At 41.2% G+C, this 144179-nt stretch overlaps 1 protein-coding gene and 1 non-coding gene across 2 annotated transcripts; one reads left to right on the forward strand and one right to left on the reverse strand.

Moving 5' to 3' along the window:
• The first annotated feature begins 40613 nt into the window (after positions 1-40613).
• Positions 40614-40720, forward strand: LOC123389611. The gene has a single exon (XR_006604234.1). It is a non-coding gene; the product is annotated as a U6 spliceosomal RNA (small nuclear RNA).
• Positions 40721-45403: 4683 nt separating this feature from the next.
• Positions 45404-103102, reverse strand: RAB38 (RAB38, member RAS oncogene family). Its single transcript, XM_004763557.3, has 3 exons — positions 102681-103102; positions 77755-78035; positions 45404-46293 (listed from the first exon to the last, which is right to left on the reverse strand). The coding sequence occupies exons 1-3, from the start codon at positions 102880-102882 to the stop codon at positions 46141-46143; spliced, it is 636 nt and encodes a 211-aa protein (XP_004763614.1). The 5' UTR covers positions 102883-103102; the 3' UTR covers positions 45404-46140.
• Between the last annotated feature and the right edge of the window lie 41077 nt (positions 103103-144179).

Raw genomic sequence — 144179 nt, forward strand, 5'->3', positions numbered from 1 at the left:
AAATACATAGAGATTAAAAAATATATTCCTGAGCCACCAATGAGTCAAAGAAAAATCAAAAGAGAAAAAAATATATATCTTGAGAAAAATAAAAATGGAAGTGCATTATGCCAAAACTTATGGGATGCAGAAAACACAATCCTAAGGGGGAAGTTGAGAGCAATGAACTCCTACATTAAGAAAAAAGAAAAATCTCAAAATAAACAGTCTAATTTTATACTTCAAGGAAATGGGAAAAGAAGAAAAAGCTAAAGTCAAAATTCCTAAAGAGGGGGGAGTCAAGATGGCGGAGAAGTAGTAGGCGGAGACTACTTCAGCTAGCAGAAGATCAGTTAGATAGATTATCTAAAGATTGCAAACACCTACAAATCCAACGGGAGATCAAAAAGAAGAGAAGAAGAACAACAATTCTAGAAACGGAAAATCAACCAATTTCTGAAAGGTAGGACTGGCGGAGAAGTGAATCCAAAGCGACGGGAAGACAGACCCCAGAGGGAGGGGCCAGCTCCCGCAAGCGGCAAGCGGGGGAGCAAGGGAGCACAAAATCAGGACTTTTAAAAGTCTGTTCCGCTGAGGGACATCGCTCCAGAGGCTAAACCAGGGTGAAGCCCACGCGGGGTCAGCGTGGCCTCAGGTCCTGCAGGGTCACAGAAGGATTGGGGGTGTCTCAGTGTCACAGAGCTTACAGGTATTAGAACGGGGAATCTGGCTACAGAGACAGAGCCGAGGAGTGGGCTCCCACCTCAGGGTTACTTGAACCGGTCACAGGCCAGGTGAGCTCCGGAGTGTGGCCTGAGGCCAGGGAGAAGGGAGTAATTGAATGTGGCTCTCTGAGGGTGCACTGAGGAGTGGGGCCCTGGGCTCTCGGCTCCTCCGGGCCAGAGACCGGGAGGCCGCCATTTTCATTCCTGTCCTCTGGAACACTATGGAAAGCACTCAGGGAACAAAAGCTCCCAAAAGCAAACACAAGCGGATTGCTCAGCCCAGCCCCTGGTAAGGGCAGTGCAATTCCGTCTGGGGCAAAGATGCTTGAGAATCGCTACAACAGGCCCCTCCTCCAGAAGGTCAACAAGAAATCCAGACAGGACCAAGTTCACCTACCAAGGAGTGCAGTTTTAATACCAAGGAGAGCAGCAGAATTCCAGAGGAGGAGAAAGCAAAGCACGGAACTCATGGTTTTCTCCCCATGATACTTTAGTCTTGCAGTTAATTTAATTTTTTTTCTTTTTCAATTTTTTTTCTCTTCTTCTGCTAAATTTTTTTTAAATTTTATGCTTTTCTTTTTTAACGTTTTTAAACTAGTTTAATATATATATATATATACATATATATATAAATACTTTTTCATTATTCATTTTCTTTTTTTAATTGTTTCCTTTCTTTGCTTTTTTTTTTTTCATTCTGAACCTCCTTTTATCCCCTTTCTCCCCCCTCACGATGTGGGATCTCTTCTAATTTGGTTAAAGCATATTTTCCTGGGGTTGTTGCCACCCTTTTAGTATTTCACTTGTTCCTTCATATACTCTTATCTGGACAAAATGACAAGGCGGAAAAATTCATCACAAAAAAAAGAACAAGAGGCAGTACCGAAGGCTAGAGACCTAAATCAATAGAGTTCAGAATGACGATTCTGAAGGTTCTAGCCAGGCTCGAAAAAGGCATGGAAGATATTAGAGGAACCCTCTCGGGAGATATAAAAGCCCTTTCTGGAGAAATAAAAGAACTAAAATCTAAGCAAGTTGAAATCAAAAAAGCTATTAATGAGGTGCAATCAAAAATGAAGGCTCTCACTGCTAGGATAAATGAGGCAGAAGAAAGAATTAGCAATATATAAGACCAAATGACAGAGAATAAAGAAGCTGAGCAAAAGAGGGACAAACAGCTACTGGACCACGAGGGGAGAATTCGAGAGATAAGTGACACCATAAGACGAAACAACATTAGAATAATTGGGATTCCAGAAGAAGAAGAAAGAGAGGGGAGCAGAAGGTATACTGGAGAGAATTATTGGAGAGAATTTCCCCAATATGGCAAAGGGAACAAGCATCAAACTCCAGGAGGTGCACAGAACCCCCGTTAAAATCAATAAAAATAGGTCCACACCCCGTCACCTAGTTGTAAAATTTACAAGTCTTAGTGACAAAGAGAAAATCCTGAAAGCAGCCCGGGAAAAGAAGTCTGTAACATACAATGGTAAAATATTAGATTGGCAACAGACTTATCCACCGAGACCTGGCAGGCCAGAAAGAGCTGGCATGGTATATTCAGAGCACTAAACAAGAAAAACATGCACCCAAGAATACTATATCCAGCTAGGCTATCATTGAAAATAGGAGAGATTAAAAGCTTCCAGGACAAACAAAAACTGAAAGAATTTGCAAACACCAAACCAGCTCTACAGGAAATATTGAAAGGGGTCCTCTAAGCAAAGAGAGAGCCTACAAGTGGTAGATCAGAAAGGAACAGAGACCATATACAGTAACAGTCACCTTACAGGCAATACAATGGCACTAAATTCATATCTCTCAATAGTTACCCTGAGTGTGAATGGGCTAAATGCCCCTGTCAAAAGACACAGGGTATCAGAATGGATAAAAAAACAAAACCCATCTATACGTTGCCTCCAAGAAACTCATTTTAAGCCTGAAGACACCTCCAGATTTAAAGTGAGGTGATGGAAAAGAATTTACCATGATAATGGACATCAGAGGAAAGCAGGAGTGGCAATCCCTATATCAGATCACGTAGATTTTAAGCAAAAGACTATAATAAGAGATGAGGAAGGAAACTATATCATACTCAAAGGATCTGTCCAACAAGAAGATCTAACAATTTTAAATATCTATGCCCCCAACGTGAGAGCAGCCAACTATATAAACCAATTAATAACAAAATCAAACAAACACATCAACAATAATCCAATAATAGTAGGGGACTTTAACACTCCCCTCACTGAAATGGACAGATCATTCAAGCAAAAGATCAACAAGGAAATAAAGGCCTTAAATGACACACTGGACCAGATGGACATAACAGATATATTCAGAACGTTTCATCCCAAAGCAACAGAATACACATTCTTCTGTAGTGCACATGGAACATACTCCAGAATAGATCACATCCTCGGTCCTAAATCAGGTATCAACCAGTATCAAAAGATTGGGATCATTCCCTGCATATTTTCAGTCCACAATGCTCTGAAGCTAGAACTAAATCACAAGAGGAAATTTGGAAAGAACCCAAATACATGGAGACTAAACAGCATCCGACTAAAGAATGAATGGGTCAAACAGGAAATTAAAGAAGAATTGAAAAAATTCATGGAAACAAATGATAACGAAAACACAAAGGTTCAAAATCTGTTGGACACAGCAAAGGCAGTCCTGAGAGGAAAATATATAGCGGTACAAGCCTTTCTCAAGAAACAAGAAAGGTCTCAGGTACACAACCTAACCCTACACTTAAAGGAGTTGGAGAAAAACAAGAAAGAAACCCTAAACCCAGCAGGAGAAGAGAAATCATAAAGATCAGAGCAGAAATCAATGAAATAGAAATCAAAAAAGAAATAGAACATATCAACGCGAAACTAGGAGCTGGTTCTTTGAAAGGATTAAGATTGATAAACCCCTAGCCAGACTTATCAAAAAGAAAAGAGAAAGGACCCAAATAAATAAAATCATGAATGAAAGAGGAGAGATTACAACTAACATCAAAGAAATACAGACCATTATAAGAACATACTATGAGCAACTCTACGCAAACAAATTTGACAATCTGGAAGAAATGGATGCATTTCTAGAGACATATAAACTACCACAACTGAACCAAGAAGAAATAGAAAGCCTGAACAGGCCCATAACCAGTAAGGAGATTGAAACACTCATCAAAAATCTCCAAGCAAACAAATGCCCAGGGCCAGACGGCTTCCTGGGGGAATTCTACCAAACATTTAAAGAATGTTTAAAGAACATTTAAAGAATATTCTCCTGAAACTGTTCCAAAAAAAATAGAAATGGAAGGAAAACCTCCAAACTCATTTTATGAGGAGAGCATCTCCTTGATCCCAAAGCCAGACAAGGATCTCATCAAAAAAGAGAACTACAGACCAATATCCTTGATGAACACAGATGTGAAAATTCTCACCAAAATACTAGCCAATAGGATTCAACAGTACATTAAAAGGATTATTCACCACGACCAAGTGGGATTTATTCCAGGGCTGCAAAGCTGGTTCAACATCCGCAAATCAAACAATGTGATACAACATATCAATAAAAGAAAGAACAAGAACCATATGATACTCTCAATAGATGCTGAAAAAGCATTTGACAAAGTACAGCATCCCTTCCTGATCAAAACTCTTCAAAGTGTAGGGATAGAAGGCACATACCTCAATATTATCAAAGCCATCTATGAAAAACCCATTGCAAATGCCATTCTCAATGGAAAAAAAAATGAAAGCTTTTCCAAAAAGGTCAGAAACACGGCAGGGATGTCCATTATCACCACGGCTATTCAGCATAGTACTAGAAGTCCTAGCCTCAGCAATCAGACAAAAAAAAGGATATTAAAGGCATCCAAATCGGCAAAGAAGTCAAACTATCACTCTTCCCAGATGATACGATACTCTATGTGGAAAACCCAAAAGACTCCACTCCAAAACTGCTAGAACTTGTACAGGAATTCAGTAAAGTGTCAGGATATAAAATCAATCCAAAATCAATTGCATTTCTCTACACCAACAACAAGACAGAAGAAAGAGAAATTAAGGAGTCAATCCCATTTACAATTGCACCCAAAACCATAAGATACCTAGGTATAAACCCAACCAAAGAGGCAAAGAATCTATACTCAGAAAACTATAAAGTACTCATGAAAGAAATTGAGGAAGACACAAAGAAATGGAAAAATATTCCATTCCTGGATTGGAAGAATAAATATTGTGAAAATGTCTATGCTACCTAAAGCAATCTACACGTTTAATGCAATTCCTATCAACGTACCATCCATCTTTTTCAAAGAAATGGAACAAATAACCCTAAAATTTATATGGAACCAGAAAAGACCTTGAATAAAAAGCCAAAGGGATATTGAAAAAGAAAGCCAACGTTGGTGGCATCACAATTCCGGACTTCAAGCTCTATTACAAAGCTGTCATCATCAAGACAGCATGGTACTGGCACAAAAACAGACACATAGATCAATGGAACAGAATAGAGAGCCCAGAAATAGACCCTCAACTCTATGGTCAACTAATCTTCGACATAGCAGGAAAGAATGTTCAATGGAAAAAAGACAACCTCTTCAATAAATGGTGTTGGGAATATTGGACAGCCACATGCAGAAAAATGAAATTGGACCATTTTCTTACACCACACATGAAAATAGACTCAAAATGGATGAAGGACCTCAATGTGCGAAAGGAATCCATCCAAATCCTTAAGAAGAACACAGGCAGCAAACTCTTCGACCTCAGCCGCAGCAACATCTTCCTAGGAACATCCCCAAAGGCAAGGGAAGCAAGGGAAAAAACAAACTATTAGGATATTATCAAGATCAAAAGCTTTTGCACAGCAAAGGAAACAGTTAACAAAACCAAAAGACAACTGATAGAATGGGAGAAGATATTTGCAAACAACATATCAGATAAAGGGCTTGAATCCAAAATCTATAAAGAATTTAGCAAACTCAACACCAAAAGAACAAATAATCCAATCAAGAAATGGGCAGAGAATGGGAACAGACATTTCTGCAAAGAAGACATCCAGATGGCCAACAGACACATGAAAAAGTGCTCCACATCACTCAGCAACAGGGCAATACAAATCAAAACCACAATGAGATATCACCTCACACCAGTCAGAATGGCTAAAATTAACATGTCAGGAAATTACAGATGCTGGCGAGGATGTGGAGAAAGGGGAACCCTCCTACACTGTTGGTGGGAATGCAAGCTGGTGCAGCCACTCTGGAAAACAGCATGAAGGTTCCTCAAAAAGTTGAGAATAGAGCTACCCTATGACCCAGGAATCACACTACTGGGTATTTACCCTAAAGATACAAACGTAGTGATCCAAAGGGGCACATGCACCCGAATGTTTATAGCAGCAATGTCCACAATAGCCAAACTATGGAAAGAACCTAAATGTCCATCAACAGACACACACACACACACACACACACACAATGGAATACTATGCAACCATCAAGAGAAATGAAATCTTGCTATTTGCAATGACGTGGATGGAACTAAAGGGTATTATACTGAGTGAAATGTCAATCAGAGAAAATTCTCGTGTGATCTCTCTGATATGAGGAATTTGAGAGGCAGGGTGGGGGGTCATGGGGAGTAGGGAAGGAAAAAATGAAAGAAGATGGGATTGGGAGGGAGACAAACCATAAGAGACTCTTAATCTCACAAAACAAACTGAGGGTTGCTGGGAAGAGGGGTTGTTGGGTTATGGACCTTGGGGAGGGTATGGGTTATGGTGAGTGCTACAAAGTGTGTAAGCTGAAGATTCACAGACCTGTACCCCTGGGGCTAATAATACATTATATGTTAATAAAAAATTTTTTTAAAGAAAGAAATGGAATAGACTGTAAACATATTGGAAAAGATCAATGAGATTATAAACTGTTTTTTTGTTAATGTAAACAAAATACAAAAAATCTTTAACTAAACTTACCCAGAAAAGAAAATGTTAGTGACTTAGTTAAATTATAAATAAGAGACTTTATGACTGATAGTCCACAAATACAAAGGATCATAAGAGACTACTATGACAAGAAATTATCCCAATCTGACAGCTAAAAATGACAGAAATTTATTCTTTCATGGTTATGGAGGCCAGGAGGCTAAAATCAAGGTTTTGATAGAGTTGATTCCTCTTGGAGACTGAAAGGAAAATACATCCTAGCTCTCTAGCCAACTTCTGGTGGCTGTCTATAATCCTTTGTACTCCTTGAATTGTAGATACATCACTCCAATCTCTGCATCTGTCTTTACTTGGCCACCTCCCTCCGTGTCCCTGAGTGTCTTTTCCTTTTTCATCTTTTATAAGGACACTCATTATTCGACTTAGGGCCACTCTATCCAAGATAATCTTATTTCAATATAGTTACCTTAATTACATCTGCATAGGCCTTTATTCCAAATAAAGTCACATTCTGAAGTACTAAGTAGACATGCCTTTTGGAAGGCCACTACTCATATGGCTTTATTCATAATCACCAAAATATGGAAAAGCCCAAATTTTCTTAAACTGGACAATGGATCAATAAATTATGGAACACGCCTACAGCTCAGCAATAAAATAGAATGAACTCCAACTTACATGTAACAACATGGATGGATCTCAAAGGCCTTAGCTAAGTGAGACATTCCAGACTCAAAAGCTATATACTTTGTGATTCCATATTTACAACATCCTAGAAAAAGCTAAGATTTAGGGACAAAATCAGATCAGTAATTGTCAGGGGATGACATGGGAGATGGGAATTGAGCACAAGATAGAACTTTGGGGGAAGATAGAACACCAAAATGATCAACGTTTTAATTGTGGTGGTTACATATCTGTATATATTTGCCAGCACTTATAGTTTAGGCCTCTCAATGGTCAGACCAAGGAGAGTCAATTAAATTTAATAAGCAATGGCTAAAGACAAAGTTTTTGAACAAAGATGTTAATCACTCCTGTGGTATACATATAATGGAATATTATTCAATCATAAAAAGAATGAAATCTTGCCATTTACAACAACTTGAATGGAGCCAGAACGTATAATGCTTAGTGAAATAAGTCAAAGAAAGACAAATACCATATGATTATACTCATATGTGGAATCTAAGAAACAAATAAACAAAGGGGGAAAAAAGACAAATCAAAAAACACACTCTTAACTATAGATAGCTACGGTTACCAGAGGAGAGGTGGGTGGGGGGAATCAGTGAAATAGGTGAAGGGGATTAAGGAGTGCACTGAGTAATGTATGGAAATTCAAGGGAACCAGTGATTCCCTTGAATCACTGTATTGTACACCTGAAATTAATGTAACAGTGTATGCTAATTATACTGGAATTAAAATTAAAAAATAATAAACATGTTAATCACCTTAATTTTAAAATGAAAAAATAATAATTTGTTGAATGAATCAGGAAAAGCAAGGTCTAGAGAGAAGGAGACCAGTTTTAAGAATCTAAGCAGGAAAAGTGTCAGTCCAGCAGAGGCAGTGTGAAGTAAACAGTGTCAGAAAACATAACCACTGGGATACCTGAAAGGAATTTCAAATCTAAGCTAGCCAAACCTAACCTCTTAATCCTCCCCAACAAACGTGCTTCTCTCATAAACTACCTCTTCTCCTGAAACAGCAGCTACACTTTTCCAAGGTCCCTGATAAAAAACAGAGGTGTCATCATTGACTTTTTAACCTCAACCTCACATCTTGGTCATCAGCAAATCCCAAAACTCCATCTTTAATACTTGCTCAAAGGCCCCTATTTCTTAACTAACTTCATTGAAGGCATCCAGGTCCAAGCCACCAGCACCCCATTCCTGAATTTTCCCATTGCTCCCTAACTGGCCCCTAGCATCAACTTCTCCAATCTTTCCTCCATCCATTAGCCAGAGTCATTCATTTAAAACATAAGTCAGGGGGCGCCTGGGTGGCTCAGTGGGTTAAGCCGCTGCCTTCAGCTCAGGTCATGATCTCAGGGTCCTGGGATCGAGTCCCGCATCGGGCTCTCTGCTCAGCAGGGAGCCTGCATCCCTCTCTCTCTCTCTGCCTGCCTCTCTGTCTACTTGTGATCTCTCTCTGTCAAATAAATAAATAAAATCTTAAAAAAAAAAATAAAACATAAGTCAGATCATTTAATTTCTCTGTGCAAAAACCTCCAACCATTTTCCATTGTACTAGTAAAAGCAAAGGTTCTACATTAGCCTACAAGATCTATATAACCTGGCCTTCTATTCCTCCTGACCTCATCTCCTACTACTCTTTTAGCTTACTTCCACTCCTCTACCCCCAGTCATACTAGCCACTTCACTGTACCTTGAGCATGAATAGATACACTCTTCCCTCAGGGCTCTTGTATTTACTATTCTCTTTGTTGATCTGCTCTTCCTTCAGAAAGGCTAACTTCCCTTGAAAATATCATCTACATAATGGAACCTCTCTGAAAACCCTATTTAAAATTACAGCCCTCATTCCCAGTTCTCCTTATCCCTTTTCTCTACTTAAATTTTCTCCTTGGCATGTTCCAATATCCAAGATATTACATGCATTTACATTATTGAATTTCATTGATCAAAAGATGCAAAAATTCATTTTGTAACACATTTTAACATCTTGAAATCAAAAAGCTCATAACTGATAGTATCTTATTTTAATTAGTAGCGTTTTTGTGGTGATGCATAAAGTAATGATGTATTTGATAGTTATTGGTATCTTAGATTCAGTTACATATGGCAACATTTATTATCTATTTATTTTCATTTGGCTATAAATTCTAAGAATTGTTTCTCTTGCTTAGTACGATATCCCTAACTCCTAGAAATATCTCTGGCTAATAATAAGTGTTCAGTAAATAGTTATCCAATGAATACTGGATAAGAGTATTAAATGAATGAATGGCTATTTCAGACAAGTGTACAGAGGAAGTATCTGGCAACAGATAACAAGTTGAAAGCAGTATTATGTGTAGCAATAGTTAATGAAAGTCCTGCAGCCCAGGTACCTGGATATACTATCAGTAACCAGTAATAGGGAAGTTGGGAGGAGAAGCTTCCCTGTGGTTGAAAGGAAGGGAGTATAAGGAATTTTGTGCTATGTTTTATTGAGATTCTGGGGCTAGAGTTCAGACAAAAAGTAAAAGCTAGAGAATTGACCCCATCTGCTCAGAAAGGAGAGGAAATATAGAAGTGAATGGGAGCTCCACAAGGGCTACAGTAAAAAAAAAAAAAAAAAAAAAAAAAAAAAAGGTGGGGGGGCAAAATCATACTGAAGAATAACTGTTACAATGAGGAAAAAGGAAAATGACCTGGCAAAAGATTTAGAGATTGATCAGTAAAGAAGAAGTCAAGATTACTTGGTCAGTGAGGTCATACTTCTACCTGTAAAATCCCTGAATCATTGTATCTATTTTGACTGAGAGTCTATTTTTCACTCCAAGACCAGACTGCATAATCAGGATCCTGCACTGAGCTTCCCTGCTTCCCTTACACATTTCCCTTTCCTGTTGGGTTGCTTTCTTCACTCTCTGATAGTAGCATTGTCTTTATAGCAATCTGTTATATCATGTGCTTCTTCTCAGCTCTTGGAAATTTTTGAGGTTGCCACATCTTGATCATCATGGTAGCACCAGTGCCTACTACAGGGCCTGGAACATAATTGTGCTGAATGGGTGTTTGCTTAACGAAGTATTGTAAGATCAAACAAAAGTACAAAGAAACATATCCTTCTGGGCCTGGTGGGAAATAGATAACATACTCAAAATGGATAATTTGGTAAGAGTGTAGTAACAGATCCTGGATATCAACCTTTTGTCTGTACTGTCATTTGCAAATATCTTCTCCCATTCCGTGGGTTGCCTCTTTGTTTTCTTAGACTGTTTCCTTTGCTGTGCAGAAGCTTTTTATTTTGATGAAGTCCCAAAAGGTTATTTTCGCTTTTGTCTCCTTTGCCTTTGGAGACATATCTTGAAAGAAGTTGCTGTGGCTGATATCGAAGAGATTACTGCCTATGTTCTCCTCTAGGATTCTGATGGATTCCTGTCTCACGTTGAGGTCTTTTATCCATTTTGAGTTTATCTTTGTGTATGGTGTAAGAGAATGGTTGAGTTTCATTCTTCTACATATAGCTTCTCAGTTTTCCCAGCACCATTAATTGAAGAGATGTCTTTTCTCCACTGTATATTTTTTCCTGTTTTGTCAAAGATTATTTGCCCATAGAGTTGAGGGTCCATATCTGAGTTCTCTACTCTGTTCCACTGGCCTATGTGTCAAGGATCTATAAAGAACTCCTCAAACAACACACACAAAACAGACAATCATATCAAAAAGTGGGCAGAAGATATGAACAGACACTTCTCCAATCAAGACATACAAATGGCTATCAGACACATGAAAAAAATGTTCATCGTCACTAGCCCTCAGGGAGATTCAAATTAAAACCTCATTGAGAGGGACGCCTGGGTGGCTCAGTTGGTTAAGCAGCTGCCTTCAGCTCAGGTCATGATCCCAGCGTCCTGGGATGGAGTCCCATATCGGACTCCTGCTCGGCAGGGAGCCTGCTTCTCCCTCTGCCTCTGCCTGCCATTCTGTCTGCCCATGCTTGCTCTCTCTCCCTCTCTCTCTCTCTGACAAATAAATAAAATCTTAAAAAAAACAAACAAACAAACAAAAAAAACAAAACCTCATTGAGATATCACCTTACACCAGTTAGAATGGCCAAAATTAGCAAGACAGGAAACAACATGTGTTGGAGGGGATGTGGAGAAATGGGAACCCTCTTACACTGTTGGCGGGAATGCAAGTTGGTGCAGCCTCTTTGGAGAACAGTGTGGAGATTCCTCAAGAAATTAAAAATAGAGCTTCCCTATGACCCTGCAATAGCACTACTGGATATTTACCCCAAAGATACAGATGTAGTGAAAAGAAGGGCCATCTGTACCCCAATGTTTATAACAGCAATGGCCACGGTTGCCAAACTGTAGAAAGAACCAAGATGCCTTTCATCGGATGAATGGATAAGGAAGATGTCGTCCATATACACTATGGAGTATTATGCCTCCATCAGAAAGGATGAATACCCAACTTTTGTAGCAACATGGACGGGACTGGAAGAGATTATGCTGAGTGAAATAAGCCAAGCAGAGAGAGTCAATTATCATATGATTTCACTTATTTGTGCAGCATAACAAATATCATGGAGGACACGGGGAATTAGAGAGGAGAAGGGAATTGGGGAAAATTGGAAGGGGAGGTGAACCATGAGAGACTATGGACTCTGAAAAACAATCTGAGGGTTTTGAAGGGGCTGGGGGTGGGAGGTTGGGGTACCAGGTGGTGGGTATTATAGAGGGCACGGATTGCATGGAGCACTGGGTGTGGTGCAAAAATAATGAATACTGTTATGCTGATAATAAATAAAAAATAAATTTTAAAAAAAGAGTGTAGTAACAGGACAATTTTTAAAGAATGGACAGGTGTAAATAATCACAAGGGATACAGCATACACCTAGTGCATAATGGTTACTAGAACCAGAAGAAAGAGACTCTTAAAGGAACTGCCTTTACAGAAGGAATGATATCCTGGCAAGGCAATCCACCAGCCCTTGATGACCCTACAAGGAGCTAAACAACCTCACTCATCTCTCTTACTTTTATCTCTTCTTGATTCTCCCCACAGGTCAAATCCAGCTCAAAGCCAGAGGCATGGAGTCTCATGAATGCAGTTATTAGAGGTAGGCCTCCAAGTGCAAGGAGCAGGGTAAAGGGTAGAGGGTGTATCTGAAGGAGCAATGGGAAAATGCCACAAGAAACCAAGTGACTTTTAAAGTCATAAAGCTCAAATATGACAAATACAGTACTCAAACTCAGATATTCTGGCTCCAAATCTAATTATATTTCTATTAAATTGTGTCACCACTTGGTGCCAAATGCTATAAAGACATTAAACATTATGATGAAGGCTGAGAAAACTGCATTAACTTTAAGTTATGTCTCTGAGGAAAATAGTGTCAGCAATCCACAGGATTATAAGGAATAAGTGGTAATTTCTTATTCTAAAAAGGAATAAGAGAGATCATTGGGCAATGGCCATTGGAAGATATCTTTATACTAGTAGTCAACTATAGCCCACAATCCAAATTCACTGTCACTTACTTTTATAAATAAAGTTTTATTGGAACACAACTTATTTTCTTTTGCTTATGTATTTACTATGGCTGCTTTTGTACTACAGCTGCAGAGTTGAGTAGTTAGAACAGAGACTATAAAGCATGTGAGGCCTAAAGTATTTTCTCTTTGATTGTTTACAGAAAAAGTTTGACAACCCCTGTTTTACAGAGGATATGAGTTGAAGCTGTTCTTACCCCTGAACCCACCTTTCTTGGTAGACTCAGGGGTAAAGTCCAGAGGCAGGCATTAACTTTTAAGAAGTCAGGTTAATGTAGCATTGTATCAACTAGAGTCAGGAGTCTAGTTTGAATTCTAGCTCCACAACCTACTAACTGTACAATCTTGAGTAAACTACTTAACCTTTCTAAGCTTCTATTTCTTTATTTCGAAAATATGATACAGTATTAAGACTTATTTTATAAGGTTATTGTGAGAACTAAAAGATACATGCATTTTAGGAATTCCTAAATCATGATTGTGATTCTGCTGCTTTAGGAGATAATTAGAATAGGTAGGAATCATAAAGTATTGCAAATATTATTTTAATAAATTTTAATTTCTCACTTAACAAAACTTCAGAAACATACTAAAATCCAATAATATTTTGTTATACCACGAATTAATAGATGAGCCAATAAGAAATAAATCCTGCTTTACCATAGCAAACTCTTGAGTGAGTCAACCAAAGAGAAGTATGGCAGCCTAAAAGGTGAGAGGGAAGAAAAATACTATTGAGTGAAGCCTTAGTTGGGGACATGGGCTGTCTGGTATACGTTCTCCTTGTTGGCTTCCTTCCTTCCTTCCTTATACAGCTTCTCAGCCTTTCCCAAAGAAGCTCAACAGCTTCTATGTCAATGATCCAGTAAGAGTCATTAATATATCATTGAACAAAAGTCAACCTTTCAGTGAGGAAGTAAAGCAATCATTATCCAAGGAGGATATGTGAAAACAGGGGTTGATGCTGTCACTTCTTCCTAGACCCTTGCACAAAGTAAATTGTCCTCTGCCTCAACAGTTAAGTGTTAAGGTTTAAGATATTAAGATTCCTAGTTCTGTTGAGTCTTGATGAGACCTGACATAAGCATACCAATTACTAGGCCTTGAGTTTTTCAAAGAGCTGGGTGTTAGAGCTGGGATATAAGCCAGGGTAAGATTCCAAGTCACAGAGTTTTTGGATTGATTAATCAAATGACAAATCCTGTGGTCAGGATTTCCTTAACATCTTAGTAAACAGCACAGAAATTTGGTGTCAACTAGATGGCCAAGCAGGAAAATACAGATAAATAGTTAGATAAGTAGAGTGTTTCTTTTGGCTTTTCCACTGTCTTTTTCTAGGAGTAGCTGTAGGTTAAGTCCCAAACCCTCTGAGATATGGAAGCAGGGCACCTTTTTTTTCTAGGTAACTCAGACTTTTCTGTGACAGAATGAAGAGCTTATCACAGTTCCAGCTCCCAAAACCTGGGAAGCATTCAATATGTGATATCTATTATTTTTACAGAATAAGTGAAACTTAAAAAGTGGGCTAGACAATGCTATGGGAACAATGGGGAGGGATGTCCATAAAATGAAGTCTCATAATATAACTTTTAATATAGCTAAGGGGGTAAAAGTGGATGGAGAGGAGAGAGGAAGGACATTTGTCAATTTTGCCTTTCCTCTGAAAGGTGTCATATGCCTTGTTGAGCAGAATGTGCCTAGAACACAATACCTAATTCTTAAGCCTCTTTTTCTGAGGTCATCTGCCACATAATGAACTCTGGATGAAGATCTACTTGCCACCAGGCGCAGAGCAAGGGAAAAGCCCAGGCTTTGCTATTTACTATATTGTTTCATGTTCTTTACATACTTTATCCTAAAGAATATGTTATGTAGGTAGATGATAGTTAATTCTAGTTTTCACCATAGGTATGATAAGTTAATAAAAGAATTCATCCCTAGTCAAGAATACTCACTTCAAGGTGAGTGATTAACATCTGACAGTCTTTATTCAGAAGTCTGTATTTCAAAGGTAGTATACAAATGTGTAAATTTTAAGAAAAGATGCCTAAAGTCACAAGAGTTCATTTTAAGTATATATAAGATCACAAAAGAAGATAGGACTTTCTTTCACACAGCCAGACCTCATGAAGAGTGGAAGGATTCTAGAATTGGGCGATCACACAAGATACAAAGGATGTGTTGACACCTATTTTAGGGCTCCATTTTGTGGTTGACCAAAAAATAAATAAATAAATAAAATAATTTTCCTTTGTTTCCAGTACCACCAATTAACCAGCTTTCTCACTATACTTTCTAAGTTTAGACTTCTTCAGAGGAAATTTGATTGGTTTATTGAGACAGTTGATTGGGTCCCCAGGGCCCCTATGGCCATAGTTGACTCACTAGGCAACCTCACAGACTTTGGGCTAGCCTAAACAGACTGACCACCTTTGGGTGAGATGTTTACCTCAGATCTAATCTACAATAACCAGAAGAGTGAATTTATATGGTGCACATCAGTTCCACCTATAGCTAAAAATCTGCTCAGTTCTGTGGGCTCTGTGTATTGTAGGCATTCAAAATATAATAGGCTTCTCTCTATCACATACTGTATTTTCCTTGAAGTGTGAAATGATCATATGGGCTCAACTTTCCTGGTGTGTTTAGCAACACCCACCTCCCATCTTCTCCTATACTTTGTCTCTAACTCTACTCCTGTGGGCCATAACAGTAAAGATTAGATATTCAGGGTTTAATGTTTAAACCCAGGTTATGACAGAGTTCAAGTATAAAGAGCCCAGCTACTTCTTTCTTTTTGGAAATCTGCCATCCCCAGCCATGTCATTTATGCTTATCCTTGCTTCCTGAACTCCCACACCTGTCACTAGCTTCTCTGTTTTATGCTTGTGCCTGATAACATTATCTTGATTGCTACTAGTGCTTTTAATTTATATTGATCTTGACTTCTGTATTTCTGACTTTGGTCCTGAAGTCCTAACTTGGTTTAATTCCATGTCATTTCCTTAGAAGGAAGAGACATATGTCCCCAAAGCTCACTTTTCTTTTGATTCTTGACATGTTTTGAAAAATAACCAATAATAATACTTTTTAAAATCTGTATTGTTAAAATAGTAATCCACTTTAGATTTGGAAGGATTTTAAGAAATACAAATTTTGCATAAGGATAATTTTCTCAGAAATTGCTTTTATTTTCCAAAAGAACTCTAAATAATTTATTTTCATTTCTTCTAGGAAAATACATACAAAAGATTCCATTTGGACCTTTCAGGAAACATGGGATGGATGATGTTGCACATTTTACATCCACCATCAAAAGTCAGCCTTAATTGGAGAGTCTGGAAAATGGCCATGGAATAAGAGGACCCTAGGTCCACCTGCTCCCATGAATATAATCAGATAACTATCAAATCACCCTAAATACCCTAGAAATTGACCTGAAGACATGCAGAAAAATCTCCACAGCTAAAGGTTGAGAAGAGGCCCTATCAAAGAAGGTGGGAAGTATGGAGACACAGTTTGGGAAAGAAACAGATTGTGACCACTGGTGTGGGGAGGGAAATGCTGTCACAGAGAGGGGGGAGAGATGACTAACACATGGGGAAGCATATGGGAAAAATGAATCCCTATGGCAACTGGCTTGTAAAGTAAGAGGGTCTGAATTTCATGAGTTCTTGAAATTAGCAGGGTTTAAAGCCTAAATTTCTAAAGGTCAACGGACTCAGCTCAGGGAGACCCTGGAGGATATTGTGCTGCTTTTGGAGAGAGGACAGGCAAAGAACCCATGGACATCCAGCCTAGAAAGTGATCTGAAGAGCACCTGGGGCACACAGTGGGAAGGTTATCTGCTCATCTCAGATGATGATCCTGAGAGGCAACATTCATGGCGAGACCCCTCCAGGAAAAAAGGAACTAACAGGCACCATTTCCCTGACCTGCTCCTCATCATAAACACAGATCCACCTGAAAGGACCAACACAGTGCTTACACTCACCACCTAACTTTTTACACCAAGCTCTGACCCCGCACTCCAATGTAACTGCCCTTCCCAGCTATTCTTGGCTCAGTCCCAGTATGGTGGGCCCCATGCCCCAGAAGACTGGCTCAAACCCCCTGTTCACAGCACATCTCCTGACCCAGGTGTTTGCATAACCTTAGTAGCCAGAGCTGGTGGCAACAGGACTCATTTCACAAGCAGACCAGAGCACAGCTAGTCAAAATGCACCACATTTAGGGAGGGACCAAACACTGCCTACAATAGATAAAGAGAACCTCTGAAGATAGCTGGCCTAAAGGATAAAGTGGCCAGGACAAAACAGCAGAACACACACAACATGCACTGGAGAAACACACTAAAATACCAGGCCCTAGGGAACAGGGGATGCCATACTGCAAGGCACTACAGGATCTCTTTACCCTCATCAACAGGAGAAATTGCTAAATTTCCTAACATAGAGAAGCAGGCACAGGGACTTAGATAAAATGAGAAGACAGTGGAATTTGTTCTAATTAAAAGAATAGGACGAGGCTGTGGCCAGAGAGCTAAGTGAAACATATATAAGTAATATGTCTGATAGAGACTTTAAAGTCTCACTGGACTTGAGAAAAGCATGGAAGACATGTGTGAGACCATTAACATAGCAATAAGGAGTAACATAGCAGAAATAAAGGGCTCAATAAATGAAATAAGAAACAAGCCTGACAGAATGAACAGCATGCTGGAAGAAGCAAATAAATGAATAAGTTACCTGGAAGCAAGAGTGATGGAAAGTCATCAAGCTGAATAAAAGTGAAAAAAAAAAAAAAACAACTATGCAAAAGGAGAACAGACCTAGGGAATGCTGTGACTCCATCAAACAAAGTAACTTTCACATTATAGGAGTCCCAGGAATAAAGAGAGAAAGAAAGGGACAGAACATGTATTTGAAGAGATAATAGCTGAACACTTCCCTAATCTGAGGAAGGCAACATATTCCATATCCGGGAGGCACAAAGAACCCCCAACAAAATCAATAACCACAGATTTGTGTTGTTTAAGAGAAACAACACAAAAGAAGACAGTTACATACAAGGGAAATCTGAAAAGCTCATCCAGGGATTTTTCAGCAGAAACTTTCCAAGCCAGAAGGAAGTGGTATGATATATTCAAAGTATTAAATGGTAATAATCTGCAGCCAAAAATACTCTATCCAGCAAGTCTCTCATTCAGAACAGAAGGAGAAATAAGGAGTTACCCAGGAAAATGAAAAACTAAAAGAGTGCACAACCACTAAATCAGCCCTGAAAGAAATATTTAAGGGGACTCCTTGAGTGGAGGAACTCAAAATAGAAGGATGTAAAATATTACACTATATACCTAACATAGGGAGAAGAGGAGTAAAGAATGTGCTCAAATGACCATCAACTTAACATAGACAGTAATATGCAGAAGAGGTTATACACAAACTTAAGGGTAATCACACATCAAAAACCACTAATAAATATGCAAATAATAAAGAGAAAGAAATGTGAATATATCATTAAAGAAAATAAGCAAACCATAAAAGAGAAAGATGAGAAAGGATCAGAGAAAATCTTCAGAAACAATCACAAAACAAGTAATAAAATGGTGATAAATACATAGCTATCAATAACTATTTTGAGAAAAAGAAAAGATGAGGGAGGAGTCAAGATGGCAGAGAAGTAGCAGGCTGAGATGATATCAGGTAGCAGGAGATCAGCTAGATAGTCATCAAACCATCCAAACACCTACAAATCCAACAGGAGATCGAAGAGAAGAAGAGCAGCAATTCTAGAAACAGAAAATTGACCACTTTCTGAAGTTGGACCTGAGGGGAAGTGAATCCAAAGCTATGGGAAGGTAGACCATGGGGGAGGTGCCAGCTCCTGGCAAGCAGCAGAGCAACAGAGCACAAAATCAACTTTTAAAAGTCTGCTGCACTGATGGCCATCGCTCCAGAGACTAAACTGGGGTGAAGCCCACGCAAGGACAGCGCAGCTTCAGGTCCCGTGAGGTTACAGAAGGATCAGGGGTATCTGAGTGTCAAAGAGCTCACAGGTATTAAAGAAGGGAAGCCAGCTATGGAGACGGAGCCGAGGAGTGAGCTCTCAACTAGAGGTTACCTTAATGTGTGATCTGTGGCAAAGTCCACTGCTCTGTGAATGGGAACCCCAGAGATCTGGGGAGACACCCCTGAAAAAACACAGGGATCGGCAGGGTTTGGAGACTCCAGGTGGAGCTGTGGGCCAGAGACAGAGATGCTCAGTCATAGGCTGGGTGAGCCAGCCAGAGGCCAGGGAGATGGGGGTGACTGAGTGCTTTTCTCTGAGGGCGCACTAAGGAATGGGGCCCCGAGCTCTCAGCTCCTCCCAGCCAGAGAGTGGAAAGCTGCCATTTTCATTCCCGTCCTCCAGAACTCTACAGGAAGCATTCAGGGAACAAAAACTCCTGAAAGTGAACCGAGGCAGACTACTTAGCCTGGCCCCTGGTAAGGGCGGTGCAATTCTGCCTCGGGCAAAGACACTTGAGAATCATTACAACAGGCCCCTCCCCAAGAAGATCAGCAAGAAATCCAGCCACAACCAAGTTCAGTTACCAAGGAGAACAGCAGAATTCCAGAGGAGGAGAAAGAAAAACATGGAATTCATGACTTTCTCCACATGATTCTTCAGTCTAGCAAAGTTAATTAATTTTTTTAATTTTATTGTTTTCTTCTGCTATTTTTTTTAACTTTTACCCTTTCCTCTTTTAATGTTGTTTAACTAGTTTATCTCAACAATACCTTTCAAAAAAAAACTTTTTTGAACCTTCATTATTCTAGTCATATTTTATCCTTCATTGTATCTAACTTCATTTTTTGTATACACATAGGGTTTCTTCTTCTAAAAAAATTTGGGATACAACTTCTTCTAATAGATCAAAATATACCCTAAGTCTAGCACAGGGCTTTGTTCTAGTCTCCGGCCTGAGCAAATTTTCCCACATTCTCTGTCTTTATTCTCCCAACCAACTTATCAACACCTTTTTTAGAAAATTTTTTAAAGATTTATTTATATATTTGTCAGAGAGAGAGAGCACATAGGCAGACAAAGTGGCAGGCAGAGGGAGAAGCAGGCTCCGTGCTGAGCAAGGAGCCTGATGTGGGACTCAATCCCAGGACGTTGGGATCATGACCTGAACCAAAGGCAGCTGCTGAACCAACTGAGCCACCCAGGCGTCCCAGAATTTTTTTTTTTTTTTAATTTTCATCTTTATAGTCATATTCCATCCCTTCATCATGTTTACCTTATATATGTTTTTCATTCTTTAAAATTTGGGGAGATAGTTTCTTCCAGGAGACCAAAATACTTCCCAAATTAAGTGGGTGGCCCTGTTCTAGTCACCAGTCTAATATATCTATTTTTTCTTTGTTAAAAATTTTCTTTATTTCATTTTATTTTCTTTTTAATTAATTAATTAATTAATTAATTTTGAACTTCTTCTATCGCCTATCCCCCCACACACACACAATTAGGGTTCTCTTATGCTATGGTTACAGCACATTTTACCGGGGTCTTTTCCACCCTTTTAGAATTTTATTCGCTCCTTCATATACTCTTATCTGGATAAAATGACAAGGCAGAAAAACTCGCCAAAACAAACAAACAAACAAACAAACAAGAGGCAGTACTGAAGGCCAGGGACCTAATCAATACAGACATTGGAAATATGTCAGATCTAGAGTTCAGAATGACGATTCTCAAGGTGCTAGCCGGGCTCAAAAAAGGCATGAAAGATATTAGAGAAAACCTGTCTGGAGAAATAAAAGCTCTTTCTGGAAAAATAGAAGAAGTAAAATCTAACCAAGTTGAAATTTTAAAAAGCTATTAATGAGGTACAATAAAAAATGGAGGATCTTACTGCTAGGATAAATGAGGCAGAAGAGAGAATTAGTGATATAGAAGACCAAATGACAGAGAATAAAGAAACTGAGCAAAAGAGAAACAAACAACTACTGGACCATAAGGGGAGAATTCAAGATAAGTGATACCATAAGACAAAACAACATTAGAATAATTGGGATTCCAGAAGAAAAAGAAAGGAAGAGGGGAGCAGACGGTATATTGGAGAGAATTATTGTAGAGAATTTCCCTAATATCGCAAAGGGTACAAGCATCAAAATCCAGAAGGTGCAGAGAACCCCCCTCAAAATCAATAAGAATAGGTCCACACCCCATCATCCAATAGTAATATTTACAAGTTTTAGAGACAAAGAGAAAATCCTGAAAGCAGCTCAGGACAAGAAGTCTGTAACATACAATGGTAAAAATATTAGACTGGCAACAGACTTATCCACAGAGAACTGGCAGGCCAGAAAGAACTGGCATGATATATTTAGAGCACTAAATGAGAAAAGCATGCAGCCAAGAATACTATATCCAGCTAGACTATCATTGAAAATAGAAGCAGATATTAAAAGCTTCCAGGGCAAACAAAAACTAAAAGAATTTGTAAACACCAAACCACCTCTACAGGAAATATTGAAAGCGGTCCTCTATGCAAAAAGATAGCCTAAAAGTAGTAGGCCAGAAAGGAACTGAGAAAATATACAGTAACAGTCACCTTACAGGCAATACAGGGGCACTAAATTCATAACTCTCAATAGTTATCCTGAATGTAAATGGGCTAAATGCTGCAATCAAAAGACACAGGGTATCAGAATGGATAAAAAAACAAAACCCATCCATATGCTGTCTACAACAAGCTCATTTTAGACCCAAAGACACCTCCAGATTTAAAGTGGGGGATGGAAAAGTATTTACCATGCTAATGGACATCAAAAGAAAGCTGGGGTAACAATCCTTATATCAGATCAATTACATTTTAAGCTAAAGACTATAATAAGAGATGAGGAAGGTACTATATCATACTCAAAGGGTCTGTCCAACAAGATCTAAAAATTTTAAATATGTATTTCCCTAACATGGGAGCAGCCAACTACATAAACCAATTAATAACAAAATCAAAGAAACACATTGACAATAATACAATAATAGTAGGGAACATTAACACTTCCCTCACTGAAATGGACAGATCATCCAAGCAAAAGATCAACAAGGAAATAAAGGCCTTAGACACACTGGACCAGAGGGACCTCACAGATATATTCAGAACATTCCATCCCAAAGCAACAGAATACACATTCCTCTGTAGTGCACATGGAACATCCTCCAGAATAGATCACATCCTGGGTCCTAAATCAGGTCTCAGCTGGTATCAAAAGATTGGGATCATTCCCTGCATATTTTCAGACCACAATGCTCTGAAGCTAGAACTCAATCACAAGAGGAAATTTGGAAAGAATCCAAATACCTGGAAACTAAAGAGCATCCTTCTAAAGAGTGAATGGGTTAACCAGGGAATTAAAGAGGGATTGAAAAATTTATGGAAACAAATGATAATGAAAACACAAGGGTTCAAAATCTGTGGGACACAGCACAGGCAGTCCTGAGAGAAAAATATATAACAATATAAGCCTTTCTCAAGAAATAAGAAGGGTCTCAAATACATGACCTAACCCTACACTTAAAGTAGCTGGAGAAAGAACAAGAAAGGAAGCCTAAACCCAACAGGAAAAGAGAAATCATAAAGATCAGAGCAGAAATCAATGAAATAGAAACCAAAAAAACAATAGAACAAATTAAACTAAGAGTTGGCCCTTTGAAAGAATTAATAAGATTGATAAACCCCTGGCCAGACTTACCAAAAAGAAAAGAGAAAGGACCCAAATAAATAAAACCATAAATGAAAGAGGAGAAATAACAACCAAAGAAATACAAACAATTATAAGAACATATTATGAGTAACTATATGCCAGCAAATTTGACAATCTGGAAGAAATGGATGCATTCCTAGATACATATAAACAACCACAACTGAACGAGGAAGAAGTAGAAAAACTGAACAGACCCATAACCAGTAAGGAGATTGAAGCAGTCATCAAAAATCTCCCAAGAAACAAGACATTAAAAACAAAGAAACAAAACATTTAAAGAAGAATTAATTCCTATTCTCCTGAAAGACTTCCAAAAAATAGAAATGGAAGAAAAACTTCAAAACTCATTTTATAAGGCCAGCATTACCTTGATCTCAGAACCAGACAAGGATTCCATCAAAAAAGAGAATTACAGACCAATATCCTTGGTGAACACAAGGAAAATTCTCAAAATGGTGCAAAAATTCTTACCAAAATACTAGTCAATAGGATCCAACAGTACATTAAAAAGAATATTCACCACAACCAAGTGGGATTTATTCCAGGCTGCAAGTTGGTTCAACATCCACAAATCAATCAATGTGATAAAATACATTTATAAAAGAAAGAACAAGAACCATATGATACTCTCCATAGATGCTGAAAAAGCATTTGACAAAGTACAGCATCCTTTCCTGATCAAAATTCTGCAAAGTGTAGGTATAGAGTGTCCATACCTCAATATCATCAAAGCCATCTATGAAAAACCCACCACAAGTATCATTCTCAATGGAGAAAAACTGAGAGCTTTTCCATTAAGGTCAGGAACACGGCAGGGATGTCCTTTATCACCACTGCTGTTCAACATAGTACTAGAAGTCGTAGCCTCAGCAATCAGAAAATAAAAAGAAAGTAAAGGCATCCAAATTGGCAAAGAGGAATTCAAACTCTCACTCTTTGCAGATGATATGATACTCTATGTGGAAAACCCAAAAGGCTCCACTCCAAATCTGCTAGAACTTGTACAGGAATTCAGTAAAGTGTCAGGATATAAAATCAATGCACAGAAGTCAGTTACATTTCTTTACACCAACAACAAGACAGAAGAAAGAGAAATTAAGGAGTCAATCCCATTTACAATTGCACCCAAAACCATAAGATACCTAAGAATAAACCTAACAAAAGAGGCAAAGAATGTACACTCAGAAAACTATAAAGTACTCATGAAAGAAATTGAGGAAGACAAAAAGAAATGGAAAAGTGTTCCATGTTCATGGATTGGATGAACAAATATTGTGAAAATGTCTATGTTACCTAAAGCAATCTACACATTTAATGCAATCCCTATCAAAATACCGTCCATTTTTTTCAAAGAAATGGAACAAATAATCCTAAAATTTGTATGGAACCAGAAAAGACCTCAAATAGCCAGAGAAATATTGAAAAAAGAAAACCAAAGTTGGTGGCATCACAATTACAGATTCAAGCTCTATTACAAAGCTGTCATCATCAAGACAATATGGTACTGGCACATAAGCAGACACAAAGATCAAAGGAACAGAATAGAGAGCCCAGAAATGGACCCTCAACTCTATGGTCAACTATTCTTTGACAAAGCAGGAAAGAATGTCCAATGGAAAAAAGTCAGTCTCTTCAACAAATGGTGTTGGGAAAATTGGACAACCACACGTAGAAGAATGAAGCTGGACCATTTCCTTATACCACACATGAAAATAGACTCCAAATGGATGAAGGACCTCCATGTGAGAAAGTAATCCATAAAATCCTTGAGGAGAACACAGGCAGCAACCTCTTCGACCTCAGCCACAGCACCTTCCTCCTAGAAACATAGCCAAAGGCAAGGGAAGAAAGGGCAAAAATGAACTTTTGGGACTTCATCAAGATCAAAAGCTTTTGCACAGCAAAGAAAACAGTCAGCAAAACCAAAAGACAATTGACAGAATGGGAGAAGATATTTGAAAATGACATATCAGATAAAGGGCTAGTGTTCAAAATCTATAAAGAGCTTATCAAACTCAACACCCAAAAAACAAATAATCCAATCAATAAATGGGCAGAGGACATGAACAGACATTTTCATTTTCATTTCATTATCATTTGTTTCCATGATTTTTTTCAATTCTTCTTTAATTTCCCGGTTGACCCATTCATTCTTTAGTCGGATGCTGTTTAGTCTCCATGTATTTGGGTTCTTTTCAAACTTCATTTTGTGGTTTAGTTCTAGCTTTAGAGCATTGTGGTCTGACAATATGCAGGGAATGATCCCAATCTTTTGATACTGGTTGAGTCCTGATTTAGGACCGAGGATGTGATCTATTCTGGAGAATGTTCCATGTGCACTAGAGAAGAATGTGTATTCTGTTGCTTTGGGATGAAATGTTCTGAATATATCTGTGATGTCCATCTGGTCCAGTGTGTCGTTTAAGGCCTTTATTTCCTTGCTGATCTTTTGCTTGGATGATCTGTCCATTTCAGTGAGGGGAGTGTTAAAGTCCCCTACTATTACTGTATTATTGTTGATGTGCTTGTTTGATTTTGTTATTAATTGGTTTATATAGTTGGCTGCTCCCATGTTGGGGACATAGATATTTAAAATTGTTAGATCTTCTTGTTGGACAGACCCTTTGAGTATGATATAGTGTCCTTCCTCATCTCTTATTATAGTCTTTGGCTTAAAATCTAATTGATCTGGTATAAGGATTGCCACTCCTGCTTTCTTCTGATGTCCATTAGCATGGTAAATCCTTTTCCACCCCCTCACTTTAAATCTGGAGGTGTCTTCGGGCTTAAAATGAGTTTCTTGGAGGCAACATAGAGCTGGGTTTTGTTTTTTTATCCATTCTGATACCCTGTGTCTTTTGACAGGGGCATTTAGCCCATTAACATTCAGGGTAACTTGAGAGATATGAGTTTAGTGCCATTGTATTGCCTGTAAGGTGACTGTTACTGTATATGGTCTCTGTTCCTTTCTGATCTACCACTTGTAGGCTCTCTCTTTGCTTAGAGGACCCCTTTCAATATTTCCTGTAGAGCTGGTTGGGTGTTTGCAAATTCTTTCAGTTTTTGTTTGTCCTGGAAGCTTTTAATCTCTCCTTCTATTTTCAATGATAGCCTAGCTGGATATAGTATTCTTAGCTGCATGTTTTTCTCATTTAGTGCTCTGAAAATATCATGCCAGCTCTTTCTGGCCTGCCAGGTCTCTGTGGATAAGTCAGCTGCCAATCTAATATTTTTACCATTGTATGTTACAGACTTCTTTTCCCGGGCTGCTTTCAGGATTTTCTCTTTGTCACTGAGACTTGTAAATTTTACTATTAGGTGATGGGGTGTGGGCCTATTCTTATTGATTTTGAGGGGTGTTCTCTGAACCTCCTGAATTTTGATGTTCGTTCCCTTTGCCATATTGGGGAAATTCTCCCCAATAATTCTCTCCAGTATACCTTCTGCTCCCCTCTCTCTTTCTTCTTCTTCTGGAATCCCAATTATTCTAATGTTGTTTCGTCTTATGGTGTCACTTATCTCTTGAATTCTCCCCTCGTGGTCCAGTAGCTGTTTGTTCCTCTTTTGCTCAGCTTCTTTATTCTCTGTCATTTGGTCTTCTGTATCACTAATTCGTTCTTCTGCCTCATTTATCCTAGCAGTGAGAGCCTCCATTTTTGATTGCACCTCATTAATAGCTTTTTTTATTTCAACTTGGTTAGATTTTAGTTCTTTTATTTCTCCAGAAAGGGCTTTTATATCTCTCGAGAGGGTTTCTCTAATATCTTCCATGCCTTTTTCGAGCCTGGCTAGAACCTTGAGAATTGTCATTCTGAACTCTAGATCTGACATGTTACCAATGTCTGTGTTGATTAGGTCCCTAGCCTTCGGTACTGCCTCTTGTTCTTTTTTTTGTGTTGAATTTTTCCGTCTTGTCATTTTGTCCAGATAAGAGTATATGAAGGAGCAAGTAAAATACTAAAAGGGTGGCAACAACACCAGGAAAATATGCTTTAACCAATTTAGAAGAGATCCCAAATCGTGAGGGGTGAGAAAGGGGATAAAAAGAGGTTCTAAAGGGAAGAAAGAAAAAAAAACGAAAAAAGAAAAAAAAAGAAAAGAAAAGAATTTAAAAAAAGAAAACAAATAAGAAAAATATAAAAAAGAAGAAAAATATATATTGGACAAACTAGTTAAAAAACATTAAAAAAGAAAAAGGTAAAAGTTAAAAAAAAATTTACCAGAAGGCGAGAGAAAAAAAACAAAAAAGAAAAAAGAAAAAAATTAAATTAACTGCAAGACTAAAAAAAATCACAGGGAAAAAGCCATGAGTTCCGTGCTTTGCTTTCTCCTCCCCTGGAATTCTGCTGCTCTCCTTGGTATTGAAACCGCACTCCTTGGTAGGTGAACTTGGTCTCAGGCTGGATTTCTTGTTGATCTTCTGGGGGAGGGGCCTGTTGTAGTGATTCTCAAGTGTCTTTGCCCCAGGCGGAATTGCACCGCCCTTACCAGGGGCCGAGCTGAGTAATCTGCTCGGGTTTGCTTTCAGGAGCTTTTGTTCCCTGAGCGCTTTCCATAGAGTTCCGGAGGATGGGAATACAAATGGCGGCCTCCTAAACAGTATTTCATGGTATGGCCATACCACAGATTGGTTAACACTCATCCAAAGGACATACAGGTTCCAGCTATTACAAATAAGATTGCTATGAATATTCTTGTACCTAAGGGCCCCACTGGTAGAGGGATTCCACAGCACTCCTTCCCCACCAGGTGGCCCAGTGTGGTGAGTCCCCTTCCCTCTCCTCAGGCAGCACCAGCAGGGTTTCCATCACCTACCTACAGTAGTACATGTTGTAGAGGGTTTTAATTGTCTATTGTAGCAAGGGTTTTTCTTAAGATTTTTTGTTTATTTATTTGAGAGTGAGAGAGTGAGCATGTGCAAGAGCATAAGCAGGGCGAGTGTCAGAGGGAGAAGCAGTCTCCCTGCTGAGCAGGGAGCTCAATGCAAGACTTGATACCAGGACCTGGGATCATTTCCTGAGCTGAAGGTAGATACTTAACCAACTGAGCCACCTAGGTGCCCACAAAAGGGTTTTTTTTTTTTTTAATCACAAATTCATTTTGCTCTCTCTCCACTCTTGCCTCATACCTGAAAATTATCCTGAAATAGATCATAGATCTAAAAATTAAAGCTAAGATTGAATAGACATAAAAGAAAATCTTTATGAACTTGGCTATATAAATATTTCTTAGAACACAAAATACATGAAACAAAAGAAAACAGTAATAAATTTCAACTAAATCTAAACTTTTGCTTTTCTAAGAACACTGAAAATAATGTGAAAATGCAAACCACATATTAGGGGGGAGTACTTGCAATCTATAAAAGTGTTAAAGGACTTGTGTTCATAATATTTAAAGAATTCTTACAAGTCCAAAGTCAGAATACAGACAACACAATTAAAAACTGGACCAGGGGCACCCGAGTGGCTCAGCCAGTGAAGCATCCAGCTCTTGGTTTTGGCTCAGGTCATGATCTCACAGTGGTGAAATTGAGCTCTCAACCACAGAGTCTGCCTGAGATATTCCTCTCTCTCTCTCTCTGCTCCTCTCCCCCAACTCATGCACACACTCTTTCCCTCAAAAAATTACATATTTTTTAAAGACTTTTATTTATTTACCTGACAGAGAGAAAGAGAGCTTAAGCCAGGGGAGTGACAGGCAGAGGTAGAGGGAGAAGCAGGGTCCCCACTGAGCTGAGAGCCTGACATAAGACCTAATCCCAGGATCATGTCCTGAGCTAAAGCCAGATGCTTAACCCACTGAGCTACCCAGGTGCCCCAATAAATAAAATTAAAACAAACAAAAAAGTTGGGCCAAATTAGGGTGGGCATGTGAAACAGGAAATAGGAACCCAGTTATAGCAAGGACCTCATCTAGAAGTCTCTTTTACCCTCTGCACTGAAAACGATCTCTTCCTATATAGAGGCAACTTCTCCATCTCTGAAAGGATGGAGGATCACTGGAGCTTGGGTTTGCTCCATTAATGTATCCTAGTGGTGGATGGTCATCATGGCATCCATTTTGTTCCATAGTTATCTATCTTCTGGGCTAGTGTCCTCTGCACCAACCCAAAAGGAGGAGAGAAGTATGGAGAGGGTTACCTTGAATGTGGTCCCTTTTCTATTTTACCCCCTCCCTTTTTTTCAATTCTTCCAGTACTTCCCTGGAGCAGCAGAATCCCCTTGGGCCATGGGAGGGAAGTGGCCTCTGAGAATATGGAGGCTGTCTACACAATGGTTCCCAGCCCTGGGAGTCAGGCCTCAGTTGAGGCTTAGTCTCTCAGGCAAAATCATAGTCTGGCATAGTCTTTTCAACAACTATTGCTTGGACACTGGAGAGCCACATGCAAAAGAATGAAGTTAGACCTCATCCTTATAGAATACTCAAAGGTTAAGTGAAAATGGATCATAGACATAAATATAAGAACTAAAAGTACTTTAAAATAGTCTATCTTCATTTTGTGTCTTCTTAATAGGCATAATACTAAAAATTTTTTAAGAAAATTCTTTTATGACTAAAATCAACAACACAAGAAACAACAGGTGTTGGTGGGGATGTGGTGAACTCTTGGTGGGAAAGCAAAATGCTTTGGAAAATTAGTACGGATGTTCCTCAAAAAGTTAAAAATAAGACTACCTAATGACTTAGGTAATCTACTTAAACTACCAGCAAGCTCACTACTAGGGATTTCGCCAAAGAATACAACAATACTAATTCAAAGGAATACACACACCCCAACGTTTATAACAGCAATACCTACAATCACCATTTATGGAAAAAGCCCAAGTGTCCACTGATTGATGAATAAATAAAGAAGGCGTGGTGTATGTATACAATAGAATATTAGCAGCCATAAAAAGAATGGAATCTTGCCATTTGCAACAACAGGGATGGAGCTAGATTATGCTAAGCAAAATAAGTCAGGCAGAGAAAGACAACTACCATATGATTTCACTTGTATGTGGAATTTAAGAAACAAAACAAAGGAACAAAGGAAAAAGAGAGAGACAAGCCAAGAAACAGACTCTTAACTATAGAAAACAAATTGTCGGTTTCCAGAGGGAAGTTGGGTGAGGGGATGGGTGAAATAAGTGATGCAGATTAAGGAGTACACTTGTGATGAACACTGGCTGATGTATGAAAGTGTTGAATCACTATATTGTACACCTGAAACTAATATAATACTATATTAACTAACTGGAATTTAAATAAAAACTTTTAAAAAATTATTTTTAGGTAAGCTAATTCTATCCTAAATCCTTTTTATTCTGAATTAGGCATATGATGGACCAATGAAAATGGAAATGCTTTTTTTTTCCTGCTTTTTTTTTAATTTTTAAATTTTTTTTATAAACATATAATGTATTTTTATCCCCATGGGTACAGGTCTGTGAATTGCCAGGTTTACATACTTGACAGCACTCACCATAGCACATACCATGCCCAATGTCCATAACCCCCCTCTCCCTCCCCCCTCCCCCCAGCAACCTTCAGTTTGTTTTGTAAGATTAAGAGTCACTTATGGTTTGTCTCTCTCCCAATCCCATCTTGTTTCATTTATTCTTTTCCTATCCCTCAAGCCCCCCATGTTGCATCTCTACTTCCTCATATCAGGGAGATCATATGATAATTGTCTTTCGCTGATTGACTTATTTCACTAAGCATAATACCCTCTAGTTCCATCCACCTCATTGCAAATAGCAAGATTTCATTTCTCTTGATGGCTGCATAGTATTCCATTGTATATATATACACCACCTCTTCTTTATCCATTCATCTGTTGATGGACATCAAGGTTCTTTCCATAGTTTGGCTATTGTGGACATTGCTGCTATAAACTTTCTGGTACATGTGCCCCTTCGGATCACTATGTTTGTATCTTTAGGGTAAATACCCAGTAGTGCTATTGCTGGGTCATAGGATAGCTTTATTTTCAATTTTTTGAGGAACATCCATGCTGTTTTTCAGAGTGGTTGCACCAGCCTGCATTCCCACCAACAGTGTAGGAGGGATCCCCTTTCTCTGCATCCTCACCAGCACCTGTCATTTCCTGACTTGTTAATTTAAGTCATTCTGACTGGTGTGATGTGGTATCTCATTGTGGTTTTGATTTGTATTTCCCTGATGCCGAGTGATGTGGAGCATTTTTTCATGTGTCTGTTGGCCATCTGGATGTCTTCTTTACAGAAACGTCTGTTTATGTCCTCTGCCCATTTCTTGATTGGATTATTTGTTCTTTGGGTGTTGAGTTTGATAAGCTCTTTATAGATTTTGGACACTAGCCCTTTATCTGATATATCATTTGCAAATATCTTCTCCCATTATGTCAGTTGTCTTTTGTTTTGTTGACTGTTTTCTTTGCTGTGCAAAAGCCTTTGATCTTGATGAAGTCCCAAGCATTCATTTTTGCCCTTTCTTCCCTTGCCTTTGGCTATGTTTCTAGGAGGAAGGTGCTGTGGCTGAGGTCGAAGAGGTTGCTGCCTGTGTTCTCCTCAAGGATTTTATGGGTTCCTTTCTCACATGGAGGTCCTTCATCCATTTGGAGTCTATTTTCATGTGTGGTGTAAGGAAATGGTCCAGCTTCATTCTTCTACGTGTGGTTGTCCAATTTTCCCAACACCATTTATTGAAGAGGCTGTCTTTTTGGAAATGTTTTTCTATGTGTTTGTTTTATTTCAAATAAAACTCTTCAACAATTTCTATTTGTTTTAGTAATTAGTAAAACACAAATAGAATTATAACTGATATAAAAATATCAAACACAATCTCCACAGAATAAGAAATTTGTCTATGCAATTTACTCTTATGCAAAGTGATTATATGTAATATATTTTTAATGCAATGAAATTATGAAATATAGACTCTGGGATTAAAATCAAGCCTGGTTTGTTATTAAATATTCAGTGATGTTTATGCTCTAGAGCTCAAGGAAATCCCTTTCCTCGTCCTATTTTTATGTTTTTCAATTTTCACAAAATCCATTACCTCTTCTTGAGTCTCTCAGTCTCTGTGTGGCATTCTGAAATCAAAAGGAGGGAGGGAGAAAGAGAACTTAAAATGGGCACAGGTGTGAATTCTGCTTAAATTATATTGACATTCCATTGCTATCAATTAGAATCTCCTGAGGAGAGTAAACTAATCTAGAGTATGAGTGTAGTCGAATTAAAACAGGAGAAGTTTCACATGTGCATACCTACACATACACAGAGTGAGCTCAATGAATGAGAGTGTATGTTAAAAAATGCCACAACACTTGTAGTGATTGACATTCTCTTAGGACAAGAGTGTTGGATCTAATCTCTCTAAATCTAAATGTATGGTTGCTACAGTAAAACCCATGGTACGTAGGTCTATGCGATACTTGTTTTGCCTTGTGATAATCTGAGTTATAGTTCAGATATCAGAATATCTGATCAGAATAATAACAGCATTTACTCAAGTTCAAGATTCTAGGGACTCTTCTAAATGCTTCAAATAGATTACAGTAGTTCTCCCTTATCTGGCAGAACAGGTTTCAAAACCCACAGTGGATGCCTCAAATGAGAAACCCACATCTACTGTTTTTTTCTATACATACTTCTCTATGACAAAGTTTAACTTACAAATTGGGCACAGTAAGAGATGAGCAACAGTAACTAATAATAAAATAAAACCATTATAAGAGCATACTGTAATAAAGTTATGTGGATGCAGTTTCACTCTCTCAAAGTTTCTTATTTTACTGACTCACCCTCCCTGCGAGGACGGGAGATGATATCAAGCCCTTGAAATGACATGAAGTGAACCACGTGACACAGGCATATGTGAAGCACCAGGGTTAGGCTCCTGAAGGAAGGTCATCTATTTCCAGACCAGGGTGCCTTGGGAGTAACTGAAACTGCGGATGAGGCAGGGACTACTGTAGATGCTTAACAAGCATTTATTTGGTAGTGGTTCTCAACTTCCCTTAACCCATGCTTCCCTCCCCTCTTTCCCTTAAGTAGGCTACATGCCCAGCATGGAGCCCAACGTGGGGCTTGAACTCTTGACCCGGAGATCAAGACCTGTGCTGAGGTCAAGAGTCAGAGGCTTAACCATCTGAGCTACCCAGGTGCCCCAACCAAGCCCCTTTAGTAAGTGCCAAATCATCACTCTCTTCTCTTCCCATCCTCTTTTACTCTCAGACACACACTGGTTCTGACATGACATTTCACCTAGCACCTTTCCGCCTTCTATATGTTACTCCCATCAGCCATGGACCTCTGTTGCAAATCCAGCCCATGAAATTAACTTCTACATATCCCATCCACAGAACATTTTTAAATCACAAAAATATTAGGAGATTTGTATCACAAAAATATTAGGTATTTTCATTTTCTTTTTTTTTTTAAAGATTTTATTTATTTATTTGACAGAGAGAAATTACAAGTACACTGAGAGGCAGGCAGAGAGAGAGAGAAGGAAGCAGTCTCCCTGCTGAGCAGAGAGCCCGATGCGGAACTCGATCCCAGGACCCTGAGATCATGACCTGAGCCGAAGGCAGCGGCTTAACCCACTGAGCCACCCAGGCGCCCCGAGGTATTTTCATTTTCTAAATATAAAACTGTAAGATTGAATATTTTCCCTCTTGTCACCACTGCTTTGAGATTTTAATATATAGCCCATTCCCTCTTTCACTCTTGAAAATTTTTGATTTAAGGAATCTCGTATTTACTCAGTGTCTATGTATTGGTCCTGTGTTTGTGCTTTAATTCCACAGCATTACTTCAAGGTAGATTTATAATTTTCTATTAAAGATGGGTTATTTAAGACTCAGAGGTACAACAACTCACTTCAACAGTAACAAGAGCCAGGCCAAGCGTTTGAAATCTAGTGTGGCAGAGACAAGTCTACCCATTCACCATCCATTTCATTTTCTGACAATACATTTCCCAGGCACTCTTACAACTCGGTGGAAGGTTCTAAGCTCTGGTCAGTTTATTGTGGACAAATGTTATAGAGTGGGCTTTAGAGAATGCTTTCAGTCTTTTATGTTCTCTCCCTCCCCTACTGCACATCCAGATACAGGGGACTCCAAAGTGGTGGAGTGACATAAGGGAAGAAGCCAAAATAGTTGAATTTCTGCTTGTAGAGGGGAGGATTGTAGAGTCACCCAGGGACCAGATCACAACTTCATTTAAATAGAAGTGATCCTTCATTAAGTTGTCATTAATGGTTTGTAGTTATTTGTTTCCACAGTTATCATGACGTCTCCTAATTAACACACTTGGCCAGTTATCAGCTTATTGTCGCTGTGTTCCAAATCCATGCTCTTTTCCTGGCATTTTGATTCTACAGCTGGACACTACAAACATTTTTCCTTTGCCAGCAGGCAGAGTGTAATGGCTTTGCCAGTGCAGGGTGCTAGAGGAATACTGTAGGAAGGAGGGGACTGTTTTCCTAGAACCGATGCTGCCAGAGGTCACCCTCCTACCAGCAGACAGGTTTCTTGCCAGAGGCCCTGACAATGACAAAGATCTACCAGTGCACACCATCCAATGAGTTTCAGCAGCACACCATCAAGCAACTTCCCAGAAAGTGGTTCTCTGCTCATCAGCCAAGGTAGGAGGCACCCAAGTGAACTCTTCCACCATCCAATGGGCCTCAGCAATACCTTCAATAATGAAATCTGAATGTCAGCCTCGGGCAAGAGGTGGGAAGTGGGCAGGCTCTGCCAAGCATTTTCCTTCTTTGGATGCTCTCCTTCATCCACAGAAGTGGTGGTTTTTCCCTACACCTGCTATTCCTGTAGAGTTCCTTCTAACTCTCTTCATAATTAATTTGCTTTTACTAGTTAACAATTCCTTATGTTAAATGTTCCCTACTCACTGTATAATGTCTGTTTCCCTACTGAAACTTAACTGATTACATACATGAAATTTACTTCTTAAGAATTGGTGCCAGCTAAACGTTGTCACATTAAAATATGGTCCCAAGGAGGCATATTGAAAATAAAGTCTTTTGAGTAAGCTAGTCTTGAGTTTGAGGACTGGCTTTGTCACTTGCTAGCTGTGTGATCTTTGGAGAGTCTCTAAATATCTCTCTGATTTGGAGTCTCTAAATATCTCTGTTGCTATGGAGATTAAGTAGTGTATGCACATCCTTGGCACAAAGTAGGTACCAGATAAATGGTATTTCAAATAATAATTCACTATGAGGATTTTTCAGTACCTGTGATTGAGCATTATTTCCTTCTCTTATTTTCAAGTGACTGTGTCCCCCACAGTCTCACTGTAGATCTTTGTGTACTTATGTCTAAATAAAGCATTTCTAAATGTAGCTTAAGTTTTGTTCTCTCCATTTCTTTTGCCAAAAATTATAGTTGAATATCACTTCCCTTAAAATTAATCAGTATTGAGGCGCCTGGGTGGCTCAGTGGGTTAAAGCCTCGGCTCAGGTCATGATCCCAGGGTCCTGGGATAGACCCCCACCCCCGCTTCCCATCCCCGCTGCCTGCCTCTCTGCCTACTTGTGATCTCTGTCAAATAAATAAATAAAATATTTTAAAAAAATTAATCAGTATTTAAGGAGTTTGTCAAATTCTTTCTTATAAGAGCTACTTTTGGGAGATTCTATGACCCCACATTAACGTTTTCACAAGTTTTTTATTTCCCATCCTTCTTTGATCCCACTCAATATTCTCTCTCTCTCTGAAAAAGAGATTCCCAAATCATACTTCATGGACTTTTAAGAATAACTACGTCCTGATTTTCACAGGCAAACACCATCTGGTTAAAGCATTTTTTAAATTAATTTTTAAATGTTAATTTAAATACAACATGTGGTATGATGTGTCTATTAGAACTTCCTCTACAGTAATTTCACAATGTCATCTAGTTCCCAAAAGTATTTATGTGCTTTATTTTTATTCTGTAAACCACTTGTCACTATTTATCTATTTATTTTGGGGATACTGACTGTTTAGTTATTTTTAGCATAAAGCACCTGTCTTTACATATTTCCCTACTAGAAGAATATTTGAAGTAAAGCTTCCAATGCCTATGAAAGTCTTCCATTTAAGTACTAGCTGTTGTTGTAAATAAGCATTATGGTCAAGAACATGGACTGGTCCACAGACACATTGGGTACAAGTCTTAACTCCCCTTTTCTTATTCAAATATAATTAACTTACAGTGTTATATTAGTTTTAGGTACACAGTATGATTTAACAATTCTGTACATTTCTCAGTACTCATCATGATAAGTGAACTCTTAATGTCCTCTATTTTACCCATCCCCCACCCACCTCCACTCTGGTAACCACTACTTTGTTCTCCGGGTTTAAGAGTCTGGTTTATTTATTTGTTGTCTCCTTTTTTCCTCTCCTTGTTCATTTATTTTGTTCATTAAATCCACATACCAGTGAAATCATATGGTATCTTTCTCTGACTGACCTATTTCACTTAGAATTATACTCTCTAATTCCATCCCTGTCATTGCAAATGGCAAGATTTCATTCTTTTTGTGGCTGAATATATTCCATTGTGTTTGTGTGTGTGTGTGTATACATACATATATATATGTATGTACATATATTGCATCTTCTTCACCCATACACCTATTGATGGACAGTTGAGTTGCTTCCACAATTCATCTATTATAAGTAATGCTGCAATAAACATAGAGGTGCATGTATCTTTTTATATTAGTGTTTCCATTTTTCATTTTAATTTTAATTCATTTTTTAATTTTTTGAGGAAACTCAATATTGTTCTCCACAGTGCTGTACTAGTTTGCATTCCTATTAATAGTGCTCAAGAATACCTTGTTCTGTACGACCTTGGCAACACTTGTTTCTTGTGTTTTTGAATTTATCCACTCTGAGAGGTGTAAACTGACATCTTGTTGTGGTTTTAATTCGCATTTCCCTGATAATTAGTGATGAATAGCCAAACCAATCTTTTTTTTTTAAGATTTTATTTATTTACCTGACAGAGAGTGATCACAAGTAGGCAGAGTAGCAGGCAGAGAGAGAGAGAGGGAAGCAGGCTCCCTGCTGAACAGAGAGCCCAATGCAGGACCTGATCCCAGGGCCTGAGACCACAAGGCAGCAGCCCAACCCACTGAGTCACCCATCTTAAGAAAGAAAAACAAAGCTGGAGGTACCACAATCCCAGCTTTCAAGATATACTACAAAGCTATAGTAATCAAAACAATATAATATTGCTACAAAAATAGACACAGAGTTCAATGGAACAGAATAAAGAGTCCATAAATAAATCCATAAATACATGGTCAATGAATCTACAACAAAGGAAGAAAAAATATACAGTGGAAAAAAGTCTCTTCAACAAATGATGTTGGGAAAACTGGACAAAGGAAAGAAACTGGACCACTTTCTTACACAATACACAAAAATAAACTCAAAATAGATTAAAGACCTAAATGCGAGACCTGAAACCATACAATTCCTAGAAGGAAATATAGGTAGTAATTTCTTTGTCTTCAGCCATAGAAACATTTTTCTAAATTTGTTTCCTCTGGGAAATAAGAGAAAAATTAAACTATTGGGACTATATCAAAACAAAAAGCTTTTGCACAATGAAGGTAGCCATCAACAAAACAAAAAGGCAGCCTACTGAATGGGAAAATATACTTGCAAATGATATATCCAATAAAGGGTTAATATCCAAAGCATATAAAGAACTTATATAACTGAACACACAAAACCACACAAATAATCCAAATTTTAAAATGGCAAAGAACCTGAAGGGACATTTTTCTAAAAAGGCAAACAGATGGCCAACAGACACATAAAAGATGCTCAACATCACTAGCTCCACTTTTCATGACCATGTGGGCATATTAGTTGGGGTGTCTGAGTTACAAGTGGCAGAAAATCAACTCAGTCTGCCCTGAACAGAGGAAAAAAAGAAACCAAAGAGGAATTTATTGCATCACACACCTTAAAGGTTAAGTCAGGTTTCAGACACAGCTGGGCTAAGGGATTCCGATCAGGTTTTCATTTGCTCCTGCTCTCCTTTCTCTCCTTCTTAACTTTTCATCCATATTGGCATGTGCTTACCAAACTGTCACATTCTGTGGTGTGAGCAAATTGTGACTATTTCCCATGGCCCCCTATCTTAAAGCTCTGGAGGGGAAGGCACAAGAGAGCTTCGACTGGTTTAGTGGAATCACCAGCGCAACCATAGATCTGTTACTTTAGCCAGGAAGAATGAGGTACTCTGATTAGCCTACTGTGGCCAAAAGGGCAGATACACTGACTAAAAGTTCCATCTAGAATCATATAATATATGTGACCATTGTTCTCTATCATCCTGTTTTCTGACCCATAAATCGTGAAATCACCTGCCACCCCATAGGGAGATCATGATGATGAAATGGCATTTTGTTTGGGAAAGATATAAGATTTGAGCAATAAATATTAACATTTATTATAATAATAAGATAAAAATGAAGAATATCATGTAGTAGAGACAGAAAATCACCTTTTTTCTTTTCTTTTCTTTTCTTTCTTTCTTTCTTTTTTTTTGATCCGTAACTGTATCTTTTGCCTGTCTTGTTAACTCTTACCCATCTCCCTGAGGAAATAGCAAAACTTAAAAAGCAGGGACCCATGACTTTTAGTTCTCATGTTTCCATGACAACAACCATCATAGAGAAAGGAAAGATACTAACATATAGTAAGCACTATGCATTTTAGTAGAGACCTTCACATGGGATCCACTTAAACGTACCAAATGCAGCAACTTGTTCAGAGCAGTCACTTGATAGCTGTTTGATTTAAGGAGTTCAGGGAATGCAAATTGACTGATGTTATACACTTGGCATAAAGTAACTTCTTAACAGTGCAGTCCAAGAAGAAAACAGAAGACAGTGTATTGTATTACAAGCAATAGAATGCTTTGATATTTCACATTAAAAAAAAAAAAACACTTTCATAAGCTTTCTTTAAGCCCTTTTGTAAGAACATTTTGTTCTAATAAAAAGCATCATCTGGGCCAATTGGCAGTTGGAATTCCAGAGTCTTGTGCCTACCATTAATTACAGTTTCAAGGAGTACATTGCACTTAAGAATATTCTAGGGCCTGTGCCTGGGGATTAATATTCTGAAAATCAATACAATTGAACAAAATAAGTTGGTTTATTGAAATGAAATTTTCAGACTCATCAAGTGGGATGGTGTGTATAAACCTCTCAGACATACTTTGCCCCCCCGCCCCCCGCTTAATCCATCAGCACCTCTGACATTTCTGCTGGGATTCCTTATGCTCCTTTCTAATGTTGGAGAATTCTCTGTGCCTGGAGTGCCCAGAAAACAAAGGATATTATCAAACCCAAATAGCTCAGATGCAGCCGAATCCAAATCCAGGTATAATACTCCTTCCAACATCTGAAAGCAAGTCATGAATTCAGAAGTGATGACTACCAGGACAGATGCCAGCAGTGGTAAAGGACACCTTGTGAGATTCCTTCCCGGGGACTAACAGCAGAATCAGTCTCCATATGGGGGCAAGATAATGCACTGGGGGAAATGATAACCCCATACCGATTTCTCCTATGGCCCTAGTTTTTTATCACAACTTTATTATTTATTTGCATATCATACATTTCACCCATTTAAAGAATAACATTCAATGGATTTTCATAAATTCACAATGTCGTGCGAGCATCACCATAATCAATTTTCAATCACTTCCATCACCCCAAAGAGAAAACCTATACCCTTTAACAGTCACACCTAATCCCCTCCAAGCCTGAGCAACCACGAATCTCCTTTCTATCTTTATAGATTTGTTGTTCTAATTTTGGTACCTCCAAAAATATCTGCCATTTTTATCTGACCGTTTTATTTCCACTACTTGGATTTAATAAATAACTAAGCAGAAAGAACAATATTACACGTATTAATTACTTGCTATGGTTTCAGAGCTATGCTAAAGTGTTCTTCATGTATCACCACAAGAGGACACCACCTCTCCCAGTAGGTAAGAGAAGTGATTGGCAGTGTGCAGTGTATGGTAAGGTCTATTGCCATTTCCCGAGCTGACTATTGTGCTCTGTGCTCCAACAGTGCCCCCTCCAGAAATCTAAGAGGAGAGGGTTTTGTGTCACAGTTCAGAGCAGGGACATTGTGATTAGGCTCTCAGGGGTGGAATCTTTGCCTTGCCAGTCTGCAGCTGTGTGAGTTTTGGCAAGTTGCTCAGTATCTCTGTCCTTCAATTTCTACATTTGTAAAATGAGGCAATGCATAATTCTTTGTAGTGTTGTGGGGATTAAATGACATAATAAAGGAAAGCTTACATATCAGTGACTACCCATGGTGTGTATTCTATAAATAACAGTGACTGTATCACTATCATACAGCATGTGACAAGAGCTAAGCAAATGTGGAAAGAGATTTGAGTTAGAGAGACCTACAAGGCTGCAGGGCTGTGCCATTGGGCCAATCCATGAAGAAAGGGTAGGATTTCCAGGCTGGAATAGGCAAAGAATATTGTCAACAGAAGGAAGTGTTAGCTGAACAAAATAGTCTAGTGTGGCTAGAACTGGTGTTTCAGGAAGAGAAGAGTAGATGCATATAGTCTGTTTCCTCAAACACAATTGGAGCTGCAGTCTCTACATTTAAAAACAGCCGATTGGGACACCTGGGTGGCTCAGTTCGTTGGACGGCTGCCTTCGGCTCGGGTCATGGTCTTGGAGTCCCGGGATCGAGTCCCGCATCAGGCTCCCAGCTCCATGGGGAGTCTGCTTCTCCTTCTGACCTTCTCCTCACTCATGCTCTCTCACTGTCTCTCTCTCAAATAAATAAATAAAATAAAAAAAAAAAAAAAACCAGCCGATTTTTTGAAAGAGATATCTTGGTTTGGACATTTGACTTCTCTCTTGATACAAGGTAAACTGTTTACATATTTGAATTCCTACCTGAAGATCTGAGACCATGGTGCTCACCTCAGCGGCACATATACTGAAATTTAAATGATACACAGAAGATTAGCATGGCACCTGTGGAGGCATGACATGCAAAATTGTGAAGCCTTCGCTATTTTAAAGGTTATAGGATCCTCTTGCTGAAAAAATAAAAAGAAAAGATCTGAGACCACAACTTGGTTATTTGTATATCCAGAGAAGTGTCTAGCTGAATGCTGGGAGTATAGTCATTGTTCAATAAATATTTGTTGAGGGAGTAAGGGAGTCAATAAATCAATAGATACTCATTCTGAAGACTGTGTAAAAAACAATTTTCTGTGGTGGATTAGGGCAGTTCTAATCTTACCATGCATATTTTAGACAACACATTTCAGTGGAGGTTTAAGAAAGAAAAGCAGTGAATTAGAGACTCCATGGTAATGAAAATTAATGCCTGAATGACCTGATGTTTTAAGAACGATTAGCAGTTGAAGCTCAATCAAAAATGCAAATTCCCTGGGGTGCCTTGGTCACTCAGTTAAGAGACCAACTCTTGATTTCAGCTGGGGTCGTGATCTTAGGGAGGTGAGATCGAACTCGGTGTTGGGCTCCGTGCTCAGCATGGCGTCTGCTTGTCCTTCTCCCTCCCTCTGCTTGCTCGCACTCTCTCTCTCTCAAATAAGTAAATAAATACAATCTTTTTAAAAATGAGAATCTCTTCATTGGGAGATGATCCTTAGAAGTACTGGCAGAGGAGTAGAGAAGCAGGGCAGAAAAGGAAAGCAGGAAGGTTGTGATAACGAGCAGGTCAGCACTGTGTGAAACTTTGCCTCGGTCCCGGTCCCGGGGCAGGGTTGCAGGGGCTCTGAGAGTTCCTAGAGTAAGCTTCAGATTTATCCCACTGGAGGAGGGGAGGACTACTTACCTCTCTGTCAGCCTCAGATGAGACTGCTCCTGGCAAGGCTAACTCTGTGGCACTGGGTCTGTCCAGCATGCATGGCAAATACAGTCCATGCTTCTGGAGAATGCTCAGGCAGAGCTGTAGGGGATTACCATCAGAAGCCGAGTGCTGAGGAGATGTGGGCATTTCCTTGCTATGTCTTGCATATCTCAGATTCACTTACACTGCATGTTAAGTTCAGTCTCCCCTTTCACTGATTTCTTTTTTTTTTTTAGGGAAATTATTTGTCATAGTTCCGAGAGAGAGACAGAAATAGAGAACTTATGGGGCACCTGGGTGGCTCAGTGGGTTACGCCTCTGCCTTCGGCTCAGTTCATGATCCCAGGGTCCTGGGATCGAGCCTCACATCAGGCTCTCTGCTCTGCAGGGAGCCTGCTTCCTCCTCTCTCTCTGCCTGCCTCTCTGCCTACTTGTGATCTCTGTCAGATAAATAAAGAAAAAAATCTTAAAAAAAAAAAAGAAAGAAAGAAATAGAGAACTTATAATAAAGGCTTGGTAGGACAAGCTATAATCTCCACTGCTGTAGTTAATCCTGAGACAATATTCAGTACCCAGCCTTTTCCTCCTTTACCACTTCCATTCCCCTGACCTATCTGCTCCTAGGCTAGGGTCCCTGCGTGGTGCAAGAACTGATAGTTTTATTCCTGAGAGTGTGAGGCCCTGGTTACATGTCCTCATCAAGATGTTATCAGGTCACTTGCCCTGTCAGTTCTCACTAAGCAGGGAAGCATCAAGAGGCACACCAGGAGTCCCCTGATTTCCAGACACACCCCTCCCCATTCTGTTATTTGGCAGCAATTCTATCCTCTTGGTAATCAGGACAAATTACCCCTGCCTGTGTAGCAACCTAACCACCTTCTGCAACAACAGGCCTGTGGGCTCGAGGAGCCAAAAGTAATCAGGCAACAGCTGAAGCTGTAGATTCAGCCGAACCTTGACCCGTGTCCCTTGGTGGGATTATCAAGACCTCTGCAGAACGTGGGCTTGTAATGAGAGGAAGCTCACCTTCTTAACGTTGGTTATTGAAAGTGAGAGTAGGAAGCTTCACTCCCACTTCGACCTTGGATGCTCTCCGGGACCCCTCCCTGAATATACCAGCATCGGGTCAGAGGAGTACCACATGGTGAGTCTTAGCCATGTCGCTGTCATTCCCAGTGAAACACAGGAACATACTTACAGTCTCAAACCTGCTACAGAGAAGAGCCACCGCTGACCTTCTCATCAATGCTGGTATCCCTCTGGTGGGGACACTTCTTACTGTCTTCATGAAGGGGGTGTCTTTGGGCTTTCCGGAGGAACGTAATGAACTGATAGTTTCTCTGACATCACAAAATAAATACATTATCATATGCCCGCCTCTCTGAGACCTTGGAATTCTCCTCTAATACTTTGCCAGGGTAGTTCTGGCATCTCCACATCATTCATTTTAGTCCAACATTGTTTCCAAGCTTCAAAGAGCTATTTCTAGTAGCACATTGGGATCGGCTCCAAGTTCACTTGCCAGAGTGTTAAAAATTAACTCATTAAAGAGTGCTCTCCTAGAAATAGATTATCCATCATCTGGTGCTACATTCTGTCCTCCCTGATTGCATCTCAAGACCAAATCGGGAACATTCTTCAGATTCCTACCAGTACTTACTCAGATGAGTCAGATAGAAGGTTTCCCCTGTGAGAACCAGGGGTGTAACCCCACTGGGGACTTTGTGAGACTTCATCAAGCATGACTCAGAATGTTGTTCTTGAGGGACAAGTACTTACTTATTAGCCAGGCTCTGTGGTTCATTTGATTAATAATCCATCTCATCCCGCATTACAGAATTTTGCTACTTTTCTACTCTGCTCGAACTGAGACTTGATCTTAGTTATTTGTCTAGAAGCAATGAGGGCAGATGGGAGCAGAACTTGAGAAGGAAAACATCACCTTATAAAACATCCTCCTCAGATTGGAGTGTTGATGTGGCAAGTAGTTGTTCTCCCCTAGGGAAGCGTAAGGACCTTTTTTTCTGGGCCACAGTTTCAGAAGACTCTTCCGGGTCAAGACTCCTAAGACTATCTACCCAAATATCTCCTTTTATATTTCAGTGTCTATTTCCTGTCCTACAAGAATTCTGATTTTAGTGGAGGGGACTTGCAAGCTCTGTGAAGTCAGTCTTCTTTAAAAGTCTGCTTCTCCTAGAATCAAATCTTGGGCCTGATTTTCAGTATATCCTCTCTATCCTGTAGCTGAAGGAAATGAAGATCATTTTGATTATTGTTTGGAGGTCTTAAAGCTTTTACACCAAATTCTGAGATGACTGTTGGTTGACTCAAGACTATAAGGTTTCCTCCTACAGAGTTTCTAGAAGTTAACCGACTCTACAATCTCTTGTCTTTCAAACACAAGAGCAATAAACTTTCTTTCCTTCCAATATTCTATCCCAATCCACCTGATGAGTCTTACTAGTTATGGTGTTACTGTTTACTAGGGATTAGCTCCACCTCATTGTTTACTAGCAATGGAGTCCTTGTTGCCACTCAGGTACTGAATGATTCAGTTCAAGAAGCTGGTGCTGAGAATCTGCTTCTTAGGCCATCTTTGTCTCAGCTAACTTAGGCTAGGTTTGGGCTCCCATAAGACCCTGATACAAGGACTTGAATGAGAGTAGCTTATTTGGGAAGTGAACCCAGTTAGGACCAGTAGAGGAAGTGAGGAAAAAAAGAAAAGGAAGCCCATGCAAGATGAGTCAGATAGAAGGTTTCCCCTGTGAGAACCAGCAGTGTAACCCCACTGGGGACTTTGTGAGACTTCATCAAGCATGACTCAGAATGTTGTTCTTGAGGGACAAGGAACCTAAGCTACTCAACCCCCAATTCCTACTATCACTGGTTGAGAGCTGCTCCTGGCGACATTCACTCCTGGAATTTCTCACCTACCTGCCTCATGTGTCAAGTGCTTCAGAGGCCAGAGAATGCCCTCAGCAAATGAGTCACAAATACTTATAATAAGAATCTGAGTGGTTGGTGCTTATAGAAACAGTGAATGCCAAGATAATATCTGGACGGAACACTCAAAAACATCTGTTACAAAAGATAAAGTTCCTGTGAGTGTATTATGTCAGTGCTGCCTTTTTTTTGGAAAGAGAGAGAGAACATGAATGAGGAGAAGCAGAGGGAAAGAGAGAATCCCAAGCAGACTCCATGCTCAGTGCGGAGCCCAATGTGGGGCTCCATCTCATGATTCTGAGATCCTGATATGAGCTGAAACCAAGAGTCAGACAGTAATTCCACTGAGCCACCCACACGGCCCTCAAAGGTGCCATTCAATGCCATTAAAAAGTAGTAGCTAGGGCGCCTGGGTGGCTCAGTGGGTTAAAGCCTCTGCCTTCAGCTCGGGTCATGATCTCAGGGTCCTGGGATCGAGTCCCAAGTCGGGCTCTCTGCTCAGCAGCGAGCCTGCTTCCTCCTCTCTCTCTGCTTGCCTCTCTGCCTACTTGTGATCTCTCTGTCAAATAAATAAATAAAATCTTAAAAAAAAAAAAAAGTAGTAGCTACCCACAGCATATCAGCACCATAGCCCTTGTGTAAACCAAAATGGTACCATGCATATTTAAGTTGTTTCTTTGCATGTCAATGAGTGTGGTACCTTTCTTGATCGGAGAATATGAGAATATATTCCTCTGCTTAACCAAGAATGTACAGATACAATGATTGGCCTAGAAGCTGATATGAACAATAGACAGACTCATCTCAGTGTAACAGTGCCCAGAGAAGTTCTTTCAAGTGTATGTTTCTCATCCCCTTTCTGAAGCAAAATTTTAGAAATGGGTCTTGAGAGCCACGGACACAGAGTCAAAGAAAAAAATCACAACACTAAGACACTTACAGCCTTTTCAGAAATAGGGAAACAGCATCTTTTAATGTTTTCTTTTCCACTTGTGAAAATATATATAATATATATTACATGAACAGAAGAGTCCCACAGCTTGAGTCAGAGAAAGCTAGCAGAAAGGCACATATGGAGACAGGTCTGTTCATATAGTTTTCAGTTAAACCGACATTTAGGGCAAGGCGAGTGACAATAAAAGCCACAAAAGCACAGAAAACCTATGTCCATGACTCTGAAGGGCTACATCAGAGACAACTCTTCGGTCTGTTGAAAATGGAGGTCATCTCTGGAGAAAAAAACTGTTTCTACTTAATAGGCCTGTCAGCCCAGCAGAGAATGCATTGAAATCTGGACAAAGGCACCAGAGCAAAGTGAATACCAGTGCTCAACTTGACAGCTAGTCTGCTCCTCTCCCCTTTCTCTTAAAGACCTGAGGCCTTGGCTGATTTCAAGAAACAAGAAACAAGTAACAAGTAACAGGGCCAATGCTGGCCCTACAGAATTGCAGTTGGATACAAAACAGACTACATATTTAACAAGCCTGTAAACACTGTGCTGATGCTGGCAGAAACATAAAAAAGAACACTGGCTATTTTTCTCTCTTTTAGGAAAGGTACCAGCATAGATCTTTGGCTTGCCACGTGTGTATCCCCATCCTGACATTTACTCAAATTGGTAAGAATTGAGACATGAGATACTGGGATTATTTCCATCAGATGCCAGCAAAGAAGCCTACTAGGATTTGGCACAGCTGGAGCAGTTGACAATCTTGGGTGATGTGAGATGGGGCTTCACGATGTCAGGCTCGATGGACTCCATTAGGTCACATTCATTTGCAAGTATATGTTTCACCAGGCACCTGGAGGCTTCATCAATGTTGATATTCTCCTAAAGATGGGAAAAAAACAAACAGCTTTTCTTATCAATATTCTAAAATAATGGCAGAGCAGGGCTCTATAAGTGACAAAGGGTAATATTTTCTTGGCAATTCCTTTAAATACCTCTTTTATACCCTATCCATGTATCCTCTATCTCATCCCCTTACTCTCATTCCTTCCAAGGCCTTACTTTTTAGTCCTTCACAAAAACAAACGAAATTGTTTTGTCCTTCAGGAGAAATCATATTTAGTGGGCTCACTTCCTTTTAGTAGGTTGAATTTAGAGGGAAGTTAGAGGGAGATTTTCTAATTTTACATAATCTTACACAGTAGCATAATTTTACGTGAGGTACATAAGTCTCCAGGCTGACTTAGGTTCATAACTGCCCTCTGCCACAGACTACTTTTGTGACCTTGATAGGAAATAAGAATAATAAGAAACCTCTTTTAGGGGTCAGCAGTAATTTCACAGGCACTTTGTGGCTGGCTGCCTTTAGATCAAATGGTAGGAGCGCACTGCTCGTCACATCTTTGGAGTGAGTCATGGACATATGACTTTCAGCGGACAATGAACTGGGAGGAAAAATGACATGTCTCACTTTCATATAGAAGTAATAAAAGGCAATGCTTAATTCACCATGCTCTTTTCTCCCTGCTTCTGCAATCACAGAAGCACCAAGATGGAAATTCTCTTGGCCTGGGTCTATGAATGAGGATCAAGAGAAGCCAAGTATTCCATGAGGATGTATGTAGCACGAGTGAAAGTTACGACCCTGTTGTTTTAGGCCACTGAAATTTAGGGCCATCACTGTTATATTTCCTAGACAATCCAGATGGATGTAACTCTTTAAAGGAAAATATGAAATCAGAATTTGAATATGCTGTTCAAGAATAAAATAAGCTTCAATTTGGGGAAAATATGGAGCAAACATTTAAATCTAAAATACATTGTTTATTGAAGGGCTGGGATAGCATTATCAAATAGGAATCCAACTCTTGGTCTTGGCTCAGGTCATGATCTCAGGATGGTGAGATCAAGCCCCATGTTGGGCTCTGTGCTCAGCATGGAGTCTGCTTGAGATTCTCTCTCCCTCTGCCCCTTTATTTAAAAAATAAAGTATAGTGTTTAATCAGTTACTCTAGATTAATTTTTTTTTCCCCCTGCTAATCAGAAAACTGTTAAATACAGAATATTCACTACTGGCATACTAAACAAAAACACCTTCATCTCCAGTAAAGTCAAATTGCTGATCTCCAGTAAAGTCAAAGTCAGTAAAGAACGTCTCTGAGTGTTTTCTCATAGTCAATATAAAGAGATAAGGACTTTATAAAATTATTTCACTACAAGACCTTGTCCAATCTGAAGTATAACTACTTATCTCTGAATTCTGTATGTATGTTGAGATCACTGCATGAAGCCATACTACATGGAAAATATAAGAGGTAGTGATGGTTTTCAATTGGTATCTATGGCTAATGGCACTAGATGTAAACATTCATGAGCATGTTCCCCATCCTTCAAGTCCAGTCCTGAGTTCACCTGCTACAAAAGCTTAAGGTAATTTCTGGAGTTCCAGGAAATAGACTGATTATTTCCCTCATTTACAGAGCCTTAGAGAAAATGCTTTTTCTAAATCTAAAACAAGGTGAAATTCTAGTTGCTTTTTTGGCTTGTTCGTTGTATCCTGGTTGGTGGTGGTTTTTATACCAGACCAGAATTCATGTCTCTAAGCCCTCCATTCCTCATCTACGCAACACTCTTGATGACAATATGTACTTAATGAAAAACTGCCTCTCCTCACAGGGGACAGTGCTCATTGGAGCTTGTATAATGTATACATGCTGGGTACTTTATACACATAATCTTACTTAATCCCATTTAAAGCCCTGTAAGGTAAGAGTTTGTTTTTTCTTACTGATTCTTTTGTTATTATTTGGTTAGGCCTGGGGATGGCCTTGCTACCTTGGCTCAAATATGTGCCTCATTCCATGGAAGCCAGTCCACAGAGATCAGCCTCCTTCTGTCCTATTTCCTCCTGGGTGGGTTACTGGGCCTTCAAGTCATTGCCCATGCTTGGCAAGCCTCCTGCAACTCTTCCTCTTCCTGGTGTCATGCCTGGGGGGTCACACTTGAACTATCAGCTCTCAGGCAGTAATCTGATCTAGACAGGCCTGGCTCTTTGGGAGAGACCCAACTCAACAGCTGCTCTTGACCAACTTATGGTCTGCTTTATGTGACCAACTAGAAGCCTGGCCCAGGTTCTCTACTGCTTCCAGTTCTAGGAAGTGCAAATGGGCAGCCTCACTCAGCCTTCCAGGCCTTGGCCTCATGGGCCAGCTCATCTCACCGAAGAAGCCCTACATTTGAGTGGTTTTAAGGTGCTTGCCCAACCATTAGTAAACCAACACTTGGGTTCCCATTTGACTATTGCTTGTGTTAGGGAAGGAGACAATAAAATTTCACCTCAAATACCAAACATAGAATATCAATATATCTGTTTACAGATAAGAAAACTTACTGTTTAGGTAGATTAATGAGACAGGGAAACCAAAGGATTCCATAAAAATCTGCTTTCTGCTCCTTTTCCTGCTTCTATTCTTGATAAGACCTGCACCCCACCCCACTTTACACATGCCTCAGGATGCAAAGAGTGTATGTCCTTGTAAGGGACAAGGAGTTTAATGATTTCTCTAGAACAGATCCCACCTAAGGAAGGACCAGGTGAGGATGACCAGTCAAAGCTATCACATGTGTATTCCAGACATCTTGACACGAAGGAACCCTAGATCCAAGGAATGACACCTGGGCCCTTATCTCTGTTCTAACCAAGTTCTGGATGCCTCGGAGGGCATGTACACCAGATCACTAACCTCAGTAAAAAACCCCCAGACTCTGAACAAAGACAAGACTCATGCTCCTTTCCTTTCTGAGTCTCCTGGATACTCTGTCTGTATCTGTTCCTCTCTGTATCTTCAATAAACAGTGCTCTCATCTCCTGTTGGCTCACATTTGATTCCCATCCTATGCACAGCCAAAGACACTCTGGGCTAGTCCTGATGGACCTTCTCTGGGTCCCTGGACCTGGCCTGCCAGCACCATTAAGGAACTTCCCAAGATCACAAAGTGCCTGGGTTGGGGCCAGAACTCACACCTACATCTTGCTAACATCAAAGCATGGCTCTTACCATGCCATACTCCTCTCCAAGATTGTTTTGAAGATCAAGTGCAATAACAAATAAAAGTTATTACCATGGTGTTAGGCCCAGTAGGTGCTAAATAAATCTTAGTTTCTTGCTCTTTCATATATTAGAAGAAAAACATGTACATGTGGTAGGAAAAACACGTTTTAAGTATTAAAAGGCCCCCCTACACATACAATGTTAAGTTAAACTAGTCAGTAGTATCCTTTAAACCTCCACTCATATTAGCATGCCAATTAAGTAGGGTGCTCTTTCCTCAGTGTGCACCTTGGCAAACTCTACTAATGAGGTGAGTGAAATGCGAGTGTGGACAAATGTATGAAAATTCATCAGCATTAGAGGAAGACAACAAAAACCTAAGCCCAATTAGTGGCAGCCTCGTAGGAATGTTTTAGTAAAAGAGAAGACGATGCTGCTAAAGTTGTTTGTGAAGTTTAACATACCTAGTAGAGGCTAACTGGTGTCAGGGCTAGGACATGAGGTCATGGGGGATAGGGCTATTGACAAAGGAAACCAACAGAGCCACGGACTGTCAGTGCCTGCTTTCAGGTGCATATATACGAAAAACATAAACAACGGCAGCTCAAGACGGCTGAGTGACATTCATTTGCCCGTCCAATTGATATTATTCAGATTCCCACTAAGTAGTAGACATACCAAGAAAAAGGTGATAAAAGAAGTCCCATCCTTAACTGAGCTTTAACACTAGCAAGGTTCATGTAAATGGCGGCAGTATGTGGTGAGGTGGGAAAAGGCATCCTGCACTGGACCACTGTGGAGTCTTGAATGCTAAAGGGGTCAGGTAGAGTCACTGAGGGTTTTCTTCAGGTGAAGTGTCAACAGACACAGTATGATACGCATCCGTGACTACACAGAACTGGAGAGGCCCTTAGCACTCCGTTTGATAAATTAATCTATCAGTAAGTATTTAGAAAATACCTATGGGACGAACCATGGTGTTTTCGCCAAGGCATACCTAGTTTAGATTAGAAATTGAAAGAGGACTCTCTCTCTCTCTTAAATAAATAAATAAAATCTTTTTTTAAAAAATGGGGTGGAGAACTCCCTCCCAACCCTGGCTGCGACGGCTCCCGGATTTCGGACTTCCAGCCTCCAGAATAGTGAGAAAATTAATTTATGTTGTGTAAGCCTCCCAGGCTGTGTTGTTTTGCAGTGACAGTGTGCACTGGTGAACCCATCTTAGGTTAGCTTTGAAACATCTATTTGCCTGCAAAGATAATTAATAATTTTACAGTTAAAAACTTAATTAATTAATTAATTAATGGGGCACCTGGTGGCTCAGTTGGTTAAGGGTCTGCCTTTGACTGAGGTCACGGTCTCAGGGTCCTGGGATCGAGGCCCACATCAGGCTCCTTGCTCAGCAGGGAGTCTGCTTCTCCCTCTGTCCCTGTCTGCCACTCCCCCTGCTTGTGCTCTCTGCTCTCTCTCTCTCTCTCTCTCTGTCAAATAAATAAAATCTGAGAGAAAGAAAGAAATTAATTGAAAGAGGAGCAATCAATCCACATGCATTCTACGAAAAGGCCTGGTATGTAGTGTTTTGAGCACAGGCAGGAAGCCAAACTTGACCTTGGAAGAATTACTTTAACCACTCTCCGTGCCTCAGTGTCCTCATCTGTCATCAAGAAATTAAGAAATCTACTTTACAGGTGATTGTAAGTTAATACACATTCATATTTAGAACACATGAACTACTTAGACAAATACTCAGACAAGGGCACAGCATACAGATTCAATAAATGTTATCACAATATTCTCATTGAATCATCAGAAGAACACAAGAGTGTGTGTATTCTATTTCTTCATTTTGCACTTGAGGTGACAGGGTGATTGGCTGACCTCAAGACACACACTAGTCAGTCATGGGGCCACAAGTGAGTCCTGGGAGAAGAGTCAATAAGAATACCTACCACAGTATTTACCATACGCTCACAAAAAGCAAGGTATAAAATGTTGAGAGCACACGCTTGGAGCCAGACCCTCATCTCAGCTCCTCCAAAATAATTCCCCAAATAAATAAGAACAGTATGTCTGGAGAACATGTTTCCAGCATAAGAAAAAAAAAAAGTAAGAGCCCTCGGTCAGGGCCTCCAGCAAAGCTGATTTGTACTGCTGGTCCTACTGTCTTTCTACACACCACTGAAGTCACAGTCAAGGGCTTAGAAGAATGGCAAGACAGAGCAAACTTCCTCTCCTTCTGTCCGTGGCTAGCCTGGATAATCAAACCTGCCTGGCACAACTACAGGCTCAGACCCTTTGGGCGATTATATTGCAATGTAATTGCCTGAGCTACTTGGCATCCAAGCAGACACAGCCAAGTCCACGTTTTCTAGGTGCAGTGAAGACACACCGCTGCGGGCTTAATTGCAAAATACGACCTGGGGGGTTTTATTTGCATTTTTTCTAGACGCTAGTAAAGTCTTCAGGAGGAAATTTATATATTCCATGACTTTCAGGATATGTACACTTAGACTGAATCTGACTGACTTATTTTCAAACTGCAGTGTGACAAGATGTTCTATTGCGCGGACTGTGTTAGGTGTATGTGTCCCCGTCTTTGTGTCTCTGTTCAGAACCTTTTCATTCGTATCAGTAAGCATGCCTCAGAAAAAGGCTTAAAATTCCTAACAAAGCATCTTAGTGAAAACAAATGGTAGTAACTATTATTATTGGTGTTGAGTGTCTACTCCATGCTGGGCATATAGTGGGTGTTATGAAATATTAGTTATGAAATAATGCTTACATCCAATCCTCATAAAAAATCTATTAAAAAACTAATTGCCATATTTTATTTTTTTTAAGATTTTATTTATTTATTTGATAGAGAGATAGAAAGCACAAGTAGGCAGAGAGGCCGGCAGAGGGAAAGGGAGAAGCAGACTTCCTGCCAAGTAGGGACCCCGATGTGGGGCTTGATCCAAGGACCCTCGGATCATGACCTAAGCCAAAGGCAGCGGCTATTAAGCCATATCTTAAAGGTAAAGAAACTTTAACCTTCAACAAGGTTAGGTAACTTACCCAGAACACTATGTGATCTCAGTCAAATCTGTCTTTCCAGCCAAGATTGGTCGACCTCCACTTCCTATCCTGTTCCCATACATTACACTGCAATGTCTTCCAGAAATGAGACAGATGTTAAAATAATTTTATTTCTAAATCAGTAGTTCGCAATCCTGGCTGCATATTCAAATTATTTGAAGGGTTTAAAAAAAAAAAAAAAAGATCTATTGCCAGGGCCCTCCTCCTGGGCATTGAAATAATTGGTCTGGGATGGGGCCCAGCATGGATATTTTTAAAAAGATTCTCCATTTCTTTAAAATGTGCGTCCACATTTGAGACACACTTGTACAATTAAAAATGTCTTTAATGACACTGCTTTTTATTTCAGTAGTGAACTTTCTGGAAGTACCATTTAATAAGTGATTTTAAGCTGCACTGATTGTAATCTTCCCGTAGAGGATAGCATATTAATCTAACTATCTGAGGTCTTGGGTACTTGTCAGTTTTTTAATTAGCTCTTCAGAACATCTGTCTGGTGGCAAATTATTTAATCTCTGACCCCCGGTGCCAGAGAGCAAAAATATTCTAGCGGAAACGCTTCACATCTGCCTAGTTGGGAACTGGCAAAGAATTCATCCTCCTCTAATCTTTCCAAATGCATCAACCTCAAACAAAACACCAAGTGTACCAGAGGCTCTGAGGTTAGGGCACTAAATTCCTCAGCTCTGTGAAGTCTTAATTAGAGCAGATGGCCCCTGGGATAACACCACCTCTGGAAGAAGTCTCAAGCAGAACGGGGGTTTTCAAGTCCTTTCTCTAAGAGTCGGGGCTTGTTTATTGAGCACATAAGTGCTAAACAGTTTGTGTGCTTTCATTTGCTTTAGTTCACATCTAGTATGGGGCGGGCACAGCAGACACCCGCATCTTTGTCTGCTTTGCGCTTCTTTCCTCCCCCACCCCTAACATCGCTCCCCGCATCCTTCCGGTAACTGCTTCTTCCCAATCCTGAGCTTCTACTGGGGCTCCTCTAACCTGAGCCCTCTCTCTCAGACGTTGCTCTCAGAAGTTGGCATTTCATTTAATTTTCACAAAAAAGCTGAGGCAGGAGGCATTGCCCTCCTTATACGGATGAGTGGGAGGAGCACAGAGGCTAAATGACACATGCAAGGTGTCCGGGTCAGGAAGGGGCAGAACCTGGCTTCCAGCTCCAACCCTCTGAGCTTCTGTCTTATCTTTTCCTTCTCCCTGCTGGCTTCTTAGCAGCTACGACCAACAGTTGGTTAGTGCCCAAGCAAAGGTCTGCCTGAATCCAAAGCCCAAGGTTTTACACTGGAGAGTGTGCTTCAGATAAACCAGGTCCTCATGATGTCCTGTTGTCAGAAAGTCCCTTTTAGTCTACCTAACAGGCGCTGCGAAGGACAGATGGAGCCATGCTGACATTCACTTCAACGACAGGGCAGAGTCACAGGTCCGCATGTAGATACTGGTGAAAAAGAGCCAAGTTCACAGACAAAAGCCATTCCAAAGACTGTGTCCCACTGACAAGCTCCCCCCCCCCCGGCCCCACCCCAGGCTTGCCTCAGCCCTGTCCAGGCACTCGATGTCCAACTTCATTCCTTACCCCGTTTCTCCCCTCTCCTGTGTAGCCCCAGGGCCTCGTACCTTACAGCTCTCTTCCCTAATCTCTCCATCATCCTTCTAGCAGCTCAGGAACGCTGCCCCAGCCGGGAAATACCTCCAGGCGTGCCACTTACCAGGGAAATCAGATATTGCTAATTCAACCTGCTCTCTTTGACACAACCAGAAATCTAGGCAACAGAGAAGGAAAGTGACTTGCCTGGCATCACACAGACTGCCTCTTAGCTCTTGCTGTGTGCATACTTAAGCTTGTTTCCAGAAGCCTTAACTCTTCCGAGCAGCCTTCTCTCAGCACCATGAAACGTATCGTCAGGGCTCCTTGCACTCTCTACCCACCTGGCACTGACCAGAGCCTAACCTCCGTGTCCTTGAAAATGGATTTTACCTTATTACATTTGTGTTCCCGGCTCCCAGCACAGTGTCTGGTGCATAAGAGGTCCTTAAACAAAATTACCAAAGTTAGCTGACACCTGTGAAAACTTAGTGACCGTCCTGTCATTCACCCTATGAACTAAGCTAACCTTCATGAAAAACTCAGGTGAGGAAACTGACAGACGGAGGGTTTAAAATTTTTCCCAGAGTCACATAGCCAGCAAGTCAAACTTTCCGCACCTGGTTCCCCAGCCAATGCTTGGACCCTTCTCCTCTGACCTCGGAAAGGTCAATCTTATTAAACCGCAAAGCCTGACTGGAGCCCAGAGCCCTTGCTCCTAACCGAGGGCACCACACTCCTCTCCATAAACATCTGCGGAGGAAATGACACACATCTCCGTGCTTAAGAGCCACTGCTTTCTTCCTGCATTTCAGAAACTGTGAATGAGCCTTTGCCATGTGGTACGTCTGGCCCACAGGTATTTATTTATTTATTTTTAACTGTAAATGTCCTTCAGTGACACAAGGGCACACTCTCCAGTTTGCCGCCTACCTTACTCATTTCCTTAACTTCGTGGCTTCTGGAGGAATGTGAGTTTCCCCATCCTGGTCTCTTCTCCCATAGTGGACTACCAACCCTAGGACCGGGCAGACACAGTTCCCAAGATCTTTCATAGAGTTTATCATTCCTGGACACATGGGCAAATGCAATATGCAATGTATGACTTACTGCTAAATGGGTATAAGAATCAAAACCTTGGGCACCTGGGTGGCTCAGTAGTTTAAAGCCTCTGCCTTCGGCTCAGGTCATGATCCCAGGGTCCTGGGATCGAGGCCAGCATCGGGCTCTCTGCTCAGTAGGGAGCCTGCTTCCCCCTCTCTCTCTCTATCTGCCTCTCTGTCTACTTGTGATTTCTGTCTGTCAAATAAATAAATAAAAATAAAATTAAATTAAATTAAAATAAAGAATCAAAACCTTCCTAGATTTTGCCTCAATCAACATTTGGCTTTAATACAGTGTTTTGTTTTGTTTTTTAATTTCCCTCACTGTGAGTCCCATACTGAAACAGTGATAGAGTACCCAATAATCAGTCTTGAAAAGAAAACAAAGAATAAACATAAACCTAAAAACTATCATTTAGCCAGACTTTATAAACCCCATTAATAAAGACACAGCAACCTTCAGTTACAATACTTGCCCGTACATCAGATGAGAGGATAAATGGCCCACCAGACACAAAATATTAATATTATGCTAAAAGTTACGTATGTAGCACACGGACGATGGAACACTTAGTCAGGTACGATGCTATGTAAGCTTCAGGAATGACCTAATTTCACTCTGAGTGCACGCTGGGAGGTGGATTTATTATTAATCTATCCCACAGACTAGAAGCCTGGGACACATAAAGGATAAGCTGGGTGTCCAAAGGATTTGCTGGACTTACTCAATTCAAGGTCAAGTCTCATTTATCGAGTGCTAGCTGTGAGCAGAAATTATCTATTTAATAATTTGCTTTTGTGATAATTAGATGCTTTCATTCTGACACCTCCATGTACCAAGTCTGAGGCTTGAGACTGGAACATCGTCATCCCAGAAAGCAGCAGGATATAATGGAAAAAGCAAGATTTGGAGTCAAGCTTTAAACCTGATATTGTCCCTGTCTGTGCGGCCAGGGGCAGATCCAAATCCTGAGCCTCCCCTGCTTAATCTGTAAACTGAGGCTAAAGATAACCACACATCATAGGGCTCTTGTTAGAATTTAAGAGTTAAATGCTACACACGGAAGAAGCACTTAGACATTACATATACATCCTCAGATACACACAAGCCCCCCATACAATGTCTGCTTCTTTCATCTTCTCCCTTCAGGTCATTCTTCTGTGATCACCTTTCACAAGAAGTTGCCTCTGACTCCCCCAGGCTGGGGACAAGCACCCCTCTACTCCAGCACCTGCCACGGGTCAGTATGTAATAGCTCGTCAGTCTGTAACCTCCACTGTGCTGAGGCTTCTGTAGGCTTCCTGGTTGCAGCCCAGTGGTGAGTCCAGTGCCCGCAGACAGTAGGCACCTGGACCATACCAGGTAAACATCTTTGGGTAGATATCTTTGGAAGATATTGGTAAAGATAATGGGTAAAGGTGTTAATTCTAACACACGAATGCATAAACAAATTAACAAGAGCCCTGCAAAGAGTAACAAGACCGGTTTCAACCTGAAAACAATTTTAGGTGTGGGCGATTTCTGCAGGAAGTGAAGAGGAAAATGTGTTTACCACAGAATTTATCTCTCAAGTCAAACTGCCTGTTCTTACCTTGTTTTCCAGGGATAATTTGACACCATTCTTTTTGGGTGAAATGGAAGGAAGACTGACTGAACCATTTTATAAAAATCAGGCTGAACTTCCAAAGGCTTTGCAGTTGAGCAGACCTACATTGGATGCTGATTCTGCTCCTTGAAAAATAAGTTTTTATATCCCAATGTTTCAAAACCTATTCCAGGTGATTTCCTCGAGTTAGTAACTAGATGATGAACTTGGGCAAAATAGTCACTTTTCTTGGGTGTCACCTATAATATAAAGATAATAGTACCCACCCAACAGAATTAAGAAGATTAGATATAATTATATATGGGGCAAAAGTAGAAATGGGGTAGTATCATACATATTTATGACTATATGTTATATATTAATATTTTTGTATCATCTTTTCTTAACAACTTTTGTGAAACTGAATGAATGGTCAATTCAAACTTCACAATTACTTTCCAGGTCTGTCCTTTATCTTTTTTTAATATACTGCCCTTTTGTCTAGCCCTCAACTATCTAGCAGAGATTTGAAACCTTTTGCTTTTCCAGATAGCATAAATGAAGCTCTTTCCACCACCATTGTTAGAATAGCATTAGCTTGGGTGAAAATATATAGTGATAAAAACTATGTGTAAAAGGTGATCTGTTGTTAATACTAAACAAATCCTTCTTTTAGCACCTTTTTTTTATGTTTCAATGTCATGCTATTAGCAAACTATCAGAGTTCTGGCCTCAAACCTAGGACCCAAGTCTACACTTCCCTACCACATCTCTGATGTCTGACTCCTAAATTCCACACTCAGCTAACAAGTCATTCTTAGACTGGGCAACCTCCCTGCAGTAGCACTGAGCATGTGCTAAATAATTTTCTTTTTTCTGATGTGGAATAACCCTACCCTTTTCTTCATTCTATAAACTTATAGTAGCAAAGAAGGAGGAAATACATCACAGTTCCTATCATGTAATACTGAAGCATCATATAACCAAATGAAATCATTTATTATTCCACAAATAATCATCGATCCCTTTTCATGGACAAGGTACTTTCATCAGAGTCTCTACCATCTTCGTGTTAACACACTATGGCTCCAGTCATTATGTGATTATGTTATTAGTCCAGGCCTCTCCTGCCTCTGCTTAGAAATGATAGTGAAGTGCTCCATCTCACGGTCACTGTGACTTACGTAGCCAGGCCCTACAGAGTCTCTTCTATGATCTCATGCCTCCATTTTTCTTCCCATGGCATTGTCTTCCATGTTCCTTCCAGACTATCTCCCGACTACTCTAACTCAAGAGTATGACAGACCTCACCCTGATTCCCAACTAAAAACTTTGCTGGCTCACATTGCCTAATCAGAATCAGTCCAAAGCACTAAACTGATGGCCAACCAACAGGGCTCCAACTTAATTCTCCTGGCTCATGCCTACCGACGCCCCTAATATTAGCTGGCCTTCAACTGAACTGTGCCAAAGTCCATTCCCTCAATATGCTTTGCTTGGCTTGTTCTTACTCCTTCTCTATCTGTAGGCCCTCTGCCTATAGAGTGAACATATCTCATTTGGAAGCAGTTAGCTACTGACATCTAACTGATTCACAAGAGCTTCATTTTACTCTGCTTTGAACATTCACGTGAAATTTGGATACAATTCCCAGTTTCAGAATCTTCTCAGTATCTTGAATTTTGATTTTTTGTGTATTTTCTTAAGAGTAAAGATGCAGTAAGAGGACTCAAACTAACCTAGTTGCTAGCTACATAACCTCAGGGAAGTCACCAAAAGTCACCACGCATGCAATTGTGCATGACTGGTGCCTCCATTTCTACACCTATAATTGTGGTAAAAAATAATGTCATTTTCACAAGGTTGTTGAGGATGTTAATAAAACCTGGTGAGCTATGTGAAAGAACTCAGCAATTGTGTCAGTGTATAAAAGCCCTGCAAATAAAAAAAAACAAACACTTGAGGAATAGCACAACATTGCTTAAAGATTAAGTTAGATATGAGAATGTTTGGAAGGACAGACATAACATACTTCTTTATCAGAGTCAGGTATGTCAACGTGGGTTCTGAAGTTTCATAACATGGTACAGGGGAAAAAAGGCATCTTATGGTTAAGTAAGTTTAAGAAAAGTTAAGTTAAAAATGATTCAAAGATGTTTTGTGAACCCTGGTTTCCTCAGAGTCCTAGTAGCTCACAGAACGTGGTGTGGGATTCAACTTCTTGCATTAAATGGAGAACAGTTTTGGCATCTTGAGTGGGAGGACGTGAGGGGAACAAAAGCAACACAGCAGACGGGGGAACAGAGGGTAAAGGTCCACAACCATAATGTGAATCCAGGAGAGGCGGATTCACATGGGGATGGGAGGGTTGGAAAGAAGCAAGCAGTTCCCCTTTCCTCTTCCATCTCCGAGTAGAGAACAAGTGTGCATTACTGCATCAACGCATCTGATCACAGAACTCTCATCTCGTGCTCTTACAAAGCTGGTGTTGCCCTACGCACAATCTGGCATTACTGATGGGGAGTAGTGGCAGCATATCTAGAAGCAGTTGTGGATGGCCAAGGGGTGGAGTGGATAGAGACATCTCTGTAACGGACTCTCTGTTCTACTTGTGGTTTTCTACCTTTACCTAGGTGACGCAAGGTGTTTTTACCTTTTCTTGTTTTCCTGAGCCTAGCCCCAAATGAAGTTTGTGTATTTTTTTAAAAATGTGACTAAGAGAGTTGAGAGAGATAAGGCTAATAATAAAGAAAGAGATATTGGGCCTGGTTGGTGATGATAAGTTCCTGACATTATCCCCTCTGGGAGCTTTCCCTGGCAGATGTTGGGTGGGGCTCTTTGGTGCTTCCATTGCAACCTCCGTGGTCACTTTAATCATGCATGGTTGCAATGACTTCCAGCCCATTACTACATATTAAACTTCTTGAGAGCAGAAAATGGCCCTTTTTTGCACTCGGAGTGTAACCAGCAGCTTATATAGGGCCTGTTGGCACATAGATGCTCATCAAGTAATTTATGAATGAACTGAGCTATGAAAGGGAAAGAGAAATGGACCAATACCAATTAAAATCACAAGAAAATATTGTGATCTCTTTTCTGTTGTTGTCTATTACACTGAACTTCCTTTAAACTCAGGACAACTTTAGACAGATAATTAAGGGAGCTGGGTCCTAGCCCTGACATCACGACAAACTAGCTGGGTCGCTCTGAACAGGTCATGTCTTCTCTTTGGCATCAGTCTGATTAGCTGTGAAAGGAGAGAATTTATATTCTGCCTTCTTTTCAAACAGGAATGAAGGTGACTCGAGACTATCTTCAACCCTTGACTAATGCAGTTAAACTGGTGGAAGTTCTAAGAATAATGTTTCCTTAAATGGGAACTATTTCTCAAATTGAGAGTTTAAAAACAAGACACTTACTTAAGCAATCACTTACTAGAGCAAGTGCACTCTATCAACATGATTAGCCATACATTTTTGGTTGTAAAAAATCAGAAACCCATCGAAGGGTAGCTCCCAGGAGCGACAGAACTGCTGAAAGATCCAGACAGGGCTTTCAAACACCATCAGCTCGGCTTCATTCTTCTCTATCTGTCCAACAGCTTTTTGCGTAGAAGGTGGGAGAGAGCTTCCAGCAATTTCTGGGCTTACATCCTCACAGCTTTGCCCCCCAAAAGGAAAAGGCCTCTTAACCCCAAACTTAGCTATAGGAGTACTGGGGAAAAACCCGAATGAGCCTGGCCACCTGTTCAGACTCAATATTTCGAGACTAAAACAATTCTGAGGCCAGAAGAGAATGGCCCAGGACCAGCCCCACTCAGGTCATGTGGACATGATTAGCCAATTATGATGGCTTGAAGACAGACAGTATGCGGGAAATGGTAACTTCCATTTGGATAACCCGTGGGGGGACCTGAAAGGGAACATTTGGGAGCAGAAGCCCAAAACTGGTCACGGAGGAATCAAGGCAAAATCAGGAAACTCTCTGTTGTATTTACTTTACAGCTTTTTGGACATTTATAATCTCCTACACTAATGTGTGTTTGTATTGTAGACAGACATAAGTAAGGTATGATTTTAAAAGAAAAAGAAAAATATTTTTCCATAGAGTTGCACATTATGGACAGATACATTAAACAGATACAGCTCTAGTGGCATCTGATAACTTTCACATATGCAGAATAAGTGGATGACTGAAGCTCTTACATTGGCCATGCACAAAGAAGTAAGTAGAGTTGAAACATACATGATCTGAAAAGAAGTACCTCTTCAGAAAGGTAGGCAGTAGTTGCTTAATAATTTTTTTGAAAAGGAATAAAAGAGGCTCTTGGAACTTAAGACTTAAACTTAGTCCTGATTTTCTGGTTATTTTTATAGATTTCCATGGAATTAAGCCAATTCAAAAGGACGAGAACTTTGCCAGGTAAAGCAGATTTCTGTTTCGAATGCAAACTTTCAAAATCTTAACTGTGTTCCTGAGAACCATTTAAGATGTACTACATGCTTTCTTCCATTCCATGATTCAGAAGACAACTTAGCTTTTCTTATGGACCCTGGGTTCCTTTTACTTTTTCTCTCTTCCTTCTTTTGCTGGTGTTGTGTACATGTAGCTTTAGGTCTACAGCTATAAGATATAAGCCAATTCTGTGTGTTGACAACTTAAGAGTAAATACAGCCTAAAATGGAGAGAACAGAGTACTTTTTAATAGACTCCTATTTCTGACTAATAGAGACATTAAAATGTTAACAGTGAAATCAGTTGGTGGTTTGATTACAGACAATTTTATCCATCTACTTCATAATTCTGGTTACTTTATAAGTTATTTATAACGTGTACATACCATGTTAGCATTCACATTCAGAGGAGTGATTAATCTTGAATCATGAATAGTGTAGGTCCTAATATCTTTATTTTACTTTCAAAACCCAGAAAACAGGAAGGAAACAGTACATCTATAAATATTTCATGAACTGGAAAATAAAATTATGGAGTGTGAATGGAAACTTGTGTAGGTTTTACTCTGAGATGTAAAGCAATCCATAAGATTGAGTCTAGAGAAAATTAAGGATGAAAAGCTCAGATACAGAAATTCTAACTCTACAGTCATGAGTAACCCAGTGAAGAAAAAAGAGGAAGGAGATCAAAAAGAAACCAGTTTGACTACAGGAACATCTCAGTTAAGATTAGGTTTAAAAGTAACATGTACAACAGGTAGGCGAAGGGAAGTACACTCAGAACAGATTCGAGGGGGCCTGAGCTCATCCAGATAGGGTCAGGATGCACAAACCAAGTCTAAGGACATGCCTGGAGAAAAAGAGAAGAGTAAAAGAAAACAGCGCTGGGGTTTAACCAGAGCCAAAGAATTGATCACAAAGGGAAAGCCTAATGCTGAAATAATGCGATGTGAGGTTAACAGGTGACACAGAGAAGGCCAGGCTAACATAACAAACTCACTTCCCTCTCTTCTAATAATAATGATTTCAGATTGAGCAATCAGGACCCAGCCTTTCAAATGTTTTGTTTAGTAAATGCCTCTCATCACGTCCTGTGAACAGGGGGCTGTGGACTGGTTCTAAAGTAAAATGAGTAGATAGTGCCATAGAGCTCAAACCCGTTGGGAGCTAACCGCATTTTTATCAGAAGTTTGGATGAAGTCGTAAAAGGCATTATGAGCAAATTTTTGTTAGCCCCACAAGTAAGAAACAGAAGTGACGTGATGAAGGGTGGATTTTAGAAGGTTCTCAGAGAGATATAAACACCTGCCAAGTATAAATTAGCTCATCATTTTTGAAAATCTATATGAATGTATGTAATCAGAACTGTACAAACATCTATTCCCTTTGATCTAATAATCTTTTAAGAATAAGACCCAATTTAAAAAATCTTAAATACGTAAAATAATTGATGTATAAAGATATTCAAAATGACATTATTTATAATAGTGACAACTGAAAACAGTCAAAATGCAGAATAAGAAGAGGAGGGTCAAATAGAGGGGATGCTTTGGTGCATCCTTATGGTGCGATATAATTCAGCTACTAAAAATGACATCTACAGAGAGTTTGCCATGGAAAATGTTCATGATGAATTTTAAAGTTGTATATGATATGACGTAATTAGGAAATACGATGCTAACAGTGATCAATCCTGAGTGGGAGCTTCTGTGTGATTTTGTTTTTCATTATCAAGTCCCATTTTTCTAAACTAGGTAAGATTTACTTTATCCACATTGGCATTTCCACTCATGCCCTGATTATCTACACATTATACGGTATCTCCTCTTCCTTTCTAACAGAAACCTGATTAGTCATAGGCAGCAAAAACTGGATTTCCCTGGCTTCTCTGTGCTAAGGGTAGTTATGATTAATAAAATATAAGCAGAAATCTATTTGGTACACTTCAGGTAAAACTATTATTTCCTAAACTTTAAAAAAAGAGGAGGTGGGGTGGGAAAACTCCATTGTTTACAGGTCTTTGCCCTTACCCTATCCAGAATACTTGCTCCTGTCTAGAAACCAGTATAACAGGCATAAGTGTAAGCTGCCCCAACATTTCCACCTCCCAGAGTCCATGACCACTGAGTGGAGATAGGACCTACGAATCTGATAGGATACTCACTCCTCTAATTAGATTACCTTACATAAGACTCCATTATATGGGGTGCCTGGGTGCCTGGGTGGCTCAGTGGGTTAAACCTCTGCCTTTGGCTCAGGTCATGATCTCAGGGTCCTGCTCAGCAGGGAGCCTTCTTCCCCTGCACTCTCTCTGCCTGCCTCTCTGTCTACTTGTGATCTCTGCCTGTCAAATAAATAAATAAAATCTTTAAAAAAAAAAAAAAAGACTCCATCGTAGATGACTGGGGAGAGATTCTCCCTCGAAGAGGTAAATTGCCATCTTGTGAAAGGCCACGTGGCTAGAAACTGACGTCAGCCTCTAGTACCTGAGAGCAACCCGCAATTAACAGCCATCTGTCCTTGTTTTTAGGGTCTTTTCCAAACGTGTATGGATATAACCTTAACTGAATTTGACATTTTACTTTTAGCAAAAGTAATAGATTAAAATGAAACTGAAATCATAGATTAAAATCTCAGAAGAGAATTTAATAGAAAGTAGTATAAAATCCAACACTTGGGCCTAAATGATCAGCAGCTTAAATCAGTAGTCTAAGATCTTATTTGACAACTTACAATTGCAAAAATAAGGAGGCTTTTCAATGACCATGAGTGTAGCATGTGTCAACAATTTGCTATGGCTGTTAAAATAAATTAAAGCAGCATAATACTACAAAAAATTAAAAATGTGATCAAGGTAAGGTAGGTTAAAGCCTCATTATACCATGCTCTGTCTAGTCTGTCTGGTATATATTATCAACAGCCCTGGCCACTACACTAAAAAAAGGCAGATGGGCGGATTACAGAGCACCCAGATAGGGAATCAGAATAGCGAGGGTTCTCAAAGCCACTTCACAAGAACAACGAGCAGGAGTTCTTAACAAAGAATTTCACAAAAGAGTGAAGAATCAGAGGATTTGTGAGTCATTAAGAAACTCAATATTAGAAACTTCCAAAATGCAAGTACTCTTCAAATGTTAAATATCATCATTTTGAACATTGTTGGCAAATAAAAGCTGATTTGCAGTCTACATGATGAACTTAATTTACAAAGTTTGTAAATGAAACTTAAGTTTGCATTTCTGCTCTTAGAGGTCGATTTGAGTATCTCCCACCTCTGTAAAACCAAGTGAAAGCCATGCTCCAATCATCTCCTGGAGACTGGTCTCCGTGAGACCACCCAGGGACTGGAAAGAAAGTGCACTGTTGATAGCATTGAGGGAGAAAACGATTTTATCACTTTCTTACTTTGCCTTTTAGACCCCTCAACTAGCAGAAAGGCAGCAAGTAAACCCAAATTGATGCCTTTAACAGAGAGCCTATGCTGGGTCATCTTTTCTTGTCCATCTTTTTCCCACTTTACTACTGAGAATAGCACAGGAAAAGAAGATGAAATTTCAGGCTACTTACATGTAATCTTATTAGGGTCCTACACTGAGAAGAGCTCACTGAGTTCCAATCTTAGCTTTTCCAGAAAATACCTGGGCCATCTACTACTTCCGCTCTCCCTGGTCTCTTTGTCCCATCCAAATGTGGGAGTGCCCAGAGATCAGTACTTGGTCCTTTGACCTGCCACCTGGACTTTCCTCCTCAACTCCAGAATGATGCACAACCTTTTGCTGGACATCTGCTCTTAGGTGTCTTCTAGATGTTAACATACACAAAACTAAGTCTAGCTATCTCCTCACAGACCCCTCCACACCTCAGGATTCCTACCTCAGAAAACGGCAACTCTCTTCTAGCGGCTCAGGCGAAACACCACAGAGCCCTGCCCAAATCCTCTCTTTCTTGCAGAATCTTCCCTCGGATGGTCAGGAAATCCTATCTGCTACCTGTTCAAATCTACGTGTAGAGTTTGACTACTTCCCACAATTTCTCTTTTGTAGGTGCTGCAGTCGAGTCCCAGCTAATGTCCTGCTTCCAGTTTTTCCCACTACAATCCAGGCTCAACATGACCACCCAAATGATTGCTTAAATCAAATCATATCACATCCCATCTCACTGGAAGCAAAACCCAAAGTAGTTATAATGCTCCAAACACTCAGCATGACCCCTGTCACCTCTCTGACAAAAAACAAACAAACAAACAAAATAACACCTCTGAGTAGAGTGAAACCTTCCCTCATCACCTGCCCGAAAGGGTTCCCCTTCCTTTGAACTCGTTCCTGTATCCTGTGCAAATGCACCACACTAGCTCTATACACCTACCTTGCTTGAATTTTCTTCTCAACATTTAGTTCCACAGACAAATGATAGGTTGCACGTAGTCATCTTTTATTACTTGTCTCCACCATGACAATGCAAGCCCCAAGAAGGCAAGGATTTTATTTGTCGTGTCCCCTGGTATAACTCTGCTGCCTAGAACGGTGTCTGTCACATAGAGGAGAGGTACTCAGGGACTATTTGAAGAATGAATGAATGAAACTATAAAATAAGTAGTTAGACCACAAGATCATTCCCAAGTCCTCTCTAGATCTATTTTCCTGTGTTTCTGCTCAATGGTAGAGGAAGACATAATGACATGATAATCTGGGGGTTAAGTGTGGGCTTCTCTTACTGTGGTAACAGTAGACCTCTTTAGACCTTGATGATTTGACATTATTGTTCACATCTATCCTTTACAAAATCTGAAACACAAGAACTAAACTTATAACCAGATGAACCAGAGTGATAATTCTCTTTCCAAAGAACTCTTCCTCTTCAAAGGGACTTACCCAGGAAAAATGGTCATAATGAGCTTTTTGAGGTATTGTTAAAAAATGGGACTTTACACACAGTGTTTCAGAAACATACTGTATGCATAATGCTAGGCACCCCATTGCTGACACCCCCTCTTTTACCTTGGGAACCCTGGGGAACATGAAAACCAGAGGACTTGCCATTTGGTTCACAAAGATTGTGCCCACCCTAGAAAATTCAAAGGGATCAAGAATTAGAAAAGTTAACCATAGAGAAATTCCTTCCCCTGGAGCAACCTTTGACAGGAAAGTGATTCTCAAAAGATGATTCTACCTCATTTGGTTCAAAGAAATAGATTTACAACCCTTGATTTTTCTGTCATTGGCTTTTCTACCTTATACCTAGGACAATCTAATCACTTCAGGATATCCCTGAACACGTCAGGCTAACCTAGTCTTCGAACAGTGTCCTAGCATGTCAGGTCAATGGACAGGCTGCTGAGAAGCAGCTGCTGCTTCTCATTTATATCTAATGGATATTGCTTTTTCCTCCAATCCCAGCAGGCTAGCCCAAAAAATCAATACCTCACTAGTCAGTGAGGCAGACAGAGATGAAACAGGAAGCCTTGGGAGAGCAGGGCTGCCGCCTACAAATCTAAGGCCATTTGCTTCAAAGATGGCAAACAATACACATCAAAGAAGGTAAAGGACCACAAAACAGGGACAAACAAAATCAATACTGAAAAAAAATGAAGTAACACAGCGAGGGGAGAAGGCAGATATGTCTTAGTAACAAAACCCTTCCTGACACAGGAAGCAGCCCTTCCCAGGAAGAAGGTTCTGGCAATGGTTCCGACAGAGGAGACACAGCTTGTGCCTGTCGTTTTTCTCTTCAAGGTGGAATGCTAGTACAGAAAACAACAGGCAGATCCAGAATCAACCAGACCTGGGTGTAAATCCTAGTTCTGAGACTCAGAGTTGTGCGACCTTGCGTAACTTACTCAAATCCTGTCGTGCTTTAATTTCCACATTACAAAATGCGGATAAAGTCACCCTAATGTTCAAAGAAACTCTAATGAGTTAAACTATATAATGACTAAGATTGTGTCAGAAATGAAGTAGACCAGCAACAAAAGGCCAAAGAGTACGTGCACCTTCTAGGTAAACGTGACAGACTTGCCAAAAATGCTGAAAAATTGATTTCAAGGAAACAAAATATTTCACTTAGAATCTCAAGAATTAAAAGAATGTGAAAATATGCAGCAGCATCCAAGAGATTTCAATGCACTTTTTAAGGAATCTGAACATAATGAATAATGTAGTGGATTTACAAGAACAAGGGCTTTGAATAGAGGGATCTGGGTTCTAACTCCGACTCTGCCCCTTGCTACCCATATGATCATGGGTAAATCATTCAACCTCTCTAAGCCTCAGCTCCTTAATTTGTAAAACAGGCATAATAATGGGATCTCATTCATAAGGGTTTGTGAGAAGTAAATGAAATAAAGCATTCAGGACAAGGCCTGGTAAGAAGAGAAAGGGTGGGCCACATAAATATAAAGTTTCACTCTTATTCTTAATAGTAAGATATTTTGTTGTCCTGTATTGACAATTTTCTGGTGAGTGATAAAGCTATTAATTCTGCAGCAGTGACATGTTCTTACTTAAGATATCTCAGAGGGGCGCCTGGGTAGCTTAGCTGGTTGAGCCTCTACCTTCGGCTCAGGTCATAATTTCAGGGTCCTGGGATCGAGTCCCACATCAGGCTCCCTGCTCAGTGGGTGGCCTGCTTCTCCCTCTCCCTCTACACCTCCCCTCACTCAAGCTCACTCTCTCTCTCTCCTTCTCTGTCTCTCCAATAAATAATAAAATCTTTAAAAAAACAAAAAGAATTCTTAGAATAAAGACAAAAAGCTTATCTTCACTTTTAAGAATACCCAGGATCTCCTAACAGTGGCTTCTAATGTCCCTCTGCACAACATCCCTTGAAAAGGAATTCCTCTCACTAGTCCTCCTTGGACTTTCCACTGGGGACTTTCTCATCCTTGGTGACAAGGAAGCTGTCTCACTCTCAGACAGAGGCAACAGCCTTTCCCTCAAGTGTCCTCACAACTTGCGCAAAAGTCACCAATTTTTTATGGATATTGATACTGTATTATAATTATTTGTCTTTGTGAGTTTCCTTCTAGGAGACTTACAACTTCTTTTTTACTTTTTAAAGATTTTATTTATTTATTTGTAAGAGAGAGAGAGAGCATGCGCACAAGCAGGGGGAGTGGCAGGTAGAAGGAGAGGGACAAACAGGTTCCCCGCGGAGCAGGGGGAGCCCGAAGTGGGACTCGATCCCAGAACCCTGGGATTCATGACCTGAACCGAAGGCAGTTGCCTAACCAACTGAGCCAGGCACCCCGACACTGGAAACTTCTTAATGGGAAGAATCTGTGCCCTTAAGCATCAGGGCCCCACTGCTTGGCGAAGCAGTCTACATAAATACATAGTAGCCATCCGAGGACTGCTTGAGGAATGAATGAATGAATGAATAAATGAGTGGATGAATTAACAAAATATAACACAAGTCATCTTAACTAGGGTGCTTATCAAAATCACCAGAGGACTATTTTCCAAAGGCATATTTTGTGCCCCTCCAGACACCTCAGAGCAAGGCTGAGCCATGTGCAATCTTGGCATGTTCCTTAGAAGTTCCTGATCTACACCTCTTTAAGAATCATTGTCACTGGAGTACCTGGGTGACTCCATCGGATAAGCATCCAACTCTTGATTTCAGCTTGGGTCATGATCTCAGGGTGGTAAGATCGAACCCCACATCAGGCTCCATGGTCAGTGGGGAATCTGCTGGAGATTCTCTCCCTCTCCCTTCCCCAACCCAACACTTGTGCTCTCTCACTGTCTCTCTGAAATAAATAAACGAATCTTTTTTAAAAAGTCATTGTCACTGGATTGAGTTCTGGACTAGATCTGAAGTCTCAGCCTGGTTTCTCCACTCAAAATCACTGAAAAGCTTCTCTGCAATTCTATTTTACCAGTAGTAAGAAAAAAACAGGATGATAGCCGTTGTGCGTGGCTCAAATGACAATTACTGAAGAAAATGAGAGATGACTGTAAACAAGATGACAGGAATTTCAATGAGGAGAAAACTGCCAAATTGTGATCCTGGGGTGTGAAGGAGGAGTATGCTGGATAATAAGATCCAGAGGCTAATGGGAGATTCTTGTGGGTTCTTATGTGGCATGACCAAGCAAACAATCCTGCAGTTCCCAGTCTAGGCCCTAAGGCATGAGCGGCGGCGGGGGGGGGGGGGTGTGTGTGTTTCCCTCATCTTCGTTTTCCTTCTCTGCTCCCCCTCCACACTGCAGGGCACTACAACCTCCCCGCTGTGCAAAGTGTCTATAGAGCTTTCTGGATGAAAGGAGTTACATAATGGAGAGTCCTCCTGGGAAATACAGCAGTAAATTAATTTTTCTGCTTCTGCACAGCTCTCTAAGGAGAGAAATACCCCACCAAGGGTAGGGAAAAGAATAATAAGTAAAAGAATCTTCTGAAAGAGTCCTTGAAAAGCAGTGCAGCAAAATGTTCTGTCCTATCTAATAACAACTGACCACATGACCACTCTGCGTGTGCAAGCCACTGAACTGGTGGACAAGATGGAGGGTTTCCCAGTGCAGCACAGGGACCAGGCACCTAAAGAAAGAACCTTAACATAACTGTGGTAAGAGATGGGGGAAACTACCTGAGAGTCGGTAATGGAGAGCACTTGAGCCAAGTCCTGAGGGAAGACTTGAGAGAGACAGGTGCATAACTGTAGGAAGCATGTCCCAGACAAGGGGAATAGCAAAATATGAACAGGGGTTGTGATGTAGTTTCGTGTCATTAGGGGACAAACGGAGGGACAAGGTAACGAGAGACAGAGCCTGGAGAGGCAAGAAAGAACCTCACTATGGGGTTTTCTGCGCTCAGGAATGTAGGGGTTCTGAAGGATGAGTAACCAGGTTCTAAGGGACCATGAGTTAGATGTCCAGGTGGATATGTGGTCTCCACATCAGATGATCTGATGGGCAGAAAAGCTAATGAATTTAGTTTCAGATGTATGGGTTTTGAAGAGTTGTCTAGGCAATATCCAGGTAGAGATCCAGAAGGGTATGAAGCCTGAAGTTTGGGAAGGAAGTCTTGGTTGGAGATGAACCAAGGAGGAGGAAAACGGAGGAGGAAAAAGGACTCTGGAAATGTAAATTAATGAGCATGGCTGTGCTTCCGATAATACTTCATTTACGGGGCAGGCTACATCTGGGCTGCAGGCTATAGTTCACTGACCCCCGTTCTAAGGTGTCTAAACTTGAGTCCAGAAGTTGAGCCTACAGAAGATCTTGGATTATCTTGGGTAGGTAGAGTTTTTAGCACCATACAGTATAGACTACTGCGGGCAAGTTTTTAGAAACTTGCATACAGTACATGCGCAAGTTTTTAGCACCATACAGTACAGACTACCATGGCACAGACTACCATGTAAGGCCATCATTTCCTTTCCTTTTTTTTTAATGATTTTAAATATTTTATTTACTTATTTATTTGAGAGAGAGAGCGGGGGGAGAGACTGTGAGAGAGGGAGAGAAATTCTCCAGCAGAGTCCCTGCTGAGTGCAGAGCTTAACATGGGGCTCAATCCCCGAGATGATAAGCTGAGCTGAAACCGAGTTGGCTGCTTACCCAACTCAGCCACCTAGGCGCCCCGCCATCATGCCTTTAAATGATGTCTTCTAACTTTGCTCTGATTTCAGATTGGGCCCTTCCTTCAATGTCCTAAGTACAGACAGCTCTCATCAAATCACCTAAAATTCCAAGGTTAAGTGTGCTGGGAGCAAGTAAGTCAGTGAAGGCACACCTTACAAGCTCATCTAAATTCTTTGGCAACGGATGCCTAAAATCTGTAATATCTATTTCCTATAGGAAATTCCAACATTTTAAGAATAAGAACTGGCACCTCATAGTATGTCCTGAACTCAGAAAGGCCTTAATATACATCATTCCCCACACAGACCTGGACAGTCACTCAATACAAATTGTGTTGAATCAGTGAATGCACCAGTGACTGTCGAGAATTTTCTCATGGTTTGACATTTGAAAAATGGGAATAATCAGAGATGGCCTACTACCCAATTTAAAAATAAAAGGTGTTTTTTTTTTTTTAATGGTGTTCTATATTTAACCCACTAAAAAATGAATTAGAATGACTCTCCACTCATACCCAGGTAATTATCTATGTATTTCCAATTTGTATAAGGACATTATGTTTCTAAGTGCCTATTTTCCAGAAGCTTATAAAATAAATGATAGGTGATACTACTCTTCAAGCAGCTTCCAGAAAAACTAGCCACTTCTTAACTGCTGCGTATTTCAGCCTGCAGGGTAATAATAATGATGATAATAATAACAATAAAGAACTCAGTAAACAAGGAACACAGAAAACTTTTCCCTTAACTGAGAATTCTAGGCCAGCATTTCCTAAGCATGCCCCACTCCTGTGTTAAGTACTGCACATGATCAAACGTATTTAGGCACTTCTGCCTGGTGTCGTCTCTCTTGGAGAACACACTAGAAAAAGCCATTATTTGTATGGCACACCATCACTTTAGAAATCTACACTGGCACTGGGGCATATTTTGATTTTGAAATGTTAACATATGAAAAAACAAAATGAGTATGTTAGAATAAAAAAATAAGATAGTGATTATACAGCTTTAAAGAAGTCACCTACATCTCATCTCTTGCAAAATGGTGAATAAGAATAAAGCCTACACCATAGGCTCAGGCTAAGGCACAAAAATCTTTGCATGAAGCTCCCATATAGCAACCAGCAAGAAATACAGCCACAGTTCTTACTGGAGCTTCAGAATGCACATTAGAATAGCAAAGTCCCAAGAAGTCCCACAGCAAGGGAAGCTATAGTTCAGGTTGGTTTTCTCAAATGTATTTGACCATGTGTATTAATCCATGTTCTCGGTTTCAAGATGGAATCTGAAGCTAGCTAAGTATGAAATAGTTTATTCAAGAAATACTGTTTGTGTAGTTTGCAGGATGATTTAATCGTCTAAAGAAATGGGTTCAAGCCTAAGCTTCCAGAAACTCAAACCCCACAGAGAACAGGCCTGATGAGGACACACCTGCCAGCCACCATGGAGCACTGGGTCCTATAAATCCACAAAGCTTCAAGGAGCTCAGCTTGAATGCAACGAACCCGGGACCAACAGTGTTTCTCTTTCTGGGTCAAGCACGGGACCTTGCAGACTCTGCTGCCTCCCAAGGATGCAGGCTGCTCTTCTTCCACCTACTCCCCCCCCCCCAAAAATGGATTTGGTATTGCACCTTCTTCTTCTAGTTGCTCAATCAGTATGACTGGTAGAATCTAGGTCATATGCCTGGGCTCTGGCTGCAAAGAGAACCAAAGAAGAAAGTTTTATGGGTTCTTCCTGGGGAGGTAAGCCGGCTGTGGCTGGAAGTGCCAATCCAAAAACATGAAAAATATCCACTATGCTGAGGACCACCACTCCTCCCTGTAAAAAATGAGTAACTTCTTACAGAGAGCCCTGCTGAGTATACTCCTTCCCCCAGAAGGACACACGTCAACATTTTTCTCTTTAACTGCAGGAAAGACACTAAAACTGAGCGCAGTTTAATGTAAGAAAGTTTCTTCCTGGGGTGCCTATTGATTTTAGAACATTCTGAGAAAGAGGGCAGGCCTAAAAAGTCACTATATCTAGGATAGGAATCTGCCAGGAGTAGGCCACGAGGTGGAGAGGCACTGCAGGTCTGCGATCTTGGTTCCTGTCACTAGCACTGGAGAGATAATTACTGTTCCATTATTTCCCATCTACCCAGGCATTTTTTTGGTGTCCTGTTTCTCAGGTGCACTGCACCATAAAAGCAGGATGGAACAGTCTGGAAAGGACAGAGATACAGAAATAGACTCTTCCACTGAGTGTAATTGCTGTGTGCACCAGAGCTGAGTATGGATAGTGACATCTAGCCTCGTGGATGGGCGGAGGAAACAGATGACAGGGATGTATTGTTTGAGGGGTAGCTTTGGTGTATATGTGTAATCAGGCATAATGTATATATTATGTCACTCAATGCTCTCGACAACCCTAGAAGGTGGGTGGGTGTGGCCATAAAAGCGAATCTTAAAGGAGCAACTGGAGGATATTCAGGCCATGGCACAACTATATACCAGGTAAATGGGCCAGCAGGTAGCAGAGACCCACCGGCCACTAAGAAGGACCCAGAAGATAGGAATCCCAACACTGGGGATAGTCCAACAAGAACAGACCAGCTCTCATCCTAAAGAAACAAATCTACCAAAATGTATTTTGAGGACTGGGTTTGGCCACAGAAATACATAAAAGAGATATTATTAGAGTTCAGGTATGATGCAGACAGGGAGAAGTTCTGGAGCTCCTGATCTATAGGATGATTGTGTAAATCTAAATTACAACCCAGGAATGGGGGTGTTACAATAACTATCCTAGGACAGCAGAATAAACCAGGAATGTCCTTGGAAAATGGGACATGTGATCACTACAAGTATCCATCATCTGGTCCTAGTGAATCCACAGGTGGAATTCAAGCAAACACGGCTGAGAAAGGGAGAGAATGCCAAGGTTGAACGCTAAAAGAAATTCGACTTAGGAGAGACAGTTTTCCCTTTTATTCCTTTGGTTTTAATATTTGAAGAGATGGTGTAAAAAGTTAGTGATGCCAGCTAGCATACGTTTTATTTTTTTGCTCTTAATGCACAGCCAGAAGCTACCATGAGTGTTCCAGCAACAGCAATGAGACAGGAGAAATCTCATGGAAAGTCATTCCAGAAGACTGAAGAGCAAGAGGGCAAATTTCCTTTAGCAGTAGGGCCAGCAGCAAGATGGAGGCTAATCCTAGTGAGTGAAATTCAGCTTCAGAAATGGCCAAGCCCCAGTGCTGTTGCAAGACATGGCCATGGAGACAAAGCCAAAGGTCATATCCTTTGGTGCATTTAAGTTGTAGAGACGTGAAAAAAAAGGAAATCAGATGTTTATCACCAGACAGAATGATTACTACATCACTCAAAAGGACTTTAATTATTAGTAGATTCACTTTCTAAGAGAAAGGTCTCTATGGGAAATCCCCAATCCCAAATGTTGTAATCAAAGAAGAGGAGGACTGTAGTCTCCAAATGCTGCCATCTTGTCTTCAGGTAGACAGTCTGATTTTAAGATTTTATTTATTTGAGAGAGAGATAGAGAGTGAGAGAGACACCACAAGCAGGGGAGAGGGAGAAGCAGGCCCCCTGCCAATAGGCTCCCCTGCCAGGGAGCCCAATGTAGGGCTCGATCCCAGGACCCTGGGATCATGACCTGAGTCAAAGGCAGATGCTTAAATGATTGAGCCACCAAGCAGCTCCCAAAGATCTTTTAAAAAAGACTTTTGGAGCAGTTTGAAACTCCAGCATCCACGCTGCAGTACTGTTCCAGAGATTCAAGATGCTGACTTTGCATACTAACCTGGCACCGGGGAGACACGTTCGTTATGAAGACATTCAGGACAATTTCTATAGCAGTACGTTTGAAGGGAAGAAGATGTTGAATGCAGTACAATGAGGCCTTGTGCCCTCTTTAGCATTTCAGCGCACTTCAGGCTTGTGAAATCCCTCCACCCTCTCTCTGTACAAAGCTTCTCTTTAAAGTTTACACTGGCAGGGATTTGGGGGATTAAAAATCCCATATCTAAGTACCGTGGGTCAGTCAGGCCTTAAGTTAATGAACCTCATGCTCTTAAGAAGAGTTTGCCTGCCATGGTCAAGCAAGAACCATCAGAGTGAGGTGAAAGAAAACATTCAAGAGTTTCTTCGATCCACAAGCAATTCTAGCTCTCCCTGCAAATTCGTAAGTCTTTTTCTCTCTTTTCTTCTCCTTTTTTTTTTCTTTTCCTAACATTTTCCTCCTAACACCATATATATTTTACTTATACTTTATTGTTTGTTATCATTATCCACAAGGTCAGGATTCTGTTTTATACATTTCTATATTCCCAAAGCTTGGTACATAACAGCTGTTCAGTAACATTTGTTGAATGAATGAATGAATGAATGAATGAGTGAGTGACGGAAGACTCCCTCACCATAGAGATATGAATCATTCATTCCAGTTTACCCTTCAGATGGAAAGTAACCTATTGAGGGAAGGAATTCTTGAAGGAGAGCAATTGTTTTGAAAGAAAGGAATTTGAAGGAATATGCAGAAGCCATATAAGGAAATTGAGCATGGAGTTAAGAAATAAAGAATAGGTAAATTCACATGCATTTTTTGCCATGTAAAATGAAAAAAGCCAGACTAACATCCAAAATCAAACTATAAAAAATGTCATATTTCTGGGGCACTCGGGTGGCTCAGTCAGTTGAGCGTCCAACTTTTGATCGCTGTTCAGGTCTTGATCTCAGGGCCATGAGTTCAAGCCCTGCATTAAAAAAAAAAGTCCTCTTTCTTAAATTTCTAAACCTCATCAGACCTTTGAGTTTTGCTCTACATTTTTCTCTTTATAGGAATCACCCCTCAAACAAACAAACCAAAAGGGTTCACTGACAAGAAAAGTAGAAAGACAACAGTAAGTGATAGATACCCCCATCGTGAATCAAAGGAAAAATCCTAAGAAATAGGAGGAAAGAAGGGTTTTGGAAGAGAGGAGAAAATCATACTAAAAGTGCTCCATGGCTCCAAGAAGGAAGGCAAAAACCCCAGGAACTTCTGGAAGTAGCAACTTCCATACACAGGCCAACTCACAGATACCACTGAGACAGGAGGCAGACACTGAGACCGTCCAGGTCATGCAGCTGGAACAAAAAAGTCTCCCAACTATGACCAAGAAGGTGGCACCACCACCCGCTTCTCCATCTCTATCATCCCGCAGACCACGCAGTTGCTTAATCCCCACTGGTGTTTAAACTTCAGCGAGGGACACCTGGGTGGCTCAGTCAGTTGAGTGTCTGCCTTTGGCTCAGGCTCTAATCCCAGGGTCCTGGGATCGAGCCCCATGTTAGGCTCTCCACGCGGCAGAGAGCCTGCTTCTCCTTCTCCCTCTGCCCCTCCCCATGCTTATGCTTGCTCTCTCTCTCTCAAATAAATAAATAATTACCTTAAAAAAAATAAACTTCAGGCAGAGTCTCAAATCAGGTTTTTCTTTCCAATTCCTACCATTTACCCTCATTCAAAGCCTCGCCATTTTCCCATAGGAATGTAATGACTACTGTGTTACTCTGCCTCCTACCTTTCCCTAGTGCCTAGGGAAAATCTGACCAACCTGCTCTCCAGCATAGAACGGGTCAGAGACTCCTCCTCAGTCTATTTGAATGACGTCCATTCCTATTATATTTTCAGACCATTCTCTAATGATTGCTTAAATGTTTACAATAAGGCCTTCGTGTGATTTCCATAAGTAGAGACAATGCCTATCTTTTTCACAGCTGAATCCCAAGCAACTAGCACAGTGTCTTTGCTCTGTCTTTAATATGTTTTCCACAAATTAATAAAAATGGGAAAATTATGATCTAAAACTATGCAGAATGTATTCCTAATAATGTAAAATTTATATATTTATATGCAAATAGATTACATAAATATACAATATAAATTTCAATATACAATTCATTTATAAATATAAAACATAAGTTATTTCATATTTTATATTTATATTTTATTTCATATAATTATATATTAAAAATGTATTAACATAAAATATATGCACACAGGAAATAGAAAAATACAATGGAACATTTATTTTTTAATTTATGCTTTTTTTAACTTTCAAATTTTACCATATAAGCTTTTTTCTCTCTCTCTGAGATAAAAATATAGGCAAAAACAAAAGGGAGCAGAACAAAAACCATGCCTCTGACAAATCAGACAGCAGCATGGGGCAGCATGGGAAGAATAATGTCCTTATCATGCCACACTGGGTTCTTCATCTTCCCGCCTTGATTCTGCCCCATGCCCTGCTGCTACTCTGCCCACCAGAAAAGTGAAAAGTGCCAAACAACATGGTGTTCTTCACAGTTACACTTGCTGCCTACTCTCTAATTCTACTGTTCCAGTATTTCCAATGGGATAGTTCCACATTCTTGCCACCTTTTCATTTTTAGGGCAAAGCACAATTCCCGCATGCAGAAGAACACATTAAATATTGATGGAGTAAATTAATTAATACATGGATAAGGCAGTGACATTGAATGTGAGACCTATTTCTTTCATTGACTCTAAAATCGTACTTACCTAATAGGATTATGTGAGGACTAAAGGAGAAAATGCATATAAAACATGCCTAACATATAGTAAGCGCTTGATAAACAAACACAGTTATTAACCATTATCACTGAGACCATGTATGAGTCGCTTTTTACTCTCTTGGGCAAATACATCTTAAATTGTGGATAGTAATTTCTGCCCTGCCCACTCATCCCCTTGAGATGAGAAAGAGCTTCAAGCCATTTGGGAACCACAAATCACTAGACAAACACATATTAATATCATGATGATGATGACAATGATTACATGATTATTTTCTTTTTGCATCTTGCCTAATACCTTTCTCCTTTAAGGTCACATTACCTTTGCTGATGTTTCAAACCATCCTACGAAACCGTGCTCCTTGCAGAACTGGTCCATCTTGAGGCCATTGTTCATGAGCACGTCCTTCCCCTGGTCACACTTGTTGGCCAACAAAACCACTGAAACTGGTTTGCCATTAGGGAGACTCAACTTTGAGTCCAAATCATTCTTCCACTTTGTCACTGCTTCAAATGTAGCTGGCCTGGTGACATCGAAGACAATAAATGCACCCATCGCTTCTCGGTAATAGACCCTTGTCATGTTCCCAAATCTTTCTTGACCTATCACCAAAAAGAAACAGAAATCAAAGCCTTATTACAATTGTAAACAGAAGCACATCCTGGAGCCTCAGGAGGCCTCCAGGATGAGGAGACCGCTCAGGAAAGCGCTTCAGTGCCTCACTGTACAGAGTCAGCTCAATACACAGTCGCATACCTTTGTTTTTGATCTTTGAGTCCAGAAAGGATTCAATCATTTAACAAGTATTTTATTTACTAAAACTTCTGTATACCATATAATGTTCTAGAACTGTGCTAGCAGGGCATGCCACTGGCCACACACAGCTACTTAGGTTTAAATTAATTAAAATTAAATCGACTTTAAAATTCATCTCTTCAGTTACACTAGCTACCTACATTTCAAGTGTGTAGTAAATAAAAAAAAAAAAATTTTTTTTTTTAAGTGTGTAGTAACCACGTATGGCCAGTGGCAACAGGATCAGATGACACCAATATATCATATCTCCATTACTCCTGTATGTTCTACTGGACAAAACTGCTCTAAGCACTTGGGATATAACAATTAAAACATGAAAGTCTCTATAATTGTGGAGCTTACAATTTAGTGGTGTGACAGATTATAAATGATAAACATAATAAACATAACTAAACTATGTAATATGTTAAAAGGCACCCACAGTCAATCCAATTAAGGATAGTAGGAGCTAGCATTTAGTTCTATTTACTAATGGTCAGAAATGCAGCTTACACAGAAAATCATAACGGTCCAACTATTATCACCATTTTACAGTGAGAACGTTGAGACCTCAAGAGCCTAAGTAACTTGTTAAATTATACAGATAGTGAGCTTCGGAAGTTGGAACTCAAATCTGAACTTTCTGAATCGAGAACCCATAGTCACTTGCCAACACTGAATCCTCTCAACTACCAAACCATTAGTCTTAGACTCTCTCCTCCAGGCTTTTGTGCCATGAGTGTCTCACTCAACTCTGCTGAACAGATAACAGATATTTCTATCAGTGCCGGTCTCCAGACTAAATGCTTGAAATACAACAGTAAACCAGATGGCCTTAAGTACTCTACAATCTATTGGGGGAGAAAAGCCCTTTGACAGAGAAAGAGAAAGAGAGAAAGGCAGGCATGCAGGCACTGGTCTTATTCAGTCCAATCAACTAGAATCACTTTTGTTCTGATTCTTAATTTTTTAAATGAATGTTGGCCATTTTGTTAAACACTCTAAGGTTAGTCTTCCTCATCCGCAAAATGGCAGCAATAATGTGTACCTCACAGGGCTGTCAAGTGGATGAAATGAATGAACATATAGAAAGCACCCATTATGGGACCTTAGAACTAACTGGTCCTTGAGGTTTTCATGCCTTTCTTCAGCATGTTAAAAATTATGAAAGACAATAGGGCATAGGTAGTGAAATCAGATCCAGAGCAGGGTTTACAGCAAAAAATTACTGGACTTTCCATCCATTAACAAAATGAAATGAATCCTATTGCTTTTAACCCTAGCCACTACTAATAGCAGAAGACAGGTGCTTAATGAAGGCTGGGTTTGTATTTTTTGAACCCTAAACTCCAGAAGTGTAGGACCAGACAAAGGCCTTTTATTCTGATTTGGTCACTTATTTATGGTAGAGTCTAATAATAAGTTATGTAAATTAAAACAAAGAAAGGTGTGTATTTAATAAGCCATTGTGTAGCAAAAGAATAAAATGCCAAAACTAGCGGGTATCTCAGAAGATCCAGGTCAACATCTCGAAGAACACTTCACACTTAACTTTGAACACAAGATGTTGTGGTGGTGAGTTTTAATTCATGTTAACAAACTCTTTTGCAGGTACTTGAGTGGCTCAGTTGGTTAAGCGTCTGCCTTCAGCCCAGTTCATGATCCCAGGGTCCTGGGATCCAGCCCTACATCAGGCTCCTTGCTCAGCAGGAAGCCTGCTTCTCCCTCTCCCTCTGCAGCTCCTCCCTGCTTGTGCTCTCTCTCTCTCTCTGTCAAATAAATAAGTAAATCTTAAAACAAAACAAAACGAAACAAAACAAACACAAAAACCCTCTGCAGGTTGTTATAATCACATGAGCATGCACATTGCAGAGCACTGCAGATTCTGAGGACATGATCCATGAGCACTGAGTGAAAATGGATGCAAGTCAAGGTTCCGTCTTAGTGGTCCTAGTGGACAAGTGTTTGTGTTTACACATGTGTCAGTGGAAAGAAGAGCATTCTGTAAGGGCCAGCACATGACAACCCTAAAACATTTCTTACACGGTTTTTTACCACAGAAGCCTTTCTTTGTCCCCCACAATCTAGCCGATGAAAGAAAGTGGCTTAATACTCTTCATATGACACAAAACCCACAGTTGAACTTTCATTTCTCCCAAATTAGTTTTAGATTTCTTTTATTTCATTTCCTTTTTTAGTTCCTAACACAAACAGTAATCCCCTTTAATACTGCTCAGGATGGCCATGACATTTCAAGAAGAGAGGGGGAAAAAAAGCCCTCTGTGATCATTCAGGACTCCAAAAGCCTCTGGGCTTTGGGCAGTTGTCTTATGATCCCTTGCAGGAACTAATCAGATGAAAGGCAAAGTCATGGGTTATTCAATAATCTACTTGTCCAGAGTTTTCATAGTAGAGTAAGGAGGTCCTCAAGAAGAAAAATTTTTACAGTTCCAATACATGGCAAAAGGTCATTTTGAAGACCATGCAAAAAAGCAATGCATATATAGGTTTAACACCTTCATAGGAATTCAAAAAGGACAATCTGTATGTTTGTGTGTGCGTGTGTGTGTGTGTGTGTGTTTGTGAGGGAAAGTGTGCCAGATCAGGAACAAAGGGGGAAAAGTGATCTTTGTAAACTGAGGCCACTGAGCCCGCAGACTTGAAAAGTTTGTATTTCCGGGGTTCCGGCAACAGGTCATATTCAGACAAAGGCATTTCCAGTGCTCACATTTTATCCTTCCTTTGTCAGCTGATAGCTCTCTCCCTGCTGCTTCTTATGAAAAGAATGAGAACCATGTGACTCTTCATGAGTGCCTACATATGGGCAACATAGAGACCTGGTGAATTTATCACAGGTAATTTACTTAAAACAAACAAACAACAAAAAAACACAGTTCAAAAATTTCCAGTGGGGTTAGAGCACTCGTTCAATGCACATTTACTGAATAGCTAATACAGGCTCTGTGTTTTCTGCTGCAAATATATAGTTTTTTGCCCTTGAGGAACTTCTAAACTAAGACATGTCTTATTGGATACCTGACCCGAAAATGACCCAATTCACCATGTAGGCTGCCATTTCTCTTAGACTCTACACACACATCCATGGCCATGTCAATGTGACTCATGATTCAGTGTCCAGCTCCCAGACAAGTTCAATGACAAAGCAATGAACTGAATCACAAGAGTTAATACGGTAGCTGCAGCGATCATTTGGACAATCTTACTGCAGAAGGCAATAAATTGAATGGCCAGACACATGGGTCTTAGTCTTAATTACTGGTTACAAGCGCAGCCTTAGACAAATACATTTCTCTGTTTGCGACTCAGTTTTCTCACTTACAAAATGAATTTGTTCTAGCTGACCTCTAGCTGACCTCTAAGGTCCCCTCCTACTTTCCTGCTTCCAGAGGTAAAATATTCCTGGTAAGTCAATGCTTGGCCTCTGTCCCAACAGCCTTCAGTGGTCTGTTTTGTGTCACAGACTCAGCTAAAAATACACACAGGTGATAGAGTCATAATGTGTATTTAATGGTATTTTCTCTTGGTAATTAATACTCTAGAGATATTCTCAGTGGGCACAGCCAAGCCAGGAGTCATCTACATAGACAAAGAAACAATGGGAGGAAGCACCCTGGATGTTCTGTTAATCTGGGCACATTCTTTTTGCCACTCCACCACTAACCTACGGCTCTGTGAGCTCAGATTAGCGACTCCACCATTCTGAGTCTGTTTTCCTCATTGCTAAAATAGTGGTTTGGATACCTGAAACTAAATTCATTACTGCCTTGGCAACCCTTCCAATCACCCTCCACGGATGCAGGCATCCAGCTCTCCACTTGCTACGTCCCAGTGTTCCCTCCAGTGCTCAGCATCACTAGTTACACTGCTCCCCTGAGCACTACCTTCAAGTCATCTTCTGACTCTTTCCTCACCCCTCTGCCTAAAGGGTCTCCAACATTCTACCAATGCTTCTGCTTTAGAAGCAGGTCCGGGTAGTCAACAACCCCCCACCATGAGCACTGTTAATGCTCCCATTTAAGCCCTCACCTGGAGCCCTGACAGCTCCCCAAGGAGGCTCCCGGCATCTCAGCTCTCATCGCTCCTGCTCTCCCTCAAAATAAATACAAACACAGGTCTTCAGACCTTTTGGCAGTATAAGAGATCACCAGATGGGCATCCATTGGGAGGAAATGAAAACACTATCTTCAAGAGCTATCTGCACCCCCATGTTCACTGCAGCATTGTTCGTAAGGACTGAGACATGAAAACCTCTTAAGTGTCCATCAGTGAAGGAATAAAAAAAGAAAGAAATGTGGTATGTACATGCAGCGGGATATTATCAGCATGGAAAGGAAGGAAATCCTGCCTTTTGCAACAACATGGGCAAAAGCAATGAGAGCATTATACTAGGGGAAATAAGTCAGAGAAATAAAATACTGTAATGATCTCACTTATATGTGGAATCTAAAAAAGCCAGACTGGTAGGGGCACCTAGGTGGCTCCGTTGTTTAAGCATCTTTTTCTTGATTTCAGTTCAGGTTGGGAGATTGGCTCCACGACGGGCATGGAACCTGCTTGGGAATCTCGATCTCCCTCTCCTTCTGCCCCTCCTCACCCACCCCCCATCACTCATGTGCTTTCTCTGTCTCTTTCTCTCTTAAAAAAAAAAAAAAGCCAAACTCATAGAACAGAGAGTAGACAGGTGGTTGCTAAGACAGGGAGTAGAAGATATAGGGAGATGTTGGCCAAAGGGTATAAGCTTCCAGTTATAAGATAAATAAGTTCTGGAGAGCTAATGTACAGTATGGTGATTATAGTTAAAAATACTGTATTATATACTGCAAGCTGCTAAGAGAGTAGCTCTTAAGTATTCTTACCACGCACCAAAAAATGGTAATTATGTGAAGTGATGAAGGTGTTCATCCTAATGTAATCATTTGAAAATATATAAGTATATTAAACCATCATGCTATACAGCTTTAATCTACACAATGTTATATACCAATTATATCTCAATAAAGCCAAAAAAAAAATCCTCTTAGGTATTTAGAGAATACTCATTCCTGGGCCCTGCTCTTCAGAGATTCTTACCCTGCTAGTTTTGTGTGGGGTCCAGGAAGCTGTTTTGAAGGCCTCCCTAGGTGAAGTCTTTAAACTCTATTTCTTTCAGAGTCCATGTTCAAAAGGTCAACAATACCCGTATGCTCCACTGCCTTAGCCCGTCACTGACACATGCTTAGAAACAGACACCTTCGGGGCACCTGGGTGGCTCAGTGGGTCAAAGCCTCTGCCTTCGGCTCAGGTCATGATCTCAGGGTCCTGGGATCCAGCCCTGCATCGGGCTCTCTGCTCATCGGGGAGCCTGCTTCCTCCCCTTTCTCTGTCTGCCTCTCTGCCTACTTGTGATCTCTGTCAAATAAATAAATAAAATTTTTTTAAAAATAAAAGAATAAAAAAAGAAACAGACACCTTCATTATTAACAGTGCACAAGGAGACTTTGGCTCCAACCACCTTTCCAAACTCCTCCTGTCACTTCCTTCAACAAGCTCCATGGCCATGCCACAAGGGAATACTTATTCTCTCTAAACACACTCTCCATTACTGCCTCGGATTTTCTTGCCTTTTTATACCTCTGTTCCCAAAGCCTGAATTCCTTCCTCACCTTTCCTCCTACTCCGTTCAGTGAAAACATATGCATGCTACAATTGTGCCCTGAAGTGAAATGTCATATATGCATTTATATATATTATTATATATAATAATAAAATACATAATACATACATACATAATATATATAATACATACATACATAATACATAATATATATAATATATTTTATATATATATATATATATATATATAAAATTTTTTGAGAGACAGCCATAAGCAGGGGGGTTGGGGGACAGGCAGAAGGAAAGGGAGAGAGAAATCTTAAGCTGGTTCCACTCAGTGCAGAGCCTGACACAGGGTTTCATGACCCTGAGATCATGACCTGAGCCAAAATCAAGAGTCAGATGGAGCACCTGGTGGTTCAGTCAGTTGAGCATTTGCCTTGGCTCAGATCATGATCCTAGGATCCTGGAACTGAGTCCCACATCAGGCTCCCTCTTCAGCGGGGAGTCTGCTTCTCCATCTCACTCTGCCCCTCCCCTCTGCTCAGGCACACATGTGTGCTCTCTTTCTCAAATAAATAAATAAAATCTTAAATTAAAAAAAAAAAAAAAGAGTCAGATGCTTAACTAACTGAGGCACCCAGATGCCCTGATTATAATTTAACGTTGCAAATCTGAGGCCTATTCTATACTTGTATGATATAGTAAATACTCAAGATACTATTGTAGAAATAAGCTGAAATTAAAGTTATTTCTTTCTCTAAAATATGTCACCATGTGTTCATGAACTAGTGTTCATGAACATGAACATGTTCATACATAACTAGTGTTATGTACTAATGCACTTACTCTATATTATACTCTCACTTCCAGTAAGTAATCAATAGTGGAGAAAATTAACATTATGCTAACAGGGTTATGCACGTATCTGTTGCAACAAGTTTCACACTGGAATGTTATGTTTTTGTTATCATTCTCATCTTCTTAAGAAATAATCCCTTAGAATCAATTTACTCTACTCAAAATAATATAAGTTTTGGGTCATGCATAATCTATAAAGCTAAAAGTACCAAGATACTCTCTTTGTTTCCAGGGAATAATAGCATGAAAAGCAGGAGGATGAAACCAAAAGTATGTATGGATCTTGGACAAGGATCTAGAGGAAAACAAATCCATCTGATTACTGTGATGGCCAAGAGGACACTGAACTTAGAGTAGGTTAAGGTAGTTTTGAAGACTCAGGGAAACCCACAGACGAGGATCAGAGTCTGGTTAACATGCTCGTGAGTAGGTTTTCTCCAGGTTTTAGGAGCCCATCTGACCCTGCGGCCATATTTTTGAGACTCTTTCCTCTTCCCTCTTCCCTACTTTGCTCCCACCAAGCCAGCGACAGAAGCGCATAATCCATCACTCTTTTTCCAAGTCCCCTGGGCTGCAACTGGCATTAACCATGGGCAATCATCGCTCACAAAATTACAAGTGCCCCTAGCCAGAACCACCTTTCAGCAGTCCCCATGACACGTATTGTGTGCACCAGAGTGTGCAAAAAGGTCTCCTTCCTGAGTGAAGGAATAGTCCCTAATTCCCTCCCCGCTCCCAGCAGATACATGCAGACTTAACAAGACGGTAAGAGCCACCCTCTGCCATGTCCCTTGCCTTCATCATCATCACTCCAGTGAGGATCGCCCCATCTCGCTTCATTCATTCACTGAACAACTAAGTTTTGAATGCTTGTTATTTTTAGGCACTCTTCGAGCAATGAGCAAAAAGAATTAGAGGTCCTTGTTCTAATGAATCTCATGTTCTAGTGGAAAAGATAAAAAGCTGGTAAGCTACACGTAACACTACATTAGCTGGTAAAGTGGTAGGGAGGAAAATAAAGTAGGAAAGGAGAAAATGGTATGTGGGGGTGAGGGCCAAGTTATGCAGGATGGATAGTGAAGGTCCACAGGGAAGTGGTCACTTAAGTAAAGACCCGAAAGAGGTAAAGGAGAAAGTCGTATGGATATTTAGAAGTGCGTTTTTGAAAGAACACCACCAAGAGAGAAAGACTCCGAAGCACAAATGTGTCTGCCAAGTGTTTAGAGAAGAGCAAGGAGTCTATCTGGAGAGGACGGAGCAGGGGAAGAGGAACATGCGGTGAGGCAGGCAGATCTCGGGGTCCAGACCGGAGCCCATTTCAGGCCGTCGTAGGAAGGCTGCCTTGTATTCTGCAGGAGAGAGGAAAGCACTGAGGACAGGAGGAGTCCTGAAGGAGCAGATGAGAAACATGAATGAAATGGACACCGTGGGTGCTACAGTAAGGAATGATCCACAGGAGTCAAGGTTGGAAGTGGGGAGACAATCATCCCGGCAAGAGAGAATGACGTGGACGGATGTGGTGATGGTGAATGCTGGTAAAGATGGGTTTCTTCCTAAATACATCTGGAGGTCGAGATGCTCGTGGAGACGTTGTATATGAAATGATTCAAGCAGGACTCCAGAACTTTTGGCTTCAAAGATCAAAAGTACGAAGTTGCTATTAGCTGAGATGGAGAAGACTTTTGCAGGTGCAGGTTTTGTGGAAATAGATCAGGATTCTGATACGTTAAGTCTGAGATGTCTGTTAGGCTGAGATGTTGAGGAGGCAGCTGTGCACACAAGGCTGAAGTTCCAGGGGGCAGTCAGGACTGGAGATTGAACTGGTACTTTAATTTCCATACACGTCTGCCAAATTCACCTGATCATTTCCCTAATTAAACACTTTCAGGGATCTACTACTGTTTACAGAAGATGCCACAAACTGGAGGTTGGCTGGGCTGCTAACATGTTCTGTGACCCATGCAAGATTTAAGGCAATTTGAACAACTTGCCAACAGTTATAAATTGGAAGATCTCTAGGGGGTGCCCGGGTGGCTCAGTCGGTGAAGCCTCCAACTCTTGGTTATGACCCAGGTCATGATCTCATGGGCAGTGGGATAGACCCTGTGTCGGGATCAGAGTTCAGTGCGGTGTCTGCTTGAGATTCTCTCCCTCCGCCACTCAACCCACTCACACGTGCCCTCTTGCTCTCTCTCAAATAAATAAATAAATCTTTTTTAAAAATTGGGAGATCTCTGGGGCACCTGGGTGGCTCAGTGGGTTAAAGCCTCTGCCTTCGGCTTGGGTCATGATCTCGGGGTCCTGGGATCAAGCCCCACATTGGGCTCTCTGCTCAACAGGGAGCCTGCCTCCCCCTCTCTATCTGCCTATCTCTCTGCCTACTTGTGATCTCTATCTGTCAAATAAACAAATAAAATCTTTTTTTAAAAAAATTGGAAGATCTCTAATAAGACAGATATCGGAATGTCTTGAAAACTCAGAGCATTTAGAGTTACAATGTCCACATCATATGAGTAATGTTTGGGAGTTAATTCACTTGAGCTGAGTGGTACCAAATACCCACTTTTAAAGGCAAAATAATTTGTTCACATGCCATTTCTTTTGCATTGTCACATATCACAGAACACTGCCTTAAATTTAAATGTGTGTAATTATATCCATTTTATAATAATAACTCCAACAAAATATTTAGAATTTAATGAAATTGATATGACTTTATTTTAAAGAAATTGTTGCTACTGATCTGTTTTTCTTATGGCTCTTGTAGGTTCTAACAAATGGTTACTTAGGATCCCATGTTTGTTCATTTTTGCATCAAAATACTCTTTAGCACATGGGCCTGTTCCAGTAGATCCACCTAACTATCAGTAGAGTTTTACAAAGAAAAAAATGTGAGCCAGGATTGTGGGGAAGCTGTGTTCCCATTTCCTAGGGAAGTAAGGACCAGTAGCTTCGGTGGTCCTAAATTGGAAAAAGATTTTTCAGAGAGAAACTCATCAAAATAGGAGCAAGAGTTTGCCAGGCAGAGAAAAGAGTTCATTTACTTTACCATCTGGGCCCCCAGTGATTTCTTACTGGGGAGGGGGCACCCCAGGAAGAGGAGTGAACCGAATAAAGCAAGGTCTTGATCGCACCCACTTATTTGCTATGCTTGCTTAAACTCCTGCTCATTCTTAAGATTCACTTTGAATAAAATCTGTCCCCGATTCAAAACCACCCAAGCTCTTTCTGCAACTTCTTCGGTTTCCCCATTTCACCTCACTAGTGGTTGTCATCTCATAGGAAATCTTACCTCTGTTCAACAAGATGGTAAAGCTAGAGGCACTGTACTGAATTAAGCTAAAGTGTGCAAGAGTGAGATGACATAAAACTGGGGGCGCCTGGGTGGCTCAGTGGGTTAAGCCTCTGCCTTCTGCTCAGGTCATGATCTCAGGGTCCTGGGATGGAGCCCCGCATCAGGATCTCTGCTCAGCGGGGAGCCTGCTTCTCTCTCTCTCTCTCTCTCTGCCTCTCTGCCTGCTTGTGATCTCTCTGTCAAATAAATAAAATCTTAAAAAAAAAAAAAATTGGTTTTTCAGGTGTCCATAAGGGTGGGTGAATTGTAGTGACCTATTTTAAAAATAAATTTCAAAATATTCCAATTAAATTCTATATTTATATTTAAATTTTAGGCTGTATACGGGGTGGGGGAAAAGAAACAGAGACAGAGAGACAATTAATACCCCAGTATCCCAGATTTTTTTGTCAGAATTTATTTTGACTGAGGTCTGACACTACTCAGCTTAGATGACATAATTCACTTGAATAGAGAATAATGTAATGTCAAATACTGGATAGTGGGAGGGAATGAAACCAAGTCACAGATGAGAGGTTGGCATGAATCAAGATAAAACAATCAGCATCCCATGTTGTTAATTTAACTACAACTTAAACAAATACCTAACAAACAACCTAAAAATACCTCCACTGAACTATAAGCTCAAATGTGTTAAGAAAAAGGTATGTTTGAATTACTTAGCATTTGAGACATCATCTCTAAGTAACCTTTAAAGATTCTTTTATAAGTAACTCACAAGACAGTAAAAAGTCGGGATTTCTAACACTTTTACAAATAATTCACAAGTCTAGGACTCAGAACTAGACTCTAAAGGTTTCACTCTTGGGGCACCTGGGTGGCTCAGTGGGTTAAAGCCTCTGCCTTCGGCTCAGGTCATGGTCTCAGGGTCCTGGGATCGAGCCCCACATCCGGCTCTCTGCTTGGCAGGGAGCCTGCTTCCCCCTCTCTCTCTGCCTGCCTCTCTGCCTGCTTGTGATCTCTGTCCCTCAAATAAATAAATAAATAAATAAATAAATAAATAAAGACTTCACTCTTAAAGAATTTCCAGATTCCTTTAGAGCTGTAGTTCCCAAAATGTGTACCAAGGTGCTCTGGGGTGTGTCAATGAACTCACAGGGGTGCAAGTGGATAAAGAGGATATCTTAAAATTTCAAGGTAAACATGGAGGTACTCAAGCTCAGTCAAACACCTCAGGAACTACTAACTTGAGATAGTTCACAACTTTTACATCAGACCATGCTACATTCCTTCTAATGAAATCCTATCTTTCTGAAACAGGTGTTCATAGTTTGTGTGATATAAAGCAAGAGTCATGTGAAAATCAACGTGAAACAGGAAACGAGGGGAGTGATATCTAATCTGACTCAAAATTCTATTCCATGGCCCAAAGGCACGCGTATACCAACAGTAAATAATTATAGTTATTAAAAACGAAATTCAAAATCTTTCAAATTTGTGTTCCAATTTTTTTCAAATGACTACTAAGTTGTTAGAACATAATACTTATTCAATTATTTGGTGCTAACTACTTAATAAATTGAACTTAATAAATTGAACCTGGGTGGCTCAGTCAGTTAAGAGTCTGCCCTCGGTTCAGGTCATGATCTCCATTCAAGTGAATTATCTCATCTAAGCTGAGTAGTGTCAGAACTCAGTCAAAATAAATTCTGACCAAAAAACCTGGGATACTGGGGTATTAATTGTCTCTCTCTCTGTCTCTGTTTCTCCCCCCCACCCCATACACAGCCTGAAATTTAAATATAAATACAGGATTTAAATAGAATATTTTGAAATTTATTTTTAAAATAGGTCACTACAATTCTTCCACCCTTCCTTTCTATGATATTATTGTTTCTGGATACTTGAAAAACCGATTGTTAGTTTTTTAAATAAAGATTTTATGTATTTATTTCAGAGAGTGGGAGTCTGGGCATGGGTAGGGAAAGGAGTCTGTTTCTCTCGCTCCCTTTCCTCCAGCCACCACCCCTGCCCAGGCTCACGCTCTCTTTCTCTCAAATAAATACATAAAATCTTTATTTAAAAAAAAAAAAAAGATGGTTTTTATTAAGCCAAGCCAACCCCATGGTCTCAGCAATGATGTGTGCAAAGAATTCAGCTCATTTAATTCTTAGCTCTATCTAAAACTATCAAGATTCAAAATATAATTTTTCTTTTAAAATAAATAATGTGTATCTTCTAAATGCCACTTAATCTCTGGAATGGGAAAAGGACTGCACTGTTGTATCACAGTCAGGAAACAGCAGAACAGAGTAGTCAGAAGACAGCAAACAGAAAACATCTCTGTTCCTACCCAGCACCATCCCTCACGACCTCTATGACTTTTGAAAAGTTTTTTGTGTTTTTTTTTCTTCCTTGACTATGTTGTTTTCTAGCTCATCTAAGCAAAGTTCTCTTGGCTGTGTGATGGGGCTAGTGACAGGACCTACTAGATCCACTCACTGTGAGCAATAAATGAAAGGATACATAAAAACACTTAGTACTGGGCGCCTGGGTGGCTCAGTCGTTAAGTATCTGCCTTTGACTTCATCCCAGGATCCAGCCCCGCTTCAGGCTCCCTGCTCAGTGGGAAGCCTGCTTTTCCCTTTACCACTTTTCCTGCTTGTGTTCCCTCTCTCGCTATGTCTCTCTCTCTCTCTCTCTCTCTCTCTCAATCTCTGTCAAATAAATAAATAAATATTTTAACAAAACAAAACACATATACAGTACCATGCCCGACACTCCATAAATGTTGGCTCTTTTTTTTTTTTAAGATTTTATTTATTTATTTGACACAGAGAGAGAGAGAGAGATAACAAGGAGGCAGAGAGGCAGTCAGGGAGGGGAGGGCAAGCAGGCTCCCTGCTGAGCAGAGAGCCGGATGCAGGACTCCATCCCAGGACCCTGAGATCATGACCTGAGCTGAAAGAGGCTTAACCCACTGAGCCACCCAGGCACCCTAAATGTTGGCTCTTAATAACACATTACATTGTACGGACAAATAGTCTTCCCAAAAAATAATTTGTCAATTTCCTTTAAATTTTGGTGAAATTAGACTGCAAATTGCATGAATCCCTCTCTCTACGGATATTCTCTTTGTCCACATTAGGCTGAGGGATTACATAAGAAGCTAAGTTTTTCATCACTCTTCTTGAGAGAACAGTTTTGTGCAAGGCTGATGAGGAAGAAAGGTTAATAATATATCGGGCTACGGGCTCCTGCATGGCTCAGTGGGTTAAGCCGCTGCCTTCGGCTCAGGTCATGATCTCAGGGTCCTGGGATCGAGTCCCGCATCAGGCTCTCTGCTCAGCGGGGAGTCTGCTTCCCTCTCTCTCTCTCTGCCTGCCTCTCTGCTTACTTGTGATCTCTCTCTCTCTCTGTCAAATAAATAAATAAAATCTTTAAAAAATAACAATAATAATAATATATCAGGCTAAAAGAGGCTACAATAAGTAGGGCCACGGAGCAAAAAGAAAGAACTCTGATTTCTCTGAAATTATTGACCATCCTCTCCTAAAATTCTCCTTTGCTTCCCAAAAAACCCACACTTGCTTGGTTCTCCCCACAGTGTAGTACTTTCTTCTTCTCTACCTCTCTGCTGACTTCACAGTCATTTCATTAAATCATGTCACAACCGTGGCAAGGTCTGCTAAAGCACACCAAGGATATGGGAAAGGTGGAAAATAACTCTTAATACAAGGATAAAGGAAGAAGTGCTACAGGGAGGGGAAAAAAAAAAAAGGTTGCATGAGATTCAAGAGAAGAATGAGAGAATTAGGGAAGTCTGCAGAGGAGTTGCCCTTCTAGATGAATCTTTTTTTTTTCTTCTAGATAAGTCTTAAACATTAGATAAGATTTGGATATGTGGAAACAAAGGGAAGGGTATGTGAACCAGCAAGAAGGGAAGGAGCAAGGCAACGAAAACAGGGTGAGAGCAAGGAAGGAAGAGGTTCAAATGGCCAAATTTTCAGCCTCATAATGGAGAGCAGAGGAAATAATATTAGGGATGTTATTTGACCCAGACCTGGAAGTCTCTGGGTATTCCCAATCTCGTCATCCTGTCTTCTGCATTGCATAAATTTCCAGAGGGCTGGGTGCCCTCTGGAATAAAATTCAATTACTTTTGTGTCTCAGTGCTTAAGACTACACCAACACATCTAGTGTTAAAAAATCAGCTTTTAATTTTTCAAATTTCATCATTAATAACCCAGAGATGCCTGCATTCTGGTTCCAGATCTACTATTAACTAGTTCTAAAAGCCTGAGAAACAAAGGCAAACCCTCTCTCAGAGCACTGCTTTCTTTTCTATAAAAGGAAAGGTTGGGTTTGATGAGCCCTCAAGATCTTAACTTTGTGAAAATTACCCTCCAAAATTATTACTTCTTCTAATGTGTTAAAAAATCATTACAATAGTTTTGCCACTTGACCTTCAAATGAATGACACTTCATTCCAAATTATAAAGACATGGTTAAATGATGAAGTACAGCTTTTAAGAATGGTCTTTAAGGTCACTCCCCAGGTTTTATGATGAAAAAATGAAACAGAATGCTACTTTCAGAAAAGTGACTACCATATTTATCAGATTTATAGTGTCTACATTTTTAATACATTAATATTCATAAAATTATGAAATCTTTCAAGCATAAGCAAATTAAGGGATTTTTTTGTTTTGTTTTAATGAAGAAATTTTTAGGTCAATGATATACCTGAGAATTGAAGCCATGATGAAATAGTTGACTAGAAAACTTGAATGAACAAACACTTGAGGCCTGCTAACTACCAAGAACAACGCTGGGAGCTAGGGTTATAGACTGGAAAGACATTCCAGTAGAGCTTCTAAGAAGGCTTCTAAGAAGGCTTCTAAGCCGGGACAAGCATGGCTATTACAGGAACAGAGAAACAGCACCTCCATGGGCACATGAGCTCAACAGACATTTCTTAAAGGAGGTGAGATGGGCTGAGTGACCAAGAATCCATAGGAGTTATCTAAGTGAAAAAGAGGAAAGTATATTTAGCCAGCGACTATCATATGAGCCATAGCACAGAGGAGGTGAGAGGTGAATTGAAGCCACTGAAAGAGATCTGGAATGGTCAAGAGTCTGAGGTATGAGAGATAAGGCTGGAATGGGTGACCTCAAACTTCACGGTAAAAAAGTTTAGCCTCTAATTCTGAAAGAGATGGTGATCCACCAAAGAATGCCAAACAGGAGCATTTCTGATTGGAGAATGAAGTCATGCTCAAAACTCTCACCTCTGAGGACTACAAACCGATGGGGTGGGGCGGAGCTTGAGGAAGGGACGGGTGTTAGGAAGCTGCTACAGTGGTCCTGATGAGTGATGAAGACACAGGCCACCACAAAGGGATAACACGGAGTTAGTTTTCAAGACAGAAGAGATAGAATTTGATTAATACCTACAAGTAAGAAACTAAAAGGAGTGGGGAATGCTGGAAGTTAAAACCTGAGTTATTTTCAAAGAGTAATTTACGATCATATTCTCTATTAAATTTACAAACAGTTAAAAAAAAAAATGGTGAAACTCAGTAATGTAAAACCCAGGCTACAGAGTCTTGACCTTGCCAAGTCAGACACTACTCTAACACACTAACCTAGAAGATGAGGATCTTGCCTTGATGGAATAAACATGACTTCTACTCCCAGAAGAAGCTGGGCCAGCATATACCTCTGGGAGTCTCCATCTCAGAGTTAAGAGAAAGAAAGAAAAGTAAAGAGAGGCAGGGGCAGGGTGGTTCTTAATGACTTGAAAGCTTTGCAGGATTCCCCAGAGTGAATCATAAGAAGATGGAGAGAAAGGGCTCTAAGCCTTTCTACAAAGCAACTACTCTCAAAAACTCTTCAGGTGAGTGATGACTCCAGTATCCAACCACTGTCAGTGAGCGGCCACTGTGGGTCAGGCACCATGTTCTACTCAGGCTTGGTCCAGTTTCCTCACCTCCAAAATTAGAAATGATAAGACCTATTTGTCACAAGCAGTGTGGTGTTTAAATTGCAAAAACTGCCTTGGAAAATTGATCAATGTAAGAGATTACCTTTGACCTTTAGCTTAGCATATATGTCCTTTCATGGTTTGTGTGCTGCTCCCTCACCAAGCCCTCCTCCTGTATTGTAACCTGCAGCGATGCCAGATTACCACTGACCACACCATGTCTCCTCACCTTCACACCACAGCTAGGGTAGGTGTCCTGTTTTGACTTTCTTTTAACACTTCCCCTTCAGAACACTCATCAAAACAGTGATCAAATAATTATCTCTCCGCTTTATGTCCCACCAGACTATCATATTCCATAACTGCAAAAATTGATCCACTTTGTTTATCCCTTAGTTCCTCTTCTCACCAAGAGAATGAATAAATTTTCCCAGGCAAAATCTTACACCTCTCAAATGCTCAAATTTTAAAATGACTTTGTAAATAAAATTCAGAATAATAAAACAAAAACAAATCTTTAAGTACTGCTTCAACACTCAAAGACAATAGCTGTATTCATGACAAGCCACAATGACATGGATCCTATGTTTCCTCTTGACCTGGTCAAGCCTCAAGGACTCCCTGCTAGGACCTCACCCACTCTTCCCTCAATGGTTCTGTGACTTGAAATCTGTCCTCTTTTTTGCCATCAGCCTTCCTATCACCTCATCTCTAGTGTTTTAATTCCTCATTTCATGACATGCATAATCTATAGGCAATAGGGAGCCACCAAAGCAATGTTCCAGAAAGATGAACTTGACCTTGGGTCACATAAAAATTGAAGAAAGAAGAGACTAGTCAGATGGCTATTACAGAAGAAAAACAGGGAAGTAATAATAGCACTGTCCTTGGTCTACAGCAGTGGCAAGAGAAGCATAATCACTATCTGAGTTGGGAGGGTCAAAGAAGAAAATATGGCAGAAGTTTCAAGTCCAAGTGACTATGGGAAAGGTATATACCAAGTCCAGAGAATGGGGAAAGATGCCTAGTTTAGACATATAAAATATCATCCTTTACTACTTATCATTAAGAGGGATGATTGTGCATTGGGGAGGGTATGTGCTATGGTGAGTGCTATGAAGTATGTAAGCCTGACGATTCACAGACCTATACCCCTGGGGCAAATAATACATTATATGTTAATTTAGAAAAAATTTTTAAAAAAGAAGGATGATTGCGGATGTTCTCTGTATTCTCTGTTGTTGTTACTGTCATTTTCTACTTTATGATTTTGCTACATTCAGTATATTTTACTTCACTAATAGAGAAAAAACAACAATCTGCTTTTTCATGCCACTTTGCTATGACATATTGATCTTGCCAGATATATGAGAGATCATGATGGAGATGGCCAGCAGGAAGACCAAACTGTAGGTCTGAAGGTCATGGAAATCAAAATTAGATACACGTTTTTGGAGACACCTGCATGGAGTTTAAAGCCATGGGAACATGTAAAACTCTCAAGAGAAGGAGACAAAACTGAAGAGAGCCAGAGGATGAACTTCAGCCTCAAGCTGTAGAGCCCTGAAATCAATGATCACAGGGAGTAACAGGTTGTAGGTAAGAGGACTGGATATATTCCACGAGCCAGAGGCTTTACCCTACCTGCTCAGTTGTTGTTTTTGTTTGTTTGTTTGTTTGTTTGTTGTTTTTTAAAGATTTTATTTATTTATTTACTTGACAGAGAGAGATCACAAGCAGGGAGAGAGAGAGGGAAGCAGGCTCCCCACCGAGCAGAGAGCCCGATGCGGAGCTCAATCCCAGGACCCTGGGATCACGACCCGAGCCGAAGGCAGAGGCTTAACCCACTGAGCCACCCAGGCGCCCGTACCTGCTCAGTTTTAAGCTCAGAGAATGGACAGATGTGGTTCAGGCAGGAGCTCTGTGCCACCAGAATATTTTGGAGTGTCCTTCTTGATACAGTTCATTAATTGTTACAGTGATTTGCTTTGGTGCCACACGCCCATCAAACCGTGAACTTCTTGAGGTCAGCAACCATGCCTTGTTCGCTTCTTTATCCTTCTTTGTCTTCCCCTCACCTAGAACTGTCTCTAACACATACCGCCCCTTTCATATACATTTGTGCTGAAGAAACCAGCCACACACCTTAGAGCTATTCCTCCCCATCCCGTCCTTCTCTCAAATGACTTAGCTTTGGTCAGACTCCTATGCGCTCTCCTGTCAGAACTAGTCCTCTAAAACACAGTTGTCCCACATGCCTAATGCTCACATGTCTGTGACAGAGTTTCTACTGCCCTACAGAAAGCCCCGGGGTGTTTTGCCCACACACCGTTCACCCTACTTAGAAAGTTCCCCATCTTACTGCGTGTACACACTGCTTACCTCTAAGCATAAACCATGTTAGTCCGGATGGTATTTAGAAAATCTATAATTAGCCAGGCTAGGCTAGAAACAAGGCAATAAACTGCCCAGCAGAGAGTAGCCCAGACTTGACACACATTTTTTTGTTTGTTTGTTTGACATGTGGTTGCCAAATTTAGCTCATTCTACATTTCTAGATCTATTATGTTGACATTTAAGACCCTTCTTCTAAAACTCCCTGGAGAATTACAGTCTTTAAGAATTAGACACTGAAGAGAGTCAAGTCTAAAACCTGCCGTCTCCACCCCACCACCACCACCACCCCGCATCGAATTTCACAATGCAGAAGCATTTCATAAAACCTGAAACAACAAAGCACTGTGATGAAGATGAACCTCATGGCTACTGGCATGGGGACTCCATGTCCCGGGGCTCCTGGCTCTAAGCCCAGGCTGCCTCCCCATCACTCTGCCTGTTAGATAATGTCCTCCAATGTTTCTCTGTCACACAGTTTAGGCAGGGGAAGTTACCACAGAAGTGCCTGATGGAAGTACTTTTCCTTGGCCACTTGCTGACTCTTGCAACCCTGGGCAAGTCCCTGACCTCTGATTCTTGTTTTTCTCTAATATAAAATAGGTGTAATACTACCTGATCTGTGTATACCCTCAGCGATGCTGGGCAGATCAAGCAGGAAAATGTACGTGAAGGTAGTTCGTACTAACAGTTAAGAACAGAATAAGAGCTAACATTTATTTACCAGGTGTTATACGTCAAGCAGGCACCACTTCCCAGGAATTACCTCGTTTTATTTTTTTAACAACTCTAAGGAGCAGGTTCTGCTACTGTCCTTGGTTTACAGACAGGAAACCACAGCTCAGACATGTAAGTGACTCGCACCCGTCCCAAAGCTGGCAAGGGAAGAAGTTGGAAGAAGCTGGCCCAAATAACCTGGGCACACTGAAAATACTTTTGAACTGGCAGAAACTATAAGAGATTACATAATACAAATATGTGATATCCCAGGAAAATGAAACAAGAGCCTTTTTGTAGATGAGGCATCTGAGGTCGAGCAAGGTCTAGTAACTGAGGTCCCATAGTTTTCCCAGCGTCAAGTACTATATTTTTAAAACATATTTAGAATATGTCTAGGGAAGCTTGGATGGCTCAGTCGGTTAAGTGTCCAACTCTTGATTTCAGTTCAGGTCCTCATCTCAGGGTCATGAGATCAAGCTCCACGCCAGGCTTGAGCTCAGCAGGGAGTCTGCTTGAGCTTCTCTCTCTCCCCACCCCTTGCTGACCCTCCTCTCCGCTCTCATGCACTCTCTCTCTCTGAAATAAATAGTTAAATCTTCTTTTAAAGAAAGAATGTGTCTAAAGTATTTTATTTTGAGGGCACCTAAGTGACTCAGTTAAGCGTCTACCTTCAGCTCAGGTCCTGATCCCAGAGTCCCCGGACCGAGCCCCACACTGGCCTCCCTGCTGGTGACTGGTCAGGGAACCCACTTCTCCCTCTACCCCTCACCTCACTCCTGCTTTCTCTAATAAATAAAATCTTTAAAAAATAAATAAATAAAGTATTTTAAATTTTTTTTTAAGATTTATTTATTTATTTATTTGCGAGACAGGGAGCAAGAGTCGGGGAGGGAGAAAGGGAATCCTAAGCAGGCTCCATGCCCAGCATGGAACCTGATGTGGGGCTCGATCTCACAATCCTGAGATCAGGACCTGAGCCAAAATCAAGAGTCAGATGCATAACTGACAGAGCCACCCAGGCGCCCCCAAAGTATTTTATTTTTAAATTGTGGGAAGTAGAGCAAAGCTGTTAGAAACCTTGGTACTGGATTCCATGGCCAAATTTTAAATTCCAGCACTACCACTTAACCAACTATGTTACCGGGGAATTAAAAATTAAGTATGTGTATTATACACATAATAATAAATGCTTAAGAAATGTTAGCTGCTATTACTATGACCGTCCCAAATCCTCCAGCTGTGCTCCCAAAGCACACAAAAAGTTCTAGACAAAACTGTACCGTTCTCTTTGAAAATGCTGATGGAATAATTACAGTAATCAGATTTGAAGAGGAATAGAAAGGAGAATCTCAAATGTGAAGCTTTTGCTTACTTTTTTTCCTGATAAATCTATTTTTAAAACTCTACAACCAAGAATCAATTTTTCAGAAATAGATTTTCATTCTATTTCATCCCACTACCTGTACAGTCGTTCTGATTAATATCCAGAAACACGTTAGAAATAGGAAGAAGGCAAGAAAAACCTTAGGTAAATCTAAAGAAGCAACACAGAAAGAAAGAAAGAGAGAGAGAGAGAGAAAGAAAGAAAGAAAGAAAGAAAATGAAAGAAGTAATACCTTTCAGTGGGAGGAGGGTATAATCCCAGGGGACCACCTATGACCCAGGCACTCACAGGCCTGTGGTCTCTAAGAGCATGGCTTGATTCCAAGTCACACAGAACTGTATTAATTGGGCTCTTCCACTTAATAGGTAGGTGGCCTTGGGCGGAGGGACTTAATTTCTCTTGACACTGTCAAGTGCTCTGAAAGCCAGAGCTGACCCAGCTGCTCCTCCGTGATAGAATCTTTGAGACTCAGGATGATTGCCATTCCCTGTGAGGTTTGTGGAATTTACCATGTTGGTTTTCAGCCTACTTCACAAGCCCTGAGAGGTATTTTAAAAAAAGAAAAAAAAAGTTTTCTGTTTTTTGTTTTTATTAAGTAATCTCTATGCCCAGTGTGGGGCTGGAACTCATGACCGGGGAGATCAAAAGTCACATGCTCCACAGGCTGAACCAGCCAGGCACCCCCTGAGAGGTATTTTTTGGAGTCTTTGAGGAATAGACTGGTCAGTCAAAGTGGCTACAAGAGACATATCACAGAATTTAGTTGGACACGTACAGGCCATGAGTTGGCACTGAATCAAATGAATATCAAAAATCTCATGAGCAAAGATTCCCTCCATTGCAGATGGATATGATATTCTATCAATGACACAGCCTGTCCTCTCTATGTCATCCATCCTCTCAACCACCTCAAAGTGTGGCCCTCCTGTTCACACTTTAGCCTCACCTGTTCTTTCCACACACACAGCAGAGTTGAGCCAAAGGAGAAAGAGAAGCATTCTTAGGTCTGGACAGACAGGCTGATCTGAAGGTGTTGTAAGGTACGCTTAGCTGACTAGAGTCTGAGTGGGTACTTGAGGTTGGATTTCGTATGAATTCACTCCTCACAGGGCTACCTATGTAGCTTGAAATATGTCACCACGATGTTCCACTAAACCTTTCCACAAGGGCCCAACTTCCCCACAACAAGTAGGGCCTGATTCCCAGCTTCTAACACAGCTCATGAGGGCCTTTGGGCTGGAGGCTGCCAAAGGCAGGTTACCACTGAACATCAGAGCCCTGGGAAAAAGTAGTTCCCCTCCTGAGATACTACACACCACTACAGCTGTACAGCCGACTTTCCAAATGCCTCAGATTTCTTATTTGCACAGAATTCTGTGGCTATAGCCTCCCCAGCAACTTCAGTCCAGAACCACAGCTTCAGAGGCATTTCTTCTTTCTTTTTTCCTTTTTTTTAAAGATTTTATTTATTTACTTGGGAGAGAGAGAAAGCACAATGGGAGAGGGGGAAGCAGGCGTCCCGCTGAGCAGGGAGCCTGGCATGGGGCTCCAACCCAGGACCCCAGGTTCATGACCAGAGCCCAAGGCAGACACTTAACTGACTGACCCACCCATATGCCCTGCTATGCAGTCTCTTAAAAAAAAAAAAAATTGACAAACGATTACTTCATATGAGACTAGAGAGAAAGCAAGAAGCTTAGTGAGGAGGTTAATGCAATAGTCCAGGTGAGAAAAGAGGGTGACTTCAAATGAGGTTGACACCCAGGTGCCTCCTCAGGAGGCATTTCGAAATTTAGTGCTTAAATTGTTCATGACAGCATGCTGTACCACGGATAAAGCTGAAAAATGATGCCGGGTATTCTGGACCAGATTATAGATGTAATATAGGACTCCTCATTTATTATGACTTAGCACATTCGTATCATGCCCTTCTTGCCTACCATTATACATGTTATTGTCACAATAATCCCTGAGGTTCTCCTGGATAATAGGTACTGTCACCTTTAGGTGGCATTTGTTGGTTGCCCATTTCTTATTTAATGGGAGAAAGCATCCTGCCTAATTTATAGATAAGGCAACTGAGATCAGGAGGTTAAGAAACTTGCCTAAAACAGCTCAGGACATGTGGGGTAAAACAGGGAACAGTCAAAAGTGGTTCGCCTCTGGAATTTAGACTCTTAATTACTATGCCTTTCTACCTTCTCTGTTAGATCAGGACACTGAGATTCACGGACATTCTCTAACATGCTAAGGTCACATCCCTACTTGCGTTTGACACAAAAGTCTAAATGACAGCTACATCCCCTTTGAAACAGTAAGTTCCTTCTAAACTTGAGTTCTAGATATATCAGCGCAGCCAGAAGAGTTTTCAGACAATAAACCATCCAACAACCGAAGTGCAGAGACTCACAGTGGCTTTTCTAGATGAAAAGCCCAATCAGTGGCTGATGGCATCGTCTGGTCGCTGATAACCCCCTATGCCACCAGAGCTGCTGAAGATGACTCCAAATGTAGGAATCTGTTCACATGCCAAAAGTTTTATCATAAGACTCAGCGGCTCATGATTAAAGAGGCACCAGAGTCCCCAGAAACAGAAATACCCTTTCAGAAATTTTCCACATTTACTCTTGCTTCCAGCCATGATTAAGTATTTCCCAGACAAATACACCAGCTAAAAAGGAAACCGTTTTCTGAAAGAGAAGTGGCGGGTTTGGGTCCAGCACTTAAGCAAAGGCTCCTGGTACCATAATGAACAGCCAGAGGTGAAGTGGCACTGTTCACAGAGAATCCCAGAGGACCTTGAAACGTCGGAGCAGGAAGATTCCTGAACTGCCATGGCCAATCCTTTTTCACTTAAGAGGGATGCAACTGAGCAGAAGGGACGCGTCTGGAGCCACTGGGCAGGTTGGTGAGTGACAGAGCCAAGATCTGTAATGAGGGGTTGGACATGGCCAGGTTGCAAACAGCTTCAGTCCAAGGGCTCACACCTTTGCCTCACGTTTGCCTGACTCCCCCACCCAACTTGGGGGACAAACCCTCAGAAGTAAACTCTGGTCTCAAACATTGTAATGAAGTTTCTCATTTCCCAGATCTCTCAGTGAAAACTTAATGGGCAAATCAAGAAATCTTAGGGCTAATGTCATAGACTCTTTGACAAAAGTGCCCCTAAGGTAGGTGCATGGCTCCTTTTCTTTTTTTCTTTGAGATTTTATTTATTTATTTGACCGGGAGAGCACAAGCAGGGTGAGTGGCAGACGGAGGGAGAGGGAGAAGCAGGCTCCCCTCTAAGCAGGGACCCCCATGCGGGGCTCGATCCAATACCAGGGTCCTGCTCAACCAGCAAAGCCACCCAGGCACCCCCCCAAGCCTCCTTTTCATAGACCACAGAGAAACACGGAAATAATACTTTGCTCCAAAAACATATACACGAAGATCCTTGGCTTCCTCAAAGCTGAGGACCTCAAACTCGCTTGACAGAGAGGGGGCAGGAGTTGGAATGAACTAAGTAAGTAGTTAAAAACAGCAGTTGGGGGCGCCTGGGTGGCTCAGTGGGTTAAAAAGCCTCTGCCTTCGGCTCAGGTCATGATCTCAGGGTCCTGGGATCAAGCCCCGCATTGGGCTCTCTGCTGAGTGGGGAGCCTGCTTCCTCCTCTCTCTCTGCCTGCCTCTCTGCCTACTTGTGATCTCTCTCTGTGTCAAATAAATAAAATCTTAAGAAAACAAGAAAAAGAAAAACAGCAGTTGGGGGACAACAGGTGGGTAAGAGCCCTTCTAGCCCTGAACGCTCCTGCCCGCAGTTAACCGGTCTCAGGGCTTCCCCCTTGGTGGCTGGCATGACACTAGGGGCCGCGTCACCGGCAGTGTCGTCCACGCCCGGAAAAAGAGCCAGAGACCGAGAACTCCAGACAGTCTCTCCCCAGACGGTCTCTCCCTAGGTCCCTGGGGAGGCCCGCACGGGGTCGAGAGATCCCAGGGGAGAGTGTGCGAGGGAGTTCGAGCAACAGCGCCAAAGCGCCAGGGAATGCACTTGAAGTTTCAGCGAGCGAGACAGAAAAACTTTTGTTTCCTCGGAAACCAAGTTTCCAGCGCACCAGGAAAAGTCTCGTGCGGGCGCCCGGGACCGGCCCGCAGCCCCCCGCCCCGGAACTGCAGGGCCGCGGCGAGACCCCCGTGCCCTCGCCCCTCCCCCGGGGGCTCACCTGCGATGTCCCAGAGCTGCAGGCGCACCACCGTCTCCGGGTCCCAGTGCAGCACCTTGAGCGCGAAGTCCACGCCGATGGTGGCCCGGTAGTGCGAGGAGAAGTTCTGGTGCACGTAGCGCTTGATGATGCTGGTCTTGCCCACGCCCAGGTCGCCGATCACCAGCAGCTTGTACAGGTGCTCCTTGTGCGGGGCCTGCATCCTGGCGGGCCGCCCGCGTGCCGTGCCGGACCGGGGAGCGCAGCCGGGGCCTGGGCGGGAGACCGACTCCGGGAGCACGAGTGCGGGCGTCAGGGAGAGGAGCGGCGGGGCGGGGGCGAGGGGCGGAACTCCTCCCCCGCCGCCTGGAGAAACGCCCAGACAGGCGCCCAGGGGTTAATCCTCCTTCCTTTCCCGGGGCCGCGCGCCGCCCTGGAGGGGGGTGGAAGAGGGAGCGTCTCCGGGGACTGGCAACCAGGGGGCTCCCGTCTTAATGCCTGTTGCAAAGGTTATTCGTGCAGCACTTTACAGTCTCCGAAGCACTTTCCTCGCCTGTGATCCTGAACACAAAGCTTTGAGGTGTGGGCTTTGTTTTCCACGTTTTCCGTGCAGGAAAACTGCGTGTGGAAAAGTTCAGCGCATTGCAGGAGATGGAAGTGACAAACCCGGGGGAACCCAGGGCTCCTGAGCTTAGAGACCCGCCCCCAGCCCTCACTTTAGGGAGAGCTTGGAAGAGAGGCAGCTGAGAATACAATTTCAGGAGGAAGGATCGGGGTCTGGGTTCCTTATGCACTGGTTTTTTGAGGTGAGTGGCCCTGGGCAAGTCATTTGACCTTGGGCAAGCCTCAGTTTGCTTTCTTCCTCGGTGGCGGTGGCGTGATAATGTCACCTCTCTTGGGAGAGAAAACACTGAGCGCTTTCACACCTATTCAACTGTCAGTGGCCCAACAAGAGGGACCATGGAGCTGAAAACGCAGAGGGCATCCTTAGTTTTTAGACTTCTCTCCTATCCTAAAAGCTCTGGGCAACACTGAAATACAATTTCAATAACTATTCAGATTAGTTTAAATGCTAACAATAGCAAGTATTTATCCAGCACTTGCTGTGTGCCAATTTTTATATACTTACCACTTTATTGCCCTAGCAGTCTTAAATCCATACCATTATTCTTCCCATTTTACAAAGGAGGAAAAGGAGGCCTAGACATTTTAAGTAATGTACCCAGTATCAACCACTAATAAGGAAAAAGCCAACTTAAAAGCCAATTTCCTGAGCCAGAAAGGGTTTTTTTGTTTGTTTCTTAACGTACTCTTTTTTTTTTTTTAAGATTTTATTTATTTATTTGTCATAGAGAGAGAAGCGAAAGCAAGCACAGGCAGACAGAGTGGCAGGCAGAGGCAGAGGGAGAAGCAGGCTCCCCGCCAAGCAAGGAGCCCGATGTGGGACTTGATCCCAGGACGCTGGGATCATGACCTGAGCGGAAGGCAGCCGCTTAACCAACTGAGCCACCCAGGCGTCCCCTTAATGTACTCTTTTAACCAATCTGTATTTGTGCTTGGAATGATACAGAAATAACACAAAGATTCCTGGTCCCCAAAACTTTACCTTCTTGCGGGAGACTGACAATAATAACTAAGTACGATTTGTAACGTATTAGTCACTGATAAAATAAGGTAGGGGAACAGGCACGAAGAGTTGGAATGGGGTTGGCCTTTTAGAGAGGGGGGCCAGAGGAGGTCTCTCTGAGAAGGGAACTATTCAGTTAAAAACATCAGTTTCTGAGGAAGTGGCATGTAGATCTAAGGGACAAGCATCCTGGACCAAAGTGAGTCATTTTGTACCTGAATGTGCCAGGAACTGAGCAATGACCCCATTATCTCATTTCAACTTTCCAACTGTATCAGGTTGTATTTTGTCCAGTTGATAGATGAGGAAAGCAAGACAGAGCACAGCTTTCCCAAACCCACACAAAGTGTTAAAACGGGGATTCCAGTATAGGCTTGGGGGAGAAAGAGGAGAGGAAGTTTGGCGGGCCTACTGTGTGCCTGCCGTCAGACGACAACACTGCGCACACTATTGTCAGCGTCTGCAGGCCCCTCACAAGCAGAGGGTCGCCCCAGCTGCCTGCCCTGGATAAATCACATAGCCTCTCTGGAGCTCAGTTTCCACAACCACAAAATGAAAATAAGACTATCTGCCTCCTAGAGTTGCTGGTACAAGTCAATAAGATGCCAAGCCTGTAGCAGGTGCTGATGGCAGTTATTTTTTTTTAATATTTATTTATTAAAGATTTTATTTATTTATTTGACACACAGAGAGAGATAGATCACAAATAAGCAGAGCAGCAGGCAGAGAGAGAGGAGGACCCTGAGATCATGACCTGAACCAGAAGGCAGAGGCTTAACTCACTGAGCCACCCAGGTGCCCCTGATGGCAGTTATTAATAGCAAGTGAGGGACAAGCTTTCACACCATGTTCTCTGATATAAATACTAGGGACCGGCACCTTATCTTGTCAGCTTTCTGTCCCCTCCGGGGGTAACTCAGAAGCTTTGCTCCTAATCGGCATGCAGCAAAGGTGTGCAGAATTGCCCTGGTTTGCGTTTTATGGAATGCTCAGACAGGTAGCCATCCTTCTTCAGTTTCCACCCACGCAGGGACACACCAGGCAGATCATATCTAACAAGTAAGCCAAGTGTTCTACCTGCTTCAAGTATTGGCCAACATTGTGGCTTCATTTTGCAGGGACGGGAGTTCACAGACCTGAGGGGCCTCCGCCCTTCTTCGAGCTTGAAAAACGAGTGATAATTACAAAGACCCTCCCCAGATCTAAAATCCTGGCTCTGTAGATCTCAAGACAAGTTTGGTCCGGGCACGGAGCTGGTGGAGGAAACAAGGAGGGGATAGAAGTTTGAGACATAACATGAGCCCAGCCCTCGCTGTTGGGCCTGACCCAACCGCTTCACAGGCCCCGGCCTGTCTTCCCAGCCTCGTCCCCGCTGAGTCATCACCCCCCCCACCTGCTCCTCTCTGCTGATCAGGAGCATGTCAGAGCACCAAATGGTGAGATTTTTACTGTGTAGGGCAGCAGACCAAGACCCAGATTTTTTGAGATGGAAGCCTATAAAATTGGGTGAGGAGAGTGGTCTTTAAGACAAAAAAAAAAATTAAGGAACAGTTCCTGAAGCTTCAGCCTCCCTGCCTCTCCAGGGGGCAGGCAATCCCTCCATCAGGGGCAGTGGGCAGCCAGAGACAGCAAGCTCCCTGGCTAGACAGGAAGTATGGCAATTTGTTTCCAGAGTCATTCATTTAGGTCTCATGACAGTTCTTCACAGTGGGAAGAAATTACTCTTGGTTTATATTTTTTTAATCTTTTAGACTAAAGCCGCTCGGTGAGCTTGCCAGGCCAGCAGCCCCATGAAATCCCGAAAGACCCCAAGTAAAATGAGGGAACTGGGTTGCAAGATCTCTGGAGCGCACGGCTGACCCTGGGCCTTTTGGACACCTTCCTGCAGGAGTGACGCCCCAGATGATTCTAATCACCCCCACAATGGCACCATTTCCCGAGCTGTGGCGTTGTCTCTCCTGTGCTCCATCTGCTCCCCCTACCCAACGAGGACATTTGGGAGAAGGCTGTGGAAGGGCCATTTTAAAACAAACACTGTGGTTCTCTTCCGGTTTCATGGCTCCATTCTCTCCTCAGCTGCTCCGCATTTGCCCCCGAGGTATGGGCTCTCCAAGCACATTTTTGGGACGGCAAACCTTTCTGTGCCCCCTTGCTTTGCTTTGAATTTTTCTTCCCTCAGAACTAGGCTGCAAGCCAGGAGCCAGGAATTTGAAGGCAGAATATCAGCTAGATTCAGGCTAGAGTAGCTTTAAGTGAAAAGGACATTAGCCAACAGGTCGACCATCCTTGCCTTCTATCCTCCCTCTACCCCCGGATTATGAGACTCCAAAAGAACCCATCTGCCCCAACTGAAGAATCCGTCTGCCTTGGATATGTTGGGACTCTCCGGAGGATGCCTGGCTTCATGCCGACAAGTCAGCTCTCCTTCCCTCCAGAGTGAATGGCTGGGGTTGTGCCATGTGGCTCCTCCCAGCAGCTACCCAGTACCATGGAGACCCATTTTCAACAGAAGCTCTTAAAGCATCTCTAGTGATGCTTTGATAATCTTACTACCCTCAAATTGCTACACCACAGCACGCCCTCTCCTGAACAACAGGAAGGGAGATGATTCAAGTCTGTAAAAGCTCTAGGAGACCATGCAGTGCTCAGAATTCAGGCATGGAATGGCCTTCCCAAAAGCACTGAGTCAGATTTCTCTAGGTCTCCGTTCCCCTGCTATCCAACAGGGTGCATATTCTTGCACATATTCAGTGGTAAAACGAATTGAAACGATTGGAAATTGCTTTGCAAACATAAACGTGAAGGCTGCATGTTTCCCTCCCAGGCTATTGCATGAGGTGAGTCCCTAAAATGTTACCTTGTCTGCCTTCACCGGTAAGAGAGCGGTAGGGAGTTACTCATTAGCTCATATGGCTCTTCATGATTGCTCTTGAAAAATTACCTAAATAAATTCAAGGTAGGGTAACAAAGACTCTGTTGCAGGAAAGGTAAGGTAATTTTTCTTCGATTAATGCAAGCAATATATCTTCTGAAAAAGGCCTGTAAGAGACTACCCTAGAATTTATCATCCAAACAGGTACTCTTGAGAGTGAAAGGGGGACCTATTAATAATTACACCAAACCACAGAAACAAGCCAGGGCTGTCCAAAAGAATGTTTACTCCTGAAGCAGAGGGCTAGAGCTCTCACGTGAGACCCACAACCAAGAATGACATTTGAAAAATCTCTTAAAGCATCATTTTAATAAATAGTTGGGGCCAAGGTAAGGCTGAGCTAATTTCTCGTTCTCTTCCAAGAGGCCCCCTTTTATCTACTAGCTTGTCAGAAACGTGTTCTTACTTGCAATGGGAGTTATTTCAGTATTGACTCAGGACTGAGCAGGTCCCTGGAAGTAGGCAACCATGTTCACATTATTTGGAGAGAGGCCAAGATGGGTTCTGTATGGAAAGTGCTTGAAATGAATACATGTCAGTCTATGAGAATTGGACTTTTTACCCAGAGAGAAAAACTATAATGGGATATTTACTGGTTATCATCAGAAATTGATTGCAGGTGAGTTTTTGAAGCCACCATTCAGTTTGGACCGAGAAAAGCAGATTATGCGCTAAACCATTTTCAGCAGATTTATTACCAGCTAAACCTATATGCTAAAGCTACACACATTTGACTAGCTTTCAACAGAAGGGGGCTGAGCTGGGATTCATTTTCCTCCTAACCCACCCAATATGGACGAGTATAAATGGCCTACGGAATGGCCAAAAGGCAAGCATCTGAGAAAAGGGAGCAAAATGATTCAATACGACTCAAGAGTTTCAACTGTCTTGTACCACGCACCAAGCCCTTTATCTTATTTAACCTTCACATCCAAACTGTTGGTAGGTATCCCCACTTTGTAATGAGGGAAATGGGGATCCCAGAATTTAAATAATTTGCCCAAAGTGACGGAATGAAATTTGTAACTCATGATTCCTAAATCCCTGCTTTTCCTACTCTACACACTCCAATGGCATGCAGTAAAAATCGAGATCCAGGCTTCTCCAGCTTTGTTTCTGCTATTATACCAGATATCGAAGCCATAAAAAAAAGGGGAGGGGTAATTCTCTTTATGTTTTACAAAGTCCTAAGTATGGAGGGAAACATCCAATAAAGGAGGAAAATAAAAATGTACACTTTAACCATGAAAGGATACATGGCACCATCTCTCACCAAGCCAGACGAATAGACAGCACTCCATTTGGATGCCGTGCTAGCCCTCTGTGGGCGTGACCTGATCTAGCAAACGTAGAGAGCGTAAAACAAGGAGCCTACGTCTGATGCTTTCAGAGAAGACAGTAGTCTAATAACACTCAGGATCTCCTGGGAGTGGAACGCCCAGCCCATAACAAGTGGGGATATAGGGACTGGTATGGTCTCACTTAGAGGATAACTCGAGAAAATTAGACAAGAGTACTGATCCAAGAATATTTATGTGCAACATACCATGACAGAATTGTTTTGAGGGGCAGGGGCAGGAATGGGATCTTAGATTTATCTACAAGAATGTCCCTACCGTAAAATTTCACCATTTACATTGACGTGGATGGAACTGGAAGCAATTATGCTGAGAGAAAATACGTCAATCAGAGAAAAACAATTATCATAAGGTTTCACTCATATGTGGACTATAAGACAGTGCAGGGCGCCTGGGTGGCTCAGTGGGCTAAGCCGCTGCCTTCGGCTCAGGTCATGATCTCAGGGTCCTGGGATCGAGTCCCGCATCGGGCTCTCTGCCCAGCAGGGAGCCTGCTTCCTCCTCTCTCTCTCTCTCTCTCTCTCTCTCTCTCTGCCTGCCTCTCTGCCTACTTGTGATCTCTCTCTGTCAACTAAATAAATAAAAAATCTTAAAAAAAAAAAAAAAAGACACAGTGCAGAGGATCATAGGGGAAGGGGAGGAAAACAGAATGGGAAGAAATCAGAGAGGGAGACAAACCATGAGAGACTTTTAACTATGGGAAAGAAACTGAGGGCTTCTGGGGGGTGAGGAGTGGGGGGATGGGGTAACTGGGGGATGGGCATTAAGGAGGGCACATGATGTGATGAGCCTCAGGTGTTAAACACAACTGATAAATTATTGACCAAAACATCTGAAACTAATGACGTACAAGATGTTGGCTAATTGAATTAAAAATAAAAATGCTCCTGCCATCAACATGTTTGCAGTCTGGTTAGTGTCGCTCAGCAGGCACACACATGGCCTTCTACCTCCCTTTCTGCCCTCTTCCCAGATCCCTTCACTGGTTGCTTCCTTTCTCTGCTGCCCACTGCTCAACTGTGCTAGCCTCCTTCTGTGGGGCTCTGCTTTTTCCCGCCTGAGCCCATCCACTTTGGTGACAATGGAGCAAACATGGCTATGGATTCAACTCTGGAATCAGACCCACTTACCTTGGTTTCACATGTGAACTTCACCGCCAAGCAGCGGTAGGACTTCCATAAAGAAATGTAGCCTTGTGCGCCTTTGTAAACCTGTCTCTTCAGGTGTAAAATGAGAATAATAATTTCCCCCTCCTGCAGTTTTCAGGACACCTGCATGAAATTGGGCTGTGTAGTGCCTTGCCTGGTGTTTGGCCCAGGATATACACTGAAAAGCAAACAGTGTTAAACTATCAAATTTGCTGATGACTTCTAGATCTGTGTCTGAGACTCCAACCTCACTCTTGCATTCCATACCCTGTTCCAACAGCTTTGGGGGCATTTCTACCAGGCTCTTTGGCGGACATTTCAAGTGCAGCATATGCAAAACTGAACACATTATCTACCCTAACAGACTTGTTCCTTTTCCTGTATTCCTGGTTTTGGTCAGTGGTTCCACCCTCCCCAAAGTCTACCAAGCCTGAAAACTCAGTCACGCTTGACTCCTCCCTCTGCATTACCCACACATCCCATCATCTGAGTCCTCTGATTCCATCTTGGACAAATTCCTGAGTGCATTTCTTCCACTCCACTCTGTCAGAAAACAGAGGTGAATATCTATTCAAAATTATTGAGGACAAAGGACTTTTAAGCATTATGCAAAAGGCAAAAATCATAAAAGGAAAAACGTTTTAAATGTATATCTATTAAAAATTCCCCGAGGCAAGATGAATGGTAAGTGCAAATGGAGGAAAAATTTGCAACTTTTAAGACAGGCAAAAAGGGGATCCACTTTATATATAAAGAGCTCTTATAAATTATTTTAAAACATCCAAATAGATAAAGGGATGGGATATAAATAAACAACCACCACACAAGAAAATGAACAGCCACTGGTAACAGGAGCAGAAAAATTAAACAATGAGATACCATTTTCGACTTTTTAAACAGACAAGTATGTTTTAATACTAAAAATACCCAATACTGACACAAATGCAAAGAAAGACATGATCATTTGATCGTAGTGGGGCTGTAATTTGAGAAAAAGCTGTTGGAGGGAAATGTGGTTATATGTATCAAAAACCTTAAAAATGCAGTGCTCTTTGACTGAATGATGCCATTTGTATGAATTTATGATAGCAAAATCATTAGAGGTTTGTACATATTTATTTATTTTTTTATTCTATTTCTAGGAAGAAATCTCACTAGAATCCTTAATGGTATAGCATACATCTTTAATAGTATATATTTCACTTCACAAATGCATATTATAGTGTTGCTTATCATGGAACAAAATTAGAACTTCTCGAATGCGCATCAGGTTAAATATGATAATGCTATAAATATGTAATGGCTCATCATATAACCTTTATAAAAAGGAGGTGAAAGAAAAATACTGATTGATTTGGAAAGGTGGTCATCATGTTTTTCACAATATTTTAAAACTGGAAAAAAATGGTAACTTATTATTATACCCCATTTGGCATATCTATCTAATTTCCATTATATATATATGTATAAACATATATATATATATATACGTGTCCCCTTCATATATATATATATATATATATATATATATATATATGTAATATGCACACCAAAAAGGTACGGAAAATTATCTATTTGTTATCAAAGATTATCTCTGGATGATGAGATAACTGCTTTGCTGTATCACATTTTTTCCTACTTTTCTATGTATTGTTTTTACAGGGAACATTATTGATTTCAAGGGAAGAAGAACAATTTTTTAAATGCATGTACACTGCATGGGTCTTGGAGCAGTTAGGCCAGCAGCCCCATTCCAGGCTTCAGCTGTCATTGTGTAACAGCGTTTTCTAGGCCTCTCCCCCAGGTGCTGAGAATCGTCAGTGTTTTAGGTTTCAGTCTTTATCCAGCCAACCTTTCCCATCCTGATTCCACTGATCTTATCAGTGCTGAGATGTTTGCCCTCCCCAGGGAACCACGGCCCCGTTTCATGGGTGGCATAATCAGGCCCACGCTCCAGAATGTCAGACGGGGTCCCCGCACTATCCTGGAACCCCTGTCCCAGCAACCCAGGCTCAGCTCACAGGGCATTGATGGAAGCCGTCCCCACAAGCTCCACCTGCCTGAAAGGAGGCATCGTCTTTCCGCCAAAGAGATGGCCCTCCCAGACCTTCAGAGCCTCCTTGTCTCCTTCCTGCCCATGTCCTGCTCTTCCACTCCGACACCAGTTTGCTGATTCTGCCCCCCAGACCCCTCCCATTCACCCTGTGCTTTCCACTTCAGTCCGTCTTGGCATCCCATCAAGTGGCTGCTTCCTCAGGAAATCTCCCTGGCTCTGTGTCCCCTTCTTAGACCCATCTGTCACCACTCTGAGATCAGTCTTCCTCAGAAATAATTTTTTCCAGTAGGGCACACCTCTACTCACAACCTCTGAACTCATCTTATGTTTGAGAGGAATAAATTCGGTCTTATTTAACCATTCCTGAGTGGTATTCTGTTCCATGCCACCAAACCAAATCCCAAATGACACACCTCTTGACATCCAGCAAGGTCCTTTCCTTCCTAGCACATATATGTAACAGCAGCCTGTATGTACACCGTTCCCGGCTCTGAGTCCTACCAAAATTACTTTTGGAGATTTCTTCCCAATCTAGCCTACTGATCACGTATCTTACCAGCACCTTGGCACAGTACCTGCCACGTCACACCCGTGGGCTCTAGACAAGATCTGTCTTCTTTCAGACTCAGCTGCTGTCCGGCTCATGTGGACAGTAAGGGTTTGCATGACAATGGAAAATATGAACCATGTGAGATCCTGTCTTACTGCCAACCCTTTTGAGCCCTGGATGCAATAAGCTGCTTGTTTTTTTTTCTATAAGGAACTTACTCGAGCGTTGCGACTGGCATCCACAGTAAGCAAGGGAAGGGAGAGAGTCCCATGACTGCTAGACTAGAAGTTTTAAACTGTGTTCCATATTTTACTCTGCCCCTAGTTCCCAGGCCAGCCTGGTCAATTCACCCCACACCATCAGACCCTCTCTGAATACCTTCTCTAAATTGATGACCTTCTCAAAGACAATCCAGGCATATATGTTAAGAGTCTTGAAAACAGGCATGGGCATAATTATGCAACACACAGTAAATGCCTTTTAAGCTGTTGTTCCTCTTTTAAGACTCCATCCTAAAAAATAATCAGGCTTTCAAAGATTTAAGCACAAGATTTTTAGTAGTAACATGAGTACCAATCAATAGAAAATTGGCTAAAAAGACAGCAGCATATCTATAAAATTTAATATTTGATAGCTATTAAATATACATACAAATATAAACATAAATTTATATTTATACAAATATAAATACATTTGTAAAAAATATTTAGTGCCATGTAATGTTTTGGGTATTTTATGGAAAGAAGCAAACTATGAAATTATACACGGAACACATCGATGCTATCATCTGTCTGTTCACAACCCTCCTGGGAGCTTCCCAGGTGTACTCTAAAACCAGCCCCCATGCTTAGAGGTCAGGAAGAGAGGAACAGAGGCAGGCCACCCCAGGTGGTTAGGTGGCTATTCAAATAAGCAAAGGGAACTTATGTATAAGGCTGGTCTTGGGTGGTATGGATGAATGGATCCCCACACCTGCCCCCCAAATCTTAGGAGTATATGAAGAGGTCCTAACCGGGTTCAGTCAGGTACCCTGTGCAGTCATTGTCAACAGTGTCTCATAACTATGTCAAGGCTATGCCCCTGGAGCAGCCTCTGAGAGCAGGAAGAACAAGCAGAACACTTGGTCCCAAGCTGGGGTGGGGGTTGGGGGATCCAAGTGGCCAGTGACATTCCCCCAACATCATCCCAATCTTGCAAACATATGTGCATGCTTATACGTATAGCTGGCAGGAACCTTACCGAAATACTTATTTTTATTTACCCTTGGCATTTTGAAATTTCACAGTAATGCACCTTTGTTGATGTCACGAAGTAAGCTCATGCCCTTCATTTTGGCAGCAGCATTTTTGTAGTATTTCTTTGATAATTTGATTTTTTTTAATCTTTTTGCAGTATCTTGAATTTTCTTTTAATCTAATTCTAAACTCATTATTAAGACGTTGTGGGGGTAGGGGGCGCCCGGGTGGCTCAGTTGTTTAAGCCTCTGCCTTCGGCTCTGGTCATGATCCCAGGATTCCGGGATCGAGCCCCACATCGGGCTCTCTGCTCAGTGGGAAGCCTATTTCTCCCTCTCCCGCTCCCCCTGCTTGTGCTCCCTCTCTTGCTATGTCTCCCTCTGTCAAATAAATAAATAAAATCTTTAAAAAAAAAAAAAAAAAAACTTTCTTTCCTAAGTGTTTCATTCTTTTTGTTTATCTTACTTTCTAGAAGACTTGCTCAACTTGCTTTGCCAAGTGTTCCATTGAAAGTTTTTTTCATTAGCCAGTACTTTTTTAAAATATGACAGCTTCTGAAAACATAAATATACACCTTAATCAATAAGCTCTCTTTGTTGATTTTTGTGAACAAATTTCATAGCAGCTTCCTAAACGTTATTGGAAAATTCACCAGTCCTCCCTACCCTGGCCCCACCACACTGGAAGTGTTGAGCACAGGAAATGTATGATGCCTGTAGATTTGCAAGCTCTAACAACCCTTAACCTCAGCAGTAACCGAGGAGTTTTGTGAAAGACGTAAATGATGGCCCCTGGGGAGGGGGAATTCTTAAATTGCCTTGATCGACACTGGAGGGCCGTTTCCTTGAACTAAGCTCACTTTGGGGCAAGCTAAGAGGTAGGGAAAACAAATAGTTTTTGCTGTTTTTCCCCCAGTTACCTAATAGCCCTCTTTATCTCAGAAGTTTGGGTTAAGAAGAACTGAAAGGAAAGAGAAAATGTGAGCAAAGAGGAAGGATGGAAGTGTGCCTTTTGTTGTTCTTTAAAACAAAAAAAAAGCAAAAGCCTTTTAGCTCTGGTCCCTTCAGATTCCAGTCTACCCATTAGAGGCGTTTGGAAATGTGTTTCTGTTGACAAGCGTTTGGATCTGAGATCTTTGTCAGCAGCTGGGTACTTGCATCAGAAACTAGCCTCCCTTAGCCAGTTCCCACTGGAGAAGAGATTCTTAGCTGGACAGCGGGGATCACCTCGCCCAGGTTAGGCCCCACAAACTGGCCTATGTTATAGGGAACTGAGCCACAAGGAGGACCAGAGGCCTCAAAGACATGTCCGTTGGGCTTCTCAGGCTGGTAATTCCATTATAAGAAAAAAAAGAGAGAGAAAGAGAGAGAAAAGGGAAGGGGAGGGTTAAGGAAAGGAAAGAAAGGGAAGGGAAGAAAAAGGCACCAGCTTCCTGGGCTGTTGGGTACCAGAAGGCTCAGGAAGATCAGGGCTATAGACATTCACAACTCCAGGGCTCAGGGGACTAGTGTTTACAACAGCTGTACAGAGGGAAGAAGGCCTCCTCCACTTAGTTTAGAGATCCTGGTGAGAGCCACTGCTGAGTGCTTTTTGCGGCTGCTTCCTTCATTCGGTGTAATAATTCTTCAACCAAGCCTTTACTACCAACTCATTAAAGTTGGTAACCCCATCCAAGCACGTGACCTTGATGAACACATCCACCAATATTCTCAGCTGTTCCGGGATAAAATCTGATCTGTGCATCTCCAATGAGCACCTCTTGGCTGTGCTGACAGATCTTTCTGGAGGGCAATAGTTTGATCAGCTGAATGACTCCTGAGTCACTCCACAGTACCTCAGTTTACTCTAGGTTATTTATTGTTATTATTTAAGGTTTTCCAGTTTGTTAATTCTCTTCCACCTAGGAAAACTTTGCATTGCAAGAACTTTTCTTGAGCCCTTTTAAAGCAGTCCCCTTGGAGAACAACTATCAGAAAGCAACTCCTGATGCAGCCCCATGGCCACCCCCATCAGGGTCACGGCCTCTCCAATGAATGGCCTGGTCTTCCAGCTCCTGGTATGCAAGGCTGGCATTCTTTCCTACTGATACAGACTCCTGAGGCTCAGCCTGGGGGATTAGACAGCCCCTTGCCCTCCAGAGAAAAGGGCCAAATAAATAATAACTGAAGATGAAAGGGATTTTCACAGTTTCAACTGAGGCTAAGAAGATTACATGTATTCTAACCCTAATCACAGTGGTAGCTTTATTGCCACTGGGGTTCACGGTGAGGTCACAAGTCACTGGCAAAATAGGGGCCTTGGAAGAGCAAGTTATGTATCAATGTGCATTGTCTGCTATTTGCTAATTAACTAGTGCTGCCTGGCATGTATTATACAGTGAAGTTAGCAGAACTAGGAAAAACAAGATTTGGGACACTGGGCTGAGGGGCATTACTGAAAAGCCTGTAATTATGGGTCCCAGCAAGAGAAGTGACAGCCATCCTGGCTGAGAGAAGGAATGTATTTATGTAGCCAATCCCTGGGACACACAAGCAGGGAGGCCAATGGGAACTCTTAATTTTGCATTCGTGGCTCTTCAGATGCCACTGAAAAAGACAAATTATTTGGTCTCCTCTCAGTCTACAACTCACCTGCCGTGTGACCTTGGGCTGTCCTTGGATCTCTCTGAGCCTGGGATTCTTTTTTTTTCTTTTTTAATTTTTATTTTTTATAAACATATAATGTATTTTTATCCCCAGGAGTACAAGCCTGGGATTCTTTAACAGTAAATGTGATGAATATTATCTGCCCTCCCTAGTTGTAAAAATCAAATTGGATAAATGGCTGAGCAATTATTTAGGAAATTAAAGAGATGACTATACAAAAGGTGTTATGATTTCTCAGTACTCCTGTTGCCACACTATAAAACTGAAGGAACTCTGCTATAAGACCAAATATTAATATTCTACTCTAAGACATTTATTATAGGGTAAGAAAACTTTATTGTCCAGGCTATTAAACTAAAAGACCAAAAGAATTCAGCCTCCAGAAAGCATCCCTGAACATGGCCAACTAGAAAACTCCTCTAGACCCTCTAAAAGTCTGTGACCCATGTTGCTGTTGCTTCGAGCAAACCTGAGTTCAAACTGTGGCTCTCCTACTCATTATCTGTATGAACTTGGGGAAGTCACTTGGCAATGGGTCTTGGAGCTTTCATGTCTGTATCCACTATGTAAGGCAAGCCTATTCTTTTTTATGGCTGAATTATCCCCTTTTGTTTCTGAGGGAACTCCGGTTGAGAGGCTAAGTTCCTCCTCCAAAGCCATATTAGGTGTTAATACTTGCATTGGGATTTAAACCCAGAACAGTCCAGGTCTGACATATTCATGCCTACCGTGAAGCAATGATGCATAATCAAAAGAGCACATGGTAGATATTTGCTAAGTGCAGGCATGGTGTACTGGTTACGGGTGTAGGCCCAGGAGCCAGATTGCCTGGCTTCACTCTGGCCCTGCCATTCATCTGCTGTGTGACCAAGAGCAGGATACTTAATCTCTCTGCCTCAGTTTCTTCTCCTGTAAAATGAAGAAAAAAGTAGTATAACTTCGTCAGGCTGAGTACTGAGTTAATGCATATAAAACTCAGTCAGTTAAACCTCTGACTCTTGATCTTGGCTCAGGTCATGAACCCAAGTCCTGGGGTTCAAACCCGGGTGGGATCCGTATCTGGACCTGCCTTGAGCCCCACGACCAACCAGCCCTACCCCCAGCCCAGTGTCAAGCCCTGTGTGGCCCTCTGCACTCAGCAGGAAGTCTGTTTGAGGATTCTCTCCCTCCATCTCCCTTCCTCTACCCATACACACTCTCTCTCAAATAAATCTTTTAAAAATTATATAATCATTGTTTAATAGTAATTTTTGGAACTTCTTCTCACCAATCTGTACTTTACATGTATTATTCTCCACTTTATGAAGGGGCAAAATGTGGTCACTAAAAAGAAAATTTATGGGGCATCTGGGTGGTTCAGTGGGTTCAAGCCTCTGCCTTCGGCTCAGGTCATGATCCCAGGGTCCTGGGATCGAGCCCTACATTGGGCTCTCTGCTCAGCAAGGAGCCTGCTTCCTCCTCTCTGCTTACTTGTGATCTCTATCTGTCAAATAAATAAATAAAATCTTTTAAAAAAATTTATTTTCTTTCTTTTTATTCACCACATGGAGACATATAGGGATTTTTTTTTAATTTTTTTTTAATTATACATTCATAGGGCACCTGGGTGGCTCAGTGGGTTAAAGCCTCTGCCTTTGACTCAGGTCATGATCCCAGGGTCCTGGGATTGGGTCCCACGTTGGGCCCTCTGCTCAGCGATGAGCCTTCTTCCCTTCCTCTCTCTGCTTGCCTCTCTGCCTACTTGTGATCTCTGCCTGTCAAATAAATAAATAAATAAAAATCTTTAAAAAAAAAATTATACATTCATACAAGTACATTTTCAAGAAGTGTGGAAAATACAGAAAGTAAAAAAAAAAATCATTCACAATTTTTTCAGCTAATAATCACTGAAAACATTTTACTGCATTGAATTTTGTTACTTATTTCTGTGTTGGTTTCTTTAGAATGTACTTATGTGTAGATATGTAAATACAGTTATAACAATATCATACAGGTATCTTGATTTCTTTTATTTATTTATTTATTTATTTATTTGACAGAGATCACAAGCAGGCAGAGAGGCAGGCAGAGAGAGAGAGAGAGAGAGGGAAGCAGGCTCCCTGCTGAGCAGAGAGCCCGATGCGGGACTCGATCCCAGGACCCTGAGATCATGACCTGAGCCGAAGGCAGCAGCCCAACCCACTGAGCCACCCAGGTGCCCCCAGGTATCTTGATTTCTTAATTCTAATTGTTTACACAATGGGGATTTCCTTTTCAAGCATTATGAAATGTATTTTTTCCAAACAGTCATCATCCATTGTCCCTTAAAAGTGTATTTAAGATAACAAGCAGGAAATTAGCAGTTTTGAACCCAAATAAAGCTTTCTGGTTATAACATCACTACAGTTAGTGAGATTTTCCTATTTTTAACTCCATATGTATGAAGTGATATATCACAGGAAATGTTAAGAAAATATCATTTCCGTTTTCAAAAGATAATAAAACATCTGTGGGTTTTGGGGTTTTTTTTCCTCAAAGTGAAATAGGGTGTAATAAAAATAGTCTTCTTGAGCTATATAAATTATCTTTCAGATATTTTGGGAGTTCATCCAAAATGCAAATTTCACAAAAAAATCAATGTGGTCTTTGAACATAATTTTTAGCATTTGCAAATTTGCTCTATCTAATTATACTTAGCACTTAGCACTTCTTATCTTAAGAGCATCAAAGCATTTCACACATCTTAATAAAGACTCAAAGCTTTTTTTAATTAAAGATTTAATCTGGAGTGATATGCAACAAAGAAAATCTATAAAAATATCCTTTATATGATGCTACATGTAATAGATGGTTAGATTCAATTTCTAGAGCACTAAAATAAAGGCTCTATTTCACAATAAATACTATAGCAAATTGAATCAAACCCCCTTATTTTCATTTTTTATCTATGATAATTACTACCAAAATAAAAGATTCAAATAGTAACTATTTGTCAAGTATAGTCAATTAGGTAAATAAATAGATTTTTAAAAACTTTACTAAATCCTCATGCTTTTCCATCTTGCATATAACAATATTTGCAATATTTCAGGTACATTTGAAAGAAGATATAATTTTTATTACTATGGTTTAAAGTTTGATATGTACTTTTATTATCTACTTTATTGCTTATATTTTTAGGTCTTTTTAGCCTTGCTATTTTTGTCCTTTTGATCTGCCTTGAATTACAAAAGGTATATATTTTTTCTTTTGCAAAATGTATATTAAAAGTGTCTCTTTTCACAAAAATAAATACAAAAATAATAAATAAATAAATAAATAAATACAAAGAAAATGTTTTCCACTGTTGAACTGCCAATCTTGCATCACCGCACGCACACACCGATTCTCAGCTGCTCCTCCAGAGTCCCCTGGGTGCCAACCCTAGTTCCCCTGTGGGGTCCCATTTCCACTCCAACAAGATGAAAGGAGCTATCATGAACCAGGGGAAACTTGCCAAATTGCAAGTACAGATGGTGGGAAGGGAACCACTCACCCAAAGAAGTTGGTTCACAGACCAGCTATGCAGATGATAAAAACTTCAGTTCTTCCCAAAGAAGTTAGGGGGAAATGATATTTCTTCGTATTGAAGGAGTGAACAGGTTCCCAAACCAAGGGACAGGATCCCCCTTCACAACCCTAAAGTTTGGGCGTCCCTCAGAGGAAGGCTTTCACCTTTCCAGACCATGCTGAAACAGAGCAGCTAACAAATGCTACCCAGTGTCTCCATGGTTGGTGTAGACGGTCTGGCCAGTTTCAGAAGACTGGTGGAAGCTCTGCCCAATCTGTGAATTGTTTGCAAAAGCACCACTTGCTACCAGAGAGGGGAGGAGGGTGAAGTTCCAGATCTTGTGGAGAATTTTGATGAAGCTTCTAAGAACGGAGCAAACTGAACTGAGTCAACTTCTCAAGAAGATAAAACTTGAAGTTACTGGGAGCTGCTGTTTTATAGTATGATTGCTTTTAAAAATATTGTTCATGGATCTGGTAAAATCTAGATCTCTAATATTTTGGGGGGGAATTTTTATTTTTCATTTTTTATTAATTATCTTTATTAACATATAATGTATTATTTGCCCCAGGGGTACAGGTCTGTGAATCTTCAGGCTTACACATCTCATAGCCCTCACCATAGTACATACCCTCCCCAATGTCCATAATAGATCTCTAATATTTAAAAATACTGTAGCTCTTTCTAGTTTGGGCTTATATGCACTTAATTCTTTGCAGGTAATTAAACTGAAGAAGCCTGGGAGTAAAGGTTTATTTTTTTGTTTTGCTTTAAAGGTTTTATTTATTTGACAGAGAGCACAAGAAGAGTGAGCAGCAGGCAGTGGGAGAGGGAGAAGCAGGCTCCCTGCTGAGCAGGGAGTCTGACGTGGGGCTCGATCCCAGGACCCTGGGATCATGACCTGAGCCAAAGGCGGATGCTTAGGCAACTGAGCCACCAGGCACCCCAAGGGAATGAAGTCTGAAACAAAGGTAATTAAGTTCTTTGCCTAGTAATACATACATACATACATACATACATACATAAAATCTTTTCCCCTGTCATTTTTTTTAAATAGTTTCCCAGCCCTCTGTCATTACTAGTTTGGATATCTAATTGCTCTTTCTCAGCAACATCTGTAAGATACACCTGAAAAATTGCACTGGCTAGCCTCCCAGTTGGACAGTGACAGGTACTTCTGGTGTCGGAAAAAGAAACTATGCCGTGGTCTAGGAAGGGAAAAACATACAGATCTCATAGAGTATTTTTATTTATACCCTTGATTAGATTGTTCAAAGAATATATAATCTGGAGCATTTGTGCTAAGGAGTATCTGTAAGAATTTCAATGTAATCTTAGAGAATGACAATTAGCATGTTTACCTGGAAAGGAAGTTTTGAAATTAGGAAGCCGGGAAGGTAGGAAAGAAAATAGAAAATGACATGGGATAACTCTCTTCTATTATGCAGGAGGAAGTAATATAGGCATTTGGTGCCCATAAAGGAACAATGTGGCAGAAATTGGCTAGCCATTCACCAAAACCATTTCCTGTTTTTCTCTGAGATTATAGCTTGACTATTTTCTTTTTTTTTTTTTTTAAGATTTATTTATTTGACACAGAGAGAGATCACAAGTAGGCAGAGAGGCAGGCAGAGAGAAAGGGGGAAGCAGGCTCCCCGCTGAGCAGAGAGCCCAATGTGGGGCTCAATCCCAGGACTCTGGGATCATGACCTGAGCCAAAGGCAGAGGCTCAACCCACTGAGCCACCCAGGTGCCCCTAGCTTGACTATTTTCTACTGGACTTTCAGTCAGATATAACCATGTGACCCACGTCTGACCAAGGTAATATCACAGACATGAACAACAACTTTTAGACTTGACTCATAAAATTACCTACACATAATCCTTCATGTTCCTTCTCTTTCCATGGCTTGATGATAAAGAGCACAGAGGTCTTGCAAGCTGTATGTTGAAAATGGAGGAGCCATAGCACTTCAGCTTCTAACTGGAATGGAGTAAAGGGATCAGATTTCCCTTCCTTCCTGAAACAACAATGAACTGGACAATATATTTAAAACAATGGTTTACAAGGCATTGGATATCTGGCAATGAGGGACAGTGATCCCTGAGAGACAGCCAACAGGTAAACTTTACAATGGCCTCAAGAGTTTCCAGGACATGGCTTAGGGAGTGGGAAACCAGAGAGGACCCAGCACACTTGTCTGAACTGAGAAGTCAGAGATGGGAGTCAGGACACCCAGGCAGCCAGAGTTCACAGGATAGAGTACTATAAAGGAAACAGCTTTCCAGAGAAAGAGAACATAAGAGATATGCAGAAGGTACCCCCTTTAGTGTTCAGCAAAATACTCATCGCAAATGTGTGTGAGGAAACTATCTAAGGCTGGAAAAAGAATGTTCTAGAGGAAATAGTACCCAGAGATCACACAGGGCTAAAAAGGTCTTCTTATCAGCTAAGCTGGAAAACCTCATAATTTATGAACTGCTGAGGGAAGTTTTTAGAACTAAGATTCTCTCTCTCCCCGTCCTGCTGCCCCCCCCCATGCTTACTCTCTCTCTAAATAAATTAATAACATCTTTTAAAAAATCTCTTACAGGGATTACAACTTTCTACCTTTAATTATAATCAATCACATGCATGTAATATGCTAAGAATACAACTACAGAGACAGCCAAGAACTGGAAGATTGTGAATCAAAACTCCTAGAGGACTGAAGGGAGATAGAACTTTTTGGCCAACAAAGGAAAATTTGGTCTCATTACAATGAGTTCCAAGAATATCTCTGTTTTGAGTGGAAAGTACTTAGGTACCAAATGTTACTATGCCACTTCTCCTTTTCTCAAGAGAAGAAATAACATGAATTCTAGAGCATACAGTGTGTTATATCCAACAATGACAAAGAGTGAGAAAATGTTCTGCTGAACATTCCTCCAAGGAGGAAAGTTCCCCAGATATTTTCAAGATCTAACAGTGAAGTCCCATGACATCTGAAAAATCAAACACAGGAGTAAATGAATCACCTAGAGAACTAAATTAAGCATCAATTCTGCCACTAATTCAAGTCCCCTGATTTACTTTGGTGTTTCTGTCAGTTTGGTGCTATGTGATGGTTGAAAGTTATCATAAAGTCATGTTAGTAGGTCATGGTGAACTCCTACTGAGCAACTCCTCTGGTTGCAAGCAAATACACTGGGTGGGTCACTTGTTCGCACCTATGAACTTGTGCAAGTTCACTGGCAGTATGTAAGATAGTAAATATACAATGAAGGAACTTTTATGAACGGTCCTTTAAATTTTTCAATATTGTATTTTATAATGAACCAATAACTAAAGTGGCCTACCAAAATAATATTTTGGTAGCAACAAAAGTGTTTTTACTAAAAATGAAATTAAAATGATTGTGATCATGAAAATAACCAAAGAATAGTCTGGGCATTTCAAAAGAACAAATCAAGTACACACAAAAGTAAAGCATAAAACAAGCCAATGCATGTTTGTACTATTAAATTCAAAATGGTATTTAAATTTCAGTGATATCATCTACCACATTTTTTTTTAAGATTTTATTTATTTATTTTTAGAGGGAGTGTGAGCTCACAAGAGAGTCGGGGGAGGAGCAGAGTGTAGGCACAGGGAAAGGGAGAGAGAATCTGAAGCGAACTGGATCCCACGACAGTGAGATCATGACCTGAGCCAATATCAAGAGTCAGATGCTTAATTGGCTGAGCCACCAAGGTGACCCTCATCTACCACATTTGATTAATACTCAACTCTAATTAAATAAATCCTAGATTTATGTATCTAATATATATATATATGTATATATACTGAGATTTTAGTTCTAAAAGAGCTAGTAAGTTTATACTCACTCTTATCCTTACACATATTTTAGTAACATCATATAAAAATAAGTTAAATTCGCACTAGAAATCCATGGAAATGTTTTCATTTTAAGTGACGTCTATATTTTACTCGTTTGAGAAACAATCTTATATCACACTTTTTCTTAATTAAACATGTAGAGGGCAAGCTCTGAATTTCAGAAATTCTCAAGCTTGATAGGTAAAGTACCAGAAGAAATGAGATCAAGACGAAAAAGGCACAAGAAATTCCTAGAAATTCTTCACACCTCAGACAATTAATTTTTTTTTAAAGATTGTATTTATTTATTTGACAGAGAAAGACAGAGATCACAAGTGGGCAGAGAAGCAGGAAGAGAGAGAGGAGGAACCAGGCTCCCTTCCGAGCAGAGAGCCTGATGCGGGACTCGATCCCAGGGCCCCAAGATCATGACCTGAGCCGAAGGCAGAGGCTTAACCCACTGAGCCACCCAGGCACCCCAGACAATTAATTTTTTAAAACCCTCCACGAGTGAAAACATTATACCTTTTGTTCTACCCTAGACTTTAAATGCCTAAGAAAGTTTTCAAACCTGATTCACCATTATCTTACCCTCTAACTTATTTAATACGTGTTTATTTAAATAAATACACTCCCAAATTGGTCAAAACTAGGAAGTGGCAAGTCAGTCCATGACCACACCTATTTCAAGTCAACAAAATTTATTGATTATGAGCTGAGAGCAGTTACTAAGCTAGGTGCTGTGGATGGATGAAAATCATATATCCTCGTGAATAAGCACTGAGAGACAGACACGGAAACTGTAAAGCAGGATGGAAAAATTAAGACATATATTAGGGACGCCTGGGTGGCTCAGTTGGTTAAGCAGCTGCCTTCGGCTGAGGTCATGATCCCAGCGTCCTGGGATCGAGTCCCACATCGGGCTCCTTGCTCCGCAGGGAGCCTGCTTCTCCCTCTGACTCTGCTGCCATTCTGTCTGCCTGTGCTCACTCTCTCCCCCTCTCTCTGATAAATAAATAAAATATTTAAAAAAAAAGACATATATTATAATTTATCTATTTATTTTATCATAAAATATGTATTACGTGTTAAATTATGTATATACATCCAGAAAATGTTCAGAAGATGGAATAATTCACTTCAGCACGGCAGCCGCACTGGGTCAGGGAGCAGGAGGGAAGAGGAGGGTCAGGGAAACAAGTACAGAAGAGATGGTTAGATTCGGTTTTAAAAGCTGAAAGGATTTTCTTAAATAGCATAGAGTATGAAGCTCCTTCTAGGCAGAAGGAGCGTACATGCCCTGGGAACACAAGCGGCAGATTTTTTAAAAAATTTAATCGTATGAAAAAAAAAAAATTCATCGTATGAAATGGTAAATTCTGTGACAGAATAAACTTCCTAGAAAAATAATACATTATGTTTACTCAGACTGAAAACCATATTTGAATTTACTTGGTCAAATATCCTACACTTGATTTCTTCCTGAAACCAAAGACGAGAAAAATTATATTTTAAAATGTTTATAAACTATGGACATTAAGATTTTATACTTCATCTGGCATGTGAGTCGGGGTTCTCCAGAGAACCAGTAGGAGATGCACAGACAGAGGACATACAGGCAGGCAGACAGACAGATAATTATAGGAATTGGCTCACGTGATTAGGGAGGTTCTGCCGTCTGCAAGCTGGAGACCCAGGAAAGCTGGTTATATAATTCAGTCTGAGTCTGAGGTCTGAGAACCAGGGACACTGATGGTGTAAAACATACCATGAGAGAGTGGAGCCAAACTAACCTTCCAATCACTGACTCGTTGATGAAGTGTCCTTGAAATTACTCAGCAAAACTTTAAACTGACTGCTTTGAAATGGAGATGAATATATTTTAATAGACACCTAGTAAGGAAAAACAGTCCCACTAAGAAGTAATACCTGGAAAATACAAGGTTTCATTAATAATGACAGTCAGCAATATTCTTTTAGCTCTAAAAACTGGAAATATGAGCCTGAGAACTTGCAAGTGTAAAGACTTGCAAGCGATAATCAAAAGAGATGGCGGCTGAAGAGCAGGGCAGGGCTCATTCAGCTTCTTCCATGAGTCAGCACGAGCTCCTTGCCCGCACTGGGGTCATCTTCCCACCCTTGTGTCATTTGTGTCTCACCCTGATGGCTTCCCCATAGGAAAACCCAGTCTGTTCGTCTCCATTCCAGTTCTCACCTACTACTCAATCTTCTCTCAACCCAACGTTCACAGCCCCACTTCTGCCATCAGCCTTGAAGCCCTTTAAAGCGAACACCATTGTATTTTTATTTCTGTTTCCATCTGTCAACTCCTGAAGTTCAGGACTCCCAGCTGATCCCCTACTGTGATCCTGCTTGTTATCTAGGCCTTAGCATTTGAAATCCTTCCACCGTGTTCTCAGGAACTCATCCATTACGTCCACAAAGTCCTCTACCTCACACCAGTATCTCTCAACAGTGACTTTTTTTTTTTAAGATTTTATTTATTTATTTGACAGACAAAGAGATCACAAGTAGGCAGAGATGCAGGCAGAGAGAAAGGAGGAAGCAGGCTTCCTGCTTAACAGAGAGCCCTATGCGGGGTTCTAGAAGCAGGCTCCCCGCTGAGCAGAGAGCCCGATGTGGGGCTCGATCCCAGGACCCTGAGATCGTGACCTGAGCCGAAGACAGAGGCTTAACCCACTGAGCCACCCAGGTGCCCCTCAACAGTGACTTTTGCTAGAAACTGACTTCTGGAACTGACTTTTGCTAGGGATCCTGCCTTCCCCATAGGTGTCTAACATACCATATCTTAGATATTAACACATGGTTAGTAGTTGAGAGAAAAGATCAGTCCACAGGGAGACTTCCAGAAGGGTTTCCTTCAACCTCCAGATAAATGAGCTTTGGTGACCCTATAATTATCATAGGAGACACTATCTAACTTTCCTATGTATTTTATGCTGCAACTGTAGCAGAACAGACTACTGAGAATATTTTGAGTTATAATCTCATTGTATAATTCTCTGTGATTAAGAAAGGGGATCTTTGGTGTGGTCCGGAGTCTAGGTTTATACTTACTTCAGTCTCCTACTTATGTGACTTATGTGGCCCTTCAGTCTCTTACTTATGTGACTCTGTATAAGATTCTTAATCCTTTACAGTCTGAATTGTCTTATTTTTACAATGTAGATGATAATATCTTTGAGAGTCTGAAAGTTCAATGAGAAAATTTACATAAAAATAACTGCATTTTTCATTTACATGAAAAAAACATGCACTCAAAAATGACGTTTGTTCTCTTTTGGACTTCTATGTCTGAGAAGGCTTTGTTTAGGAGAAGGATGTCTATAACTTCAACTTTGGGTATAATATCTCGATAGCTCTTACAAAACTAAGTAATATAAAGGGAAATCATCCTATTTTCAGATTCTTCACATTATAATTAAAAAACCCTTCACAGGGGCGCCTGGGTGGCTCAGTGGGTTAAAGCCTCTGCCTTCGGCTCAGGTCATGATCCCAGGATCCTGGGATCGAGCCCCACATCGGGCTCTCTGCTCAGCGGGGAGCCTGCTTCCCCCTCTCTCTCTGCCTGCCTCTCTGCCTACTTGTGATCTCTGTCTGTCAAATAAATAAATAAAATCTTTAAAAAACAAAACAAAACAAACAAAAAAAAAAACCCTTCACATTTGTATATTCTTTTTCATTATCGAAAGACTTCTTTTTTTTAAAGATTTTATTTATTTGACAGATAGAGATCACAAGTAGGCAGAGAGGCAGGCAGAGAGAGAGGAGGAAGCAGGCTCCCTGCTGGGCAGAAAGCCCAATGCGGGGCTTAATCCCATGATCATGAGATCATGACCTGAGCCAAAGGCAGAGGCTTAACCCACTGAGCCACCCAGGTGCCCCTATCCAAAGACTTTTCATACATATTATATTCAAAACTCTGCAAATATTAATTCATGTTTCTAGATAGAGACTGAATTTCAAAGAAATCCTTCTACATGGCTCCTCAATGAAAATGATCTGTTTCGATAAACTATGTTTGCTGATTTTATCTCAAAATATAAGAAATTCCCAAATTCAAGAGATGATTCATAAAACTGGGGAATATTTAATAAAACAAAAGGTAGTTAACTTCCAAAAATTAATACAGTAAAGGATCTCTACTTTCAAATGTAGTAAGCTGGGTCACACCTATATTCCCACTGGGTTTAAACCATTAAGCCTAGAAAAAGTCAGATAAATGATACAAATCCTAATTTTGAAGACATCAAAATGCTGTGGGACCATGGATTAGATTAAAATTTCGGAGAAGGATATGTCCTAGGTAAGTGAGCTTAAGATCTCCAGTCATTGTTTCCCACTAAGGGCATTGCCCATTCTTTTTTTTTTTTTTCTTTTTTAAAGATTTTATTTATTTATTTGTTAGAGAGAGAGAGCACAGACAGACAGAATGGCAGGCAGAGACAGAGGGAGAAGTAGGCTCCCTGCTGAGCAAGGAGCCCAATGTGGGACTGGATCCCAGCACACTGGGATCATGACCTGAGTCAAAGGCAGACACTTAACCAACTGAGCCACCCAGGCATCCCAGCATTGCTCATTCTTGACCCCAGGCTTAGGGCTGGGAGTGGTCCAGGTCTACAACCTCTTCTGGGGAAGGAGAAATCCAAAGCTGTTAACAACCATGCCATGCTGGTGTAAAACAAGATGGAAACTTGAGGGACCTCAAAGTCTACTATGATTCTGCTCCTAATCTCCAATGTGCTGGCAGCACGGGCAGGGTGCGGGAGATAGGTAGTGGATTTCCACACCACCACCAATTCTTTAGCCCTAGCTGGGTGTCCTACAATTCAACTCAATTCTGACATTATCTACTATTTACTGGGAGAAAGCATTAGATTCCACAGGATAAGGGTACAGTTCTACAAGATTCTCCACCCTACTTCAGATGCCAGTTGAAAGCCCCAGTTGTCACCTATGCCTTTGACCAACAGGCTATATAAAGAGTAGAGGTTCCCACCATTCCCTCCATGGGTTCAATTAATTTTCTAGAATGGCACACAGAACTCAGAGAAACATTTTATTTGTCAGATTGTTAGTTTATTATAAAAGGATGTAACTCAGCAATAGCCAGATAGTATAGACACACAGGGCAAGGTATAGGGAAAGGACACAGCTTCTATGCCCCCTCCAAGCACACCACTCCCTCCCACATCTCCACATGTCTCCCAGAGGAACCTCTCCAAACCCCATGCTTTCAGGTTCTTATGGGGGTTACAATACATAGGCAAGATTACATCATTGGCCATTGGTAACTTAACTCAATCTTCAACCCCTCTCCCCTCAGCAAGAGGTTGGGTTAGAACTGCAAGTTTCAACCCTCAAATCACACGTAACCAGCCCCTCTCCCATCTGCATCTTTAGGTGCTTTCTAAGTAACTTTTTGAACATAACAAAAGATATCTTTCTCTCTCTAGGCATTTAGAAAATTCTAAGGATTCTAGGAGCCCTTATGCCTGAAACTGGGACAAAAACCAAATATATATCTCTTATTATCAATCACAATGTCACAAAAGCCCTCATAAAATAGTTCCTAAACTGGGGCTGCACAGAGGCTGGGAGTTATCAAAAGACTCTAGAAGGGGATGTTAAAATGCCCTTAGTCTCAGGGTGATGAGAATATAGACTGGTGAGATAAGACCAGCCTCAAGCACGCAGCCAACCTCTCCTCAGAGACATTTTACCAGATTATGAAGCTGGATGAGGTAGGAGGCCCCAAAGCTATGCAGAAACCTCTGAAGAACATAGTTGGTTCTCCCATGGTTTTTCAGTACCAAAGAGACAAATGCTTGCCAATCTCTCAGTGTAAACCCTAGCATTTAGGATTGCTACATGTCCTTGGTGAATTGTCCTCTTTATTACTACAAGATGGCATTCTCTCCCATTGGTAATATTCCACCTTCTAAAGTTCACTTTGTGTGAATTACTATAGTCACATGAGTTCTTTTAATTAGTTTTAGGCACAAAATTACACATCTCCTTTTCCCACAGCAGTTCCTCTCACATTTTGATAATATGGTAGGGTACCTTCAGTTTATGAAGTGATCAAAAAGCCTTCACATTGTGTGCTGAATATCCAGCACAGCTATATGAGCCGGCCACGCCATGAAAGGCATGAAGTAAGGTGTGACTCTCCTGTGCCTTCCACATACGGTCTCAACATGCTCTTTGAAGAGACGGATACGAGCACTGAGCTTCCCACACTCACAGCAGTATCTCAAGAACACTCAGGAGGATGCCTGGAAATTCTCAGTGTGCTACGTTCTAATTCTGTTTCTTTCCCAGTCAGAATGCAATTGAGTGTGATGTGACATTTAGTCGATCCGTTCTCATTTATTTTCTAAAGTACATCAGTCCTTGGAAATTTTACTTATTGTTAACCTAAATGCATGCCAAATTGGTAATGTTCTTGGTATTGGTTGACGGCACACTTGTCGCTAAGACCAAAAACGTAGGCCAGTCCCCACTCTCCCAAAATTCCACAGAGATGCTAGCCCATCTAGGCAGATTCTTCAAAGAACGTGACTAACAAGTCACCTCCTGAGGTGAGATTAAAGGATGACAGAAATTTGGAAGGAAAACAGCCGAGGTGGTTAAGATACCCACTACTCCCAGACAAAAGAGGTGTGTTCTCCCTCTTTCAGGTCTATTGAGAAAGGTTGCGAGAAGACCACTTAGGCAACTTGATATACAACCCTTGGGATGTGGGAACTAATGTCAAAGAAATCTGAACTGGGCAGGCCAGTGACTACTGTCCTAGGGTCAGAGTGAAAAGTGGTATCCAGGGCAGGAAGCAGCCAAGTTTCCAGTGATGACAGGGGAGATGTGTATTTGTCAAGGGCTCAAGGAGGATTGCATAGTAGGGAGCCAGCCTGGAGAGCGCTTTGAAATAGACTGTGTCCAAGAATCAGCCTCATTATAAATGTGTTTATTAGATTCATAAAGAAAAGGGTAGAAGTCATGAGTAGACAGCCAAAAGGGAGACACTGCCAAAATCAAGGGTATGAAAATCAGATGTTTCCATCTAGGAATCTCCAAAGAAGCCACAAATGTGCCTCATGACAGGGGAAAAAGGAAAATCACTGACCATCCACCACACCCAGAGACCACTAGCTCCGGATCACAACCATACAAGTGAATCATGACATTTCCTGAATCTGACCTCTTTGTTCTTTCCTTATACCAATCCTAGAGAATTCAGAATCTCATCTAGTAAAAAGAAGCTTATCATCATTTCCTACCCCAAAACTGGTTTCCCAGCACGATATTCATGCAAGTTGGAGAAAAGGAAAACTTTAGTTTCCAAGGGATTTCATAGTTTTAGTTTCTCAGACTGAACATTTTAATTATGAGACTGAGATTTTTCTTGCAATTAAAGTGATGTTTAAATATCTGGGAGTGCCTGGCATTATCTTAGTACCTGATCTGTTTTTCACAGACACCAAACAAAGGAACAGCTTCAAGGTAGTTACATGAATTGGTATTGGTTGTGAGGAGATGGTTGTTTCTGTCACAGAATTGCTAGATGCAGATCAATTCCATTTCCTCTTCCAGGGAAACACAGGAAAAGTAATTTCCCAGCTTTTACTGTATCTGGGATGGGGTCGTGTGACTGAAATCCGGGGCAGTAACTGCCCAATAAAAAAGGGACTGGAGATTCCCATTACATAGCTCTGGCTATCAACCACCCCAAAGATTCTTACCTAATTTTCTCTGACCTTACGACCACAGACGATGGAAATCATGCTGCATGATGGGAAGTCAATATCCCCAAGTCACTACTCGGAAGGCAGTACTACCCCCCAATCCCCAGCAAATCACCTGACCCTATGCGGACTGTTACATGAGCAAAAAATAAACCTTTAGGGCGCCTGGGTGGCTCAGTGGGTTGGGCCGCTGCCTTCGGCTCAGGTCATGATCTCAGGGTCCTGGGATGGAGTACCGCATCAGGCTCTCTGCTCAGCAGGGAGCCTGCTTCCCTCTCTCTCTCTCTGCCTGCCTCTCTGTCTACTGTGATCTCTCTCTGTCAAATAAATAAATAAATAAATCTTTTTTAAAAAAATAAATAAACCTTTATTGTTTTAATCTGCTGTAATTTGTTTTCCTCAGCAGCTAGAGTTAATTACCCTGATGAACACACAGCCTAACTCTCTTTCTGACAATATTAGCAATTATATGCATCATACCCACAACTGATGGTGATTAATCAGTGAGTGGTAAGATGAAGTAGAGAGTGATTTCCTTGGAGAACCAGAGGTCTGCTTCTAAAACCTGAAGAGAACACAGAATCACAGAAATCTGCCCTTTAGAGGACAGGCTACCAGGACAGCATCACAAAGCTGTGGTGTGGAGAGATGAGTAGGATATATCTATCTGAGGTCCACAGGAATGGCGAAGGCCCCAGTTGGGTATTTAAACCCTATTCAAATTTAAATCAAGGTCAACTCCTGGTTTCTTAGTGGGAAGATGAAATTATGACTTTTGGTTGGATTAGCCAGAGAAACATTTTGTTACAAATCTGAGCCTGGCCTGGAGAGGTAGGTGGGGTATAATCAGACAGAAAAGAAGAGAGAGGGTATCTGTGGAAGGAAGCACAACAAAGGGTACAGGGGCGCTTGGGTGGGGCAGTCAGTCAGGCGTCTGACTCTTGATAAGAGCTCAGGTCATGATCTCAGGGTTGTGGATCAAGCCTAACATTGGGCTCTGTGCTCAATGGAGAGTCTGCTTGAAATTCTTTCCTCCTCCCCCTCTACCCTTCTCCATGTCCTTTCTCTCTAAAAACAAATAATGTTTTTTTTTTTTTTTAAGGACTGAAAAGATGAAAAGGGATAGAGGAGAATTTTAAATAATGGTTTGGTAACGTAGCATAACTATTAGATGATTCCCAGGGATAACGTATTAAGAGCTTACCATATGCCAGTTATTGTACTAGGTGCTTTATATCTCATTTAATTCTTACAATCCGGAGAGATACATATTCTACAATCCCATTTTATAGATGAGAATGCAGAAGCATACGGAAAGAACCTATCTCAGGTCAGTAGCACAGTAAGTGTAACATCAGAATTCAGACTCGAGGAGTCTGACTCTAGTAAAATGCTCTTAACCACTATATTGTATAAGAAGATGAAGGTTGGAGGCAGTGAGAAATGGAACGACCTCTAACTTCGAAATCATAATTAACTTGACTTGAATTCTCTCTCTGTCATATGAAATACTGGGCACTTGAAACTTTCTGAGTCTAAATATATATTCTTTTTTTTTTTTTAACGAAGGTAACACCACCTACCTACATTCATTCATCCATTCCTTCATTTTTAATTAAAGAACTCTCCAGGGTTAAGCGGTAACTTGCCCAGTACCCAGCCTACAATGAAGTGGCTCAGTACCTAGTTCTTCTTAAAATAGTGCAACATAGTATGCTGTGGGGAGAAGATTATGCATTTACATTTTAGATATTTTGATTTTGCATCTAGATGATAGAGGTGGGCCTGGCTAGAAAATGCCCAGGAGATAGTTGGCACTCAAGTGGCACCGCCTGGCAACATTGCCAGACCCAGGACTGGAGCTTGGGGTAAATGTGAGCTTTGAAACAATAGCCACGTGTATAATGTGCTAATTGAGTTCCTGGCAGTGAATGAGATTTGTGAGAAAGAGGTGTAAAGTGGGAACAGTGGCTATTACGTGGTGGGAGATGAAATGAATCCAGGAAGGAATGATGAGGGAAATTGTAACTTTAGTTAAGTTTAATTAGAAAAGAGCTCGCACGTCTTAAAGATAAAGGGGGATAACAGAATTATCTCTTACTTGGAATATCTAAGTGTCATGGATGAAAAGATTGCTGAAGATGAAGTATTTGTCACCATCTACAATGTGTATTCACATATGGATAGCATTTTTTTTTAAAGATTTTATTTATTTATTTGACAGAGAGAGATCACAAGTAGATGGAGAGGCAGGCAGAGAGAGAGCGAGGTGGCGGGGAGCAGGCTCCCTGTTGAGCAGAGAGCCCGATGTGGGACTCGATCCCAGGACCCTGAGACCATGACCCGAGCCGAAGGCAGCGGCCTTAACCCACTGAGCCACCCAGGTGCCCATGGATAGCATTTTTAATTACATTTTTAAATTTTAAAAAATGCCGATTTCCCTGTAAATAACTGATAAATTAGAAGTGTTCATATTCATTCTTACATGCTATCATGACTGCATCTTAAACAGCTTCTTCCATTTCCACTGGACTTTTTCAAAATAACAAAAAGGAAAATAGTCCTTTCCCACGGAGAGTTTAAGTCCTTCTAATCTCTTCAATTCCTAATCTCTAGTGCACTTTTTTCAAAGTAATCTTTCTGTTCTTTATTCCACAACTAAACATTTGGGAGTCCCTACCACATGCAATGCACTGAGCTAGGCTTCCTGGGGATTAAAAAAAATGTAAAAATAGTCAAACTATCTTTAAGGATTGTATATTTCAGAGAGGAAAAAAAAAGATATTTATAGGGAAACTGTGTGTAAAAATCACCACAAAACAGGGGTTAATGTTCATGCCATGGGGAGGTAAAAACTTCGTAGGGGTTCAGGAGAGGCCCTGTAGAGATACAGGACCGGGGTAGTTGGAAGTGAAATGTGAGGAAAGGGAACACTTCCAGAAAATTTGAGTAATTATAAAGAATTAAATTTCAAATTTTTATTTTTCTTGCTTACACAAAGCTACGATGCCATACTGATGTGTTCCATTAACAAATATCAAACTTATACATTTCCTCTTCCTTTTGATTTGAAACAATTTTTATTTAGCCATACTGAGCACACTAGCTTATATAAAAATTTTTTAAAAAACTAGCAATTTTCCATAATCATCCTACTGTTTGGAATATACCTACTCAGGTATAATTCTAACGTTCACACAAATAGGAGAAGGAAATTATCTTTTGATTTGCCCAATCTGCCACCCACTCAGAAGGCAGGAAAATAGCCCTTTACTGCAAATCTGTTGACCACCTTAATCTAACCCAATTAAGATAGAAGAACTAACTTAGTTCCTAGTAATATATGTATGGCACTTTCCCAATTGCTCTCTATTAAATAAATCAAGGTTTCATCAAATGACCAATACAATTCAAGGACAGAACAGTCCTCAGAATTTTGGAGCAAAATATCCTTCTGTTTGAAAACCATCATGGATTTTTAAGTTTATTAGGAAGGGCATGCAGTAGAGGGGAAAATAGCCCGCCATCCAGAGTTTGCTAAATTCTAGCTGCAACTTCCTTCATAAAGTATCAGCTCACTACCATAACTGTCACTTCTTATGAGAAAAGTTTATAGAAATTTCTCTCTACCATGTCTTGCATTATCATTCCTATAGATTTTCATAATACGTGTTGTGAACAAGAAGCAATCATTTATTGGATAAGAGAGGCAGGCTTCCTATCACTGAAAAAGAAGTAACCACCCCTTGAAGTTCAGTCATATTTAAATAGTAATAACAGAACTTGTGATCTATCAGATACTGAGCTAAATGGTTTATTACAAATCTCAAGTCTGTAGGCATCGTGGTATAATGAAAGAGTCAATGTTCGAGAGTCAGATAGGTTGGAGCTCAAAACTAACCTTAACTATCTGGGTACCTTGAACAAGTTGCGTATCCTTTTTTTTTTTTTTTAAGATTTTATTTATTTATTTGACAGATAATCAGAAGTAGGCAGAGAGGCAGGCAGAGAGAGGGGAAGGGGAAGCAGGCTCCCTGCTGAGCAGGGAGCCCCATGCAGGGCTCAATCCCAGGACCCTGAGCCAAAGGCAATGGCTTAACCCACTGAGCCACCCAGGTGCCCCTGCCTATCCTTTTTGAATCTCATTCCCTTATCTATAAGAAAGGGACAACAATATCTAACAAATATTATATATGTAAAACTTCTTCTATAGCACTTGATATACAATAGGTACTCAATATATTCACAAGCCTAATGGTAGTCACAAAAAATTTGCCCACACTTTTAATAACATTCTCCTGGTGTTTCTGGCCACATGGCCTTAGTGTCTCACCAGTAAATCCAATTAGGCAAAGGAGTAACTATAAATGAATTTTGGTACCCAGAAAGCTACATTTGGGTACACACTAATGTTGACTCTTATTAATACCAATGCCTTGGTTATAGCTGAAAATTCAAGTCAGATGACTTACTCTTTGTCTTCAGATCCTGATAACTTTATACACATAAATTAATTTACTCTAGAAGCCCTATTCATTTCCCTGCCTTTTTTTCATCTGTAATTTGAAGATCACTATTAACATTGTCTTCTTTAGTTTCAGACATTCGTAAGACCTACCACAACCTTTCCTGCCAGACGTGATCAAAGCTTTGAAGCCAATGACACATTTCATGGAAGTTATTTGACAGCTGTTCTATGATGAGCAATTAATAGGGTGTCTCCTTTCTTACAGGGGCTTGTGTGCAGTTAATGCTAAGGGTTTATGGGGTATCTCTGAATAGTTTTGCTTTTGGTCTGGATCCTATCTGACTGAAAGTTTTCCAATCTCTCAATAAAATTGTATAGTGTTCTGTGCAGAGGGAGACCTTCCACATCATTCATTAGCTATGTAGTTTTTAAATTTTTTCTAATTACTTTTTGCTGGTCTGTAAAAGGCAAATTGACATTTGTATGCTGAACTTATTAAATTCATTTGCTAATTCTTACAGTTTATCTGGAGATTCTTTGGGATTTCCCACATCTATAATCATGTTAGCCACAGATAATGGCAGTTTATTTTTTTCTTCCTTTCCAAAACTCGGGCCATTTTCTTCTAAGAGCTCGAGTATAACGTTACACAAAAAAGGTATGAGGGGTCGGATTGCCTGGGTGGCTGAGTGATTAAGTGCCCGCCTCCAGCTCAGGTCAGGACCCCAGGGTCCTGGGATCCAGTGCTGCGTCCAGGAGTCTGCTTCTCCTTCTACTCTTGCCCCCTGCTCATGATCTCTCTCCCACTCGCTCTCTCAAATAAAATCTTCAAAAAAAAAAGGGGGGGGCTGTAAATGAGCTTCTTACTTTCATTCCTGATCTCATGGTGCACACTTCAAAGATTTTACCATTAACCAGTGAGGTGTTTATAAATTTTTTCATAAGATTAAAGAAATTTCTAATATGCTAGGATTTTTATCATGTGAATTCATGCTGTTATCAAATGCCTTTTTCTGCAACAACTAACATAATCATATGATTTAATACTTCATTTTCTTAATATAGATTATATTAATTTTGAATACTGGAACAATCTGAAATAAACCCACCCTGATCTCACCTGATTCCATTATCAGCCAATGTAATTTGGGATTTTTGTGTCTATGTTTATGACAGATATTAACCTGTAATATTTCTTTCTTAATGTGTCCCTATCAGGTTTTGTTATCAACATTATACTGGCTTAACAAAATTAGAAGTGCTCCCACATTTTCTATTTTCTGGCCAAGTTTAGATAAGACTGGTATTATTTTTTTTCCTTTAATGTTTGGAATAATTCTCTGTGCTTGGAGTTTCCTCTGTGGGAAGGTTTTTATTTTCTGTCACATTTCTTGTGAAAAATTTTTTTTTAATTTTATTCATTTATTTGACAGAGAGACACAGTGAGAGAGGGAACACAAGCAGGGGGAGTGGAAGAGGGAGAAGCCGACTTGCTGCTGACCCCAGGACCCTGGAATCTTGACCTGAGCCCAAGGCAGAGACTTAAGGACTAAGCCACCCAAGCGCCCCCTTTTTGTCACCTTTCTTTACTAGATAAAGGACCATGCACTTTTCATAATATGCCCTGCGTATATTTTTAATAAATTGCATTTTAAAGTAATTTACTGGTTTTGTCAAAATTGTGTAATTTGATGGCTAATGTTTTCCATTATCTCTATTTTAATTTCTTTAGACCCTAACAATAATCCCCTCACTTTCATTCCTGATATTATTTGTGCTCACATTTACTCTTCGTAACAACCCTATGAAGTAGGTATTATAATTTTCTCACTTTTATGGAGAAGGTAATTTATCTCCAAGAGTTAAGAAGCCGTCCAAATTCACATAGTCAGTCAGCACAGAGCCAGGACTCAAAGCAAGTTCTGTTGCCTCAAAAGCTTGTATTTTTTACAACCACCTCCTACTTACTTCAACCATACATGGTAGTCATGACTATACACTGATTTTAGTCCTTTTGGGCGTTGGGGGAACATAAGGGAGCAGGGCTTTTGTCCAAGAAAAAGAACAAACAGACTAGGAAAAAGATAAATGAACTTTCCTTGGGCTCTAAACACTTACACACTTGACATCAGTCCTGTTTGACTCATTTTCCATTTGACATGTGCCTTTACAGGCTACTCACTTTCTCTGAAGTGCGCCTCCTCATCCTGTTAGAAAACTTTAAATTCTCATTTAACTACCAGCTTCTGTTCCGTGAAGCCTTCCCTCTATTCTGTTCTTCCATTCTGGGTCTTCGATCCCAAGAATTCCTTAACTCTCCCAACAAAATAGATCTGTTACATTACCACTTTAGTTATTCTTTTACATACCTCTCTTATAGCTGCTATATTGATATACTTCATTTGACGATGTTTATAAACACCTGCTCTCCCACTGACTTACCCGTCTCTGGGGGGTAATAGGCACACCGTCTCCTGCATTTTGCTATCCCCAGTGTTAAGCATAACCATAAAGGAGGTGCACAGTGAAAACATGCTCGCTATTTTATAGGGCCAATTATTTTTACACAGTCTTCTGACCTACCCCCCAGATCTTTTCCCTCAAGGAATCTACTAGAACAAAACACTGCTTGGCATATACAAAGCGCGCTGCCTACCTATGGACTTTCTCCAAAGTAAAAATGGTCTCAAATACTTTCATCATTCGAAACTCCAAATAGAATTATTTTAAATGAAGAAATGCTGATACCTAGCTACAAAAACTGAAGCATCTTTCAAATGCTTACCTGTAAGTGATTAATAATTAAACACACCCTCCCCCCTCCCCGCAGAATTAATTGTATTATCTCAATGAGCGACATCAAAGTCTAAATTTGATCTAAATTTGAAGGTTTCACTAACTGTGAGGCTCAGAATAAATATTTGTCCTGTTACCTTTCTTCTCCCCATCCCACTCTATTCTCCCTTGTTTACGAATTATGAATGTACCTTGTGATGCACAGACCACAACCCGTCCAGGGCGCCCCTCAAAGAAGGCCTAGGAAAACCTGATAGAACTTAAAGCTGCAATACAGGGCATGGCCACTAGGTGGAACCTCATAAAATCTATGTCTGCCTCTGGCCTGTTATTAATCACTTCAGCCCCTGGAATGCTGAGGCTGAAAAGGACCAAGGAAAGCCACAAACCAATTCTTTCATTTTCTTAGAGAAGGAATGTGAGGGCCAGTCAAGGAAAGGACGAGCCTTGGGCCACCCGCTGAATTAGTAGTGGTCGACTCCAAGTCAGCAGCATTGCTATAGGTCTTTGGGTTTGCCACTGTGTTTATTTTGCCCCAGGGCTACCAAGAGGAAAGGCCTACAGCTTAAATAAAACCAGCTGACAGGGCTGACCAATCTCTCTATGGCCAGACAAAGCGGTATTAGCACAACATTGTGCTGTGTTCTGGAACAGTCAGCACAGAGTTTGGGATCTCCAGAAAAAGGAAGCCAGGATACATACAGCTTTCTGGATGGAGGACAAGTCATTTTACGCCCCAGCTACGTTTGCTGATCTCCCAGTCCTATTTGCCCAAGCATACGATTTTTTTTTTTTTTTTTTTTTTTGGACAGAGAGATAGAGATCGCAAGTAGGCAGAGAGGCGGGCAGGCAGAAGCGGGGGGGGGGGGGGGGGGGGGGGGCGGGGGCAGGCTCCCGCTGAGCAGAGAGCCTGATGCGGGGCTCAATTCCAGGACCCTGTATCATGACCTAAGCCAAAGGCAGAGGCTTAACGTACTGAGCCTGGCCACTGAGCCACCCAGGCGACCCCCAAGCACACTTTTTGTAGAACCTCCTAGAAGATGTTAGAATTACAAAGAAATGCAAAAACCTTAGTAGTTACAGATTCTAAGGGAACAAAGGGAATGCAAAAACGGTCTCTAGCAGGCCTGGAATCAGCCACATTAGATCAGAGACAATAAATCAGTGGCGGGGCGCCTGGGTGGCTCAGTGGGTTAAAGCCTCTGCCTTCAGCTCGGGTCATGGTCCCAGGGTCCTGGAATCGAGCCCCACATCGGGCTCTATGCTCCGCAGAGAGCCTGCTTCCTCCTTTCTCTCTGCCTGCCTCTATCAAATAAATAAATAAAATCTTAAAAAAAAAAAATCAGTGGCAAAAAAATAAGTAAGACCCTGCCTTCCTTACCTGATAAGGAGCCCAGGACCCCAGGGCCTCTGCCTGCCTCTCTGCCTACTTGTGATCTTAGTCTGTCAAATAAATAAATAAAATCTTAAAAAAAAAAAAAATCAGTGGCAAAAAAATAAGTAAGACCCTGCCTTCCTTATCTGTAATGTTAAAGGCCCCACCAGAGGAGAAGCACAGGCTTCATTAACATAACACGGGATTCAGGTGTAGGCTTGTATTCTAAGTGGCTGTGCAACCTCCTGCCTGCCTTTATATACAATGCTTAAAGCTCCCCTTTCTGAATATGCATCCTAATCCTAAAAAAGGGAACTCACTCACCCCTGCTCCAGGAGTCTGGACTTTGAAAGTCATGCCCCAAGACCTCTTTATCTGATGCAAATGGAGTTTCCTTTGTGGGACAACTCCACCTGGTGTAGTCTCTCTCCCTGGTGACTCATTCAGAAGAGAACTCTTAGTTGCATTACAGTGTTAACCATCTTGAGCTAGAGGAAGTGGGCTTCAGGTCTGTCTGTAACCGCACATTAGAATGAAAGGAGCTAGACTTCCTACTGCAGAATCAGAGACCTTATGTTATGGGTCTATTTCAACTATAGGAAGGGGTTGTGCAGACTGAGTGGAAAGGACTATCATTAGTTTTTCCACTGACAAACCGTGTAGTCCCAGAGGCAAATTTCTTGCCCACTGTATCTAAAGGGTAACTCAGTGCAGTCTGCCTTGCCTAAGGGGCTCAGTCGGAGCAAGGGAGTTACTGGACTTTGGAATCAGAGGATTACGGGACAAAACTGATGGAGACAGGTTAATGTTGGGTCCCCCAATAACGGGTCCGTGATTAAAAGAGCGAGACTGATACAAAACGAAGTTCAATGCTTCGCTCCAAGCATCGAGAATCAAACCGACCGGCCCGGGCCGCGCCTCTTACAGAAAGCGAGACCCCCCTCCCTGCTTCACAGACTAACTTTTATAGAGCAAAGGTCATGTGGTTTCAGCCTGGCCACACACAGGTGGCCAATGAGATCGCAACACACAGAGGAAGCTGCACAGTCATGCTAGGTCACACACGGGTGGCCAGTTGAACTACAATTCACTCCATAGTAGCTATTTGAATTAGCCTATCACCTTAATCAGAATGAGCACCCAAAAGTCACCCCAAGGGTGGGGCCCATACTCCTTGGTAGCTAGGAGACAGTATGCGCCTCCACTGATTGAATGTTTCCACCTGACCTGACCCACCCTTGTATTTGGGCTTTGTTACCTGGGACTGGTTTCCTGGACTTGCTTTTAAGTAAGTTCCCCTGGGTGGGGGCCGTGGAGGCCAAGAAAAACAAGGCTGTACCCATCTCGAGTCTAGCTCAGACACAAGTGCAGCCATCTTGATGTTCCAGATTATCACAAAATATTTCTTGGCTTCTGACCTAGTCAGGTTAGCACTTTAAACAGTCCCTCTCTCCTTTAGTGATTGATTTAAACCCCTGGACTCAGCTGCCTCTGTCTTTCATAACTCCCCTATACATTCCCCAATGGATCAATGTTGACCCAAGTAGGGGGACAACTCTACGCCCCTGCTCAGCAGGAAGAAGTTACAGAAGATGAGACCTTCCACCTTCAACAACCTTAAAGATTTAAGAGTCAAAATTGTTCAGGCGGAAATGTGGAGGCCAATAAAATCAAGGCCATCCCACCTCAGGTTTAGCCTTAGCGTAAGTACAGCCATCTTAGTTCCGGCAGCCATCTCAGACCCCTGTGCCCAAGGGCTGAACTTTCCCCCACCCTGCTTTAGTGACCCCCACCCTGTTTTGGTTCCAGGAATCCCCACTCTGCTTTAGTAACAGGAACCCATAAATACCCCTGCCTTAACTAAGCTCGGGGTCCAAGTCCCTACTCCACTGCATCAAGTATACTTGAGCCCAAGCTTAAGCTTGTCGAATAAACCCTCTTGTGATTGCATCGGTGCTTGGCTCCTTGGTGGTCTCTCGGACGCAAAAACTTGGGCACAACAGGGGCAGAGTCAATTTAAGTTTTACTGCATAAAAAACAAAATGGCTGTTCAACTGAGGTGGGGCCGCTCTGGCTAAACAGGCCCTTACAGTTATCACTGGCAGCTTCTCCAGCCCTTCAATTCTATCCAGTCCCTTCTCCCAGGGTCCCTATTCTGCCATGCAGCTGTCCTAGAGAGGGGACGTGGCAAACAAACACAGGGATCTGAGAAATGGAGGCAAGACAGGAGACAGTAGTGTTAGGAGTTGGTTGGACAGGTAGAGAGTCAGAGACTCCAACAAGGAAATATGGAGTCAGGACAACTGAGCCAAAACAGCACTGACATCCTGCTTTGCCACTGAGACAGGACCGCAATGACATTCTGCTTTGCAGCCTTTGCAGAAATGACTTCTGTAAAAACCTCCTAAAATAAGACAATTAACCACAAAAGCATTTGTTACTATCACGGGTAAGGGGCAGGCAAGACCTAAGCCTCCAGATGTCAACAAGAAAAGACCATCAGAACATGGACATTAACCCAATAGATAGACAGTTACATGACCAAAGCCCTGATTGGCACTACTGTGCACTCCCTGATTGCTTAAGAAAGTTCTGCCAAGAGCTCATAAAACCCCCCAAACTTAGAAACTCTGGGGGCAACCCACTGGAGCCCTCCTCCCTCTCTGGGAGCCTTGTACTCTTGCTCAGTAAATTTTGCTTTGCTGCTGCCCACCACTCTTCGTCTGGTCTATCTCTTCATTCTTCAAAGCAATACAACCAAAAATCACAGGTGCTAAGGGGACACAAATCCTCTAACATTTGCTGGGGGCTCGCTCTGAATCTCTACCATCACCAAGGACATCTACAGTGAGTAGTGGGCAACAAGTCTGTCTGTCTCTCCCATGAGTGCCAAAACAATGGGCACCCATCAGCCATATAACAGCGATTAGCAAGGTTGCCATTCTCAAGTGTTGGTTGACAGATTTTCTGAATTCCTTTCAGACTGATCCCCCGACATCAGTTGGGAATTTGGGTTTAGCGAGGACTCAGTATTCCTTTCAAGGCAGATCACTAGACATGGGGAACCTGGGAAAACCAAGCAGCACCTGCTGGGTCCTGACTAAAGGTACTCTTTGGTGGACACCCGAAGGCTCCAGAGGAACCTGGCTCCTTAACAACCTCGTCCGGCCATCCAGAGAGAAACCCCTCTATCATTCTTTTCTTGGCTAATTCCTTCCTAAAGAGAATGATGGGAAAAATCCAGGACGATCCCCCTGGACATACTCCTGAATATGGTTTGGGTGGCCTCCAAGGGATCACACTCACAGCTCCCTGTCATGGTGAGGAACAATCTTCTGTCTCTGTCGTCCGGTGGCATCTATACTGATGGCAGCATCTTTGACTCACACTCCCTTACTCCAGCTACCCAGTCAGATAGAGGGAATCTTCATATTAACCAAAAGGGCAGACCATTGAGACCTCAGGGTCCTGGCCCAGCAATACTTCAGGAAGCCCACCCTTTGATTCCCGTAGTAGTAAAGTGCTGGCATTGCCTTGTCTGCACATACACAGAGAAGAGGCTTAAATAGAGGGTATGATCCAACACCCCTGAGTTCTGATCTCTGTGATGTACCATACAGTCAACTTCCTCACCTCAATGGGGTCATCCTTCTCTAGCAGCCTATTGCCACCCTCCTCCCCAAATGGGATTTACCATGGACTCCCCATTGGCTGTGTCATATCTGTGAAAGAATTACAAGACAAGGCTCAGGGGTGAGGGTCTTTCCACATTACTTGCCTCTCCCCATGTGTTCCCTGTCTTGTCACTCTAGCAGCTGGCCTTTTCTAACCTCCTATTATGGCTACGCCACACTGCGCATTTTTACTATGACCCTCATGCTGACTTCCAGTGGGCTATAAGGAGTCAGGCACATCCGTCTACCACTAGAGGAGTCTTACTTGGTCCCAATCCGTACGCATTGAGTCCCGTGGGTCGGACACAAGAACACAGACAAGGAAAGGGCCTGGGAAACAGGGGCTACTCTATGAAAGTAGAGCCAACCCTGGTTAAGAGCCACTAGTTCCAGCACCTGGCAGAAATGATCAGGGTGTTGGCTGCCAGTCACTTAGCAGCCCAGCCAGTAACCAGAAACATGCCTCCCTGGCATCTATAGAAAAGGGACCAAAGGGACGCCT

The sequence above is a fragment of the Mustela putorius genome, unplaced genomic scaffold, assembly GCF_011764305.1.
Source record: "Mustela putorius furo isolate JIRA1106 unplaced genomic scaffold, ASM1176430v1.1 tig00003987_pilon_pilon_pilon, whole genome shotgun sequence".
Classification (NCBI taxonomy): Eukaryota; Metazoa; Chordata; class Mammalia; order Carnivora; family Mustelidae; genus Mustela; species Mustela putorius.

Excerpts from the sequence above, each read along its gene's own strand:
- RAB38 (XM_004763557.3), bottom strand. The coding sequence starts at position 102,882 with ATGCAGGCCCCGCACAAGGAGCACCTGTACAAGCTGCTGGTGATCGGC. Across the intron at positions 78,036-102,680 it reads GCAGCTCTGGGACATCGCAG|GTCAAGAAAGATTTGGGAAC; the intron begins GTGAGCCCCCGG and ends TTTTGGTGATAG. Across the intron at positions 46,294-77,754 it reads GGTTTGAAACATCAGCAAAG|GAGAATATCAACATTGATGA; the intron begins GTAATGTGACCT and ends TCCCATCTTTAG.